Source organism: Nuphar pumila, chromosome 1 (genome assembly GCF_984573655.1).
Source record: "Nuphar pumila chromosome 1, dmNupPumi1.hap1.1, whole genome shotgun sequence".
Classification (NCBI taxonomy): domain Eukaryota; kingdom Viridiplantae; phylum Streptophyta; class Magnoliopsida; order Nymphaeales; family Nymphaeaceae; genus Nuphar; species Nuphar pumila.
In genome coordinates, this window is record NC_143249.1 from 3,144,025 (window position 1) to 3,277,700 (window position 133,676).

At 37.3% G+C, this 133,676-nt stretch overlaps 5 protein-coding genes and 1 long non-coding RNA gene across 7 annotated transcripts in view; 2 read left to right on the forward strand and 4 right to left on the reverse strand.

The window, feature by feature from the left end:
- The window catches only part of PDE327 (FAD/NAD(P)-binding oxidoreductase family protein), an 18,433-nt gene extending 13,678 nt beyond the window's left edge, over nt 1-4,755 (forward strand). Inside the window, exons 5-13 of the mRNA XM_089995640.1 lie at nt 444-569; nt 704-916; nt 1,187-1,234; nt 2,088-2,249; nt 2,322-2,483; nt 2,561-2,654; nt 2,727-2,845; nt 2,951-2,995; nt 4,251-4,755. Of these exons, the coding sequence (XP_089851766.1) occupies nt 444-569; nt 704-916; nt 1,187-1,234; nt 2,088-2,249; nt 2,322-2,483; nt 2,561-2,654; nt 2,727-2,845; nt 2,951-2,995; nt 4,251-4,487 (1,206 nt within the window). The 3' untranslated portion in view covers nt 4,488-4,755. The remainder of the gene's footprint in view (nt 1-443; nt 570-703; nt 917-1,186; nt 1,235-2,087; nt 2,250-2,321; nt 2,484-2,560; nt 2,655-2,726; nt 2,846-2,950; nt 2,996-4,250) is intronic.
- Nucleotides 4,756-12,294: 7,539 nt separating this feature from the next.
- LOC149847697 (uncharacterized) lies at nt 12,295-20,378 on the reverse strand. Its single transcript, XR_016432426.1, has 4 exons — nt 20,335-20,378; nt 20,130-20,188; nt 12,548-12,602; nt 12,295-12,404 (listed from the first exon to the last, which is right to left on the reverse strand). It is a non-coding gene; the product is annotated as an uncharacterized LOC149847697 (long non-coding RNA).
- Nucleotides 20,379-20,766: 388 nt separating this feature from the next.
- LOC149847698 (UDP-Glycosyltransferase superfamily protein) lies at nt 20,767-22,620 on the reverse strand. The gene has a single exon (XM_090009261.1). It carries the CDS (start codon nt 22,457-22,459, stop codon nt 20,984-20,986), a length of 1,476 nt encoding a protein of 491 aa, XP_089865387.1. The 5' UTR covers nt 22,460-22,620; the 3' UTR covers nt 20,767-20,983.
- A 7,352-nt stretch (nt 22,621-29,972) lies between these two features.
- LOC149847699 (uncharacterized protein At4g37920-like) lies at nt 29,973-34,980 on the forward strand. 2 transcript variants are annotated; one of them, XM_090009268.1, is made up of 6 exons: nt 29,973-30,097; nt 30,239-30,564; nt 31,062-31,227; nt 31,443-31,684; nt 34,132-34,319; nt 34,531-34,980. In XM_090009268.1, exons 1-6 carry the CDS (start codon nt 29,983-29,985, stop codon nt 34,745-34,747), a joined length of 1,254 nt encoding a protein of 417 aa, XP_089865394.1. In that variant the 5' UTR covers nt 29,973-29,982; the 3' UTR covers nt 34,748-34,980. The 2 variants fall into 2 exon arrangements, with proteins under 2 accessions (XP_089865394.1, XP_089865400.1); XM_090009274.1 differs by having other exon boundaries at nt 29,982-30,097; nt 30,239-30,519; nt 34,531-34,938.
- A 1,628-nt stretch (nt 34,981-36,608) lies between these two features.
- On the reverse strand, nt 36,609-44,900 carry LOC149847700 (HMG1/2-like protein). Its single transcript, XM_090009281.1, has 8 exons — nt 44,764-44,900; nt 42,424-42,454; nt 40,742-40,846; nt 40,599-40,656; nt 40,471-40,515; nt 39,460-39,540; nt 39,291-39,359; nt 36,609-36,951 (listed from the first exon to the last, which is right to left on the reverse strand). The coding sequence occupies exons 2-8, from the start codon at nt 42,444-42,446 to the stop codon at nt 36,940-36,942; spliced, it is 393 nt and encodes a 130-aa protein (XP_089865407.1). The 5' UTR covers nt 42,447-42,454; nt 44,764-44,900; the 3' UTR covers nt 36,609-36,939.
- Nucleotides 44,901-58,676: 13,776 nt separating this feature from the next.
- On the reverse strand, nt 58,677-113,737 carry LOC149847701 (putative cytosolic oligopeptidase A). The gene is made up of 17 exons (XM_089995760.1): nt 113,311-113,737; nt 112,739-112,906; nt 110,804-110,927; nt 108,415-108,491; nt 106,455-106,598; nt 106,070-106,300; nt 105,898-105,988; nt 103,512-103,633; nt 93,777-93,884; nt 93,450-93,695; nt 93,002-93,147; nt 92,551-92,668; nt 89,082-89,241; nt 88,949-88,980; nt 67,807-67,872; nt 65,827-65,898; nt 58,677-59,063 (listed from the first exon to the last, which is right to left on the reverse strand). Exons 1-17 carry the CDS (start codon nt 113,734-113,736, stop codon nt 58,977-58,979), a joined length of 2,418 nt encoding a protein of 805 aa, XP_089851886.1. The 5' UTR covers nt 113,737; the 3' UTR covers nt 58,677-58,976.
- Between the last annotated feature and the right edge of the window lie 19,939 nt (nt 113,738-133,676).

Genomic DNA, 133,676 nt, shown 5'->3' on the forward strand with positions numbered 1-133,676 from the left:
TCTTGATTCTTAAAATTTTTTAAAAATATAAAAGAGCAGAAATAAATAAGAAAAGAACATGTTTAAATAATAAAGTATACATATAGTAAAAGGAATAAGTAAACATGCAAAAGAAAGAAGAAAAAACATGGTTAAGATGCAGAAAAGGAAAAAAAAGTAAAAGTAAATGATAATATCATGTTATTATTGTGATATTATCATGATATTAGCATGCTATTATCGCGCTATATATAAATTTTCAATATTTTCAAAATATTGTGACATTTTGCCTTCAATATTTTATCAATTTACAGCGATATTTGAAAATATCGCATATATATGTGACTGCTCAGAAATAATTTTCAGAAGAGCATGGAAATGACTTTTCTAGATTTGATTATAACGTTTCCAAATGTTTTTCTCTTTATTGTATGAGCTGGTTTAGACAAATCTTTTGCCTACAGGTAATGAAAACTTTAGTTCAGTTTGGTGCTCCTCCAAATATCTTAGTTGATGGAAAACCTCATTTGGGAACTGATCGGTTGATACCATTGCTCCGGAACTTTCGGCAACATCTGAAAAGCCTTGGGGTAGGCCACTACTTTGAGTTCTGCTTATTCCAGAACTTCTTTGACTTGCACATATGCAGAAATACAATGTTATTTTTGCCTTATTCTAGTGAGTGATCCACTGCTTTTACTATGGCATTATTTGACAATTGCAGGTTGATATCATGTTTGGAACCAGATTAGATAATCTGCTTGTTAATAGTTCACGTGTTGTGGGAGTCGAAGTCTCTGATGCAAGGTCTGATTTACATACCGGCAAAAGGAAACTGGAGTATGATGCTGTTGTTCTTGCAATTGGGCATTCAGCTCGGGATGTGTACCAAATGCTTCTTCAGCATAATGTTGGCCTCAAGCCAAAGGATTTTTCTGTGAGTCAACAAATCCAACCATCTATTTTCCTCTTACTCACCAGATTGAATCCAATTGTTCACAATTATTTTGCATAAATGTTTTTATGATACAAGCATGTTTATGTGTAATGACATGAGTCTTAACGTTCTGATGAAGACCCTCATTGCTCTGTGAGTGGCATTTGTAGAAAGTTTTCTGCATTTGCTGAGTTTTTGGTTGGTTAACTTGTAATATGGTTATTGTTTTGATATTAGTGACTCATGCTTAAAAATATTATTTGGAAACAGGTTGGTCTACGAATTGAGCACCCACAAGAACTAATAAACAGCTTACAGGTCAGGGTTATTCGTCCATCCTTTACTGATGAATTTGAATTCATCTTAGAACATGTTTCAGGATTTGCCTGCCTGTTCAATCTTATTCTTAGTGTCTCTTGTTAGAGTTTTCTGATTATTCAGGTGACCCTATTTGCTAAATGAATTGTCCTGTTTCAAGTGCACACTGCACACTGCACACACAAACATGCATACTTACATATATCAATACATAGTGTAGATGATAATATGTCTCATTCATTGTTTCATTACTGCTGCTATTTCCTCATGTACAGTTTAGTTATTTTATGCAAGTAATGGTATCACTTATAACTGCTAGAATTGGGGTGCCTGATCTTTAGTTCAAGAAATCTTTCTGCGTTCATCTAGAGATGATAACTCGTTCTCTTGCTTCTATTAACTTTACCTTGAGCATTGATGCCATCAGATAATTAAAAGGAAAGGAAAAAGGAATTTAGGAATTATGCTATCATCATTTTATGTCATTTTCCTCTGTACCTTCGCTTCTTCATGTGGAATTGTTTGGCACTTCAGCATTGGTGACTCTCAGACATTGCATTATTATGTCCTATTGCTGCTGCCTTTTGTTTCTTCATGTGAAATTGTTTGGCTCTTCAACACAGTGGTACTGTCAGACATTGCATTATTATGATTTGTTGCTGACGTACAATATTATTGAGATCCTGTACTGGTATTTGACCTATTCTGTTAGTGATGTTATGAAGTGATACATAAACAACTTTTTCCTTGGTTGATTGGCTAATAGTTCATATGTAAGGATCTGCTTTGTGGTGTTCTAAATAATTAATAGGAATTTCTTTGTAGTTTAGAATTGACTAATATCATTATACAGTATGCTGCGCTGGCTTCAGAAGTTCATAGAGGACGTGGAAGAGTACCAGTTGCTGATTACAAGCTAGTAAAATATGTTGGTGAAAATATTGTTGAAACAGCGAGTGAGTTGGTTGAAAGGAAGCGTAGTTGTTACTCATTCTGCATGTGTCCTGGTGGGCAGGTACATCCCCTTTACTCTTTTCCTCAACATTATTTTGTGTTTTTATGATAAAATGTAATGAAATGCCGGCAGGTTGTCCTCACCAGCACTGACCCATCAGAACTTTGTATCAATGGTATGTCATTTTCTAAGCGTGCATCCAGATGGGCAAATGCAGCTCTTGTTGTTACTGTCTCGCAGAAGGACTTTGTTGATCTTGGTTGTTATGGGCCTTTAGCTGGTGTTAAATTCCAGGTACTTTATGTCCACTCATGTTTAACTCTGCACGGAAATACAAATTCTTATCCATCATAAATTTTTTTTGTCAATAGAAAGAGTTTGAAAGAAAGGCAGCCACAATGGGAGGAGGGAATTTTGTTGTACCTGTTCAGACAGTTCCTGATTTCCTTAATAGCAGATTATCAGGTAATCTATTCAGATTAACATTCTGTTTTTCTTTCCTTGACCAACTTTTTTTTTTCTTTGGTCATGTTTCAGAAACCTCTTTACCACCATCAAGTTATCGTCTGGGAGTGAAGGCATCAAATCTCCATGAGTTGTTCCCTCCCCATATAACAGAAGCTTTGCAACAGTCAATAGTTCTGTTTGATGAAGAGGTTTTTGACATATCCTCTTCCTGAGTCAGCATGTTAAGCGGACCCTAGTTTTGTGTGAATCTTTGTTTTGACCTGTTTGTCTAAGTATGTCTAAAAATGTTTCAGATGCCTGGATTTATCACAAAGGATGCTCTTGTTCATGGGGTAGAGGTATTATAGCCAGCATAAACTTGTTACATAGTACATAATTTCATTCTCATAGTGTAACAGAAAATTTTCTCAACTACAATGATATTTTTAGATGTGAAGATGGTCACCAGAAAACCCGTATTGCTCCACTTATGATTTTTTTTATCATCAACAAAATTGAAGAATATATCAGTTTTATATCAATTTGTTCTTGCTACATGGCATGTTCAGTATAGAAGGATGCTATTTTTAGTCATGTTGCTATATTGTACTTCAATAAATGATCGAGATTTCTAAATACGAAAATCTTTATTTTGAATGCCTTGATTTTCTGCTTTCAAGCCTTTCACTCCTTGTTTGATAAGCATGCTGGAGGCTGTGGCCTCCTCCATTTTTCATTTCATGAGCCTTTCACCCCTTTTTTGATAAGCATGATGGAAGGTGTGGCCCCTTCATTTTTTCATTTCATGAAATTAAGAACAAATATTGTAAGAGATTGCAGTCCAGAATTTGGAAGCTGTTCTGGAGATTTCTGCTTCCAATTCATTGTAGTCTGCACCCTCTTCCTTCCAGCATCGCTCTAATAATGGCACAATTAGTGTGGATCTAACTTGATTGCTGCGACTTCCCCTGTTGTATCTCGTAACCTGGTCAGGATAAGATATTATCCTCTTATATGATCTGTTCCCTGATGCTAGATAATCTCCAAGGTGGTTTTGAAAGAAACTTTTGTTCCCTCGCCCACTTTCCATGATTAAAAAATAACAAAGGTCTTTCCCTGGAAAGATAGGATTCAAGGTTTAGGTAAAGGTCCTTTCACACAAATTGCCATCTTACATTTGGATGATAGTGTGAGATATAATGCACGTGCATTAGGGACATCCTGTCCGTATTTAGAACGCTTATGCATGATCATGAATTTATGAGAGGGCCAGTGCTATTCTATTAATAAGAAATGATGAACAAGATGCCAACAAAGGCTTGTAAAGGAACTTCCATTGGAGCAGTCTGTAGCCAACCTTTCTACAGCCTACTGGCCTATCTTTTGCTTCACGTTCTTGGATGACATTATATCATTGTTGTTGTTGTTGTGGTTGTGGTAATGGTGGTCTTTTATTTGTTGATGATTTCTGCTTAATTCGTTGGAAAATTTTATGTTTGCTGTTTCAAAAAATGTTGAGTGTAAATTGTGTTTGAATAGGTGATTTTTCTCATAATTGCATCATTCCTGTAATCTTTGATCAATATTCATGTTATATTCATCTAAATATTGCAGACTAGAACAAGTTCACCTGTTCAGATTCCACGATGCAGTGATACTTATGAGTGCTTGACATTGAAAGGGTTGTATCCAATTGGAGAAGGTGCTGGCTTTGCCGGTGGGATTGTTAGTGCTGCGGTGGATGGCATGTACTGTGGCTTTGCTGTTGCAAAGCATCATAATTTGTATGAGGGAGATATTGAGGCAATTCTTGGCAAAGTGCACAAGGAGACTGGATTCGTGAAGTACTAGGCCATTTTCTGCCCGATGTCATGATGTGAGGAATAGGAAGATTTTGGTTCAAACACCTTTTTACCATTCATCTTTTGGAAGAATGCCTACGCATCTCTCTCTCTCTCTCTCTCTCTCTCTCTCTCTCTCTCTCTCTCTCTCTCTCTCTCTCTCTCACAGCTGTTGATGTCCATGGGTTGTACTGGCTATTGAACAATCTTTTACAGCGGCTAACAAGTGTATGATTTCTAGAGTGATACTTGAGATTAAAATGCAAGTTGTGCTGAAATTACATCTTTAAGTTGCTTTGCGATACGGGGTGCCCTGCTGCTAGCCTTATTCATGCAGAATTTGGTGACTTAGATCTATTGCACTCTCTCAAGGTCGGGCTTTCTGTTATTATACAGAAAAGAAGAGAAGAATCCAATTTCTTGTCTGTCCACTTTCCATCACTTCTACATCAAAGTAAAATGTTCATTTGAATTCAATATGATTGATTAAGTTTACCCTTTGCAGATGTTAGAATGAGGGTTATATATGATATGTTTGTAATATGTATTACCTTATAGGGGTATTTTTATCTTTTTGACTTATAATTTTTGTAGTAGGCGTTGCCCAATAGGGGCTCTCACTCCCTTTGTGCTTATAAATATGGAGCTTAGACACCCTTATAATTCTATGCATTTTGTGTGCATTTGATCCTCAGTAAAGACTATTTTTTATATTATGTGTTCATTTCTCTAAGCTCATAAGTGGATAGTGTGCTTATGCTTTTGCCTCTTTGTATGGGTTTGTATTTTACTTTTGTTTGAGGTGCATGGAAAGTTAGTGATTTCATTACATGGTATCAAAGCCATTGGTTGAAGATCTTGTTTGTGTGAACATGAGTGTAAATCGTGTGACTGTGAGTTCGTGGTGTTCAAAGAATACTTTTGCTTCTATTTTATCTTCATTCTTTCTCCTCTCTCTCTCTCTATATATCTCTTTTTTGTAAAATAAAGAATGAACGAGTTGTTATTTTCATATCGCTGAGATGCGGATGCTTAGATGGATGTGTGGAAATACAATAAAAGATAAGATTCGGAACGAAGAGATACGTAAGAAGGTAGGTGTTGCACCCATTGAAAATAAGATGCGAGAGAATCGTTTACGGTGGTTTGGACATATTCGGCGAAGGCCTAATGATGCTCCAGTTAGAAGGTTGGAGAAATGGGAAAATATATTAGTTAAAAGAGGTCGGGGTAGGCCTAGGAAGACTTGGATGGAGATGATAGGAAAGGATATGAATGCTTTGAACCTCACCGAGGACATGGCGTTGGATAGAAATGATTGGAGGAAAAGGATTCATGTGGAAGACCCAAAATGAATTTCTTTTTTGGTTCATATCGCTGACCCCAATTGTTTTGGGATGAAGGCGTAGTTGTTGTTGTTGTTGTTGTTGAGTTGTTATTTTCATTCTCGTAAGACTCAATAATACAAACTATGTGAAGTGGGTCATTCATAAAATATGAGAATGGTATGATTTATGGGGTTTGGTTGATGGCACTAAAAGAGAACCTAGGCTTGTGCTTATCCAGATCAAAAAATGGTAAGAAAGTAGCACTTAAAGAAGAAATGTCTAAAGTTGTCGAATATGAAAAAATGTGGAAAGAGTGAAGGATGGGCCATTTCAAGATCATTAGATGACTAATCCGACATCAAGAAATGCTAAGTTTCCCAAAATTTGATTTTTCTAGTGATGCATTAAAGTATTTCAAGGATATGTATTGTCTAAAAGACAGCTCATGTATCTAATGTGCAAAATAAAGTTAGAATTATGACCAAGGAAAAATGAGCATTAGAGAAATGCCCTTTCTCTACTATGGGATGAGTTGACTCTTTTAGAGCGTAAGTGGCATTGTCCTTAAGATGTAGAATTTCGTGAAAAACAAATTAAAACAGAATATTTTTATCAATTTATTAATAGATTTAGACCCGAATTTGAAGGAACCAAATCGACTTTCCTTCATAGAGGAGGAGTTCCTTTCATAGTAGAGACTTTATAAGAGCTAACTATGAAAGATAATAGATTAAAAAAACTCATCTCCAACAAAGATATAAAATCATTGCTTGCTATGTTATCACCCAAAAATCAGACAAAAGTATATAAGATTCCTCACTTTGGAAGAGGCCAAAGTGACTATGAAAAGAACTTAAATGATTATAGAAAGAGCTCAAGTGACTACGAGAAGAATTTAAATAGCTATGAATACAAGAAGGGTGGTAGGATAATATGCCATTTTTGCAAAGAACTAGGTCACATCAATCCATTTTGCCCAAAAAGAGAGAAATGAGAAGAAAATGACCACTATGAAATCCTCAAGCAAAAAAGGTAGTGTAGATGAAGGTTCAAAGAACATTTCTCTTGCTCAAATCATAGAAATCCTTCAACCACTATTCAAAGGTCAGTCTTTCTCTCTATCCGGTGCGATCATATCAACATGCACGGACCCCAATAAAAACTCTTGGATTCTTGATTTTGGTGTCTCTTTTCATATGACTCCTAATGAGTCCATACTATCCGAATGTTTAATTAACTCAAATGATTCTTATGTTTCAACCGCATCGAACATCTTTAAAAATTAAAAGCTTGGGTACTTTGAAAAAATCTTTTAAAAATAGTTATTTTTGTTTTCTCCCAAACATTAGAGTAATAATCAAATTTAAAATAAACCTCTTATCTATTCTCAAATTATTGACCATGAAAGGTTACCTTCTCACCTAATGATTGCTTGGTATATGATCTTCGGTCCAAAAAGTTGATTGGGCGAGGCCATACAAGATGAGCCCTTTACTACATAGACAATTTAGAATTGTCAAATCAAAATTTTTGTAATTTTGTTGAGAAGAAAAGTATTGAACAATGGCATAGGAGATTAGGACATTCAAGTATGTCAAAAATGTATTTACTCCATTTTCTTGAAAATTGTAATGAAAAAATTTTTACTTGCAAAGATTGCATACTTGAAAAAATGAAATCTCTATCTTTTGGAAATAGTTAATTTGTATCTAAATAACATTTTGAATTAATACATTCGGATGCATAAAGACCATCACCACCATCACCAGTTATGTCCAAAGAAGTTACTTATTATGTAATTTTTGTGGATGATTATGGTAGGCACACATGGATCTATTTTCTTAAACTCAAATCCGAAGTATTCAAGTGTTTAAAAAAAAATCATAGTTATTTTAAAAATCAATTCAAAACTTTTATTAAAATATTTAGATTCGATTCCAAAGAAGTTTTATCAAAAGATTTTAAAAGCTTTCTTAATCAGCAAAGGATTACTCATCAAAAATATTACACTTACACCCCCATAACAAAATGAGTTGGCCGAAAAAAAACATCGACACATTATTGAAACCACTAGAACTCTTTTAGTATCAAAAAATATTCTAAAACACTTTTAGGTCAAAACTGCCTTTATGACAGTCTATTTAATCAATAGAATGCCTTCTAACAATCTTGCAAATACTTCTTGTATTGAAAAATTATTTAAAATTTCTCTCGATTATTTAAGATTGGGAGTCTTTAGCTGTAAATGTTTGATCTAACAAAAATGATAAACTTTTCGCTAAAGTCATTCTTTATGTTTTCCTAAGCTATGTTGAAAATAAAAAAGGATTTAGGTGTTATGATATCGAGAAAGACAAGCTTTATGTTTAACAAAAAGTTACATTTCTTGAAAAGGAAAATGGTTTTGAAAAAATTAAGTCTAAGAAACCATGTGAGTACTCATTTTTGTTTGATCTAATGAATGAGCATAATAATAGTAATATTGATGACGTTGATGTAAATGAAAGTAATGATATTCATCATATGCATGAAAGCTTCAATTGTAACACTCATGATGATCACCAAAGACATATGCATATTGTTAAACCTCACAATAAACTTCAAACATATTCTCGTTGTACACAAAGCCAACCACCATGTGCATTAGAAAGGTATATTCAAAGTCAAGACAAATCAATATAGTATTAGGAGATCTATAAGGATATCCCAAGTACCTAGTAGATTTGTATCGTATGAGTCCTTTGAACCTCACTACAGAGTGTGTCTTATGGCCATACATTCTTACGTAGAACTTTCTTCCTATAATGAAGCCAAAAAACAACATGAATGGATTAAGGGCATGAATAATGAATTAGAAGATTTAGAAAAATCTAAAACTTGAGATATTCAATCATTGCTTATAGAAAAGAAAATCATACGGTGTAGATGGATCTATAAAATTAAAATAAAAGGTAATGGTACACTAGAAAGGTATAAAGCTAGGTTGATTGTTAAAGCGTATAATCAAGAATATAAAATATATTATGAGGAAACCTTTGCCCTTAGGATGACTACAGTTCGAACTCTCATCGCCATAACATATATTAGAAAATAGTCTATCTTTCAAATGGACATTAAAAACACATTTTTAAATGGAACCCTAAATGGAGAAGTCTATATGGAACCTTCACCCAAATTAGGTTTGGCACATGGAAAAGTTTTTCGATTATGAAAGACTTTGTATGGTCTAAAATAAGTTCTTAAGGCTTGTTATGATCGTTTTAGTGATGTAATGATTCAACTAAGATTTAGATCTTGTTATATTGTTAATGCCTTGTTTGTTAAGTCCTATGATGCAGGTATAGTTATTTTGCTCTCCTATGTGGATGATATGATTATCACAAGAGGTGATAAACATGGAGTTAATCATATTAAGAACGTTCTCAAAAAACACATTGATATGACAGATTTTGGCTTTCTTCAATAATTTTTTGGGATAAAAGTTGCTTATTTACTTTGATGATATTTTTTGTCTCAAACTAAATATGTTGTCGAGATAATCGAAAGGTCAGGTCTTACGGATGAAAAGAGAATGAACACGCCAAAGATCATCAATGCAAAAAATGAAAAAAGATGATGTAGGACACCTGAAAGATCAAATTTCATATCGCCAAATGATTAACGCCTTAACTTACCTTTCTATTACTCATCCGAATATTGCTCATGCTATTCATATTTCTAATCAATTTTAGCATTCTCCCACTATAGTATATATGAGTATTGTAATGAGAATAATTAGATATGTTAAAAATATTATCAATCATGATTTATTTTTATTATCTTCATCCCCATTAGATGTTATTGCATATATTGATTATGATTGGGGAGGAGATGTAAATGATTGTCGCTCAATTACTAGTTTTTGTATTTTTTAGGTGATTCCTTGATATCTTGAAGATGCAAAAAACAATAGAAGGTATTCGTGTCTTTCACAAAAACCGAATATCATGCAATGACCACTATGACTTCTGAATTGGTGTGATTGCAATAGTTACTTGAATACGTGGAAGTTTTTAAATATGCATCATCAAAATTATGTTGTGATAACAAGAGTGTCATCTATATTGCAAGCAATCATATTTTCATGAGCGAACAAAGCATGCCAAAATAGATTATCATTATGTTCATGAAGCATTCCAAAAGAAAACCATCACTTTATCATATGTATCATCTGAATATCAACTGACGAATTTCTTCATTAAAGCGCTATCATCTCCCAGATTCCACTTTCTTCTTAACAAACTCTCGATTGTCATTTTATGAGTTTAGGAGGGTGTTAGAATGTGGGTTGTATATAATTTTTTTAATAGGTGTCACCCAATAAGGCCTTTTTATTTTTTATTTTTTATTTTAAGTTGTAATATGTTATATTGTCAAGGGCATTTATTGGGGCACCCCAATGGCTAAAAATTAGCCATTGGGAGCCTTTCATTCCCCTTTATGCTTATAAATATGGGGCTTAGACCCCTTGTAATGCAATGCATTTTGTGTGCATTTGATCTTCAATTAATACAATATTTTTTTATATTGTGTGGTCATTTGTTTAGGCCCATAAGTGGTTAGTGTATTTGTGCTTTTGCCCCTTTGTGTGGGTTTGTATTTGCCTGAAATGTGTGGAAAGTTCATGATTTAATTTAGGCAGATATGGTATATTTTAAAATTTTGATTTTTGACATAAAATTTTGAAGGCTGAATTTGGTTCTTCTATCTTGTTTATTAAAATTGTGATTTCAGTTTGTTCTTGGAAGAGAACCATGGTGGCAGCATTTAGGAGCATAACCAATAACCAAAGATTGAATTTGGATATGAACTGAATTAGTTAAAATGAACTACAAGGGAACCAGGTCAGACGATTATGGTTTGCATATCAAAGCAAATTGTTGAATTTCACGATCCTTTATCCAGAGAGAGAGAGAGAGAGAGAGAGAGAGAGAGAGAGAGATCTTATTTCTTGCAAGCAGGAATCTTGAAACAAAATTTATCCCAAATCCAAATATCCAGAAAATGAAAAATCTCATTTTTCAAAATTCAGAACCACACACTCCTCTTCAAGACAATGCAACTTCCAAACACGGGACGTATTGGTCCTTCTAAAAATACAAATTTGAAGATGATGATGGCGGGAAGAGGGGAAGCTTGCTGTTCTAAAAGCGGGAACTGAAATGCAGGAAAAGGAAAAGCAACCTAACTCAAATGATGCTATTCCAGCAAGGAAATGTTCAGAAGGGACCAGAATTCTGATGACCCAACTGATGATCATCCCTTCAAACCTTCCTCTACTATTACTTGTTCAGCACCTTCCTTTGCGGCAACCAATTCACTCGTTTTTCATTCACACCAGTTTGGTGATAGATTTTTAGAGAAAGAAGAATTTGATCTCTCGTTTCCGATCCCTTGTTTTCTCTTTTTTGCTTCACTTTTATTTTTGGTTTTCGTAGAGGAGAACGGTTGCAAGAATGGGGTGTCGAAAAAAAACAATTTCCTATTGAGTATAAGGATTCTTCCTCAGAAATTAAAGAGTCCCACAGTTCGAAAATGGAGAATTCAGGTAGGATTCCTAGAAAGAGGCAAACGTATGCTCAATACCATCTGGAGTTGGGGCAATCTGACGTCTTCCTGTTTAGTTGCTCAGTCTGTGGCTTGAGCTATTATTCTATAGGGGATGAAGAAGATGAGAAGCTTCACAGGTCGTTCCATAAGAATTACTACTATGGGGTCCCATTCAAGGTACAATTTTTTTCCCGTGAATTGTGCATTTGATTCAAAAGATCTAATGGGTAAAATGGTATCCGATTTCAATTCTGTTTCCTTTTTCTGAAGGGTCAGCAAAATGAGTGTGTCTTCTCCCTTCTGAATGACGGGGAATATGTTTTGGTATCGGATGGTGACCCTCCTGCTCATAGAGACGAGGTTTTTTACAACCACAGAATGTCTCTTAGTTATGAATCAGATTTCGGTTTATCTTATGGAGACAATCAGTTTGAAATTTTACAGGTTCTCGATGTAGCTAGGATAGTGGAAAGAGATCTTAATTTGAATGTTGGTTGGCTTCTACATCATCTTTGCAAGGTGACTTCCATGTGCCCGTGTTTGTGAATTATGAAAGATCAAAAACCAATAGTAGCAGGTCCTACCCGTCCTAAACAGTTTAAAAGAGAATAGTTGCAGGTGTTGTTTAATCTGAGCTTACAGGTGTATTCTATATAGCTTATTTAGTAGAAAACATGCATCAGGTATTCTTAATGTTCACGTGTTTTCAAAGCAATCAGAAATCAACGGTTCATACTGCACAAAAACTTGATAAGAAAAAAAAATCAAATTATGATTAAATTGATTCAAACTAAAGCATGGTGTTTAGTAAATAAGCAATGATAATCACATGTATAAATACAGATTAACCAAAAAACATCCACAAGGCCACAACTATGTTTTTCTGTAGTTAGGATGGTCAGGAGATAAAACTGGTTATGACCTGCAAATTACTCCAAAAACAATTTTCCAGCCTGGTCAGATTGCTCTTGTTACTTTGTATCTCTAGCACGACATTCGCTAAATATTACCTGGCAAATGTGCACTATAACCTAAATGTCAGAATTTCAGCATACTGGCTATGAATTTAATAGGTCTTGGAACTTCATGTGTTAGTCCAAATTATGGTATACTGGTAAACTAATGGGCATTTGCATGTTTCCCGTAGGCATACCTGTTCATTTCTTGCAATAGGGTTGTGGGTCTTCTCATCCCTGAGCCTATAAAATCTGCATACAGAATTGCTCATGGTGATGAATGTTAAAATATACATGTAATCAATATATTTATATATATATATATAAATATATAAATATATATAAATATATAAATATATAAATATATATATATATATAAATATATTCACCCATACCCGATAAGGGGTATTTCTGTAAAATCGCCCAATAGGGGCAGTATAGTCTTTTTCCTTTTTTTACTTTTTCTTTTCTTTTTCCTTTTTCTCCTTTTTCCTTATTTTTTCTTTTTCTTTTTTGTGCATTAAATGCACCTTCATTGGGGGCCCCAACAAGGAGTCGTTGGGCCCCCAACGGTCACAATTGTGACCGTTGGGAGCCCAACGACACCTTGTTGGGTCTCCCAATGGTGCCTTTTCTCTCTTTTCTCTAAACCCTCTCTCACTCCTCTCTTGCCTATAAATAAGTGGGGTCTCCCCCTTTGTAAGGTGTGGCTTCTTCAAGCCCTTTAGTGCATTTATATGATTTTATGCTTTCTAGCCATTATTGGCTTTTGTGTATGTCCTCTTTTGGACTTGTTCTTTGATTTCTATGTGTGAATGTCCATTGTAGGACATACATTTCTTTTCCGCATATTTCATTACATGGTATCAGAGCCTTGGTTGTGCTCTTGATTCATATTGCTAGTTGTCTTGTTCTATCTCTCTTTGCTTGTCCTCCATTGTTGATTATATAATGGAAGGAGAACAAAAGATTGATCTCTCTTTCAAGCTCAATGGTACTAACTACATGATGTGGGCCGCCGCCATGGAGAACAACCTCAAAGGTAAAAAGCTTTGGGGATACGTTATGGGCACCATTAGGGAACCTCAACTTCAACTTACGAAAATAGATGGTGATCAAGAAAAAGCCCTAGAAGGAAATGCTCGCATGAAGGCTATTGAAGATCACCAATCCAAGGTTGAAGATTGGGAAAGTAAGCATGCAAAAATTCTTGCATGGTTCATGAACAACGTGGAGCTAAAGATTTGCGCCAACATTGCTAAATTCCGCCTAGCAAATGAAGCATGGTTCTTTATGAAAGGTATGTATACCCAAAAAGACCTTGCTCGTCAATTCTTTATCCAAGAGAAAATTCGTACCATTAAGCAAGGTGAAATGAGTGTAAGAGATTACTATATCACTCTTGGCCCTTTGTGGGATGAGTTATCTCTTCTTGAACCTAAATGGGTATCAAGTGAAGATGTGGAAATGCGAAGAGAACAAATGGAGAAATAACACTTTTTCCAATTTTTACATGGGCTTAGGCCCGAATATGAACAAGTGAGGTCCTCCCTCCTTCATAGATCCAAACCACTTCCTTTGGAAGATGCAATAGCCGAAATATGCCAAGAGGAAACACGTCTTGGTATGATTAAAGGAGGAGATGAAGTTCTTGCCGTGACTAAACCCGGCAATCATATGAAAACCTACAAACCTCCACACTTTGGGAGGCAAAATAACTATAATGGCAATTATAGGAAAGCCATTTGCCATCATTGCCAAGAACCGGGTCATATAAGACCTAATTGTCCAAAGATAAATGAACCTCCAAAAGGTAAAGTTGCTATTATTGAAGAAATCCCGCAAAAGAAGGAGGAGCCAATGAAAGGGAAAGAGTCCTTCTCCCTTGCTCAACTATCCGAAGCACTTCAAATCCTACTCAAGTCACCATCAACTTCGGGAGCCGCCATTGCCTCTTCTTCTCCTCCAGGTATGCCTTATTGGATTCTTGACTCTGGAGCATCTTTTCATATGACCCCTATTGAAAATGGACTATCCAATGTATGTAGCAACTCCAAAAATTCCTATGTTTCCACCGCCGATGGTACCTCTTTACAAGTTAAAAGTTTTGGAACCTTAGATTTTTCAAAAGATTTTTTTGTGCCAAATGTAAGAGTAGTACCTCAACTTAATTTAAATCTTTTATCTGTCTCTCAAATATGTGATCATGGATGTGAAATCTCCTTCTCAACCCAAGATTGCTCTATACAGGATCTCCAGTCCGAGAAGCGGATTGGGCAAGGCCATAGGAGGGGAGATCTCTACTACATGACCAATTTGAAACTTCCTACTAACTCATTTTGTAATCATGTCCAAGATAAAAATATAGAAACTTGGCATCAAAGACTTGGACATCCAAGCTTCTCAAAAATGTACTCCTTTACTTTTGGAAAGAAATTTTGTAATGAGAAACATTTTGTTTGTAAGAGTTGTATTTTTGGAAAAATGAAATCCACCCCCTTTCCAAAGAGAACATTTGTGTCAAAAAGACCCTTTGAACTAGTTCATTCGGATGTTTGGGGTCCTTCTCCGGTCATATCAAAAGGAGGATACTCATATTATGTTACTTTCATTGATGATTTCACTCGATATGTGTGGATATATTTTCTCAATCTAAAATCCGAAGTCTTTAACTTTTTTAGAAAATTTCATATGATTGTCAAAAATCAATTTTCAACTAATATCTCCATTCTTCGATCCGATTCCGGTGGAGAATATCTATCAAATGAATTTCAAGAATATTTGAAAACCAATGGAATTTGTCATCAAAGGTCATGTCCTAGGACTCCCCAACAAAACGGTCTAGCCGAAAGAAAGCATAAACATATCTTGGAAACCTCTAGGACTCTTCTCATTTCCAAAGAAATTCCAAAATGCTATTGGGCCGAAGCCGCCTTAACCTCTACTTATTTGATAAATAGGATGATATCCTCATCTCTACAAAATATATCTCCATATGAAAAACTTTTTGAAAGAACACCCGATTTTAATAGATTAAGAATTTTTGGGTGTAAGTGTTTTGTCCTTACACATAAAAGAGATAAGTTATCTCCCAAAACTATCGAATGTGTGTTCTTAGGATACGGAGAAAATCAAAAGGGTTTTAGGTGCTTCGATCCCAAAAGCAACAAACTATATGTATCCAAAGATGTTACCTTTTTAGAAAATGAGAACGGTTTTGAGAAAAATAAAGATATTGATGAAAGCGAATATGCTTTCTTATTTGATCTTCTCTCTCAAGAAGATGTGACTCCCCACGTTGAGGATGTTTCTAATGATTTAGAGGATACTCCTCTTAGTAATGTTGAAAATGGAAGTAATGATGTTGAAAATAGGTCAATTCAAACCTATGCTAGGCGTGGTCAAGAAACTCCCATTAGTGCGTTAGAAAAATATTCTCAAAGTTCCAACATAGAAGAAACCTCTTTAAGGAGATCTAGCCGGATCTCCAATCCACCAAATAGGTTTGTTTCCTATGAGTCCCTAACACCTAAATATAGGGCATGCCTAATTGCATTACACTCTTATCATGAACCATCACATTATAATGAAGCCAAAAACATTCCTCAATGGGTTGAAGCCATGAAACTAGAACTTAGTGCCCTTGAAAAGGCTAAAACTTGGGAAATAACTTCATTACCCACTGGAAAGAAGTCTATTGGATGTAGATGGGTCTTCAAAATTAAAACTAAAAGTGATGGGTCATTAGAACGTTATAAAGCTAGGTTGGTAGCCAAAGGGTATGCTCAAGAGTACGGAATAGATTATGAAGAAACCTTCGCTTCCGTAGCTAGAATGACTAGTGTTAGGACTCTTATTGCAGTTGCATCCGTTAAAAAATGGCCTATCTATCAATTGGATGTTAAGAACGCATTTCTTAATGGCGAATTAAGTGAAGAGGTCTATATGGATCCTCCACCGGGAGTATCTATTGGTGAAAACAAAATTCTTAAACTAAAAAAGGCACTATATGGGTTAAAACAAACTCCGAAAGCTTGGCATGACAGATTTAGCAGTGTAATGACTAGTTTGAATTTTCGTTCATGTTATACTGACACTGCGTTGTTTGTGAAAAGTGCAGGATCTTCAGTAGTGATTCTACTACTATATGTTGATGATATGATCATCACTGGAAGTGATGAACAAGGAATCCATGATATTAAGAAAGTTTTAAAAGAAAATTTTGATATGTCTGACCTTGGTTTCTTAAGATATTTTTTAGGTATTGAAGTTGCCTACTCTCCCCGAGGGTATATTCTCTCTCAGATGAAACTTGTTGCTGACATTTGTTCCAAATCTGAAATTTCCGATCATAAGAAGGCAGACACCCCTAAGGTCATCAATGCAAAGTTAAGGTTGGAAGATGGAACACTTCTCGAGAATCCTACTCCCTACCGGCAACTTGTTGGGGCCCTGACCTACTTATCCATCTCTCGGCCAGACATAGCTCATGCAGTTCACTCAGTCAGTCAGTTTCAACATGCACCTACATCTGTGCACATGAGTGCAGTCTTAAGAATAGTCAGATACATTAAAAACACCATAACTAAGGGAGTTTTTCTTTCCTCTTCATCATCTCTTGATTTAATTGCTTATACTGATGTTGATTGGGGAGGAAACCCTTATGATAGAGTCTCAACTACAGGTTTTTGTGTTTTCCTAGGTGACTCTATGATCTCTTGGAGATGCAAGAAGCAGCAAAAGGTGTCATTATCCTCAACTGAAGCGGAATATCGTGCAATGGCCACTACAACCATGGAGCTTGTATGGCTTAGAAGTCTCCTCAATGATATGGGCGTAATCATCTCCACTCCTTCGAAGATGTGTTGTGATAACAAAAGCGCCATTTACATTGCAAGCAATCACACCTTCTATGAGCGGACTAAACACATAGATATGGACTGCCACTATGTTCGAGATGAATACTTAAAAGGAACCATAGCACTGCCCTACGTCACATCCGAGTACCAGTTGGCGGACTTCTTCACTAAAGCTCTTGCTACTCCTCGTTTCATGTTTTTTCTCAACAAGCTTTCGGTTGTATCCCCGTAAAGCTTGAGGGGGGGTGTTAAAATATACATGTAATCAATATATATATATATATATATAAATATATTCACCTATACCCGATAAGGGGTATTTCTGTAAAATTGCCCAATAGGGGCAGTATAGTCTTTTTCCTTTTTTACTTTTTCTTTTCTTTTTCCTTTTTCTCCTTTTTCCTTATTTTTTCTTTTTCTTTTTTGTGCATTAAATGCACCTTCATTGAGGGCCCCAACAAGGAGTCGTTGGGCCCCCAACGGTCACAATTGTGACCGTTGGGAGCCCAACGACACCTTGTTGGGTCTCCCAATGGTGCCTTTTCTCTCTTTTCTCTAAACCCTCTCTCACTCCTCTCTTGCCTATAAATAAGTGGGGTCTCCCCCTTTGTAAGGTGTGGCTTCTTCAAGCCCTTTAGTGCATTTATATGATTTTATGCTTTCTAGCCATTATTGGCTTTTGTGTATGTCCTCTTTTGGACTTGTTCTTTGATTTCTATGTGTGAATGTCCATTGTAGGACATACATTTCTTTTCCGCATATTTCATTACAATGAAACCATTGAATCTTCTAGATTGGGCAGAGAGACAGGAACAAAAAATATAAAATTACCTAATTCAAGTTCTACCTTAAGATTTGGTTCAATTAATTTTGAAAGGGAGGTGAATAGAAAACACTCAATGAGAGTGAATACGAGCAATACAATGATTGAAATGAATGGCAGTTGATTGTATGCAAAAATATTACGGTCCAGAATATGACAAGATTCAGACCTAGTACCTAGGATCCAGATACCACCTCCAAAGACCCATGGGGTCGACTAGCACCGTGTGGGTCTTAGGGTGATGACGTGACAGTTGATGTGACTTCTTCAATTAAGAAAAGCTAATTGTTTAGAGTTTCAACTAAGAAGAGGAGAAGCTGGACACGTGGCATCATCAGGAGGCAGACCAATTAACAGAGGGGCTCCATATGAGGAGGGGCGTGAATCCAGAAAGTTCTAGAGGACGTCTCCCTCTTTTAGAAGTTCATTATTTTTTTTAATTAATAGTTCTTAATTAGTTTAATTAATTAGTGTTGTGTTCTTAGACAGATAGGGGTCCTAGCTTAGATGGGTTATTGACTTTTCCAAATTTGATGAAGTACTGGATAATTAAGACTCAACCTCAACACTCTCTATATAAAGAGGTCTTGAGGAGCTTATTTCATTATTGAATTGAATACATTGAAGTTCTCACAGCCCTCTTTCTAGTCGTCCCCTATCTCTCTAATGTTTTTTTCTCTTCTCACTTTATCGTTTTTCTCTCTACTTTTACTCCTCTCTTATGACCTCTAGTCCTCCCTCGACCTTGCAGCATCTCAGTCACTCAAGAGCTGGACGTCCAGCCCCTTCACTTAAGCCCGAGCTCTCTCAATGCCCAGACAATGCATTTTGCCTTTTCGATGAGCCAAGTAGCCTCTCTGCATTGAAGATCATGTGTTTGAGTTCTAGAACGTGGAGAACTCCATCCCAGCCTGCTACAGACCTCTCAGGTACCTCTACAACCCTTCCTTGGCCTTAGATTAGCTTTTATTGTCTTCCGAGAACCTGAAACCGCATCATGCTGAGTGTCCAAAACGTCCGAATTCCCTAAACCGATAACCCCTGTCCGTTAACCGCCTTTTCATGTGTTTAGATCATATCCCAGGCCTTCACACATGTTCTTAGGTGTTCCTAAAAACCCTGGACCATAGCCCTTCAGTTCTGAATAGAAACTACATTCAAAACGCTTACAGAAACCAAACTACACCTACCTGATTTAGCCATTTAATCTATTTCACCCGTTTTGACTTATCTGCAACCACAAGAAACTTCAAACATCTTCCCCATTGTCTTCAACAGGGTTCAACACCCCCGATACGTGTACTAAGGGTCCCACGATCCAAAAATCGCAGGTCCGATCCTCTTGAATCCTTCGAGCTCAAATTGCAATTCTCATCTTTTAAAATTTCGGACTTACCTTCTGGGCCTTCTTCTAAACCACCTACTTCAGAAATTCTAGAGGGCCTACTAGAAAATCAAATAGCACCCACCATTTGTGCAATAAGGGTTGTTTGGCTGGTGCCTTCCAAAGGAAGGCAGCATGTTGCAACACATTTACTGGATTCTTTAAGACGCGCTTGATCTTTTATGATGTAAAGTTAATATTTTTGTGAACCTGTATTCTAATTATTAATTTAAATTTATGGATCTCAGGTATCCTAACAGCCTTGTTTTCATTCTTTCAGGAAGAGCTTCTGTATGGCTATGTTTTAGAGCCCTCTCATTGCTCTCAATGTTCTTTCACTCAAACTATCTCAGTTGGCAGACTACTAGCACGCAGTTATACTGGTACCAATTCTTTTTTAACATACAATGCTTGGAGTTAAATTTCTAGCTGGTGTCTTCCCCATCCCCAGCCCCCTCTCTCTTTCTTCTTTTATTGTGTTTCCATGGGTTGGCCTCAATTGCAGAAAATATGGTAAACTGCTAATGGAGCATTGTTTGTGTGCTTGTTTATTGCTTTTTATATAGTTCTCTCTATATATAAGCAAATGCCCTCTTTGAAGCATGCAATGCATATGAACTTTTCATGAGGCTTTTAAAGATGAAATGCCTAGTCACAAATTGCTACATGTACAACCTAGAGGGAAGTTCAACTGGCTTGGAACAAATTAATACCTGAAAATGGATTACTTGATGCTGCAGCAATGGCATGTGACCCAAACTCTCTTCTTAACCTATGAAATGAATCAATTAAAATCAATATCTGGGTAATCAATGAAATCCTTATTGGACTCAAACCTAAATCAAAAGAAAAAGGCATGCTAAATATCACTTGTTTTCAACAAAGTGAAGCAGGTATAAATAATCATCTGCTGTTTACTTCTAAATATTAATCTCGGATGCCTGTAATTGCTGTAATTGCATGTCCTGTGGAGAATACCAGCTCCTTCGCCTTGCATAGTGCTTCACTTCTAGTTCTTCAGAAGAATCAACTGATTTTCCCTTCTTTCTTCATCAAGAACTACTACTTCAATTTGAATAGTTAGTTACCCTCATGGTCACCAATTGGTAAAGTATTTGCCAAACATTGATGGTGCACTTGTAACTCTTAACTGCTAATGACAGAACCATGCTATTTGAAGGAAAAGAAAACATGGCATCAAGGACTTCAATTTTGATACTGCATAAAATGGACAATGTGATATTCCCTGTACTAATTAGATTTTAATTTATGGAATCATCCATCAAAGCAAAAATGATCATATGAATATCGATGAGCATGTCTTCGACAACTAGAACAAAATATAAACAATTGTAAGCACATATGTAAGTTATAAATGGTTTGAAAAACAGAGGGCCACATTAAGCACTCAAAGATCATGTCCTGTTGGACCAGAACCACAAAAAGTAATAGCTAAATTTTCATCAGACTGCAGTAATAGAGCATACTATCTTTTGCTGAATCCTACTTCCAGAGAGGTCTTACATATCACTGGAAATAAGATAGAGATGAAAAGGTATTCCGTTCATCAGGTTATCTTCTTGGAAACCTTCAGGATCTGATCAGTAACAAGTTGTGCAACAGTTTCAGGTGAGAATCTTCTAATCATGTCTTGTCTTGCCTGCTTACCTCTCTTTCTCGCCTCATCAGGGTTGTTTACCACCTTGCTCATGAGATTGCTCAGCTCATCAACAGAGGGCTCAGCCCACAGGTGTCCCTTGAATGACCCTTCAATCACTTCAACCATATGATCCACGGGCAATGGATAGCTATTCTCCTCGGTCATATATTCAGTTGGTCCTGACCAATTGGTGGCAATTACAGGCAATGACATTGCCATTGCCTCAACATGTGGCCGTCCCCAACCTTCCCCTCTCGACGGCAATACAAACACGTCAGCTGCATTGTAAATCTCAGGCAGCTTATTCTGAGGTATGTGGTTATCATGCACATAAACTGGTGCCCATCCAGAAAGAGGCTTCTCTATATCAGAATCCTCAACAAACTTTTTTATCTTGTCAGAAAAATTTCTATCAGAGTGATAGGGATTTGTAACTAAATACAACACCACCCCATCAATAGCACTGAATTCTTTCAAGTATGCTCTTAATAAGACATCCCACCCTTTCCTAGCCTCCCACTTGAAGACACTTAGAAAAACAAACAAGTTCTTAGGTATGAACTCTGTACCAGAGTTGGAGCCTATAACCAATCCTTCTGTTGGAAGCTTCATCGGTCTCCATTTCGCGGGATCAAAGAACTCAACATCAACAGGTTGAACCACTTTCACCACCTTGGAAGGATCAACACCACTTTCAATGAAAGTAGAGACATGAAAATCAGTAGGAACCCAAACGGAATTCATCTGGTTGCAGCGCCTGACGTGTTCGGAATTAACTCTATCGGTCTCGAACATGGTTCTGCCAATCACATATGCTGGGGCTTCATATCCGCTAGGCGGGCAAGGTAAGGTCTGAAACAGAGGTGGGTACCAAGCCCCAGGCTCACTGTGACAAATGACAACGGTCTCATTCATATTACATTCTGTGCCATAGAGCTTAACAGCAAGATTCTTTGCATTTTCAGGCAATCCATCCCAGAACTCAAAATTTTCAAGATCGCCATGTTGCAGAATTTTCATTCTGAGTTGGGTTTCTCTCTTTCTGTCCAATGCTGTGATATAAGACCAAGCTTCTGAACTGTACCCACCACCAGAAAGAAAAGGGGCCATCCAGAGAACACATGGTGAAGAGGGGTTGGTCTTGGCTACTGATTCTGTCTTTGGGTTTCTTAAAAACCCAAAAAGCTTATCTATCAATAAAGATCTAACTGGTCGTCCAAAACTTGACCTTACATACTTCAGCATGTAATAGTTTCTATCTTTCATTCCAGCAAAAGTGGCAAGCAAAATAATGAAAAAGGGAAAAACCAAGAAGCAAGATTTTCTCCATCTCAAGGAAGATGCATGCCTTTTGGGTAGATGGTGGCGTTCTGATGCATCCATATCATGCTTTAAAGGCTAAATATTTGGAAAGCTACTAAGAGGAGATGGGGAACAAAGTTAGAACACCATTCAAGATAGAGAGGATGGCAAGAGACATTTGGGAGACCACCAAGAGGAGATCACGTTTGGAAGTACACACTGATCATGATCAAGATTATTCACCTCTATGAACTCCGCGAGGCAGGGAAGTCGCTTGATCGATAGCTCTCGATCCTTCGGTGAAGAAAAGCTTTCTTGGTTGTCTGGAGTAGGCTGTAGCGAATGATCATCATTGTATGAGCTCCCTTCATCCTAAAATGGACGGACGGGAGTTGTTGCTTCGCCACGTGAAAACTGCGGTATGCGAAATGACTTCGGTGGTAGCGATGACACAGACACGAACCGTGATTCAATACGAGTTCGTAGGTGAAGAAGATTAGCAAATATTTTTGTAGAATAGGATAAGAAGATGCGATTTTTAATTATTTCATTTGGCCACAAAGTATTTTTTGGTATTTTGATACAAAAAATATATTTAATATTGACAACGTTAGTGAATCTATTAACAAATTATTTGAAAAAGAACATAACATTGTCCATACGTGTCAGGGCGTTCATCACGTTGTGTCATGTCCTTAGACACATAAGGAACGTGTCCATCCGACAGTTTGCGCATCTGATTTGCAGGTGGGTTAGACGTTTATGTGATTATGAGGTACACATCAGGCTCTAATGGACATTGGGTCAGCTTTGGGTTGTCCCAGCCCAAATCAGATGCGCAAACTGTCGGATGGACACGTTCCAATGTGCAACAGGACAAATCGCACAACCACCCAATAACTTCAATAATTCTCTTCAAATTTTGCAGTTTTTCATGAAACAAGATGTCCAAACTAACCATATTAAACAGTTCCAAGCTCAAAATTAGTGCATAAACCAACTTATGATCGAAATTAGATTGATTTCAAGAATGCCATTTTCCGATATCCCTCAAATCATAGAAACCTACATTGAATAATCACCCTTTACAGAAGAAACACAACATTTGGGCCTTATGTTCCTGTTGCCACGCTTGGACACACGGATTTGTACAGCCTATATTTTAAATTTTTAATAATATTTTATTATTTTAATAGCATTTCAAATAAAAAGCATTTTTAGTTCTAAAATATCAGAAAATAATTTTTAGAAAAATTTACAAATAGCTGCTCAACTTTTGAGGTACTTACAATTACACACCCAGCTTTTCAAAAATTACGAATGGGCTGTCAAGTTTAGAAATTGATTTTCAAACACACACCTGGTCTTACCTTTAGCTTCAAATATATGCTCGATGTTTGAAAATTTATGAATGGGCTCTCAGGTTTAGAAATTAATTTTCAAACACACACAGGGTCATAACACTGGTAAAACGCTGGCTATACCCTTAGTTTCTGAATGATACATACTGCTTCGTCTTACTCTCCTTAAGGAAAAAAAAAAAGACCTGGGCTCATCGAAACAGCCAAATCTCTACGAGAGCATGCTGGTTAGATAGATGCTGAATGCCACAGGTAGTTAACATTGATCCATTCCACCCCAACAAAGAACACACTAAGATGTTGATGCTACCATTTCATTTACTGTTTTGAGTTGTGATCTTAGGGTTCAGAAAGAAAGTTGATGGAGGGGAAATGATGCATTCAAAGTTCACGTTTCAGGGCTTAGAACTAATCTAAAAGGAGAAAAGAGTGAAAAAATAAACTGAAAAACTGGAGCTACGATTTTGATTGCTTGAGTCAAGAGAGAGAGAGAGCACTCAGTTCGGGTGAGATGTTCAATTAGGCAGAGGGGAGAGGGTTGTGTATGTTCGCCCCCGATGATTCACTGAATCCCACGTCTGTGTTCGGGGCTTTGAATGAGCACCACGTATACAAGCACATGGGGCTCGTATTCCCGTGTATGTTGACATAACTTTGCATCGGACTCTGGTGTTGTTGCAAAGACTTAAGTACCCTTTCTTGCTATTCTTCTCATAAAGTGATGGTTTGAGAAAATGACAAAAATCCCCTTCATTCAAAAAAGAAAAAACAAACAGTTCAAAAAAAGGACAAACATGTCCTCCATCCAGAAAGTCGAGGATGATGTTGACTCTTCAAAGTCTTCTTCTTTTTCTGTTCAAAAAAAAGACAAACATGTCTTCTTCTTCTTTCTCCGTAAAACACTATAAACCCTCTCTCTCTCTAGAGAAGAAATCAAGGGAAACAAAGAGTTCTTCCTGGAGAAGGCCATGAACATCAACCCTCTCACTCTCTCTCCCTTCTCTCTCTACTTCTGTGCACATCCAACAGACGATCCTACATTGCTCCATCGTCATCTTCTTCTTCTTCCTTCTTCGTAAAACACTGTAAACCCTCTCTCTCTCTAGAGAAGAAATCAAGGGAGGTAAAGGGTTCCTCCTGGAGAAGGCCATGAACACCAACCCTCTCACTCTCTCTCCCTTCTCTCTCTACTTATGTGCCTGATTTAGAGTTTTTGCCCTTACAGGAGGGGGGTCCGGAGGTTCATCCCAGCGTGGGTAACATCATTCAACTAAATGAGTTGTAGATCCTGATATAGAGTTTTTACCCTTATAGGAGAGGGGTCTGGGGCTCCTCCCAACGTGGGTAGCATCATTCAACTTGAAGAGTTGTGGAGTCTGATTCAAAGTTTTTACTCATTCATATTTTAAGGCATTAGATCTCATGTTTGAACATTCACGCATGTGCAGTTTGCTTTCATCATGTTCAGTTGCTTTCTAGATTATACTTTGAATTCTTGTGCATTTTAGATATATCGATTTGTATGTAACCAGAGCTCATTTTAACTTGAATTTTTTACTGCAACTTCATGCATATGTCTTCATGCTCTCCACCAAAAATCAGATCATTCTGAGTTTGTTTGACCCACTTTAAAATTCGAGAATCAAAACCTGTTATTTTGCACCGTCAGGATTTTAGCAGAATCAAGACCAACTTGCGGAAGTGATTTCTCCCTAACCAGAGATGATCTTTCCGATCTTTAAAAAAGGTTTTTTTTAAATTTAATCTAGTTTGTTCATACCAAATTTCAGCGATTTTTATGGTGTTTTCGTACCAGTTTCGGGTCAAAAACCATAACCCTGTCACCCTGTGTCATTTTAACGACTCAGATTTTGATCCATTTTGTTTGAATTTTATTTTCCTAATGGAAGATCATTTTTCAATTCGGTAAAATGGGTTCTCTTCGTTTATGTGTCTAGTTCATCCCTGTAAATTTTCAGAATTTTTCATGGTCAATTACTATTTTATTTTGATTAAATACCAGAACCTTGTATCCAGATTTTATAAATGTTCTGATTTTGGCCCCCATATCATGACTGTTGTAGCACTTCTTCAACAAATCGTTATTTGATTGGAAATATTCTTCAGCAAATTATTGTTATGATTTTTTTGAGTCTGTACTATGATTTGTAGTATTTTTGGGTCTTCAACGAGCCTCACAATGATTTATAGTGTTGTTCGATCTTTTAACTATGATTTATAGTGCTTTGGGGTCTCCAACGAGCCCCACAACGATTTGTAGTGTTTTTCGGTCTTTTAACTATGATTTATAGTGTTTTCGGGTCTCTAACGAGACCCACAGCGATTTATAGTGTTGTTGGACCTCGCTATAGCGATTTGTAGTGTTTCTCGCTAAACACTACAGCGATTTGTGATACAAATCGCTATCCGAATCATGACCAACTTGTCAGGGTCATATTTCTCTAACCAGAGATTGGATTTCAAATCCGTAAAAAATGGTGTCTTCGTTATGAAGGCTAGTTTATTCCTGTAAATTTTCATCGATTTCTATGGTCTTTTAATACCCCATTTGGATCTAAAACCAGACCCCTATCAGTCTGCCTTATTTGAGTGACATAGGTTTTTATTTCATTTTGTAAGAGTCATATCTCCCCAACGGAAGATCATTTTTCAAATCCGTAAAAAAAGTTTTTTTCCTCTATGTGTCTAGTTTATATCTGAAAAGTTTTATAACTTTTTATGCTCATTTGATATTTCGAACCTGTTAAAAATTGAGACATGTTATAAAATGTTATAAAACTTAAAAAGTTTGAAACTTCCTCTATGTGTCTCGATTTTTAACAGGTTTGAAATATCAAATGAGCATAAAAAGTTATAAAACTTTCCATATATAAACTAGACACATAGAGGAAAAAAACCCTTTTTACGGATTTGGAAAATGATTTTCCATTGGGGAGATATGACTCTTACAAAATAAAATCAAAACCTATGTTACTCAAATAAGGCAGATTGATAGGGGTCTGGTTTTAGATCCAAATGGGGTATCAAATGACCATAGAAATCGCTGAAAATTTACAGGAATAAACTAGACTTCATAACAAAGACATCACTTTTTACGGATTTGAAATCCGATCTCTGGTTAGGGTGATATGACCCTGACAAGTTGGTCCTGATTCGGATAGCGTCGCTGTAGTGTTTAGCGATTTGTAGTGTTTCTCGCTAAACACTACAGCGATTTGTGATACAAATCGCTATCCAAATCAGGACCAACTTGTCAGGGTCATATCTCCCTAACCAGAGATCGGATTTCAAATCCGTAAAAAGTGGTGTTTTCGTTATGAAGTCTAGTTTATTCCTGTAAATTTTTAGCGATTTCTATGGTCATTTGATACCCCATTTGGATTTAAAACCAGACCCCCTATCAGTCTGCCTTATTTGAGTGACATAGGTTTTTATTTCATTTTGTAAGAGTCATATCTCCCCAACGGAAGATCATTTTTCAAATCCGTAAAAAGGGTTTTCTTCCTCTATATGTCTAGTTTATATCTGGAAAGTTTTATAACTTTTTATGCTCATTTGATATTTTGAACCTGTTAAAAACCGAGACATGTTATAAAATGTTATAAAACTTAAAAAGTTTAAAACTTCCTCTATGTGTCTCGCTTTTTAACAGGTTTGAAATATCAAATGAGCATAAAAAATTATAAAACATTCCAGATATAAACTAGACACATAGAGGAAGAAAACCCTTTTTACGGATTTGGAAAATGATCTTCTGTTGGGGAGATATGACTCTTACAAAATGAAATAAAAACCTATGTTACTCAAATAAGACAGACTGATAGGGGTCTAGTTTTAGATTCAAATTGGGTATCAAATGACCATAGAAATCGCTGAAAATTTGCAGGAATAAACTAGACTTCATAACAAAGACACCACTTTTTACGGATTTGAAATCCGATCTCTGGTTAGGGAGATATGACCCTGATAAGTTGGTCCTGATTCGGATAGCGATTTGTATCACAAATCGCTGTAGTGTTTAGCGAGAAACACTACAAATCGCTATAGCGAGGTCCAACAACACTATAAATCGCTGTGGGTCTCGTTAGAGACCCGAAAACACTATAAATCATAGTTAAAAGACCGAAAAACACTACAAATCGTTGTGGGGCTCGTTGGAGACCCCAAAGCACTATAAATCATAGTTAAAAGATCAAACAACACTATAAATCATTGTGAGGCTCGTTGAAGACCCAAAAATACTACAAATCATAGTACAGACTCAAAAAAATCATAACAATAATTTGCTGAAGAATATTTCCAATCAAATAACGATTTGTTGAAGAAGTGCTACAACAGTCATGATATGGGGGCCAAAATCAGAACATTTATAAAATCTGGATACAAGGTTCTGGTATTTAATCAAAATAAAATAGTAATTGACCATGAAAAATTCTGAAAATTTACAGGGATGAACTAGACACATAAACGAAGAGAACCCATTTTACCGAATTGAAAAATGATCTTCCATTAGGAAAATAAAATTCAAACAAAATGGATCAAAATCTGAGTCGTTAAAATGACACAGGGTGACAGGGTTATGGTTTTTGACCCGAAACTGGTACGAAAACACCATAAAAATCGCTGAAATTTGGTATGAACAAACTAGATTAAATTAAAAAAAAACCTTTTTTAAAGATCGGAAAGATCATCTCTGGTTAGGGAGAAATCACTTCCGCAAGTTGGTCTTGATTCTGCTAAAATCCTGACGGTGCAAAATAACAGGTTTTGATTCTCGAATTTTAAAGTGGGTCAAACAAACTCAGAATGATCTGATTTTTGGTGGAGAGCATGAAGACATATGCATGAAGTTGCAGTAAAAAATTCAAGTTAAAATGAGCTCTGGTTACATACAAATCGATAGATCTAAAATGCACAAGAATTCAAAGTATAATCTAGAAAGCAACTGAACATGATGAAAGCAAACTGCACATGCGTGAATGTTCAAACATGAGATCTAATGCCTTAAAATATGAATGAGTAAAAACTTTGAATCAGACTCCACAACTCTTCAAGTTGAATGATGCTACCCACGCTGGGAGGAGCCCCAAACCCCCCTCCTGTAAGGGCAAAAACTCTAAATCAGGTTTCACAACTCATCAAGTTGAACGATGCTACAGTTAGTGTGCAGGTCAGTCGGTGTTTGATGGAGAAATGTTGGATGTGCACAGAAGTAGAGAGAGAAGGGGGAGAGAGTGAGATGAGGTTTTACCCCTCTCTTGTAAGGGTAAAAACTCTGAATCAGGATCTACAACTCATTTAGTTGAATGATGATATCCACGCTGGGAGGAGCCCCCAAACCCTCCTCCTGTAAGGGTAAAAACTCTGAATCAGGGTTCACAAGAGTTAATGTATAGGTCAGTCGGTGCTTGATGGAGCAATGTATGATCTTCTAATGGATGTGCACAGAAGCAGAAATAGAAGGGAGAGAGAGTGAGAGGGTTGATGTTCATGGCCTCCTCCAAGGGAGATTTCTTTCTCGGATAATCCTGCAGTGCAGAGACTGGGTCTTAAATAATCATCTTCGGGGCACTTAAGTCTTTACAACCACTCCTTTTTCAGAACCGTCATTTTTTTTTGCACCAATGGAGGAGAGGGTACTTAAGTCTTTGCAATCTTATCAAACTCCAACGCTAATTAATGCTGACAAACATGAGGATACGAGACGCACATGCTTACATACGTGGTGCTCTTTGGGACCCCCGATCATAAGATGTAGCTAACTACCCCTGTTCGGGGGGGGAACATATAACCAGCTTTGGGCAGAGGCGGCCTAGATATGTTGTTTTGAGAGACGAAGGATATAACTGTCTTTTGATATTGTGTAACCAATGTTTGGCCATGGTTAGGGTCTTAGGGTAAGATTAGGTAGGTGTTTGAGAATTAATTTATAAATGTTAAAATCCCATTCATAAATTTTCAAAAATTAGCATATATTCGTAAATACTTCAAAAGTTGAGCTTTTATTTATAAATTTTGCTAATTTATTGATTAAAAACTCAAAAATCCGTGTTCTCGTATCTCATTTTTTGAAATTTTTTTGGAAGTTTTTGAGTCGACTCGAACCCATATTCCGTGTCGTCGAGTCCACGAATCTCTGTGACATCGTAAACCCTTCCTGGATAAGTGCGGCTTCTTATATAGCACTCCCCACTTTGTACAAGTTCAAAGCAACCCAGAGCAATGGCTGCAGCCAAGTGCAACCTCATGCATTTCATCAGCAATCATCATCTCAAAAGGCCGCCCAAGCTCTTCACGCACCAAATGAACCACAGGCAACTTGGTTTCTCTTCTTCAGGCAAGCAGACCTCTCTCTCTCTCAACTTGATTTTGGGATTTTGATATATTGTCTTCAGCTTCTTCACCCATATGCGATTGATAGGTACCGTCCAAACCTCCCTTTTTTCACTTCATTTATGAAGTTTCTTGATTTTTTTAGGCTGTTCAAGGTTCGTGGTTCATGGGGTTGTTCAAAAATTTGGTGTCAATGCCTTAGCAACTAAAACTGCGAGTCCCCAAGTGGCGGAAGAGGCTGAAGTTGAAGTTGTTGAAGGATATACCATGACCCAGTTTTGTGATAAAATGATTGAGGTTCTATTGAACGAGAAGACGCAAACCACCGATTGGAGGAAGCTGTTGATGTTCAGGGAAGAGTGGAAGAAGTACAGAGGAAGGTTCTACAGTCGATGTCAAGAGAAGGCTTCTGCTGAGAAAGATCAGGTCTTGAAAGACAAACTAACCACTCTAGCCAGAAAGCTTCAAAGGGTAAAACTTAGCAACAAACCATCTTACAAGCGTCTCTCTCTCTCTTTCTCTAGAGAATTTCTCGTTGATAAAAATCGTCTCTCTCTCTAAACCGTCTTTGGTTACGGTCCCAGCGGTAGCTTTCCTCCACTACTCAATTGTTTGCCTTTTCCCCATGAATGTTTACCAATCTAGAAAATTCTCAAGCGCCACATTTCCGCAAAACTAGGCCGAATTGCGCTGTCTTGGAACCTTCCACAATAAAAAATCCCAATTCAAACGCAGCCGAGGAATTTTCTTTTCCTCTTTTTTGCTGTATGTAGTTTTAGACTACTCCAATAAAGAATTCATTTCAAAGGCAGCCTGAGGAATTCTCTTTTCCCATTTTTTGTTGTATGTAGCATATTTAGCGTGTTAGTAATGGGTTACTTTTTGTTCTTTTTTTCCCCGTTTTTATTACCTTTGCAACAAATTTTTCTCATCTTTGATACTGTTGGTGGTGGTCTGCAAAACTATAGATTGATGATGAAATGGAGATTCATGAGGACCTTCTCAAACAGATCCGGGAAAACCCAAGAGATTTGAATTTGGTTGTAGCTGCACGGCGCAAGGATTTTAATGGTGGTTTCTTCAATCATCTTAATATAATTGCAGAGATAAATGATGGACTGGAAGATTGTGATGGTAATAAACTATTATTTGTGTTGAGCTTTTTTTGTTTCTTCTTTCAGATATACAGGAACGTATTTGAACAAATATAGCCATAAAAACTAGATCACCTTCCTCTCTTATCATTGCATAAAAATGATATCCGGTGCTATTTTGAGTTGAAGAGTTATGATTTTTGTGTAGCTTTGCAATTTCACAGATGTCTCACGGACCATTCAATGTGTGACCAGAAATAGCTAGGCTTGCAACCAGGTGCTTGTCTGCTGTATCAGTATATGATAATGCAGTTGAAGATGCGGAGTTAAATGCTACACAATCAAAATTCGATGACATCCTGAACTCCGCTTCACTTGATGAGGCATGTGAAAAGATAAGCAGTCTTGCTAAGGCTAAGGAGCTGGACTCCACTCTGATTCTGTTGATAAACAGAGCATGGGCATCTGCAAAAGAATCAACTACAATGAAGAATGAGGTCTGTATAACGTTATGAATACTTGGTAATTAGGAAGCTGGACGTGATGACATTTGCCTTTTTTTTATCTTCATATAACAGTGACCAAATTTTTACCATCTTTTGCCTATGGGATGGTGAAAGAAGCATAACCAGAAATGGTGTTTTGATGACAGATTAAATACAAAACATTGTCATTATTACCCTTTGTTCCATCTAAATGCTGTGCACAAAAGATATGGCATGATGTTTCAAACGATACATTGGATTGAGGATTGATGATAGAGTAGTACAAAGAACAACGATACATGCAATTGAAAGGAAATCAATATATTCTACTTGACCTTTAAAAACAAAGCAATCCAATCCATTTGGGAGCACAGCTCTTCTGTAACAACATGGACGTCCACTATCCTATGTTATACAGATACTCCATTTTGACTCCTGTTATATGTTAGTCTTACGGGAAACTTCATAAAAGTGGCCATATCCCTGTGGGTACAGCCATATCCATGTGACAGCCACTATCTTTTCCCTTCATGTTTACAACTTCTTAGATTCCTAACATGGTATCACCGCAGGTGGACCATCTGGGTAGAATTTGATACCTTGATACCATTCTAATTCCTTTGTTTAACACTACATGCAGTTTCTATTTCACGTTCTTCAATTTCTCCATTCTCAGTTGAGTCATCAAAATCTTTTCTCCTAATCTCCCTCTTTTAGTCCATTCAATTTTCTACATATTAGCCATCTTCATTTTTCTGTATTCTTGGTTAATCACTTCAGTCACTCTTACTTTTTAATTCATTTGCTGATATTTGTTCCAAATCTTCTCATTTATTTTACACACGTGTGCAGGCTCATTCACTCACTCACTCTTTATTGATTTATCCCAATGATCCTCCTTTATCTCAAGATTATCACTGTTATAGGTGGCTTCTCAATTCAAACAAATTACCAAAGAACATCATGCAAGCTTCATTAAATTCTTAAGAAGATAGCTATTTTCTTGAGCATGGATAATGAAAGGCAGCCATTCTAAAGAATCTAAATCTCTAAACCAACATAAATATGGTGTTTGATTTGTTACAATGAAGTGGATACTGCAATTCCCAGCTAACCTTGACCTAAATATGGTCTCGAGCTCTCATTAATTCTTGATTCTATGACACAGAAAAGAAACTAATAATTAATTTACAAAATACGAGTATACCAAGAGCCTCACAATATCTTGTGTTTATCATTTGGATGCTCCATTGGCATTTTGCTGGTGATTTTTTTTAATTGATATATCATTGGAGCAATGATAAAGGTGTGTGGTTAATTTAAGAGCAAGGGGTCCATGGCTTGAACTATGTCATTTTGAGGATTGATAGCGATATGACATTGATAGAATTTTTCTATAGCTTATGATCATTTAGTTGTCTTTTTTTTATTCACAACATGATTTAGATCGTGTAAGACCCATTCACTGGATGTTGCTTTTATGCACCTGCCTCTTTTTTCCTCCAACTGCTTTTAGCTTTGCCATAAACACATCACCAAGCCAACCTAAGTAACTTTGGATTCTTGCTTTATCTCTTACGGTTAAAATAAAAGGAGGAAGAAGGCAAGCTTTTCAGTATATCCATCTCTAACTCGAATTGACACCTTGCTTAGTGTTGCCTCTTCCTGTTAAGGGTGTTTGTTAGGTCACTTTACAGTTACTTTTCTCTATACTTTTGTCATGCATTCTTCATGGGTAGAAGCTATTTCTCAACCCATTTTGAGCAACCCTAGGACATACATCAAGCTCTTTATTTTAAACGAGACATACTCTGCTGTTGGTAAAGTTGTGGTGCTCCATCTCAGAAAAGTTCATCTTTTCAGCATGTTGCCCAGCAGAGGAGTCAACGGCTTCAAAATTTTCATTAATACAGTCTGTTTCATCTATATCACCTATCCCTATTCCCTTGCCCTTATAATTGTGTACCACATGTGAGTTTCAACACAAGAAATAGCTATACGTTAGCATTTCTGCTTGTCTCCGCAATCTGCCACTAAAATTACTTCAGTTATGTTGACTAAGGAATCCTCTTCATGCTGTGAAACCATACGGGACTCAGTCGACGCAGCCTTAGGTTTTACTATGATCAAAGGGATCTTTCACTTGTATATTGAAATATCCATTTTTGCATATATCAAAGGTGTGCAAAATGGTGCTCGCTCATTGAGTGTCACTTTCATTTTTCCCCTTTTCCCCATAGTGTTTTTTCGTGGAACATCTGTTGGGAAAATGCAATCAGTGTCATGCAGACAAGAAAACCAGAAATGGCTTTGTATGAAGGCAGAGTTAGCTACTTTTTGTTCACGTCTGTTAGTATCCACCCATCTACAGTTCATATAGTTTTCATGTTAGCTTCAAATGTGGCATTTGTCGAAACAGAGATGTACAGTAAGGTTTCTTAATCTATTCATTTTTACAGGTCAAAGACATTATGTATCACATATACAAGGCCACAAAATCTAGCCTCAAGGACATTGTACCAAAGGAGATAAAGCTGCTCAAGTATCTGCTAAACATTACAGACCCCGAAGAGCGCTTCTCAGCGCTAGCAACTGCCTTCTCTCCAGGAGATGAACACGAGGCAAAGGTCATCGGTGCACTGCATACGTAAGGCGGAACCCCAAGTTACTATATGCTATTTGGTTTGTGAGCAAAAATTTCCTTTAGTGATGAAGACGGAATTTACAAGAACATCATGATCTAGCTGATCTGCTTGATTAGATGCGGTCTAAAGAGGCCATCTGGTTAATCTTGTCCTGCTAACCATACATTTCACTCATTTATACGCGGGGCTCACTTTTATTTCTTTATGGCACAGAACTCCCAAGGAACTACATAAATGGATTACAATCATGCTGGATGTGTACCATTACAACAAGGAAGAAACTGACCTGAGAGAAGTACGAAAGATGGCACAGCCAGTGGTTATCCAGAGGCTTTTCATCCTCAAAGAAACCATAGAAGAGGAGTACATGAGGGAGAGGACAACAGAGGCACAGAAGGATCCAGAATCAAATGAGGATGATACTGCCTGAAACATCTGTCATGAACCAATGACTACAAAAGATGACACGCCTAATGGACGATATATATCTAACCCGCCAAAAGCCCCTTCGATTTTTCTGGGCGTGGGGTAATCCTCGAATCCATACATAACAACATACATGCTGTGACCAAGAAATTGTGGAAACTCCACTAGTTATGAACTTTTTTTTGGAGAGTTTTGTAAAGATGGTTTATTGTTGCTAGTTATGAACTTATTAAGCCATAGAGGTCCCTCTCTTACCATCGCTAATTGGTCTGAATTGAGATAAACAGAATCAGAGGTTCATTTATTAAGGGCACATTTTTGTGCAAGAGACGCGCTCTACGGATTGTCCCGCTCGGAGCCTCTCCGCAGAAATGAAGTTCGACCAACCTTCGATGGACTTCATTTCTGGTGAAAACATAGGTCTCCCATTGAAAAATGGGGCTTTTTCCTTGCAGAAAGAAGCTCCCACGTTTCAAAAAGAAATTGTGGGGCCTGCAGAAATGCATCAACTATGCCACTCTCTTCCTTAGGGCTTACAAATGTGCGCTTAAGGGCACACTTGCTTAGATACTTTTGAGAATCACTAGTTTTCTAGACAGTCTTAAGAGAACCAAAGTCTCTCGTGATTGAGAACGTGAGAAAAAGTCCTGGATAGGTGCATAACAGAATGGGACAAAAAGGAAAACGATGCCGATTTTGATGAAGGATTTTCTCGACTCTCTCATGTTTGGAGCTTGATCACCTACGTGCAAACACTACGCCAGACTTCAAATCTTACAAACTGTTTCAGCATCTTGAACGAACTTAAAAGACAACTATTTCTATTCTACTTGTAATACTAAGGCACAAATATCAACTAATTTTGGGTTCCCCCCAAGCGACGAGACTTAAAAGACAAGGGCGAACGGAATAGGCCTTCAGCATTCGCCCATCAAACAGGTAAAAATTGACCATCAAACAAGCCACTCGAACGGTAGCTTGCAGAGACTAAACATCGTCTAAATGGAGGAATTCAAATTATCATCCAAAGCTTAAGTAGTCAATAAATACGGGGAGAGATGTACTCAATTTGTAGTTTGTAGGTGACTTTGAAACAGCCGTTGAATTAGATATTTTTCTATAGATGCACACCATCGATCACTGACACAACCAAAGCGTCAAGCGCATCTTCAGAAAGACACCTAAAAAAACATATGGATTACAGATCAATCTTTTACAAACGACAGGACGGACAACCTAGAGTTACTATGAAACGAGAGACTAGTTTCAGGCATAAGAGCAAGCTGAAGCTGTAAACTCTGGACACCTACCAGGAATGTTTATCCGCAGCAGGCAGGCAGGCTAGGTTTTCTGATGAATGATCAGTCATTACCCAGATTCATGAGACGCAGAAACAGAGGGTAAACCTTGAAGTTAAAAGATCCACACACACCATCAAACATTGCAACAGAAGACTGACAAAAGTTTTTATAGGCAACTTCTCGTTTTTAAAAACTCGCAAAAAATTGAAAAAAAAAATCCATAAATCTAGCACTTTTTTTGGCAAAATCTCAGCAATAAAAAATATATATAAAAATATAAAAATGATTTTTATAAGAAAATATTAATAAAATTTATTAATATCACGTTTAAATCACAATAAATAGCCGTTTAAAATGTAAATATCGCATTTAAATCACCGTAGTTATGTTTTTTTCATAGATCTCACAATATTTTGAAAATCTCACGAGAAATTGTGGTTTTAAGCTTTCAGGCAATTTCTCACGATATTATCACAAGATTTTCATAAATCTCGCAATATTTGTCACTATGAAGACAAGCAAAGAATAAAATCAGAGCATTCCATGAAGAGATACCAGCTATAGGGAAATTAGAACATCTAAAAACCCCAAAAGAAGTACAAACAACAGTGTGTGCCATGTCAGCAGAAAGCATGAACAGCTTCCTCGGGTCAATGACCCGATTCACATACAGTTTTCCTTTCTGACGTAGTGTTTGCACGTAGAATCATAGAGTTTTCATCGGGCCACTTTCAGCATGAAATGCACAAGAAACCAGAGGAATTTCACATCATGTGTTAGTAAAACACCACTGTCTAGCAGTGTGTACAAAACGAGCAAAAGAGTATATTTTGGAGATGACCAGCAACTACAAACAAAACTAACAGTCAGCGCCAGCAACTACTGCTGCTGTTGTTCAATCTTCTTCCTGCAATACACATGAAAAAATTCCGAAGAAAATGAGCAACCACCCATGTTTAAGGAACCAAGTGAGGATAGATAACACCAAGAAATGAATACTTGACTACAGTATCTAGAATACTTATCATAATTAGAACATTTTGATACACTGGATATGCATTGACAACCTGTCTCTCAATTGTTAATGCCAAACATGAATATTGATAATTAATAAATAATATTTGTATCTGCTAATCTAACAATCATTTCATGATACTAACAGACTTCACATTGACAAATAGCACAGGCATTTCGAGTCTTTCAACCCAAACTTAGTTTAAGTGTCCATACCATGGTTGTATATGTCCTACCTTATAGTAGGATGAAGTATGTATCATTATTTTTGTGTTTTTTGATACGATACACACTCGTATATTGTATATTCATAGGATACGATACAATACAATATCGGCAAACTTAAAAAAAAAAGCCAAAAGTTGTATTTTTTTCATTTTGGGTTTAAAAGGCCGCTTAAGGGCCAAGTTCTCCATATGTCTAGAGTTTGTTAGAAAGGAACCCCACACCCTAAGTTTCGAGAGATCAATTTGGGGGTCAATTCATGCGCAAATGAGAAGGCTTTGTGATTTTATCAAGAGTGCATTTTCATCGTTTTTTCACTAAAGAAAGTGGGTTAATGTATAAAATCTCTATTATTTGCTTCTTATTGAGTGTTTTTGGGGAAATGTGTGTTTGGTGCTTCTTATTGAGTTTTTTAATTGGTTTTGTTTTATTTTAAATCTTTTCATGCCGTCCTCACATTCATGTCATATCAGAGATGATCCTTTGTGACAATACTGAAGAAGCATTGATGATGTACCACAACTATGGTTACCATTGAATTTAAGATGTTTGTTTTGTAGTGCCATTATTAAAGGTGAGTTGAATAGATTTAAGCTAAGTGAAGATCAAAACGTACATCCATCTGATTCTCCATTTACTTTTGCAACTTTTCATGTTGAAATTATAGATGAAATAGAAAAAAATCGAAAAAGAATTTTGCAAAAGTGCAAAGATGAAGGACTTACAACCATTGTTCCAGATTCTGAAGATGATGATGATGACCCACTTGACAAAAAAAATGACCCAACGTAAAAAGATCATAAGATCATCGAACGACAGTTGGATGCAGAACTGAGAAAATATTATCCTAATGTTTGACAAATAGGCTCTAGAAAATAGTTTAGTTTTAAGATCTTTATAATTTAAAACTTAAGAGATGAAGATTGGCATGTAAGACGTTGATTAGATGTAATGTTTTTGGCAGTGTTATAAAAAATGCGCCTTGAGGCGCAAAAAAATGTACAATAAGATTTCTAAGATATAATCAACAAGATTTTTGTAGGTTAATCTCATATATTTTCCAGTTATGTAATCAGTTTTTTAGTTACTTTTATATGTTAATCTCATATTTTTTTAAAATAATCTCATATATTTTAACTTGTGTAGGTTAATCCAATATATTTTCCAGATATGTAATCAGTTTCTTAGTATATTTTAACTTTTGTTGGTTAATCTCATAAATTTTCCAGTTATGTAATCTGTTTTTTAGTTACTTTTATATAATAATCTCATGTTTTTTAGAATCATCTCATATATTTTCTAGTTATTTCAGCTATGTAATCAGTTTTTAGTTATTTTTATATGTTAATCTCATATTTTTTTAGAATAATCTCATATATTTTAACTTTTGTAGGTAAATCTCATATATTTTCCAATTATTTCAGTTGTGTAATCAGTTTTTGGTTACTTTTATATGTTAATCTCATATTTTTTAGTACTTATTTAAGATTTTTTATTTCTTATTGGTTGTTATTTCATCAATAAAGCATTTTTATTTTTATTTTTATTTTTATTTTTATTTTTATTTTTATTTTTAAAGTTTTCAAAAAAAATGAGGCTTCTGCTTTACGCCTTGAGGCTTACGCTTGGCCTCGGTTTTTGGTGGAGTGCCTCGCTACGCCACAACACTGGTTTTTAGTTATCATGAACTCTTATTGGTTAAATGTAAGGCTTTAATTGTGTTTAAAATTTAAATTATGTAGTCTTTTATTTATATGTAGTTACCTTCATATGTGAATTTATGGTTGTATTTTGTGAAATTCATCATTGTTTTATATGATACGTTTTTTTATAATTTATGCTAAATTTTTCTAGATTTTTTTAGAATTTTTAGAAAAATTTTTATTAAAATTTTAGGTTGGGCGCAACTGGTACGAGTAACTATACGATACTTGCAACTTTGGTACATACACTACACACAAACAGGCAATCTTCTAGAGACATAAAAAGACAGAGCATAAACAATACCTCATCTCCACTTTGCTCTGGCCCAGAGTCAGACTTTTCGTGAGACCCCGATGCATCTCCACCAGCATCCTGTTGGATTTAAGGGCAATATCAGAATCTTAGAAACAGAAGGCATATCAAAAGAACTTCAGCCATGTAATGCAACTCTTCTGAACCCAAACCAATTTACCTGTTTCTTTTGATAGTGTGCCACGGAGTCCTCATACTCAGCCTTTCTCTGTGCAGCCTTTGCATTATATGGAGCCTTCTCCTGAACCAAAGAAAAGCATATCCCATAAACTGTCTATAACACAAGTTTGTTGTAATAACATTCACATCAGCTGTATGAACACCACAAACAAGACAACCAACTAAAACCTGTCCAACCCACTTTAGGGTCTGCTCGTAACCAATTCACCGGATGAAACATACAAAAATCAGGAAGACAGAAAAAACTCCAGATATACTTGGAGGCGATAATAAACCAGAACTGCCAAGACTCTAGATGGAAATTGACTTTTTAGGGGGAAAGTTTCAGTAGATCATCAGGTCATATGATTCATATATCCAGCAAATGCAAGACTACCTTAAAGGCCAGGAAATCAACCAGACAAACAAAAACTGACATAAGACTAGAACAACTACTTTCAGCGTGTCTAAATTCTATATACATAAATGCATCCAAAAGCATAATTTTCTGGATGGACACAAATACTTGATAGTGAAGACAGAAAGAACAGTCCTTGCAGGAAAGAAAGGGCACGAGGCTTGCTAGCTTTTAGAGACCCTGCCCCTATTGGGCAGAGCCTGGCCCAATAAGCTGAGTCCAGATCAACCAGAAACCGCCATGGTTAAGTAACCAGGCTGCCATACCTAGGAGACAGCCACCCGCACACACAATCTTGAATAAGAAATAAGATAGAGAGAGAGAGAGAGAAGACATGGGCATGTTGAGATCTAGGGTTTGAATCCCATAGAGGGCAATCCAAGAAGAAAGTTGCTAATTTTTCATGTAATCCGTACTTGCAATTGTCTCATTTAAAATAGCAGTGACATAAAATATGTCTTTCTAACCTAAAACAAAATTCAAATTTATCCAAGTAACCAGCATACATTGAACATTTTGAAGGATTCAAGACATACAGTTAAGTAAGCACAGCACAACAAATCATTGATATCTCAAACAGCTGAAGAAGCATACCTGTTCACTCATTGATCTCCATTTTGCACCACAAGCTTTTACAACCTAGAAAAACAGGGATGTAGCGATTCACATAATGAACTAAAAAACAAAAATTAAAACAAATTTGTTCAACATAAGGTGCTTACAGTAGTCACTCCCTTCACATTAGGGTTATCCCGTTTGTATTTCTCCCGAAACTCCTCCCTGTTCAAACATGCAATGGGAAAAAAATCAATCTTGTGGGCAAGTTGCTCAGGCCATACTAATCCACAGACTTTATTTTCATTACAGGAAAATAAAATAAGCAGTGGGTGGCTTCTTAGGATGGGCAGGATCTTTCCCCGTCTTTTGCTTCTTCACCGACTTCAAATTTTTTTCAGAATCAGATCTCTTCCTGCATATCAAAAACAGTAGTACAGAAAATTAGGTGCAAGACAACAAATGGAGAAAAGGATTAAAGGCACCATCAAGCAAAATTTCTTTAACAGTCAAATAGAGCACAAGGAGATTGAAGCCAAAAGTCACATGCACTTGTTACAGGGTAAAATACAGAAAAGGAAAATATCTCATAATAGTAGGATTTGGATTTAAGAGGAATGAAGAAAAAGGAAATACAAAGCAATTTTGCATCCTTAAAATATTAGGACAAAAGCCAGTTCAGGAACAGAGAAGAGCTCATAGCTACAGTTCAGGAAAAAGGAAACAATAAGAAAGAAATAACAGACCAAGGTTGAAAATAATATTTAATTAACAATAGATGTCATTGTTTGACAATCATAACCTTTTGAATTATTCAAAAAGGGAAAAAAACTTGAACTCAATCAACTCAACTTTTTAAAGAAAGTGATTTATGTTCATGTAATACTCTACAGTAAAAAAAGTACTAGATATTTCAGACTAAATTTTACAGATAAGAGATCCAGATAAATTATGAAATATGTAAACAAAGATATGAATGCATATAAGGAAAATAATGTAACAGATAAACAAGCTTAGCAACAGGAGCATTGACTCTTTCATCAAGCTAACAATAAATCCTCCAATATCTGAACACATGGAAATCTCCATGGCAGATGAAATCCATATAATAGCAGATCAGAGTTTCTCGTTGCATGGTCAACCAAGAGACTTGGCACAAAAGGTGCAGCGGAAATTTGCTGAAATATCCACCAATAAGTTATATAAACTGACCCATATGCATTCATGCAGCATATGCTCAAAGCTTTATAAAGTAAAATGCAATCCAGACCCACAAAGTTTAAACAAGTGATATAGCACTATCCGCACCGCCCCCGACCAAAAAAACATCAAGATGATACAACTTAAAGAGGGATTGCCCAATAAGGAAACAAATTATATTTTTTTAATTACAAATTTCCGAGGACACAATGGAACTAATACAACAAACTTGACTTTGAAATCCAAACCAAATTTCATAAAGTTTAGAGGAATATGGAGAAATGAATTGTTTCTAAACTAACCAATGTGATAAGAATCTTTGGCCTGAATCCCACAGATATAGGCATGTAAGTAGCAAAGGTAGAATGTAATTGTCATCCCAAAAAGGATAATCAAGTTAAGGTTGTTATCCTAAAATCAACACAGAAAGACACAACATGTAATTTAAGAAAAGAAAAAAGAATAATGGCTAACTATGGCAAAACAAACACCAAAAATGCATGAGTTCTGGTAGTAAAATTCCACATCTTCATACACCACAAAATCCAATAAGTATCCCTATATCCAAGTTTAGACCACCACTTGTATTTGACATGAGTTACTGCCAATAAAAAATAAATTACATGCAAGCACAACCTACAAAAATACCAAAACAAGAAAATGAGTCCCATGGCCACTAGTCAATTACTAATTTGACAACTCAAGCCACCAGGAAAAAAAACATGGAAAGCTATAATTACATTTGTACAAGATAAAAAATGCAAAGATAAAGATGATGGTTAGACATCTTACTTGTCAACTTTTGTGTTCTTCATTTTTGACCCTGTAAAGTAGAGTTGAACGTCAAATACTAAATAAAACAAGATAATTAAAAAGTGAACAACCACACACACATATAGGGCTGTCAAAGGGTGGATTTGTTTAGGATACCTGACCCAACCTGGGTCTATATTACCGGATTTGATCTAAAAATTTGAAGCCCATTTTAATTTTAATGGGTTTAGTTTTGTTTTTTAAAACCCAACCAGGGTTACCGAAAGCGCCATACCATATGGGGAAGCGCAAAACGTGAAGCTTCCGAAACGTGTGGGGAAGCACCAACAAAAATTGGAAAGTGTCCCAATTTAGGAGAAGCTTGCTTCCCCTTATTTTTTCAGTTTTTTGTGTTTTCTTATTTTTCTTTTTTTTTCTCTTTTTACCTTTCCTGTCGCTTCCTAGATCGCTTCCGGTTCGCTTCCTAGGTCACTTCCAAGACAATTCCTGATTTGCTTCTAAGTCGTCCTGCGCTTCCCGCTTCCTATAATTTTAGAATTGTCTCACTTCCTACTTCTGTTACTCGAATCACTTCCCGCTCTTGCTTCCCCGACTGACAACTCTGAACCCAACCCAAATTGAGTCTGGGTTTGGTTTTTATTTTAAAGCATCGGGTTGGGTACCCAAACCGGTGGAAGAAGCACCAGATCGGGAATCTGACCCGCCTAGCATACAGGTCAAGTTTGATTCTACATAAAAAGTAGATGGTTCCAAGGGGTTTTAGCATTCAGGTCAAGTTTGATTTTACATAAAAAGTAGATGGTTCCAAGGGGATTTGAAACCCTAACCAAATTAAGACACATGCAGGGCGCTAACCAACACACCAAGGTACCTTTGTTGCCATTGTTGTGAAAAAAACACATCCACACAACCGTGCAAGTTGCAGACACACAAACTAACTAAAATCTCTTGACAGTCCTAGCTACTTCAAAAAACATGGTTGCAGTGGATTTGGGCTATTCAGAAACTGTAGACGTGTTTATCATCACTTATTTACTGGAAACTAAGCTTCAGATTAAATTGATTTAAACGAAAAAACTCAAACTTGTATCATCTTCTAGAGGGGTATGAGTGGCTGATTTTTTGTACACATAAAAATACACCATTAAATACATATTTTCCACTATGTAAGTTATAGATAATACATCTGTAGATTCGGATTAAGCAAACACCTGCAACTGAAGTTTTTGGAGTTGTTGAGGACCATTAGAAGTAATACAAGCCTCTAATTTACGTTATATTTCAAAACAATTAGAAGCAACAGAGATCTGAAAGCACGGACTTATAAAACAAGGAAAGAAACAATCTACATGAACATCAAATTCCAATCAATAAAGTTAACAAAATTGCTCAAACATAAAAAAGAAAGGCTTTGAACACAAAAGCGAAGCGTGCAAAGAATTTTTTTTAAGCACCTAGGAAACTCGCCTAAAATGTCCAAGTAAACTGTGGCATGCTTTTTCTTCGTGTCAGAAAACGCAAAGAGAAAAGGCTCCACTTAAGTGTTTCACCCATAAATCTGTGAAAAAAAAGAAGAAAAAACAGAAGACCACGTAGTCTTGCCCAAAAAAATCACACGTAACAAAAGGGAATACCCCTTAAACAAAGTAGCAACACAAAGAAAACACAAAAATAGCTGAAGATCAAGCGAATGCCAAACGGACACATTTTTCCTTATCTAAAACCCTAGTTAACCAAATAAAATGCTCTGTCCAAACAGAAATGAGTCAATGACCATAAATCTGTGAAAACTGTGACACGTGTTTTCTTCGCGTCAGGAAACACAAAGAGAAAAGGTTCGATATAAGTGTTTCACCGATAAATCTGTAGAAAAAGAAAAAGCAGAAGACCACGCAGTCTTGCCCAAAAGAACAACACATAACAAGAGGGGATACCTTTTAAATGCGTAGAAACATGAAAAAACTCAAAAGTAGCTGAACATCAAGCGAAATCACTAGTTGTCCACAAACCAGGCCGAAAAAATACATTTTCCCTCATCTAAAACCCTAGTTAACCAAACAAAAAGCTCCGTCCAAACAGAAATGACCACAAACGACATCGATCTCGAGAAAATGAAAACAAAAAACCAACCACGGCTGATAAAATCCAAACGCGCACAAAATCTTCACATACATCCACGAAAAAAGGCCAAAAATCCATGTGTTTCTTCCCTAAAACCCTGTACCGAGAGAGAAAAGCTCTGTACGGGCAGAAAAACATGGAAATCCGCCCGAAAAGACGAAGAGAAGACGATTAACCGGAGAATACCGCAGACCGCGAAAGATGAAAGAAATAGGGAGAAGGAAGGCGAGATTGTACCTTAGGGTTAGGGTTTCTCCCGCCTTCTCTTCCTCTTCCTCTGAGCTTCCCTCTCTGCGGTCCTTCCGAAGTAGCGCAGCGTTCTGAGGTGAAAAAAAGAGCGGGAAAGGGTATTTATAGGCGGTTTTTGAAAAGGGTGAAGGGAAGAAATAGGGGAGAGGGATGACCGGCGTAAGGCTTTAGGGCATCGGGGCTTCCATCGGCCAGGACAAAGGGGTGTTGCCTGTCTGCCTGTATGAAGGTAACCGGCTGCCGGCTGGGTGACCGGTTTCGCCAGTCGCGCCGAGCGACCTGTACTGCCGTCGCTCGTCCCTGACCCGTACGTGGCGCAATGCTATTGGTTCGCCGATGCTCGAGGGTCGTAGCAAATGGATTTGCCACTGGCATTAGTCTAAATTGCTAGTGAGCCACTCAACTGTTGGCTGCCGGGGTTGTTGACTTTTGGCTTGGACTGTTCGATGGATTTCCGACCCACTGTTCAATGGATTTCCGACCCAGATCCAGACCAAGATCGGATCCGAGAGTTGGGGAGCCTGGGCTGAGCCCTTACACCGAAATCCGAGGCCTTTGCCGGTCAGCAAAGTTCAAGTTCATAGGCCCACAAGGGTTCTGCTCATCTGGTAGGGGCCACTTGTGAATGTCATCAAGTTGATGGGATGTCACAAGTTCGAAACTCATGGATGGTGTCCTGTGGCAAGGTCAAAGCTAGGTGTACTCCTCGATGAGCAGGGAAGATTTTAAAGGTTTTACCAACCGGAAGACAGGGTATGGTTGGTGACTGAGGTTTTCCCTTAAATTATCAAAAAAAAAAAAAAAATGTTCAAAAACAATTTTCACAAGGCAAAGTGAGAGAGCTCAGAAGGTCGAACAAGGTGCCTATAGGATTTTATACTATATTTTTGTAATATAATGAATATTTATGTACCCTATGAATGGTTTGTACATTCACTTGTATCTCTAGGGTTATGGCTGGACATAAGACTAGGTGACCCGGTGCTTATTAGAGCTTTTGGTTTTGCGAATGCATCTTCTCTTTTTCTCGACCGCAATTCCGACCACTCAATCCTTCGGTCCAAGTATTATTAGGACAGTATCAGGCTGGATTGGGTCCATGGCTCTTGGGCCACGCAAGTCAGACTCCATTGACACATTATGGTGTGTGTGTGTATTAATGGAACCTTTGGATCCAGACTTGAGTCTTAATCGGGTCTTCTTATTTGTCAACATACCTGGACCCTATTGGGTTTGGTCCGGGTAAACCCGACCTGTTGACACCCCTAGTTACAAGTCACCCCTTAGCCAGATGAGGACGGGAGCCATCTGATTATGTTGGATTCAGTAACGCCTGAACCAGAACCAAATCCAACCCGTTTACATCCCTCACTACGAGCCATTACCGGGCTGAAAACAGATTATATATGACTGCCCGACCCAAGTTCCGATTAAGACCCACAAATTTTCAATGTAAAAAATGATAAAAAATATTATTTTACCGGGTATGATCTTGGTCTGGTTCATGTAGTTATTTTCGGTTCCAGGTATAGTTTTTCTTGTAGTAGACCTGATTAAACCCGAGTCCAAACCCGATACCATTAGCAAAAATCTAGTCTAAGTCTGAGTCCACCTCAGTCTGAACCAAACAGGACCAGTTGACAACCCTACTTGTAATATAACCTTGCAGGAACGTCGTGAGTACGAAACCCTATCGTCTATGTCTCTAAACCCAATTAAGACGAAAAGCTGGATGTGCTTCTTATGAGTAGGAGGAGGTAGGTTTTGTTTTCTGAGGAAGGAGGTCGGGTTTTATAGCAATGAATGCTGCAAAGAAATATCAAGTCAACTGATTTTGTACGGAATCCAAATATTTTCATGTTCATTTTGTCACTAGAGGGTTCCTGCTCTGGGTGTTTAAGACACTACCCAACTTAGCCAAGTCCATGTCCAGGATATGGTGGGTTTTGATTGCCTCGATTCAGTAGGTTCTAGCTCACCAGTTGCAGGTGTTCCCCAAGCGCCTAAATGGTAACACTGATTGCGTCGTGCCGGTGATGCATACCATATAACCCAGCTGACTTGATTCATCCCATCCCCATCCAATTCTAAGCTTTTAAATGCTTCTTGGTGATCGAGTCTTTTCCTGTTATGATGCACTGTTTCTGATTCTGCATGGAGAGCTTCTTGGTTTCTGATGGGAGGCTGATGCACTTTTAAATGCTTCTTGGTTTCTGATGCATTCGTTCTTCTGTTGCCAGGTCTTCTCCACTGCAGCTGACAACCAGACTCAGGTAGCGATCCGGGTATTGCAAGGAGAGCGTGAAGTTCACACATTAGTTCTCATAATCTAGTGACTCCTAATTATGAACCAAAAACAACATATTTATAAGCCTTTAAATGTCACTATCCATGGATTTTGGATCTAGCAAATACTACCTCTTCAATGCGTTGTTTGGAAGCCGGAGTTGAGAGGGGAGATGGCAATTCACAATTGTTGTTGTTTGAGAGCTTAGATTTGAGAGATGGGAGTAGAAACAGCCTCCCATCTCCTCATTTTGACTACGGCCACAAATAGTCGACAACTCTGACTATCTTCACCCATTTTCTTTTTTGAAAGAAAATATTCTATTTAATTGCATTGTAGCAGAAAACTACGGAATATTCTAAAGGAACGAGATGTCACCCTAATGTCAAACAAAACAAAACAGTACAATTGAAAGGCAAAAGATAAACTGAGAAATCTCCACCTTCATGAACCCTCAATGCTTGATTCTTCACCCAAACATCCCACAAAAAACTTGTAGAGCACCCATCTCCCAAGTCCACCATGCTGAATTCCATAAAAACTGAAAAAAACTATTGGGATGCTCTTCCAAAACCCTGATTTGTTCCTCCATCTTGAGTCCTGCACCCAATTCCAAGGTCACCCATTTAACCCATATTTTTCCTTAAAACAGTTGTCCACCATGCCTTCTTCTGTACAAATAACCCACCACCATTTAACCATAAAAGCCATGTTAGCTCAGTATAGGTCTCTAATGCCCAAACCTCTAATTTTTGTGGGTAACAAGACTGATTGCAAACTGACCATGCTACGGGAGATACCCTCCTTCCTACCAGCTCATAAGAATTTTTGGATGGGTTTTTTGCAATCTTTTGGCCATTTTCTTGAGCAGCAAAAAAACAAGCATAAGGTGTTGAACAATCATAATCAATACATGTTTCACCAAAGTGATCCTGCCTGCAATAGAAAAAAGTTTTGCCTACCACATGTCCAGTCTTGCATTCACCCTATCCTCCATCCCCGCCCAATATTGATCCCTAGACACACCTCTATGCATAGGAATGCCCAGGTATTTAAGAGGTAGGTTCCCTTTGCAAATAGAAGGTGCGGAAAAATTCGATGGTCATGAAGCTTAATGCCTTTAAACAAACCTTGTTGACATGAATTATTCATGAGGCAAGAGAATCCCTACATAGCCAAGATAAATAAAAGAGGAGACAGTCGGTCTACTTGCCTAAGACCTTTGGATGGTTGAAAATATTTGCCACTTTCACCGTTAATGCTAACGACAATAGAAGCCGAGAAAAGGATGGCTCTTACCCATGCTGTCCATTTATATCTAAATCCAGATTGCTCCAAACATCTAAATAAAAAAGACCATTTAATGGAGTCAAATGCCTTGTGCAGGTCAATCTTGAGAAGAAAAACTTTCTGTTTAAAAGCATGAATAGAACGGATAGCCTCGTGTGTCAAAACCAAACAATCATGCAATCTTCTGCCCGATAGAAAATCATATATTGTGTTGAAAAAATAACTGAAAAAAAAAAAACCTTTTGAGTCTATTGCAAAGAGCCTTGGTGAACAATTTCTGGGTGGTGTTTAGCAGTGAAATTGATCTAAAGTTTATGATATCGTTGATGCCATGTTCCTTTGGGATAAGAATAAGAAAAGATTGACCCCATCTACTAGGCACCTTCCCATTTTTATGGAAATCCCAAAAAGCTTACATCAAATCCATCTTACATGATTCTCTGGTGGCCTTAAAAAATTCAAATAAAAAAGTCATCCAGACTTAGCGATTTCCCGAAAGGTAGCTCCCACGCGACCAATTTAATTTTCACTATTGAGAAAGCCATCTTCAAGGCCAACGCATCCTCCCCTTCGATACACGATAAATCCAACCTACTCATGTCATAATCTTCATTCACATCTTTGACCCTCAATGGTGAGAGAGCCCCGATGATTAATTCTATGATAAGAGGCAAATGCATAAAAGTATTTACTATTGGCATCTCCATGCTTCCGCCTCTGCACTTTAGCCATTTGTTTTTATCGTTGTTTTTTCTTAATCCATCGTTTTGTTGGTACAATTTGTGACAAAAACATGACTTTGAAGAATTGAGATCCCAAGCTTAGAGGCATGTTCTTAAGATCGCTATCTTTAAAACTTCAATCACACTACTTTGGGATTTTTCAAGATGGGAAAAAGATTTGTTAACAACTGAGTTCCCAAGATACAATTAGGCTTGGACCTCAAGACTATCAGATGACCTCTCCACACTTCAACTTGGCAAGCCAAATCGAAAATAAAATAATAGAATGAGAAAAAGCTTGAGAATCAAATGTACCAAAAAAAGAAAATGAAGAAATTTATAGACTTTAAGAAGGCTAAGACGTGTTTTATGATAAATGAGATTAAAGGTCATAAATCCAACGATCTGAAAAAAAAATGACCCTAAATGATCACCTGCTTTTGACTAATGATTAAGGACCTCCAAAACCATCCAATAATTACAAAGCCCCATAAATGCTATATAAATACATTTTTAAAGTCTTTTAAATAGTCAAACCATTCGAGAAAATAAAAAGTCAAAGATAACTTGGTCAAAGTAGGCCTCAACACCTCACACTGATGAAAGCGTGCAAAGTCAAAGCGCTTCAAGTGCCCTGGCACACACACGCGTGTATGCAAACGACACGTACATTTCTGCATAAAACGCAGCACGTTCTCAAGTCACCCTGTCTCACAAGGTTTACTAAAGAAAAGAATAGAGAACAAACACTTTATTTAAACCACCACAAAATTTTCTCTCTTAGATATGGGACTAAATATTTTCAAAGCACTTTTGAAAGAAACAATAAAGCCCCGAAAATTTATAAAATGTGTTATATTTTGAAACTTTTTTCAACACATTCTACAATATTATCAATCAAACCTGATTGCCTCATTACAATGGAGCTCCTCTCCTCACTTTCCTCACTAACCAATTCTTTTTGAATGCTTCCCAATTCTGTTTCTCATCCACTAACCATCCCCAATTTCACCTTTCCTTATTCTCCGGACCATTCTATCAAATTCTTTCTGATCAGATCTAGCTTAGCTGAAACTCTAATTGTTGCCCACCTTGCTTCCTGCTGGACTGACCAACATTCATTCAACAATGAAATCATATTATCTTGTTTGGGCCACCATTTTTGAAATTTAAAACCGCCTTTCTTAACGAACCACCCCTCACCCCATGATAGCCTTATCGCCCTATGATCCAAAATTGTCTAAGTATCAGTGTTAGCCCGTGCGTCATGATATGCATGTAAGAAGTTTGAAGAAACTAAGAATCAGTCCAATTTGCGTAGGATGAGAGATTGTCTTTTATTTGACCATGAAAAATTCCCCCGTTCCATATGCACCTCCCCAAGATCCCAATCATGAATGCATTTTGCAAAATCACACATGCTCTTTGTTAACAATTGTGGATGGTTTGAGTTCCCAAAATGTAAAATACAATTAAAATCCTCACCCAAACACCAATGGGATAATCTTCTATTTCCTTGCTCCTCCAATTCCAGCCATAGAATTTTTTTCATGGCTCGAGTAGCAAGACCATACACCAAAGTAATATAGGATTTGCCAAAATTCAAATGAGAGAATTTAATTGTGATTGAAAAGGTAACTTGGTGAATCACCGCGCCATCCATCGGAGTGAATGAATACAAACTTGGAATTTGGCCAAATGTTATTAATGCAGTCCGAGTCAATTATTGGAAGCTTTGTTTCCGGTATTGCAACGATATGGATGTTATATAATTTGCAAGGAATAGTTTTTTAGAGTTGCCTCTTAGGTTCCATATTAAGAGCTTCATTTACTACTGTTTGATGTTAATCCTAACGTAGGGATGGCAGTAGACCAGGGTGGGGGCGGGAGACAAGGTCTTCACCCCCCATCCCATCTCAAAATTCTGCCCTCCATCCCCGCCTTCATTTTCGCATGGGTTTTGATTTTAACCTCCATTCCCGCCTTCATTTTCGCATGGGTTTTGATTTTAACCTCCATCCCCTTCATCTCCGTTTCATGTCTTCCATCCCCGGTCCCAACGGGGTGAGGTGGGGCAGGGCTTCGTTTTCTCTGGGTCTGCTGCTATCCCTAAAGACTATGTTAGCATTTTACTAATGGGAATCGAGGACAGAGCAGGGCGGGGAAAAGCGTAAGTCCATCCCCGGTCCAAACGGGGCAAGGTGGGACCAGGGCCTGTTTTCCCCAAGTCCACTGCCATCCCTATCCTAACGCCACACATCCCTATACACCGGCATGGGGGTGTTGATCTTCCAATCGGAGATGAGTTGATTTTGGATTTTCTCAAAAATAATATTCTTCCTCGCATGGCTTCCCAAACTGATTCGTATACGCTTCAACACTTCATTCAAAGTAATTTAGCCCCGAACTTCTGAATCTGATGCGAATATGATGTTCCGAGGGGCTGGAATTATCATTCACTATCAAGAGCAAACCCAAATCCACCCAACTATCAAGGCCAAGTTCTCAAAGTGTGCCATGTGGATGATATGGGTTTTTTGTCCCATCGTTACAAAAACAAAAGTAGGTATCGGTGACTTCACTCTAGGTTTCCTTTACAAGTGACCCAAATCTCATCAAGGACTCCTCTTTCTAAATGTTTTTTTTCGTCTTTTTTTTACATAGAAAGTTAGCGTTAGCCAGACCCCTACGGGATTCGAACTTGCAACATCCCAATACAAGGTGACGTGCACTAACTACTCCTGCCACACAAGCGAAGCCCGAAAAAAAATTAAAGAAAAACTGCCTTTCTCACCAAGTTCACTAGAACAAAACTGAGGTCTCCCCACGTATCTACCTGGAAGTACACCTAGGGCATGTTTGGTTCGATCAAATGAGATTCATTTGAATGAGAGAGTGAATCTCATGCGACGACCCCAACAAAATCTCATGCTCAACCAAACATGAGATTTGGGGCTCGCGTGATCGTAGTCAGCTATTAGATTGTTAGACGGTGAGTGTGATGATGAGTGCCCTCGTGTGAACCCTGATCTTTCCACACCCCGTTGGATGTACCACTTCCAACGATTTCCTGGGCACCCGAGTTAATGCGCCCTCGTTCCCCACACCTGAGATAATTGGCAAGGAAGCAGGCCGGGAAAATTTTTCCGACCGTCAAGGCTGCCGGAGAAAATAAGCTGATTGACGTTCCCACGCTTTCGTCCCCTGTTGATGGCCGAACCGCCATCCTGCTTTCCCAGCACCTTCTTCCGTCCGCTGCTTGCATAGAGACTATTCTTGATATTTCCTCCCCCAAATCGGGATAGAACCCACACAAATTAATTTCGTTTTGATTTTATCTGTTTGTCATGGTGTATTTTCTTGCCTACTTGAGTCACACCTGCATACCTTTGTTTTTTTTTATTTCTTCCTTTTGATCCGAAGCCTTGAATTTGCACAGCATTAAGTTTGGTTCGTTCGTGCTTATGGATCTTTCAGCAAACAACTCTATGCAGTTTGAAGTTCGCATATATGCATCTTTTGCAGGCCCAGTCGCGCACCAGGACACACGATCAAGGTACTTTTCGGCCATTAAAAACCTTATTGACCTCACGTCCTGCAGTTCCAAATCCGCACGTTTGTTTTTATCTTCCCCAATCAGCTTTTGAATCCTGCTGATTAGACTCTACCTTTGGGTCTACGTAGAAGAAGGAAAAACTCATCGTTTTCCTAAAGTCGCAGTTCGTGCATGACTAGAATCGGGATGCCCTATATGAACCTTCTGGTCTCTACGTAATGCAGCGTACCAACATCCAAGCAATCCTTCAGCATTGTTGATAGGTCTAACATTCCATGACAAACAGATAAATCAAGCTGAACACAAGCGGGCTCGTGTAAAAACATTTCATATAATTTTTATACATGAAATAAATGTATTTTTACCTATTACCCTTAATAGTTCATGTTTATGTATATATTTTTCATTCATCTCTCTCTCTCTCTCTCTCTCTCTCTCTCTCTCTCTCTCTATATATATATATATATATATATATATATATATATATATATATATATACGCGCAACGGCTCTCCCAAGCTGAGCTGAGCCGAACACCTTGTGTTTAGGTTCAGCTCGTTTAAGGTACTCGATACGAACTGAGCTGCTCAGTTAGTTTACCATCCTTAATTGGGACTATCCAAACAAATTTACAATATGATGAGATACATAGAGAGAGAGACACTACAAGGATGAGGGTCAATAGCGGACGATAAAAAAAAATTTTGTCGCTATTGACATATATAACTCCACTTGTGTATAACTGTTTAGTTATACACTGCCGGTCCCAAGCCTGGATAAAGGACGAGGGTTGTGGTAGGCCAGTGACAGTCAACATAAAAACTTAGTCACATCCTATGAATATGAACCAATATGAGAATTTTGTTTGGAAGATCCCTACTAAGCGACGCGTTGTACTTTATAGGCCCGGAGGCAGTGCTAAATGGGCAAGGGTTGCTAGGTCGTCGCCCAAAAGCGACGCGTCACACCGGCGCCCAGGTGTGGTGTCAAATAAGCAAAGGTTCTCTCACTTTGTTGGACAAGTGGGGGTAAAGAAGTTAGTCCAAAACCATAAAATTATGTTAGCCACTTAGAACATAGGGTCTTTAACTGGTAAGTTGGTAGAGTTAGTAGATGTTATGTGTAGGAGAAAGATTAATATTTTATGTCTACAAGAGACCAAATGGGTAGGTGAGAAGGCAAAAGTGATAGAACCTTGGGGATATAAGATTTGGTATACAGGAATAAATAGATATAGGAATGGAGTAGGGATTGTTATGAGTCATGAGTTTATAGATAATGTAGTTGAGGTCCGTAGGAAGGGTGACAAGATTTTACTTATTAAATTAGTATTAGGTACGGATATTATTAATATTGTTAGTGTTTATGCACCTCAAGTAGGTTTAAATGATTTCATTAAGCGTCAATTTTGGGAAGATTTAGATGGAGTAGTACAAGGGATATCTTATAGAGAAAAGCTTTTCATCGGTGGTGACCTTAATGGACATGTAGGCATTAGTACGGATGGATTTGAGAGTATCCATGGAGGCTATGGTATAGGAGAAAGCATTTTAGATTTTGGTTTGTCCTATGATATGATCTTAAAAAACACTTGGTTTAGGAAGAGGGAGTCTCACCTAGTAACATTTAAAAGTGGGGTTAATACGAGTCAAATAGATTTTTTTCTACTTAGAAAGAGAGATAGGAGTTATTGCATCGATTGTAAGGTTATATCGGTTGAAAGTGTAGCTACACAACATAGAGTCTTAATTTTAGATCTTAGAATTAGACAATGTCGCAAAAGGGATAGACATAGGATAGATCCTAGAATTAAGTGGTGGGCACTAAAAGGATCTAAACAAAGAATGTTTGTAGAGCAGGTAGTTAAGCAAGCTAATTGCTGTCTCGAGGAGGATGCAGAATCAATGTGGAATAAGATAGCGGGTGACATGAGAAAGGTGGTGCACTGTTAGGTAAGGATACATCATGGTGGAATGAGGATGTCAAATTAGCTATTAAGGTTAAAAGAGAGTGTTATAGAAATTTAAGTAAGAGTCGTGATAATGAGAATTTGGAGAAGTATATGATAGCAAAGAAGGAAGCTAAAAAAGTAGTTCGAAACGCGAGGAATAAGGTATATAAGGAGGTTTATGACAAGTTGGATACCAAAGAGGGCGAGAAGGATATTTATAGGCTTGCAAAGATGAGAGATAGGAAATCAAGGGATCTGGGTATGGTTAGATGTATCAAAGATGAAACACAAATGATTTTAGTCAAAGATGAGGAGATTAAGGAGAGATGGAAAGATTATTTTGATAAGCTATTTAATGGAAGTCATGCTCAGGATCTTGGAGATTTGTCAATTCCTTTTCATGAGATGAATCGTGACTTCATGCGCAAGATTCAAAAGAAAGAAATTGCAGAGGCTTTGAAGAAAATGAAATTAAGGAGGGCAGTTGGCCCAGATGGTATACCTATCGAGGCTTGGAAATGCTTGAGAGAGAAAGGTTTATAATGGTTGACAAATCTTTTTAACAAGATTTGGCGGACAAATAAGATGCCTAATGAGTAAAGGAAGAGTACTTTGGTGCCTCTATATAAGAATAAGGGTGATATACAAGATTGCACAAACTATCGTGGTATAAAACTCATGAGTCATACTATGAAACTTTGGGAGAGGGTGATTGAGTCTAGGTTGAGGAAGGTTGTCATGATATCGGAGAATCAATTTGGTTTTATGCCTGAAAGCTCAACTATGAAAGCTATACATCTTCTTAGACAACTTATTGAGAGAAATAGAGAGAGGAACAAAGATTTGCATATGGTTTTTATTGATTTGGAGAAGGCATACGTTAGAATACCTAGGGACGTTCTCTGGTGGACAATGATGAAGAAAGGTGTTTCTTTCAAGTACATTAGTATAATTAAGGATATGTATGAAGGAGTAATAACCAATGTCCGCACTTGTGGAGGGGTGACAACCATTTTTCCTATAACGGTTGGGTTACATCAAGGATCTATTTTAAGCCCTTTCCTATTTGCTATAGTGATGGATGAGCTTACGAGATCAATTCAAGAAAATGTGTCGTGGTGTATGTTGTTTGCTGATGATATTGTTTTGATTGATGAGTCTAGAGTTGGAGTTAATGCTAAGTTAGAATTATAGAGACAGACATTGGAAACAAGAGGTTTTAAATTGAGTAAGAGTAAGACAGAATATATGGAATGTCGGTTTAGTAAGCAACGAAATAGTGATGGGAGTGTAGTGAATCTTGGTGAGCAAGAAATACCGGTGGATGATTGTTTCAAATATTTGGGATCTATCATTCAAAATTATGGAGAAATTGATGGAGATGTAAATCATAGGATAAAGGTTGGGTGGATGAAATGGAAAAGTGCAACTGGAGTGTTATGCGATCGTAAAATGCCATTGCGGTTGAAGGGAAAGTTTTATAGGACGACTATTAGGCCCGCTTTACTATATGGTACAGAATGTTGGGCTGCCCAGAGACATCATATTCAAAAAATGAGTATAGCTGAGATGTGTATGCTTAGATGGATATGTGGAAATACAATAAAAGATAAGATTCAGAACAAGGAGATACGTAAGAAGGTAGGCGTTGCACCCATTGAAGATAAGATGAGAGAGAATCGTTTGTGGTGGTTTGGACATATTCGGCGAAGGCCTAATGATGCTCCAGTTAGAAGGATGGAGAAATGAGAATATATATTAGTTAAAAGAGGTCGGGGTAGGTCTAGGAAGACTTGGATGAAGATGATAGGAAATGATATGAATGCTTTGAATCTCACCGAGGACATGGCATTGGATAGAAATGATTGGAGGAGAAAGATTCATGTGGAAGACCCAAAATGATTTTCTTTGTTGGTTAATATCGCCAACCCCAATTGTTTTGGGATGAAGGCGTAGTTGTTGCTGTTATTGACTTATATATAACGGCCACTTTAGATATCTCCATGAATACCTTGGCCTTGAACAAATGTCACCGTTAAAGACATGTTTATAACAACGCCTTTATATATCACTGTTATAGGTATGTCTATAATGGTGACATTATATGGCCGTTAAACATGTGACTATTATAAACACACTAATAACAACGATTTTAGATATCGTAGTTATAAGTAAGTTTATAACGGCAATATTATATGGCCATTAATTATTGTTATTACTTTTTTATGGCAATATTTAACGGGCATATAATATCACCGCTATTGATATATTACAACGAGATAAAAAAGGTCACCATTATACCTTTTCTCTTTCTCTATAACGGCAATATTTATGTCATCGTTATAACCTAGTATTTTAAAAGGACCCGACGAAGCCTTTTTCCTTTTTCACCTACATGGAAATAATAAGAAACAAAAAATACACATTCAAAGGCAATTTTTTTAATCCAGATCCCTTTTCTTATTTGAATTTTATCCAGAAAATTTGACCAAGTAATGGCCATGGCCTTTTAATTTGTGTTTTATTTTTGTTCGCTGTAAAACAGTCAAATAGTCAGTCAGTCACCACAAGCAATGCTTCAAAACAATGGACACGCATATATGTCGGCCCATGGTAGTTCATCATCTGGCCTACTAGAGTTCATAATGAAACATGTAGATGTAGAAATGAGCACTTTTTCTCAGATCGCAACCTTTTGCATTAGAGCTGCAAACATGTGATTTGCTTCCTCATGCAAAATGACCAAAAAAATTTCATGTGAGAATTTTGCCTGTGAAAATTTTCACCATTCCTCCCTTGGAAAACAATTCTCACTTCCACAGGGGTTCTTAAGGCTTTCTCGCAGGAAGCAATCTCATTTTCACCATTCCACTGTTGTCTCCAGTGTTTGGAAGCAAAGAGTGGTTAAATGCTTTCTGACTTGCCCACATCCTTCTACAAGAAGACTGTAAATTGCCAGTTTTTGGTCGAGAGAGGATCACGTCAGAGGCACCTGTTACGTAACATCCATAGTTGCCAAAAACGGGTACGGGTATGCAGTAAACGGTCCCAAAAAAATGTTGTTTCTAATATACATTAATACCTATAAATTAAAATGGTTAAACATAATATGTAAATCAATCAATATTATAGAATAGTTATTTATCTCTTCATAAAAATAGTGTCTATAGAATAAAATTGTTGTTTTTATGCAAAAATGCTAATAGAAATGAACTTAATGCTCATTTATAATGTAATAAAAATGTGTTCCTACGTAAGATGGAAAACATTTTTGATGTAATTGAGACGAGTATTTTAAACATTTGTTTCTTTGGTTATTAGTTTCAAAGAGGAGTTTCATACTGGTATCTAGTACTGGTATGCCTGATACGGGATATACTAGGGTGCATCGAGTACTAATGCAACTATGGTAACACCGTCAGAGGTGCCTTGGATGTCGTTCATCTTAAAAATGAATTTCGCCCATCAAAACAATAAACAAGCTCATTGTGAGCCATACTTGGCATGCTTAAAACTGTGGGCTTACCCTTGCCCCCTCGGGAGTCGCAAAACAATGGGTTTAACCTAGTCTTTTGTTTTGTGATCAATATTCCAAAATACACAAAGTTTAATGCTTTTCAGTCATTCCATGTTTCTCAACAGAGCGTGTCAATTGCCCCAAGGGGTTTGGTGCAGCAGAAGGGAACTTGGCCACTAGACGGGTGGTCAGGGTTCTATTCCCATAAGTGTCAAACCTATTGCATTAATGAGAGCAAAGGATAAGCAGCCCTTGCTTAGCCGAAGCCGAGCGATTCTCTAGGGTAAACAAGAGGTGCACCACGGGTTTACACCATCGGGAAAGCAACTGCAAATACGGCAGGCTTAGCCAATGCGACTAGGTCTCTGATCCCAAGGGTGGTTTTCCGTCCTTCGTGGAAAGAAAACAGAGCTCCACATCATGTCAAATGGGGGCAGTAAATTATGTTATGAATATTTGCAAATACAAAATATTTGTGAATACAAAACCAACAAAAAATCTCCGAAACTTTTCTCAAAAAAAAACTTCTTTCTCAAAAAAGCCGTTCTGCAAAAGAATATAATAATTAAATGCTGCATGTTTTCTAAAAGAGGTGCATATATAATGATTGATTTGGCATCCTTCATGTATTGAAAGTTCCAAACATCTCATATTCCTATAAATCAAATCCAAAGTCTGTTAAGGACAACCTGCACTATAACAAGAAATGCAACAGTGAGCTGATTAAATGTTCTCTTCCCATTTTATAGATAATTTGCCTTAACCCCCTTCACCTTCCCCAAAAAAGATCAAAAACAAAAACCCAGAAAAAGAGGGGAAAAGAGTAAAATGACATGACTAAAAAGCATTGATCGAAGCACAAAATTCACAATCAAGAGATTATGCAGACGCAGACATAGGTAAAAGGCCATTGTGTCTCAGCAAGGCATCTGGAGATGGCTCCCGCCCACGAAAGTCCACAAAAACCTGAAGTGCAGACACCCAATATGTAAAATTCAATAATCAATTAAATAGAAATATGACATAAAAAAGGAAATAAATTTAGACAGTTAAGAAATTGTAGATAAAGGCTTGAGAATTTAGACAACCCATAACAAAGTCAATAGTTCACCATGTAAGGAAATGACTTTTGCATGCCAATAACAGAGATATGGCTGTCAGCAGTGATGCAGTGATACATAACTGAATGGTCCATCTGCATGGACCATGTAAAAATTCCATGGAGTAGATTCATTTAAATCACAGGTGCATACCACCCATTTCATTCCCCCCCCCCCCTCCCCCCCCCCAACCCTTTTGAATACTAATCTAGCTCCACATCATTGTTGTTCCTAGACATAATCTTGTAATGAAGTGCCAAATGAGAGAGATGAAATCTCCAAGAGAAAGCACGGAAGCACGCACATACACAAGAGGCCACAAATGGGCAAAATAAACCACAAAAAGTGGTCAAACACACAAAGAGGTAAAAAAATATATTTCACTCATAAAATGCTTCATAAGAAGCTTGAAGAATACATGGGGTCATGCCCCTTATTTATACACAGCAAGGGACCCAAGGAGGGGCTCCCATAGAGTCGTTGGAGCCCCTCCAACGGTCATATTTATGACCGTTGGAGGGGTCCAACGACTCTATGTGGACCCCTCTCCAACAATAAAAAAGGAAAAACAAAAAAAGGTAAAAAAGAATAAAGGGAAAAAGAAGGAGAAAGCATATCTAGAATATGCGTGTACATGTGAAATGACAGAAATACCCCTATCGGGCATTTACAAAATAAATATATATATTTATATATGTAGATAGACACATAGACATATATATATATATACACACACACCATATTTTAACACCCCCCCTCAAACACACGGTGAAATCACCGAGAGTTTGCTAAGGAGGAAGTAGAAGCGAGGCGATGGCAAAGCTTTGGTGAAGAAGTCCGCCAACTGATATTCGGTAGGAACATATGGGAGTTGAATGGTGCCCCGTAAGAACTCATCACGAACATAATGACAGTCCATCTCAATGTGCTTTGTTCGTTCATGAAAGGTGTGATTGCTAGCAATATAGATAGAGCTCTTGTTGTCGCAACACAGCTTTGATAGAGTTGAGAATGAGACACCCATATCTTTAAGTAAGCTTCTTAACCATACAATCTCAGTTGTGGTAGTGGTCATCGCTCGATATTCTGCTTCAGTAGACGAGAGAGAGACTTTATGGTGCTTCTTACACCTCCAGGAGATAAGTGACTCACCAAGAAACACACAATAACCTGTGGTAAAAATACGATCATCGGGGTTACCCCCCCAATCGGAGTCAGTATACGCAAGTAAAGTAAGAGGTGAAGAAGAGGATAAGAATACTCCCTTAGTTATGAAATTTTTTAAGTATCTGATAATCCGCATTACTGCTGCCATGTGAATAGTAGAAGCAGCAGTCTGAAATTGGCTTGCACTATGAACTGCATGTGAAATGTCAGGCCTGGTGATAGATAAATATGTTAGAGATCCAATCAATTGACGGTGAGGCGTGGGGTCTGCTAAAGGAGTGTCATCACTGGCTCTCATCTTGGCATTGATCACTTCTGGAGTCTCCACTCTTTTGTCATCTGTCAGCCCAGACCTAGCAATAATGTCAGAGGCAAGCTTCATCTGAGATAGGACATACCCCTTGGGGGAGTATGCAACTTCAATTCCTAAGAAATACCTTAGAAAACCCAGGTCAGACATATCAAAATTTTTCTTAAGAATATTTTTAATAAGGTCAATACCTTTCTTATCATTACTTGTGATAATCATGTCGTCAACATATAGCAACAAAATTGTTATGTATTCATTAGAAGATTTAACAAACAAAGCAGTATCTGTGTAACATGAGGAAAAACCATTATCAAGAACTACTTTGCTAAAAAGATCATACCAAGCTTTTGGTGCTTGTTTAAGACCATACAGAGCTTTGTTCAATTTTAGAATATTTCCTTTCTCAATTTCAAGACCCGGCGGAGGGTCCATAAGAACTTCTTCACACAGAGTTCCATTTAGGAACGCATTTTTAACATCAAGTTGATATATCGGTCATTGCTTGATGGAGACTAAAGCAATTAAGGTTCGTACACTAGTCATTCTGGCTACAGGAGCAAAGGTTTCTTCATAATCAATCCCATATTCTTGGGCGCAGCCTTTTGCAACCAAGCGAGCTTTGTATCTTTCTAGAGACCTATCACATTTGGTTTTGACTTTATATACCCATCTACACCCAATAGCCTTTTTTCCTAAAGGTTGAGGAATAATGCTCCAAGTTTGGGCTTTATTAAGAGCTTCTAATTTGATTTTCATAGCTTCAATCCAATGTGGATGATCTTTAGCTTACTTGAATGAGGTAAGCTCATGATACGAATGTATTAACACGAGACAAGTCTTATAATTCGGAGAAAAGGATTCATAAGACACAAATTTTTGTGGTAGCCTACTAGTACGAGAAGATCTCCTAGGTGGATTGTTGTCAATAGATTCTTCTAAAGAGAAGTCTTGAGAGTATCTATCAATAGCAGGTTGATGTTCATTTCCTAACCGCCAGGTATATACATTTATATCATTAAGGTTTTCAGTTTGGGAAACATTATTATGTTGTGGAATATCATTATAATGTAAGATGCCATCACAAGTAGTATCACAAATAATTGCCTCAGGGGACTCAATTCTAGAAGCTAAGTCAAAAAGAAAAGAATAATCGATGTCTTCCCTAGATGTGTGGATATCGAAACCATTTTGTTCTTCAATAAAGTTTACATTTCTCGACACATACAGTTTGTTGTTTCGAATATTATAGCATCTATAGCCTTTTTTATTCTCACCATAGCCAATGAACACACATTCAAGAGCTTTAGGTGACAATTTATCTTGTCTTTGACTAAGTACAAAACATTTGCATCCAAAGATTCTTAGTCTATTAAAATCTGGAGTAATTTTAAATAATTTTTTAAAAGGTGAAACATTTTTTAAAGAAGAGGGCATACGATTTATAAGATATATTGCGGTAAGAAGAGCTTCGGCCCAAAAGTTTTTAGGAAGATTTTTAGACACAAGAAGAGTTCTTGTGGTTTCAATTAAATGTCTATGTTTCCTTTCCGCAATACCATTTTGTTGCGGAGTTTTAGGACAAGATCGTTGGTGCAAAATTCCATTTGTTTTAAAATAATTTTGAAAATCTTTAGACATGTACTCACCTCCTGAGTCAGATCTAAATATGGCTATATTGTGTTGAAATTGATTTTGAACAAGAACGTGAAATTCTTTAAAATTAGTGAAGACATCGGATATATTCTTAATAATGTAAACCCATGTGTATCTAGTAAAGTCATCAATAAAAGAAACATAGTAAGAATAGCCCCCTTTGGACATAACGGGTGCCGGTCCCCGTACATCGGAATGCAAAAGTTCAAAAGGTCATTTTGACACGAAATTACTATGTGAATATGGAAGAGAGTGAATTTTCCCAAGAATACAATCATTGCATGTAAATGTATTTGTATTACAAAAATTTTTCAAAAACGGAAAAAGGTACAACTTGGAAATACTAGGGTGTCCAAGTCTCTTATGCCAAGTCGCAATATTTTTAGATTGAACATGATTACAAAATGATTTGGATGGCAAAGACAAAAAATCCATATAGTAAAGGTCCCCTCTTCTATGGTCTTGCCCAATCCGCTTCTCGGACCAGAGATCCTGCACATAGCAATAGGTTGGTGAAAAAGAGACATTACACTCAAAATCGGTAATTTGAGAAACGGAAAAAAGATTTAGATTAAGTTTTGGAATAATTCAGATTTTTTGAAGAAAAAAAATCTTTGTTTTCGTCATAAGTTTTCTCAAGATCTCCAATGCCTTCAACATTCAAGGATGTTCCATCGGCGGTGGATACATATGATTTAAATTTATTGAGACTTGGTTTTGACAAAAGTGATGCATTTGGAGTCATATGGAAAGAGGCACCCGAGTCAAGAATCCAAGAAGTCATACCTGGAAAGGAGGAGATGGCGGCACCGAAAGTGGAAGGTGAAGAGGATGATGTAGAGGAGTTCATCTTTATAAATTGTTGAAGAGTTTCGGTTAGATGAGCGATGGACTCCTTTATGTCAGCATCCTTCTTTGAATCTACATTGATGTTTGGAGGAGTTTCCCCCACGGAAGCCACCTTCTTTTTGAATTTAGGGCAATCCGGACGAATATGACCCGGTTCATTACAATTATGACAAATGATTTTTCTTCTTCCACCACCATTATTCTTCCAAAAATGTGGTGGTTTATATGATCTAACATTGTTGCCGGGTCTAGACACGGCATCTACTTCATCAACATCTTTTTTTAAGGCCAAACGGGTTTCTTCTTGACATAAGTCAGCCAAAATGTCACTTAGAGGAGTAGAGGCCCTATGAAGAAGAGATCCTCTAAGTTGCTCAAATTCGGGACGAAGCCCATGAATAAATTGAAAGAACCTTTTTTTTTCCATTTGCTCTTGTCTCATGGCAATAGCACTTCCTTCCCATTGCAGTTCGAGAAGAACAAGATCATCCCATAAAGAGGATAGAGCACTATAGTAGTCTCTAATACTCATATCACCTTGCTTGGTAGCTCTTACCTTCTCTTGTAGAAAAAAGTGCCTAGCAAGGTCTCTTTGGGTGTACATTCCTTTCATAAAAAACCAAGCTTCATTAGCTTTCTTGAATTTTGCAAGATTTGCACAAATCTTCAATTTGACATTATTCATGAACCATGCTAAAATTTTAGCATGCTCACTTTTCCAATCTTCTATTTTTGAAGAGTAATCAAGAATAGCTTTTTCTTTTTCTTCTTCATTCAATGCTCTTTCTTTGTTTCCTACAAACTTGGTTAGCTTCAATTGTGGTTCCGGAATGGTTTCACATACGTAACCCCAAAGTTTTTTACCTTTGAGATTATTTTCCATAGCGGCCGCCCACATGCGGTAATTGGTCCCATCCAATTTGAATGAGAGATCGATTTTTGCATCTTTGTTGGCCATTTATAGAAAAAGAGTATTGAGACAAGAGAGAGGAGAGATATTACTTGTCAAGAGAGAATCCGATGAAGCCTTCTTCAACCAAGGCTTTGATACCATGTAATGAAGTGCCAAATGAGAGAGATGAAATCTCCAAAAGAAAGCACGGAAGCACGCACATACACAAGAGGCCACAAATGGGCAAAATAAACCACAAAAAATGGTCAAACACACAAAGAGGTAAAAAAATATATTTCACTCATAAAATGCTTCATAAGAAGCTTGAAGAATACATGGGGTCATGCCCCTTATTTATACACAGCAAGGGACCCAAGGAGGGGCTCCCATAGAGTCGTTGGAGCCCCCTCCAACGGTCATATTTATGACCGTTGGAGGGGTCCAACGACTCTATGTGGGCCCCTCTCCAACAATAAAAAAGGAAAAACAAAAAAAGGTAAAAAAGAAAAAAGAATAAAGGGAAAAAGAAGGAGAAAGCATATCTAGAATATGCGTGTATACGTGAAATGACAGAAATACCCCTATCGGGTATTTACAAAATAAATATATATATTTATATATGTAGATAGACACATAGACATATATATGATAATATATATGTGTATGTGTCGTAATCTATATATATAGATATATATATATGTATACACATCATATTTTAACAAATCTTCAACTGAATTTAGTTGATAAAGCATGAATATACAAATATTTTCCCTGTAAATGATGCAAAAGATAATGAAAAGAGAAAAAGGCATCGTAGAAGCAGAGGCTACATGATAAAAGGGAAATCCAACTATATAATGCTAAGCAAAACCAGATAGGTTGAAGCATACCTAACAAAACCATTCCCTTTACAACAGAAATAACACTGAGCCAAGATGTGTCATTGTTCCAAACATCAAAATAAGCAGCAAAAAATTTGGTGTGAGAACTAATGCTATTATGAAAATAAATGCCACAACGCTACTTCTTTATATTGTTATTGATAGTTCTCACTGATTGGCAACAAGCTAGCATTAATTCCAGTGAACATGTAAGACAAAAAGATATCTAGCATCTATGTTTGAGCATGAACAACGTGAATTTGGACCAGGGGTGGGCATTGGGCCTGCCTGTTGGGAAAACCCCAGCCCACTAATTGGGCCAGGCCTATTATATAATATATGTATATATATATATATATATATATATATATATATATATATATATATATATATATATATATATATATATATATATATATATATATATATATATAGGTCAAGCCGGCCCGGTTTGGGCCGAGGTTGGGCCTAATTTATAGGCCCAAACCCCGCCTGCTGGCTACCTAGCCCGATGCCCACCCCTAATTTTGACAATAGAGAACATTCCTCTAATATTCTTAAAAACATTACATTTCACCACAATCTTGAACCAAGAGATCATATCATCACTCGAAGAATACACAGCACCTGGTAAACAAGGTGATGAGCAATGAATGGGAATCAGTGCTCGACTAGAAATACCAAAGGCATTATTCTGATAGGAACTTTATGGCACCACCATTAACAGCATGAAGGCATTGCGAAGCGAAAGCATTTTTTCTCTTTAGAGAAAAGAATAAACATGAGATGAATCAAAAGTATGGATACCAATTCATCCAGAAGAGCAAAATTTGACTAAAAAAGTTATGATGCTGCATAGTTTCTGTTGTTTACTTACTTGAAGAGGCGGCCTTCCACCTCCAAGAGCAAGTATAGTTTCTCTGAACCTGTGACCAGTTTCTTTGACAGCCTGATACATGAAAAATATCTTGCTAATCAGAAACCTGATCAAGTCGACAGTTAAGCAATAATAGTTTCAAACAGAAAACAGGTTCAGCTCCCAGCTAAGGGCACATCAATCTTTTAAAAGAATAAATTATAAATTTTCCACCATAGCATGTGAAGCATACAGCACCCAGATAACTTACAAGTTACAAACTAAGCATGGATTAAACCACATAAATATAAGGCATAAAGATGATTTGTTTTTTCAATGCCCTTCAAGCATCTGTAGTTGTTTACCACAAACATTCAGGAACTCAATGCATCAGCATTCCCCATGGTAATGTGGCTAAACTGGAAAACTGGCTATACCGAGGACCATAATACTTGAATGCATTCATCCAGTCCAAGCAATAAAAGTATTAACAAGTGATTTCCAGCTCACCATACTTCAATCAATTGCATAAACATACAAAGTAAACAAACTATCAGGTGACAACTGGCCTCAACAAGACCAAGATCATTTTATTAAATATAAAACCCTCAGAAATAGGTGAAACCCATGAGTATGCATCTGAGGAGGTTCAAGAACGATGTCAGGAAAATCAAGGATAGTTACCTAAAAGTTACAATAATGCATTTGAGCACACCACTGCCAAGAAAAAGACCCATGGAAGTGTGCAAGCACAAGAAAGCGATTTATAGGGTTAGTGACTTATTTTAGGTATAAGAGAAGTGTAATGATAATACTCTAATACTTGTTGATGACACAATCTAGATGGGTAATGATAAGGAGAAAGCGCAAAGATGAAAGGACTGCTTATGCAAGATCTTCAATATAAAGGATTTATGGACTGACCATGACTGGTTGATTGCTTAATAGGACAGCAAGTTCTTAAAGATGCACTTGATTTCCAGAAGAAACCATACTTGTGTGTAAACCTAAAAGACACTTAGAAAGCAAAATAGTTTTGGGACAAGGGCTGCAAAACATTCAAGAACTCCAGTGGCTTCCAATGACTAATTGGATACTCATTTAGAGCACCATTACTAGGCCTGATACAGCTTATGCAATAAAGGATCTCCATTCATGCTCCTCTAGTCTCATATACAACACAGTATTGAACTTGTATTTGAACAGGACCTCTAGTGAAGCAATCCTTTAAGCAAGTAGTAGCTGTTATGGCTAGGGATATACATGCATGCTAGTTTTGAGCAATACTAGATTAACCTCTTTATGTCATCTTTGGGAATTAAAGTATTAAACACAAATTATAGCTAATCATGTTCAAAAGCAGTGGTAGAAGTAGAATAATGGCACTACAAGTGAGATTTGCCCTAATCTACCTACAGACACATGCAAGTGATCTTATTAGGTTTTATGTGGCTAACAATGAAACAATTCACATAGCATCCAATCTATTATACCATGAGAGACAAGACCTGGTGAAGTGGGTTACCATTTTGTTCACAAAAATAATTGAAGCCAAGTCCTTTACGCTCCTGAAATTGCATAAACAATAAACTAATATCCTTGTAGAGACCATTGGGAAGGCTAGACATAGTGACTTCACTACTAGCTCGGGCATAAGTCACATTTTTGCACAAGTCACATTTTTGCACAAATCATGTGCAAAGAACACTATCTATGATTCCAATGTCAATGGTGAAGCGACCATGACAAGACATCATTCAGTAACTGAGAATCTGACAGCAGAATGGGCATCCATGTTTGGTTTTGTCCTATTTTTCACCTATAAGGTTCAATGCATGCAAATGTCTTGCAACTTGAAAGTCCTTTCTATACAAATAGAACTGAAGCACTAAAAATGAATAAGATAACACAGATATTATAGCAGGTAAAATTTAAAACATGTCATCAGAGTAATCATTAGCAACCTAGAAATAATTTTTACTAAATAAATGTTCAGCATACCTCATAATTATCCAATCCCACATCCTCAAATGCTGAAAAAGCATCAGCTGACAATACCTCAGCCCACTGCATATTAATGCCAGAACGACTAGCATTAGAAGCAAATTACACCTTCATAAATCCAGTAGTCAGAAGAACAATACATTTTGCAATTTCACAATTGTTGTAGGGCATTCTTTTACAATGTTAGTGATCAACCAAAACCTATTGGATCAATAGAAGTTTTGCAGCAAAAAAACATACTCAAAGACATTACGAACAAAGAAATATAAAACCAACACTTGTCAATAATTATTTTTCGTTTTTTGATAGGCAAGCTGGGGAATAACCCTCGTGGGATTCAAACCCGAGACCTGTCAACTACGATGGAGCAATCTAACCATCCAGAATTATATTTTTTGTATCTATAAGTCAAACAAATGTAGCCTCAGCTAGGGGTGGTAAATGAACCGATCAGCTCTCAACTTGACTCGGTTTGGCTCGCCATGAGCTGATTCATGATTGCCTCATATAGTTGGTGAGACGATCCACAGGCAGTTTGTTTAGCTTAAACAAGTCAAGCCCAAACACAGGGTGTTCAGCTCAGCTCGGCTCGGATGAGCTCGTGTAGATTAAAAAAATATATTTTTTATACGTAGTATATATTTTAAGTGTAATATATAACGAGAATGATGAATATATATATATATATATATATAAAGAGAAGGATGCATAAAAAATATGCATGTGAAATATGTGTAAAGAATCCTCAAAGATTCAAATATACAATGCCTACTATGGGCAAGAGCACAAGAACACCCCATAAGGGGTGCACTCACAAAACCAACACAAGAACACAATCTTTAAAAAATATAATCATTATTCATAAAATATGCATTAGTGAGTGCAATATATAGATGGGGACAAGATGTCCCTATTTATATACAAGAGAGGGCCAATATAGCCGTTGGGGAGCCCCAACGACTATACGGTCCAATGGACCATAATGCCCTATATCAAAATGATAAAAAACAAAAACAAATAAAAATAAAAATACCAATTCTGCACTTATGGGCAGGGCCTATTGCATATGCAGAATTACAAAAATACCCCTAGAGGGTATTACCTATTTCAAAAGAGAAACACACACACACATATATATATACAACATACTTTAACACTCTCCCCTCAAACTTACGGTGAGTAACCGAAAGTTTGTAAATACAAGAAAAATAAAGGATTGGATTCAAGTCTTTGAATGTCTTCATTAGTAATCTTCACCAAATGCTTTCATCGGCTATCTCCATCTCTATGATATGATGCATCAGAAATTATTTTTTCAACCCATATCATTTTTAAGAACCTACAGAGAGAACAAAAAAAAGGTTTCAAGTCTACATAAAGGAAAATGCCTCAACTAAATAGTTTTAAGAGAAAACCAAAATGGTTTTAACACAAAAGTTAAAAAATAGTCAGATTATATGTATACAATTTTAAAACAAATATATTTTGAACAAGAACAACACAAATTATAGTAGATAGATATAATATATATATATGGAGAGGGGATGATTAAGCACGCCAACAAAACATAAAGGTACCATATATAGAAAATAAACTAAACAATTTCAAAAGCGAGTATAAAAAAATATCTTTAAATTTCATGTTTTTTTAGTGTAAGAATTAAATTTTTAACAAAATATAAAAATAATGACTACCAATTTAGAGAAAGCACATGGAAGTGAGTGAGAAGAGTGAGAGAAAACACAAAAAACAAGAAAAGTTGAGTAAGAGAACATATAAAAAGAATAGATGAAGCGTGTGGAAAGCATAGGAGAAGTGTGGGGTAATCGAGGAGTATCACGCTTCCGAAAAGTGAGCTTCCCGTCTATCTAAGAAGCTTGCAGTAACTCTGGTTTGTTCACCACAACCAATCACTTCATTAACCTCCAACTCAACATCCTCAAAATTCAAGTGTATTAACGCATAGGAAAAGAGATAAAAAAACAAATGTCGGAACCATGTCAATAACCATGCACCAACAATACTGGCTTTCTAAACTGACAATAATCATCAGCCACAACCACAAGAGGTGCACACACCTCACCTCACAAATTGTTGTAAAACTATAACAGAATCAACTATAAAGGGTGCACATAACTCACTACACACATGGTTGTAAAACAGATAAACAAGATCCCATGTCCAAAGAAAAAAATACTCAAATAAGAGGGAAGAGTGGGAAAACAAGAGATGTAAAAATATTATAATGAAAATAAACCGATGTCAAAAAAATAAGCAAGAAAATTTGAAAACAATATTCAAATCCAGGCAAAAGCAATAAATTTTGCAATATTATGAGATTTAATCCATAAGGACCAAGATGGTAACAAGCAAATAATAGTTTAGCCATCAAAGATAAAGATCAATATGAGCATCCAATAAACAACAAGGGCCAATTAAGCAATTGAGTTATACAACTCACTCAGAGAACCAAAGATCAAACAACCATTAGTCAGAGCCAAAACAAGCGCCAATATTGCACACATAAACCAACAAAATATTGAGGTGCACACAACTCACCCCAACAAACATCTCTGGCTCCACTACACCGAGGTGCACCCAACTCACCTCGAAACGGCCGAACAAAATAATAGATGCATCAAATAAAAAGTTGATGGACTAAGCCAAAAACAAGAGGCAATAGGAAAACCTTGGAAATCTCTTTCCAAGGATGAAGGAAACAAGAACCGATTTGACAATAAAAGATTTAAATCAAGCCAAATAACAAGAGTTTAAATCCTCAAATAAGTTTAGTAAATCCATTCAATAAATAGAGATGCAATCATATGATAAGTTACAAGAATAATGCTTAAATCCCCATGTGAGGTAACACGATGTAAAAACATGTAAGATGATGTTCACTAAAGAACCACGAGTTCAAGAAATAACGCAATCACAAGGCACAAAGGCCACTAAGGTCTCCAAAGAGAGCCCTCACAAAACCTTTTTCAAAAAATAGATATTTTATTAATCATCACGATACACTAAGCATGTAGGGCACAAATCACAATAAGTGCGCTCACAAAACTACTCAGGTCGTGAGATAGAATGTGGACCCACACACCTCACAAGAGGCATAAACACAAGCCACAAATGGGCACAATCACAAGGGCCAACAAGAGAGCATATAAAGATCATATATCAATAAGACAAAATCATGTATACAAACTCAAATTTCCAAAAAATAACAAGATACAAATTATCACTAAGAAACAACCACATATAACCTTAATACTTCTCAAATACACAAATAAAGTATCTAGGTTTCACATAAGAGCATGTCAAAGAAAATTCAAATACAAGTTAAGCAAGATCTCATAAGATCACACATGTGAATAACACAAAACCATTATAAATATTTCAAATCATATTAAAATATTTAACAAGATTAAAAAAATAATACCAATATGATTTTGCTGTTGCGGAGCCCCAACCACTATATGGTCCAACGGACCATAATGCCCTCTATCAAAATGATAAAATAAAAGAACAAAAATAAAAGGAAAATAAAATATCAATTCTGCCCCTAATGGGCAGGGCCTATTACATATGCAGAATTACAAAAATACTCCTAGAGGGCATTACCTATTTCAAAAGGGTGTGTGAATACACACACACACACACACACACACACACACACACACACACATATATATATATATATATATATATATATATATATATATATATATATATATATATGTACAACATACTTTAACAATATGAACTATTAAGTTTAATAATATAAAATATATATATTTCAAGTGTAATACATAGAAAATATATATTCCATGTATAAATAACATGGAACTCTTTAAAACAAGAAAGCTCGTGTTCGGCTCGCCTCATTCAAGGACGAGTGGAGCTTGAGCTCAGCTTGGCTGAACAAGAACATGAACCGAATCATGAGCTGGGTTCACTAGTAAACGAACCAAGCCCAAACATGCCTTGTTCAGTTCATTCTGCTCATTTACCAGCCCTAACCTCAGCAAGACTACATCTTCAATAAATGCCATCAATGTTGTTAAAAGCACAATTTGAAGCATGCTTTTTACGCTTTGCTCCAAAGACTAACCTGAAATAGCTCCAAAGCGCACACAAATGAAGTGTGTGCTTTTTCTACAAAAGTGTATCCTTCATTGCGCCCTGCACTTTGAAGGTGAAGCATACACTTCACTTTATAAAAGGCAATTTCATTTTTCACCCAAAGGAAAAAACAAAAAAAATGTCCTATGTACCTGTCTAAGTATCTAGTGTCGGGCAGCAACGTTAGGGTCAAGAAAAGGGAATAGTGAGGGAGCTCCTCACAAGAGAGCCCCATCGATCGGTCGCTACTCTTCCTGGTTGACGACCTTGTGATCCAGTCCTCCCACTCCCTCTTCTTCAACTTCCTTCAATCAAGATTCAAGAGGCTTTAACCTCAATTTCAAGCTCGCCAACGACCCGAAGCTCGCGTTGCAGCACCACAGAAAGTACCTCTACGACGGGCTCATACTCTTCTTTGTTAAATCGCAAAAAATCAGTGCCATGACCACTGATTTCACAAGCTACAGGTAAAGGGATTTTTCCTTCATTATTTGTGTTGGGTTTTAGCCTTTTAGGGGTTTTATATGGTTGGGCTTTGGTACTCAAATTGAAATCAGTAAGATGCAGGATGGATGGAGGCAGCATAACCTCTTTTGCTAGCTGTTTTTGCTGGTTCAAGGTGGCGTGAAGGGTGATTGCAGGAACCAAGTAGGGTGTTAAGATTAAATGTATCCTTTTGTATATATATGTCTATACATACATATGTATGTATATTGTTATTTGCATATATACATACTTATGTATATAGTATAGTATATACGTATATGTTCACATGTATATGCATATTTATATATATATATATATTAGAGACTAAGTCAACAAGTTGACTTAGTCCCAACAGCTAGAATTATAGACGTTGAGAGGCTTCTCCTTTTTTGGCTATTGAGAGGACTTCCTCTCCGCCTCTCCTTTACTTCTTCCTTCCTTTCTAATCTATAAATAAAGGGTGTGTGTATGTGTAAGGTTGAGAGAGTGATGGGTGGTATTAGGGTTGTGTATTATTATTCTTTGAAATATTGTAGTGAGGCTTGAATGTAATTTTATTTTGTATTTCTTTTCATGTCCATTATGAATAAAATTATTTATTTACATTTTGATGTGTATCCCTTAATTCTCAAAATTGTTGTTCAAATGTATAATGTTCTGAGTTTTGGAAATTATCATGGAGTGCATTGGAATCCACACCATTTCATAACAGCAGGATATTTCTTAAAACCCCACTTCCATTATCATGATGACATTGATGCTAATATAAATATAAGAAATGGTTTTTATAATTGCTTAGAGAAGATGGTTGCCGATCGAAGTAAGCACACAATAGTTATGCAACAATTGCCAGCTTTTGAAAATGCTATTGGTATGTTCGGAAGGGAAGGAGCTAAGGATACAAGTTGAAGAAATCTGGTATGCAATATTTTTTTTTTACATATTTCATTTGTTTTTTTATATGAGAATGACATTATAAACCTCTTTCAGCTGATTGGTGGAATGCATTTGGAGGGGAGACTCCAGATCTCAAGTGATTTGTTATTCAAATTTTAAATCAATCTTGTAGCGCATTAGGATGTGAACGTCATTGGAGTACATTTGCTCAGGTAGTTAATGAACCTTTTTATTAATTGAAGCACTTAAATAAGATAGATGTAATACTAAAGATGACATGTTTGCTTGCAGATGCATACCAAAAAAAGAAATCGCTTAGAGCAAGATAAACTTAATGTGTTTGTTTTAGTACTATACAATACGAAAAGAAAAGAAAGATAACTAAGAAGAAAGTCTGTTAAGGATCCCATTTTCTTAGAGACAATGGATTCAGATGATGAGTGGATTGTAGAGGAGGAGGAGCCAGCATAACCAACAAATACATCATGGCTTGATGATTCATGGTTAGATTCAAACTTTGATATTACAACTATTGAAAAAACTGAGCAACAAATACCAATGCAAATTCTCGCAGAAAGAAAGGAGGGAGTGCCAAAAAAGACTCGAAATCACTATTTGAAGGAAAAACTCCTGTGCAATATGATGTAGAAGAAGGACGTGCAAATGATCAAGAAACTGACATCGATGATGATGATGATAATGAGCAGATAGTTTACAATGGTAGTTCAAGTGATGATCTTTTTGATAATGATGAAACACTGGAAGAATAATTTTAGTTGATGTAGCTCATTTTGCATTTCAGCTTTTCACTTTATTATAAGAATTGGATTTTGGATGATAGTTTTCCTTTATGCTTGCTTATTTTAAAGGCAAATGAGCACTGCATGTTTTTTCATGTGTGCAAACTTACAATACCTTTATGATGATGTGATTAAGTATACCTTATATTGTTTACTATTTTTTGCACTTAACTTGCTGGTTAGGCACAGTTATGATGCAAATGTTCATGTTATTATGTTCCAATGTCATGATTTCAATTTTTAAAAGAATTTTTTGTATTTTGAACAATTGTGTTTGAAGCATATGCTTTTTACCCTTTGAAGGGTACGCCTCGCTTTAAGGAGGGCTAACGCTTCGCTCACTTTTTAGCTTTTAACAACACTGAATGCCGAGCTATCAAGATGTGACAAAGAATGAATATGTTGGGTGTTTGACAATAAAAAACATCATTTGTACAAGATGTGCAGATGCGCTATTTAGTGAACTAAACTGAGAGAAATTACTATTTCAATAAAATTATGTATTTCGTCCTTTTAAGCCCAGTCTTTCATGCTCGTCCCAACTTCTAAAATAGTCTAAGAAAACAACCCTTTTTCTCACATTAAGTTGGACACAGCAAGAGACTGTTGCTTTAGATGGTGCCCCAGGACCAACATATTTTTGCAAAATATTTGGTGGATTTCACGGCTGCAAAAAGGTAGCTTTAACATATCTGGATAGCAGTACTAGGAGTGTCACTTATAAAAATTCCATCGCTAAACTAGGATGACTGTTTTTAAAGAGAGAAAAAAAGTAAGTGAAAGAGACCTTTGTCACCTGCAAAATCTCTCCTGCATCCTATAAAATAACATCCCTTATGGTCCTATGGACTTTCCATCAAAAAGGCATTAGCTTCAACATATGCTTAGCAGGCATTTGGATTTTGATATCCCCACATCTGCCTAGAAAAGTCAGGATAAGTTGGGATATCATGTTCCTTCCCCAACACAATCTCCCAAATTATCTCATTTATCCAATTGACAGGTGAACTTCTATGAATTCTCCTAATGGTGCAAAGAGTAACAAGAGTCTAAACATTCTTAATGATGCAAGCAAGACTCTACCAACAACCTTAATGGTGTGAAAAGTAACACAACATTTCAAGTAATATGGTATCATTTCAGCCAAGCTCAACCATTTGTTCCTCCCTCGCCTAGAATGGCATAGTTTTCCATCTAATGGTGAGGGGACCCAAGCATAAGCATCTTTCCCTCACTAGAGGAAAACATTCTTCTTGCTGGAAAAATCTGCCTGAACTAGGAAGCTATATAGGATCTCCTAGAACAGTCAACAGGGCCATTATGAACTGCTTGCATCTGCTGGAACTCTGACATATGATGTCCACTTAAGGGATTTAACATACTCTATCATGTGACAGATGTATTAAGAAGCATGACATTACCACCTTGGCATAATTGCTGAAATTTGTGATATTCTTTTGCTTTATTGGAAAATAAAGAATGTCTATTAAAACAACAACATTGCTACATGCATAAACCCTAGAGTAATGGAACAAATTGGCAAGACACAGGGCTTAAAGAATATCCAAATGAAATATGATGGTTAGTCTCAACTGGTGGGAAGCAAAGACAGACTGGAAGAGTGAAATGATAAAGTTCCTAAGGGAGCTTGTGGCTGGATGACTTCAGGGTGCATCAGATAAGATTACACTCAACTTGGGCACAAGATGACTTGGACCAATTGGCTCCAAAAAGATTAGAAGGTACTACATGTTTTTCTCCAATCAGTAATTATTGTTATACAGAAAGTGCACAATGCACTAAAAGAAGGAAATATGTTGGTTTTGTAGTATGAAAATAAGGAATTCCACTCATCCCATGTGAAAAAAACACCTAAACCTATTCCAAAATAATCATGCATCCAATTAAGGATGTTTTTGTGTGTAAGGTTAATTTAATTTTAAACACTTTATATTAACATTAGCAATGTTCGATTGATTGAAATAGTTAGCAATGTTCGATTGATTGAAATAGCCAAGATACCCCCAAAAGTGATGGCATTTTTTAAAATATGAAGTTGCTTTTTGGGGTCAAAGAGTCACTTCAAACGGAAATTACTAAAATACCTTTCTTTCTGAACTTTGTGTCTAGCTTTTTTTTCTTATAAAACAAAAGACCAGACCGTCCTTAAAAGGAACTACATGTTTTGAAATATGCCACTACTTTTGAGGGTGTCTTGGTCATTTCAATCAGTTGAATGCTGCTAATGTTACTCTAAAGGGTACAAAGTTAGACTAACCCCCCCCCCCCACACACACACAACAACTACGCCTTCATCCCAAAACAATTGGGGTCGGCGATATGAACCAAAAAAGAAAATCATTCTGGGTCTTCCACATGATTCCTTCTCCTCCAATCATTTCTATCCAATGCCAGGTCCTCGGTGAGGTTCAAAGCATTCATATCCTTTCCTATCATCTTGATCCAAGTCTTCTTAGACCTACCCCGACTCCTTTTAACTAATATATATTCCCATTTCTCCATCCTTCTAACTGGAGCATCATTAGGCCTTCGCCGAATATGTCCAAACCACCGTAAACGATTCTCTCTCATCTTATTTTCAATGGATGCAACGCCTACCTTCTTACGTATCTCCTCGTTTCGAATCTTATCTTTTATTGTATTTCCACACATCCATCTAAGCATACTCATCTCAGCTACACTCATTTTTTGAATATGATGCCTCTTGGCAGCCCAAAATTCCGTACCATATAGTAAAGTGGGCCTAATTGTCGTCCTATAAAACTTTCCCTTCAACCGCAATGGCATTCTACGATCGCACAACACTCCAGTTGCACTTTTCCATTTCATCCACCCAACATTTATCCTATGATTTATATCTCCATCAATTTCTCCATACTTTTGAATAATAGATCTCAAATATTTGAAACAGTCATCCATCGGTATTTTTTGCCCACCAAGCTTCACTACACTCCTATCACTACTTCGTTGCTTACTAAACCGACATTCCATATATTCTGTCTTACTCTTACTCAACTTAAAACCTCTTGCTTCCAATGTTTGTCTCCATAATTCTAACTTAGCATTAACCCCAGTTCTAGACTCATCAATCAAAACAATATCATCAGCAAACAACATACATCATGGCACATTTTCTTGAATTGATCTCGTAAGCTCATCCATCACTATAGCAAATAGGAAAGGGATTAATGTAAATCCTTAATGTAACCCAACCGTTATAGGAAAATTGGTTGTCACCCCTCCACAAGTGCGAACATTGGTTACTACTCCTTCGTACATATCTTTAATTATACTAATGTACTTGAGAGAAACACCTTTTTTCATCATTGTCCACCAGAGAACATCCCTAGGCACTCTATTGTATGCCTTCTCCAAATCAATAAAAATCATATGCAAATCTTTGTTCCTCTCTTTATATCTCTCAATAAGTTGTCTAAGAAGATGTATAGCTTCCATAGTTGATCTTTCAGGCATAAAACCAAATTGATTCTCCGATATCATGACAACCTTCCTTAACCTATACTCAATCACCCTCTCCCAAAGTTTCATAGTATGACTCATGAGTTTTATACCCCGATAGTTTGTGCAATCTTGTATATCACCCTTATTCTTATATAGAGGCACCAAAGTACTCTTCCTCCTCTCATTAGGCATCTTATTTGTTCGTCAAATCTTGTTAAAAAGATTTGCCAACCATTCTAAACCTTTCTAACCCAAGCATTTTCAAGCCTCGATAGGTATACCATCTGGGCCAACTGCCATCCTTAATTTCATTTTCTTCAAAGCCTCTGCAATTTTTTTTCTTTTGAATCTTGCGCATGAAGTCACGATTCATCTCATGAAAAGGAATGGAGAAGTCTCCAAGATCCTGAGCATGACTTTCATTAAATAACTTATCAAAATAATCTTTTTATCTCTCCTTAATCTCCTCATCTTTGACTAAACCCCTTTGTGTTTCATCTTTGATACATCTAACCATACCGAGATCCCTCGATTCCCTATCTCTCATCTTTGCAAGCCTATAAATATCCTTCTCGCCCTCTTTGGTATCCAACTTGTCATAAACCTCCTTATATACCTTATCCCTCGCGTTTCGAACTATTTTTTTAGCTTCCTTCTTTGCTATCATATACTTCTTCAAATTCTCATTACCACGACTTTTACTTAGATTTCTATAACACTCTCTTTTAACCTTAATAGCCAATTTGACATCCTCGTTCCATCATGATGTATCCTTACCTAGCGGTGCACCGCCTTTAGACTCACTCAATACCTCCTTAGCTACCTTTCTCATGCCACTCGCTATCTTATTCCACATTGATTCTGAATCCTCCTTGATACACCAATCAGCTTCCTTAACTACCTGTTCTACAAACATTCCTTGTTTAGCTCCTTTCAGTGCCCACCACTTGATTCTAGGATCGATCCTATGTCTATCCCTTTTGCGGCATTTTCTAATTCTCAGATCTAAAATTAAGATTCTATATTGTGTAGCTACACTTTCTCCCAGTATCACCTTACAATCAATGCAACAACTGTTAAAATGTAAACTGTAATATATATATATATATATATATATATATATATATATTATTTAATATTATTATATTTTCTTTTATTATTTTCTTTTTCTATTTTTCTTTATTTTCTTTTTTAGCATCTAGTTTAATAGAAACTAGATATTTGATCCAGTCAAGTTCCTGTTGGAACTTGACTGTGCAAATAGCTGTTGGACTGTAGTCCAACAGCTATAATAAATGATGTTGGACTATAGTCCAACAGCTATAATAATAAATGTTGTTGGACTGTAGTCCAACAGCTATATTAAGAGACGTTGGAATCCAACGTCTCTTTTGGAGAGCTCAAAATGAGCTCTCCTCTCTCCCACTTTTTTGTATATATAGGGGTGAACCCCTTCAATGTATATTACCATGCTTCTTAAGCATTTTGTTCATGAATAAAGTATTATTTATTTTTCAAGTGTTCTTCCTTTTATACCCTTTCAAGGATCATGCTTGTAGTGTCTCCAATAGACACTTGTTTGTGAGTTATTTGTGCATTTGTTGAAGACCACCATTTCATTACATGGTATCAGAGCTACGAAATCCTTAGATCTTGAAGTGTTTCCGCCTCGATTTCCGTGCCACATTTACAAAAGGTGTTTCATCACCTTGTTCTTGGCTCAAGAAGATTTGTTTGAAGAAAGGCGAACTTGTGCTACAAAAATTTTTGGTTTTGTATCCTCTCTTATTCCTTTGTCTACTCTTTTTCTTTTCTTTTTATTTTTTTCTCTCTCTCCTATTTATTCCTCTCTTACCCTTGTAAAAGATGGATGACAATGATAAGATCACCATCATTCCTATGAAGCTAAATGATACTAACTATGTAATGTGGGCTTCGATTATGAAGCACCACATTTGGGGAAAAGGTTTATGGGGTATAGTGGATGGTTCCGATTTGGAACCTAAACTATCTCTTACCAAGAAAGAGGGTGACAAAGAGGTTCCTCTAACGGAAGAAGAGAAGAGTAAGGCATTAGCCACTTATGAAAAGAAATGGAAAGAATGGAGGATAGGGCATGCAAAAATTATGTCATGGCTCATCAATAGCATAGACATTAAAAAATGCTCTAGTCTAGCTAAGTTTGAGCATGCCGATAAGGCTTGGGAATACCTCAAAAACATGTATTCCCTTAAAGATATTGCACATGTATGCAATTTACAAGATAAAGTTCGGACAATGACTCAAAAAGATAAAACTATTCGAGAATATTATAATGAGTTGTCCGAACTTTGGGAAGAGTTGGCGCTTCTTGAGCCCAAATGGCATTGTGCCGAAGACATCGAGCTTCGCCAAAAGCAACTCGATATGGAACATTTCTATCAATTTGTGAATGGTCTAAGGCCGGAGTTTGAATCCACCAAATCGACCCTTTTACATCGTGGAAAAATTCCTTCTATTGTTGATACTATAGAAGAGCTCACTATGGAGGAAAATAGACTTAGAAAAAGTACTCCAAAAGTTGATAATGACTCTGTTTTAGCTGTATCTAGACCGGGAAATCATACTCGTACTTACAAGCCGCCTCATTTTGGAAGGCAAAATGGCGACTTTGATAAAAGAAAAGTTATTTGTCATCATTGTCATGAACCGGGGCACTATAGGCCTCAATGTCCAAAGTTAAAAAGAAGAGAAGAAAAAAGAGTTGCATCTGTTGAATCTGAGTCAAAAGATCAAGATGCACCTGTGTCTATGGCTCAACTGATGGAAATCCTTCAACCTCTTCTCAAAGGGGTATCCTCCTCAACCGAAGCCTCAACTGGAGCGGCAGTTGCATCTTTCTCCGGTCCAAGTAACTTTCCTTGGCTTTTAGATTCTGGTGCTTCTTTTCATATGACCCCAAATGTTAATAGTCTATCCGAATGTCTTAAAAATAACTCAAGTGTGTCAAAGGTTTTTACAGCCGATGGCACATCTCTCGAAGTAAAAGGAATAGGATGTTTTGAAAATCTTCAAAAATCCAAAAGATTTTTTATCCCAGAAGTTAGATATATCCCTAAACTTAATTTGAATCTCTTATCTGTCTCGCAAATATCTGATTATGGATGTAATATCTCTTTCTCTTCTCATGGTTGTTGGGTACAGGATCGCCAGTCAGGGAAGCTGATTGGGGAAGGCCATAGAGAAGGAGGACTTTATTACATGGACTTTTTGGAATTACCCAAGAATGCATTTTGTTATAATATTCAGAAATTAGAATTGGATTTATGGCACAAAAGGCTTGGCCATCCTCATATGTCTAAAATTCAATATTTTCCAAGTTTGGAAAAATTTTGTAATTCTGAAAATTTTTCTTGTAAAGACTGCATTCTTGGCAAAATGAAAAGGTTACCATTTCTTAGTAGAACTTTTGTTTCCTCACGGCCACTTGAGTTAATACATTCGGATGTTTGGGGCCCCGCACCAGTTATTTCCAAAGGTGGTTATACATATTATGTCATTTTTGTTGATGACTTTTCTAGACATACTTGGATTTATTTTCTTAAACATAAATCTGATGTCTTTGCTAACTTCCAAATATTTCATAAAATGGTTAAAAATAAGTTTCAAAATGATATTTCTGTTTTTCGCACTGATTCAGGGGGAGAATTTATGTCCAACGAATTCAAAGACTATCTCAATTTACATGGTATTACACATCAAAGATCATGTCCACACACTCCACAACAGAATGGCCTAGCCGAACGCAAACATCGGCACATTATGGAAACTACTAGGACATTGTTAATTGCAAATCAAGTTCCAAAAAGTTTTTGGGCTGAAGCGGTCCTAACTGCCACCTACCTCATTAATAGGATGCCATCTTCCTCATTAAAGAATACAACTCCAATAGAAAAGCTTGTTAATTTAACTCCAGATTATTCTAAATTAAGAGTCTTTGGATGCAAATGTTTTGTTTTCACCAACAGAAATGACAAACTCTCTTCTCGTGCAATCCCATGTGCCTTTTTAGGATATGCTGATAATCAAAAAGGCTACAGGTGTTTCGATTTTCAAAATGACAAATTATATGTGTCAAGAAATGTATCTTTTTTGGAAAAAGAAAGCTTCTTTGAATTTGAAAAATCCAAGGATGTCACTGAATACTCGTTTTTAATTGATCCAACTTCAAAATCCAATGAATGTGATGTTGGATGTGACCTTGACAATGATCAAAGTCCTATTGTTGTTGAAAATGATGATAATGAAGAGCAAATCCATAGGGATGTTAGTCTACAATATTCAAGACGTAGAGAGCAAAATCTTCCATGTGCATTACAAAAATACTCTGAAGTCTCACCGAGAAGAACGTCTAGAATCTCTAAACCTCCAGAAAAATTTGTCTTATGAATCTTTTTCACCCACGTATAGGGCCGCCATTACATTAATACAATCATATGTTGAACCATGATCCTATTCTCAAGCAAAAAATCATATAGAATGGATAGAAGCCATGAAAATAAAATTGGATGCACTAGAAAAAGTCAATACTTGGACGATACAAGATATTCCTCCGGGTAAGAAACCTATAGGTTGTAGGTGGGTATACAAAGTCAAAACCAAAAGTGATGGGACCCTCGAAAGATATAAGGCTCGTTTAGTAGCAAAAGGATATGCTCAAGAGTATGGCATCAATTATGAAGAAACATTTGCTCCTGTGGCCCGTATGACCACTGTTAGAACTTTAATAGCCTTGGCCTCCATTAGAACATGGCCTATCTTTCAATTAGATGTCAAAAATGCTTTCTTGAATGGGAATCTCGTTGAAGAAGTATACATGGAAGCCCCACCTGGTATTAGTATCCCTAAGGGTAAAGCTCTTCGTCTAGAAAAAGCTCTTTATGGTCTTAAACAGGCTCCAAAAGCCAGGTATGACCGATTTAGTCATGTTATGCTTGATATTGGTTTTCAACCTTGTTTAACTGACACTGCTTTGTTTGTTAAGAAATCTGATGCAGGCATCATTATTCTTCTTCTCTATGTGGACGATATGATCATCACCGGAGGCGACAAACAGGGAGTTGCAAATATCAAATCTCTTCTTAAAACTCACTTTGAAATGACTGACTTAGGTTTATTAAGATATTTTTTAGGCATTGAAGTTGCTTATTCCCCTCGGGGGTATTTGATATCTCAATCTAAATTTGCTCTTGATATCGTTTCCAGGTCTGGAATTACAGATGATAAGAAAGTAGACACTCCAGAAGTGGTCAATGTTAAAATGAAAATTGATGATGGAGAACTTCTTGATGATCCTACTCCTTATAGACAGCTTGTTGGAGCTCTTTCTTATCTTTCCATTACTAGGCCAGATATAACTCATGCGGTTCATACAGTCAGTCAGTTTCAGCATGCTCCCACCTCCGTACACATGGGAGCGATTTTGCGTATTATTAGATACTTAAAATCCTCTCTTTCACGAGGACTCTTCTTGTCTGCTTCATCTTCATTAAATTTAATTGCATATACTGATGCTGACTGGGGAGGTGATCCCAATAATAGACACTCAACTACTGGTTTTTGTGTGTTCCTAGGTGAAACCTTAATTTCGTGGAGGTGCAAGAAGCAGCAGAAAGTCTCTCTTTCCTCCACCGAAGCTGAATACAGAGCCATGGCAACCACCACTATAGAGGTTGTTTGGCTCAGACGATTGCTGGCGGATATGGGAGCTAAAGCAACGCAAGCTTCAAAGATGTGTTGTGACAACAAAAGTGCGATCTACATTGCAAGCAACTGGACATTCCATGAGCGCACTAAACACATTGAGATGGACTGTCACTATGTCAGAGAGGAATACTTACATGGAACCATTGATCTGCCATATGTTACATCAGAATATCAATTAGCAGACTTCTTCACCAAGCCTCTCGCTGCTCCCAGATTTCACTTCCTCTTAGACAAACTTTCGCTCATTGTACCGTAAGTTTGAGGGGGAGTGTTAAAATGTAAACTGTAATATATATATATATATTATTTAATATTATTATATTTTCTTTTATTATTTTTTTTTCTATTTTTCTTTATTTTCTTTTTTAGCATCTAGTTTAATAGAAACTAGATATTTGATCCAGTCAAGTTCCTGTTGGAACTTGACTGTGCAAATAGCTGTTGGACTGTAGTCCAACAGCTATAATAAATGTTGTTGGACTATAGTCCAACAGCTATAATAATAAATGCTGTTGGACTGTAGTCCAACAGCTATATTAAGAGACGTTGGAATCCAACGTCTCTTTTGGAGAGCTCAAAATGAGCTCTCCTCTCTCCCACTTTTTTGTATATATAGGGGTGAACCCCTTCAATGTATATTACCATGCTTCTTAAGCATTTTGTTCATGAATAAAGTATTATTTATTTTTCAAGTGTTCTTCCTTTTATACCCTTTCAAGGGTCATGCTTGTAGTGTCTCCAATAGACACTTGTTTGTGAGTTATTTGTGCATTTGTTGAAGACCACCATTTCATTACAACAACCCCTATCTTTCTTTCTAAGTAGGAAAAAATCTATCTGACTCGTATTAACCCCACTTTTAAATGTTACTAGGTGAGACTCTTTCTTCATAAACCAAGTGTTTGCTAAGATCATATCATAGGACAAACAAAAATCTAAAATCATTTCTCCACTTTCGTTTCTTTCTCCTATACCATAGCCTCCATGGATACTCTCAAATCCATCCCTACTAATGCCTACATGTCCATTAAGGTCACCGCCAATGAAAAGCTTTTCTCCATAAGATATCCCTTGTATTACTCCATCTAAATCTTTCCAAAATTGACGCTTAATGGAATCATCTAAACCTACTTGAGGTGCATAAACACTAATAATATTAATAATATTTGTACTTAATACTAATTTAATAAGTAAAATCCTATAACCCTTCCTACGGACCTCAACTACATTATTTATAAACTCACGACTAATAACAATCTCTACTCCATTCCTATTCCTATTTATTCCAGTATACCAAATCTTATATCCCTAAGGTTCTATTGTAAAAACCGAAATTTCTCGCTACCAAATTCCTTTTTTTTTGTGTGTGTGTTACAAAATAGTTCAAAATATGCAAATTGAGCCTAGATCCACATTCCAGATCTAGGACCCATAACGGGGTAATTAGGAATACATGATATCAACCATGATTTAATAACATTAATAATAATAAATTGATAACATTTTAATTATAAAATTAATTCAAGGATCCACAGTTGGATCCATTTGGATCCAACTTGTGGATCCATATCATTTAGGGTCGGGTTACGGGTTACGGGTCTCGGGTCCAGACCCAAGCCGCACCCTCTGTAAAAAGCTTTTTAAAGAAAATGGGCAACCCGATAAGGGTTGCCCGATAAGGGTTGCCCGATAAAGTTGTAACAGAAACAAGAAAGGGGGGCAAGGGGGGTTACGCAGGGCGTAACCGACCCCGCGCCTCTCGGCAGAGGGGGGGTCTGGCCGATAAAAGGAGTGGAGAGAGGGCTTTGCCCTCTTCTCTCTCTCTCTCTCTCTCTCTCTCTCTCTCTCTCTCTCTCTCTCTCTCTCTCTCTCTCTCTGCGCACGCCGGAGGGAGGTCTTGTCGCCGGCGAGCTTTGGCCACCAGCAACCACAGAAGGCCACGGCAAGCACTTCCTGTCACGGCAGCAGTGAGGAGCGTCAGCCGCGGCCCTGCTTTCGCGTCCCCAGTCTCCGATCGCCGGAAAATTCTTCAAAAAGGTACGGCTCTTCTTGGATTTTGGGTGAGGAATCGAACCTGAGTTCGATTTCGGATAGTGATTTGAGAGGTAGGGTCTTGGCTGCCAGAAAACCTCAGATGGTAAGGTATCGGGTTTTTCGGTAGTTGCGACCCAGATTTGGGGGTTTTCGTGTATAACCCTAACCTGAAGGTGGGGTGGGGGTTATGGCTTCCAAAAACCCCACATCGACTGATTGGGGGTTTCGGTTGCCTAAAGGATCACGGATGGGGGAAAACCCCAAATCCAACCCTTGGGATATAGGTAGTGGGTTTTGGTGTTCTGCATATATGGATGTTCCATATGCACGATATTGTGGTGGAAAAAATTTCTCTATGGGATTTTGGTGTTTCTGTCGATGTTTTTATGATTTCCGGTTTGAAATCCACGATGCAGGAAGTATTGTTACAGATATTTGGTTCTTGGTGTGGAAATGAGAATTTCACGATATCATTGTCCATGCTAACTATAATTGAAATTATAATTACCTGGTCCGATTAATTTTACTTGCTTAAAATTATCGCAGGTGCAAACTTTTAAATGTTCAGAGTTTTTTTCATGTCCTGAGTATACTCCCATGCTTAAAAGTATCACATGTTCTAAAGTTTTATATTTAGATTTTTGTGTGTTAAACCCACAGGGGCTGATTTTATTTTTAATCTCGGTTTAGGTATGATGTGTTCTAAGGACATGATTGAGTTTCATACAATCTTTAATTACAATTTAGCATGTATATAATTTCATCAATCAGGGTTCGGAACTGTAATTACGTTACATGGTAAAAACAAAAAAATAAACACATGATTATGTACCTTTGATTAGACTACAATTTGCTCGACAACATTTACTGTTACTGTTATCATGGATTGGGCCGCAGTATATCACTTATTGATCAGCAATGGTTGGTTTAAAGATAGATTAAGTTTTCATTAAATTTATTTTGTATGTTGTGCATAAAACTGATACGGGCATAAATCAGTTATAACACCATTGGGATTATATGGTATAATTCCAAGTGAACCATTTGGGTTTTTACCTAACACATAAGTACCGATGGGGGTACTAGAGTCCGATGAATTGTGAACAAAGGAAATTGGGTATGTCAAGAAAACTTAAACTTAAATGTTAGTAATATTGCATACATTGCAAGTTATGATTTTTTCATACGATGCATCGATGGCCTAAATGGACCATCACCGGCCTGGAGAGTCGTGGGTTTGGTTTTCTTTCACATGTTTTTAACTGCATCACTTAAACCACATAAGATGGTTTGGCACATTACTACATTTTTCTAGTTGATTATACGGGCTGGAGTTCCGTAAGAGTCCCCGCAAGGGAGGATGCGGGTTTTCACTTTACTTTTGCATATGGTGTTGCAAACTTAAAGAATTAACATTAATAAAAATATAATAAGAACAGTGTAATATACATTCTTGGATATCTCATCTGGAGTATGAGAATCTTAGAGATCCAGTCTTGAGGAGACTGTGAGGATACAAAAACTCTGTGTGCTGTAATTTTGTCCCTTAAACCTGATATTGAGGTTCTTTCTTCTGGCCACGGTTTTAGGGAGAGTCCGCCACTTTACCCGGGAGTGGTGTGTTTGACACAGTTGTTGTTTATGGTACCAAGGATGTGGCACATGTGGGTGTGGAGTGTCCCTTGTGTCCCCGACATTAGATGTGGAGGTCTAATGTTCTGAAGGTGATTCGGTCGAGGGCTGAGTTGGAACACAGAAATAAAATACAAATTGTGTGTTAAGCTACCCTGGGAACCTACTTGACCTCGCGGATTGTACATGTTTGGTGTATCTGCGGGTCACGGTAATTAAAAAGAGGAACTTAAAGTTGCGTGCATTTAATAGGGCATGCATATGGAAAGATGAAACTTAAATGAAAGATAACAAAAAGGAATCATGCATTGCACATAATCATACATTTTTCTGTTATACATTAGATTATGCATGTTTGAATCATTCTCTATATCATGACATGATTTGGTGGTAGCATATGATTTACTTCTTGAAATCATGTTGCAAGGTTTGGTTATTTAGTTCTTGATATATGGTACTGCTTTACTGTTCTTGACTGGTGAGCATATGTAATTGTTGGTAGGTATGGATATTTGAATACTGCAAATTATATATCTGCACTCACTCAAATCATTGCATAAAATCTTATCCATGTTCTTTTTCTCACCTGGTTTCTTTAGAAGTAGCTGTGCTCAGAATTTCGGTTCTGACACCCTACTTTGTTGGTTTTTCACAGGACATGGTGAACAGTGAGGCTGGACTGGCTACTGGGGATGAGTGAGAGTCATACTTGTGCTTATCAGCTTCAGCAGGGGACATAGTGGCTCTAGTTTTGCTTCTTTTAGTTCTTTTTAATTTCTGCAGTTGTTACTTCACTTTTGAGTTGTGTATGAGACTCTTATTGTTTCATTAATAAAAGAGTTTTAGTTGGTTCTTATGGATGATAGTTGCAAGTTCGTTTGTGGTGGTTGGGCTATCCAATGGAAATTGGAACTATGAGGACCCCGAATCTCTGGGAAGGTTTCCGCATTGAAAGATATATATATATATATATATATATATATATATATATATATATATATATATATATATATATATTCCGCATTTTAAAAGGGTATGGATTGGGGTCGTTACATCTATCACTTTTGTTTTCTCACCTATCCATTTGGTAGACATAAAATATCCATCTTTCTCCTACACATAACATCTACTAACTCTACCAACTTACCAGTTAAAGCTCCTATGTTCCAAGTGGCGAACCTAATTTTATGGTCTTAAACTATCTTCTTTACCCCCACCCGTCCAACAAAGTGAGGGAACCCTTGCTTATTTGACACCACACCCGGGCGCCGGTTTGACGCATCGCTTCTGGGCGATGACCTAGCAGCCCTTGCCCATTTATCACTGCCTCCGAGCCTATAGAGTACAGTGTGTCGCTCAGTAGGGAACGCCCCAACGAAACTCTCATATTGGTTCATAGTCATAAGGTGTGACTAAGTTTTTATGTTGGCTGTCACTAGCCTACCGCAACCCTCCACCTTTATCCGGGCTTGGGACCGGCAGTGTTACACACACACACACACATATATATATAGTCATATTGTCATGCCGCCATCTGTACAAAATCTGAGTGGTGATTGGAGCTAAAGAAGTTGAAGGAAATTTTTGAAAGAATGCTTCAATAGCCTTCCAGGTGGCAGCAAATAGCTGTCAGACATATTTCTAAACTAACAGTAATGACAGTTGTATTTTCTTAAGTATAAACATCACAAGCATTTGAAGAAAAACACTACTTTCCTGATCATCTAATCATTTTAACTCAAAAAACATTTCACTCGACCCACATAAACCACCCAAAGGAACACACCTACCAAAGCAAAGGGAACACACACACACACAACACAGACTATGTTATAATGGTGGAAATATCGTTCATGAATGCACGTGCATGTGCGTGTGTCAAAGAAAGAACCTTATATTGATCAATAAATAAAAAAGATCTAGAGAATGAAACAAACCTTATAACTGTAATATCCAGCTTCATAGCCTCCTGGCAAATGCAAACAAAAGAAATTGATAAATTTAAGCAGCCAGACAAACAAGATTGGGACAAGAACCATACAAAAGTAAATGAAGAGCCCACAAACAAACCTGCAAAAATATGATTGAAGCCACACAAGAATCTGTCCTCTGGCAGTGGTGGGACTACTTGCGTTCTCTTGCATACTCTCTGGTCAACATCATAAATCAATTCTGGCCCTCCAGATGTGTAATTTGTGTGCAACTCCAAGTCAATGCTTGCAAATCTTATCTAAAAGAAGCATCATCCAGTTATAAACCATGGTTTACTCATAATAAAAAGTGTAACAGAGTTCTTTCAATATCACATACTATTTGCTTACAAACTTGCCCTGTTGACTCGGTGACTTGGCTGAGTCAACCCAGATCAGCCATTCACTGGGTCAACCCAGTGAATGACCAGGAATTTACACCAGACTTGGTCAAGCCAGACGAGTTTCGTATGACACAGCTCAGTAAACTTGTTGCTGCCCAAGTCACACACACACACACACACACACACACACACACACACACACACACACACACACACACATCTGAGATCCGTCTCCCAAGTCAACCCTAGCCGAGTTGATTCCCAAGTCACTGGGCTTTAATAAGCTGATTCTACTCGACAATTTGGGAGCAATCCAGGCATGGAGCTATCTAATCTTATGTCCTCTCTTAACACAACACAATATCATCATAGTTGATATATGTAGGGAATATATTTGCTACAATCAATTGTAGTCCACCAGAGACCTCATGATGCAAGTTGGTTTGACTCAATCTAAAATCAAAGATGTGTTTAGCATGGTCAAATTGCTAGGGATCAACCTTGGATCATATTTTTTTAACGAAAAAATACATTTTTAAAGTTGAGAAAATTTGATGCATTTACAATCATTGATTTTTCAAACTGGAAAATACCTGTTCCGGTGCTCGAATTTGATGATCCAAATGTTGATCCCCACTAAACAGAGAATGTAGATCACATCCATGCGGTTAGATTTGTGAAATAAAAAAAAAAGATTTGCCAAGTTATTTGTATGTACCAGTTTGGTGAGTAAGACAGAAGATTGAATTCCACTTTCTCAATAACTGTAAGTTCTATTTTTTCTTTTCTCAGTAAATGATTATTTTGACTGTTCCTCATTCCATACAAATTAGACCACAAATTTCCTTATATGAAATGCGTTCACAATGCAGATCTAGTGATAATCATTGTCTCTCTAACATAATCCCAGATAAATTAGACTTCTGAAATTTTCTTTCACAGAAGAAAATATATTGTCCTAATATTATAAAAAATAAATAAACCCAATATATTATAGAATATAAGAATTAAATAGAAGGTTTGGAAAAGCTCAAGAATTCTTTAGGGAGAGAATTAAACCTAAAAAGAGACACTAGGAATATGCTCAATGATAATCGTCCCACCATTTTTGAGGTGGGAATGGTCATGTTGTGCCCAAGGACTAAGCAAAGGTTATAAAGTTCCAGGAGGGCACCTGCTTTCAGGCATTTATATAGCATACTCACCTATATCGTTTGTTAAGATATATGTAGCATTTTCCTACGTTGTATTTGTCTTGTATATACCAAAGTACACTTAAGTGTACTTTAGGTATTTTCTTAATTTCTTTTGATGTGTATTCTTCTACATTTTATTCGAGTTGTATTCAAGGTATACTTTAGGTATACATTAAAGTCATATCAATGAGTCGTAGAAAATGGGATGGTTTGTTTACATACCAAAGACCTTGGATGTAAACTTGAAGTACTCTCATTTGCAAGGAGTGAGATACTTAACGAAGGATATCTTTTGTGTAAGGCTGACGAGCAATTCCGAGCACAATTCCATCAAAATGTCTTTTAAAGATAAGAGGGATTTTTTTCATAAAAACCCCACAAGATGATTGAGAGATTTTTATAAATATTTTGAAAAAACAGTTTCCAACCATATTTGTCCTACAAAACAAGCTTTTCAACTAAACAAAAAGCACTTTGATCCGATGTCGGGGAAAATTGTTTTGGAAAGTAAGGCCTGCTTTGAGTGCATTTTTAACCAGCCAAACAGCTGAATTTGGTTTCGCACCCAAAAGAGATTTTGAAGAGGAGGATGTTAGCTTTTCAGTGTATCAAATTGATTGTCAATCCGACGCACAATTGCAGAGTTATGGCCAAAATACACAAGGTGGGTCATGCTTCCAGTTGTACCGGTGGCAAGACCGGTCTTGTCGGCAGTCAACTAGCGACAGGACCGGTCATGCCACCAGTCATGATATGGCAAGACCCAGTCTTGCGGCTCTTGCCTTTTAGTTGGTTTTAAAAGGCAGGAGGGGGTCTCCTAAGCCTATAAATATGCTCCTCCCCCTCATTTGCATCCCAGCTCAAACCCTTCACTCAAGCTTCCTCTCTTGAGTGCTCTCTTGTGGGTTCTTGAGCTTTTGGGGGGGGATTTTTCCTTGGGTTCCCAAGCCTCTTTTTCTCTCTAAATTTTCTCTCTTCCATTCTACTACCTCGAAGTGCCGCCAAAGTGCTCAGATCAAGCCAACCTTTGCGTCCAAAGAGGTGGCCCCAAGGTAAATTCTAAAACTCCTCAAACTCCATTTAAATTTAAATTTCCATATAGTTCCCTTGCCTTTGTTTAGACACTATTCTTGTGGGAAAGCCACTTTTCCTACAAGAATCAACCGATAAGAGCCCAGAAACTCTGCCGAATTTCGGTCTTGAACATGCACAAAACGCAAGAGCATTGTTGAATATCTCAAGGGGCTAGGGTTTCCAAGAAACCTGAGTAAGTTCTCTCTCCCACCTTCTCATTTCATTTCTTGAATTTGTTTTAAATTCTTGCTCTATTTCTTGAATTTTCTTGGGAACCTTAATTGTTTAGATATTCTCTAATTCAAAGACACACTTATTATCTTGGGTTTCACTTGGGTGGGTCCATCATCCAAGCTTACCTCACAGGTGCACTAAAGAAGTTCAAGGAAGCTCAAGAAAGGATCTTTCCAAGGTTTGATCTTAACCTTGATCGAGTTATACCTTGCCATTTGGGAAGGAACGACTTGATCTCACACCGAGCGGGCGGATCCTATCACTTTTGAAAATGGAGGTGATTTTATAATATCTTGTACCCAAAATCTTTTTTTTCAAAATATTTCCAAACCTTGTTGGTGAATTTTCCCATCAACAAATGATTACATTTTCCTCCAGACAAAGAAACATGTCTCATAGATATGACATCACTAACATGAACCTCATGCTAATTGAACTCCAACTATAGCGGCTAGAGACACTAGAAATTTTTTACTCTGAAAAAATTACAGGTGAAATTGAACTATACAACCAGGGAAAACATCACCTTTAACAAAACAACTAGAGCTGAATTACACATGAAAGGGGAAAACAAGATTTTTACAATGCAACAGATACACCAACAAATAAGCAATCTTATAATCAATTAATCATTGTTTTCATTCTAATGAATTGTGTATTCCTATAAGAATCTAACAAGAATAAAAAATAGTACAGGCATATGAAAATGTTTTCAACAGACCTGGCGAAGACTCAGTGAACCTGCACGGAAAGTCTTAGCAGCAAGCAGCTTTTGATACACTTCTTCAGGGAGAGTTTCACCAGTCTCATAGTGTTTAGCAATGCCCATTAGAGTGTCCCTACACCATCGAAAAAAGAGTATCAAAACATGGTATTGTACATTGATGGATCACTCCATTTGTGCATGCCACACAAAATAATAAGCACAAAGGATTGCCAAGAATAAGCTTAGTATTACTGATATCTCATATGCATGCGCAACTTATCTTTTCACAACCAAACCAAAACAAAAAAAGCATTTCAAAGTTTCAGATTACAAGTGCTTTTCCATAAATGATCTATCAAAAGTCATGTTTAAATTTTCTCCCTCTCAAAGTTAAGATTAGTTAGCCATGGAAAAGGCTTTGTTCAGATAAGAAATCTAATGGACAATGATAACTACAAGCAAGCACCTGTGATAACACCAGTTCTCCATAAATTGGGAGGGCAACTCAACAGCATCCCATTCTATTCCTCGGATACCAGAAACCAAACCCTCATCTTGCCTTGTGAGCATATGTTGAAGTGCATGACCAAACTCATGGAAAACAGTCTCAACCTGTAAATCCACAAATCAAAGACAGTTAAAAAAAAATCAAGACGGGCCTCACACAAGCATCCAACTGGTCCCTCCATGAGGACCAGCTTCCGAACTAACCATATGTCACATTTCAGGTAAAACAAATATTGACTAATTATATAAGTTTTAGGATCAGCAAATAGCTTTATTTCACTCCTAATGGGCAACAATTTGCTTCTACAGTTTCAAGAATGAGCATGCTTAACAACAAGTACATATATCTTGAAAGAACTGCACGATCATGGGTATATAAAAAAATTTACAGCTTCCAATGCACTTGCCTCACGGAAAGTCATAAGGCTCGGTTTGTTCCCCACTGGGGGTGTTTGATTGCAAACCATGTGTGCTACAGGGAGCCTGGGAGAGGTACCATCACGTGAGAGTGCAAAGCTTCGGCCAACAACCTCATCCATCCACGCCCCACCTCGTTTTTCTGAAGGCCTAGAGTAAGGATCAAAATAAAAGTATGCGATGGAATTGCCCGAGGCATCTTTCACACAATAAAACTTAACATCATTGTTCCACACCTGAACAGGAGAAGGAATAAGCAGAGTAAATACCATTCTTTGAAAACAAACATGCAATAGCACATAAAAATAAAGTCTTACCGGAGCAAGTCCATCAGCTGGTTCAATGTCTATCTCAAAGAGCATCTTAGCGAGTTCAAAAAGCCCTTCCATAACTTTTGGTAATGAAAAAAATGGACGCAACTCTTCCTGCATATTATGAATACAGAAAACTGTCAGATCCTCACTTTCTACAGAAAGATAATTTAGTAGAAGCTGTTCCCTGGCAAAACCTGTAAACATAAAAGGCAGTAATTTTGAGCCATGTGAAGTTGCCTTGCCTGGCTACACTAAATCAATGGAAAATGGAACATAACAAAACTAACCTAGTTAATGGTTCAAGAAAAGAAATATTTCCTCTAAAAATTCCATCAACGACAGTTCTTTGGTCCAAATAAAAACTTAGACACAGGTAAAAGAACAAGGTTTGACATGGTAAAACTATAAACTAATGATAATACAATAGTCATAACAGAACATGTGGGCAGGGACGTTTACATGAATAATACCTATGTCACATGAAAATAGCAGCGGATACGGGAATGGATACGTCCATTTGTGAAGCTTTTAATATGACTAGTACATAAGGGGACACAATATGGGTGCCAAAATGGAGCAAGCATGTGACATAGCACAATGAAAGCATATGTATATCTATGTCACCTGGGTACAGATACGGGTACGGAAGAGTTGTGAGGTGAAGGTTTAGTATACTCACTTCTAGTTACCGCACAACGTCCTATCTTCATTCCCTTGGAACTATGTATTGCAATAGGCAGATCAGGCAAGCAGGTTTCACCGGGCAAGCTACGATCTCCATTATCTATGAGCTATGTTAGCTCCTTTCCTTCGACTTGGTCTTGAACTTTACGCTCAAAAGCTGAAAGAGCGCCTTATCACTAAGATTAATGATGAGCAAGGGCGTTAAGCTTATATTGATCCTGAGGACATTAAAAGACATGCTCTTAATTACTATCAAACTCTTTTCTCAACAGAAAATACAAGGGCACTAAGCATCAATTCAATCACCCAACACGATCATTCGGGGTGAACAAGAATTGGGGATCGGATGCGGGCGAAATTCCCGCCAATGAATGAGATTTTTAGTCGACTCCCTCCCCTTTTATAGGGGTCCGGACCCCTACGCTTCTAATGAAAGCAACCCGTTAGTCCATCCTTTCGATAGTCATAATGATCCTATCAGAGGCATGAGTAATGACACCAAGAAGGAGAGGTTTCTTCCTCTCTTTTTTGCTTCTTACGATGTCTAGTCATACGGAAACTCCGATGCGGTAAGCCGCCTCTTAAAATATGCTCGTACCGCAGCCAAGTCGACCTCGAACTGCCAAGCCCGAGACTCACTCTCTCTAAGACAACACAAAAAGTTTGCCTTGCATATCTCCGCTCAGGGGCAGTTTATATATCTACTCCTTAGCTTACAGACACCGACCGAGTAAGCATCAGTTTCCCTCTTTTCCTGTTGAGTGAGAGGTTTTGGAAGGATATGTTAAGGATTGGGAATCACACCCCTTATTAATCAGTCTAAAAAAAGACTTGAATCGAATGAATTATAAGATTTCACTCAATTAATCGAGCTGCCAAGCCCGAGACTCACTCTCTCTAAGACAACACAAAAAGTCTGCCTTGCATATCTCCGCTCAGGGGCAGTTTATATATCTACTCCTTAGCTTACAGACACCGACCGAGTAAGCATCAGTTTCCCTCTTTTCCTGTTGAGTGAGAGGTTTTGGAAGGGTATGTTAAGGATTGGGAATCATGCCCCTTATTAATCAGTCTAAAAAAAGACTTGAATCGAATGAATTATAAGATTTCACTCAATTAATCGAGAAACCTTAGAAGCATTTTTTGTTTTGTGCAGTTAACCCACTAGAAAATAGCCAAGGTGTGGAGCGAAGTGATTCAACCAGAGTGAAATTCCTTACTTATCCCAGCTCTCAAGGAAGCTCGGGAGGAGAGAGGAAGAATAATAATACAGTCAAGTTTGACAAAACGATTAGTTGTGAATAAGCCTTCTTCAAATTTAAAGAGAGTTCGCTCAGTGTCCCAGTTCAGTGATCTGGGGGCGAGGGTAGACAACTCAATACTCTTTAACTTTGCCTCCGGTGTTGTTGAGGTGGGTGATGATGTAGTCCACATCGTTGGAGTAGATGGTGAGAAGTGGTGTTGGTGATCGTTGCAGTATGTTTTTGCTATCATCTTGTTCATCGGCATGATATGGCTTCAAACTGCTCACATAGAAGACGGGGTGCACGTTGTAGATTGGGGGAAGGTCCAGTCAGTACGCGGTGTTTCCCACTTTCTTGATATAGGGAAGGAACCATCATATTTTTGAATGAGTCCCTTGTGTTTGTCGTGGAAGACCATCGTCTGTAATGGATGTAGCTTGAGGAGTACCAAGTCCCCCACTTGAGACTCTATGGGTTAGCGCTTTTGGTCGGCCCATTTATTCATCCTTTTTGCAGCCTTGTTGAGGTAAGCTTTGGCAAGATTAGTCTACCACTGCCAGTCTAGCAAATCGGTGAGTTGCATAGCTCTTTCTATAAAGTCCGCAAATTTTTTGTGTTTATCTCCAGTATTTTATGGAAAATTCATCGACCATGAATAAATTGATGAACTTTTGGATGATAAAAAGGTATAGAGCTTAATCAAAATTATTATGAATCCAGATCTCAATAGAGGATCCACATGGGTCAACATCCATGAAACCTGATTCCAATGGTACATTTGACACTTGAGTGATTCACTGAATCTCTGGAGTTTATTATGTTCAGATCCAGTATGGATCCGAGCTTATAGAGAATATAATGACTTAGATCCATTTAGTGAACCTGATCCAGGTTCAGAGTATTTCAGAAAGAATGGAACTCTAGGGAGATTCGGAGCACTCGAAACCATTAAGACATGGGTCTGGATGTAAAACCCGAAAAAAACTTGGATTCGGGTTGGATCTGGATTCGGGTCGGATCTGGATCCGACTCGAGGCCACTGCCTCTCTCTCTTCCTATTAAAGGCAGCGAGGCAAAGGGGGGAGGTTTCTCGAAACCTCCTTCCCCTCTGCTCTTTCGTTCTCTCTCTCTCTCTCCGCTCTCTCTCTCCTCCCGACCCCCTCTCGTGTCTGCTCGCCGAAGACCTCGTGCTGGCAACCTCACCACCGCCGCTTTCCCCTCTTTGTTTCTCTCTCGCTCGTCTGCCAATGCCGACGACGATGCCGGCGACCTCCAGGTATGTGCCTCCTCCTCCTGTTTTCTCTCCCCCTCACCTCTCTGTTGCGCAGGGAGGGGGGGCTGAGCGGCCTCCCTGCTACCTTAAATCGTAGGGGAGGGGCAGAGCCACCTCCCTGCGACCCCTTTTAGCGAGGGAGGGGCCGAGCCCCATCTCGATGCCTTCTGTAGGCAGGTGAAGGGTCGAGCCCCCTCCCTGCGTCTCCTTCTGGCAAGGGAGGGGCTGAGCCCTCCCTATGCTCCCTGCGGCCAAGGGAGGGGTCGAACCCCCCCTCCCTGCACCACCTTTAGCAGGGGAGGGGCCTAGCCTCCTCCCTGCTCCCTTTGACGGCAGGGGAGGGGTCAAGCCCCTCCCTGCTCCCTCTATTGGTCAGGGAAGGGGTTGAACCCCCTCCCTACATTCTCCAACGATAGGGAAGGGGCCGAGCCCCCTCCCTGTACCCCCTTGTATGCAAGGGAGGGATTGATCCCCTTCCCTGCGTACCCTTTAGCAGGGATGGGGCCAAGCCCCTCCTTGTGCACTCGTTTTGCAGGGGAGGGGACGAGCCCCTCCATGCACCCTCAATTTGGTGGGGGAGGGGTCGAGCCCCCTCCCTGCACCTTCTCCTTCTAGTGGGCAGCTCCGCTAATTTCGACAGGCAGGGGTGAAGCCTCCTGCCTTCCCCTTTTTGATCGACGGGCAGGGGCCTCGCCCCTGCCTCCTTGCTCCTTTAGCAAGCAGGGGTGAAGCCCCCCTGCCTCCCTTGTTTTTGTTAGGCAGGGGCTTTACCCCAGCCTCTCTTCCACCTTGTCAGGCAGGGGCACAACCCCGGCCTACTCTTCAGAAGGCAGGGGCACAACCCTTGCTCTGCCTGAACCGTCGACAGGCAGGGGTGCAGCCCCCTGCCTCCCCGTTGTTTGCTGACAGCAGGTCAGCAGGGGCTCGCGGCCCCTGCTTCTTTCGCATTCTGCATGTTCGCAGGGGCAAAATGTCCTTGTCTCTGCTTCTTTCACGTCAGGACAGTGGCAACGCCCCTGTCGTCTCTACCTTTCTGATTGAGATAGCATGTTGACATCTTGCTTTTGCAGCTCGTACGACGGATCCCGCTCGCGCCCCGTGACCCGGCCCGTTAATGGCTTATACCTGCAGACGCCAACAAGCTCGCAACTCCCTAAGGTAGGGAAAGATTGCACGGAGGACTTGGACAATTGAATTGAGTTAAATTAACTAAAAAGGACAATTAAATAAATATATGTGCATATATATATTTATATGAGTACCCATTTAACTCAAAGACGTGGTTCCGCGATCCTTGTCCCTTACTTTCTGTCATGTCTTTCCTTTGTCGTCGCGCTTTGCGCCCAAGCTTTGTGATTGCACTCTTGCTTACAATCTTTCCTTTGTCGTCGCTCTTTGTGCCCAGGCTTTGCGTTGGCACTCCTGCTTACAGTCTTTCCTTTACAGTCGTGCTTTGCGCCCAGGCTCTTGCTTTTACAAATGTTTCATTACTGTCTTATCATTGCAGATGACGCTCAGGTTTTCGCTCATTGCATGTGCTATAAAGGCATCCTCGTGGAGGATGCAAGGGGCATTTACCACTCTCCCTCTTGCGACAAGAGTTGAGTCGGGAGCTTAACGATACATCTTCGTCTAAGGAGAGGAATCCCTAGCAGGGATCATGGCTTTTCGAGTGAGCAGTCCTACAAAGTAGACTTGAGAATTTAGGGAGCTGCACAAAAACATCAAAGACTGTCCAAATCGAAGTATTTAAAAGGATGTGATTGGTTGGTTCTGTTCGTCTATCTAATATATCTCAGGCAACCCCGAATTGAGGCTTGAGCGAACTTCTTAGCGGGAGTTCTATTGATAAACTTGTATCCCGTCTATTGAGGCAGGTATCGAGTCATGTGAGGCATGTAGATACCACGATAGCGGATGAGATTCTAGAAAATTGCATGTCAAATGTTGGCACAAACTGTTGGTTGTTTCAAAAGATAAAGAATGTCAAAAGTAAAGTTTGAGAAACATTACATCTTTCTGAAACACTTTTGTTGAGGCTCCTATTAAGAAACTATACCCCTTTCATCCTAGAATACTTGTAGTCGTGCACTACACGCTAGTACTGCGATGATCGGATGAGACGGTCGTGCAACCACGAACAGTGTTAAATGCATAATGTTGTAAACACATAAAAATGGAATCGCCTTCACAGGTAAGATGCTCATTTGGTCAAAAGATCAGAGCATATAGAATGAGCCATAAGTTAATTTACCCCTGACGCACTCATTCGCTTATTGTAGTCTGTCAAGGGAGAAGTCAGAGCAGTACACACTCCAATGGACAAGTTGTTAATAACCACCCCACGGGCAAAGATCTGTCTTCCCCAGTCATTGGAGTTAGGGGAAGGGACTACCAGACATTATCCTAAGTGGTAGATCCCATGGACTTCTGCAGAAGTTGGATGCATCGGTTGTCAGGTACCTGCCTTTGAGAAATCCTCTCTTGGCTAAAGCTGTCCCCTTAGGAACGAACTCAGCTAGCTATTCGGATTATTGAAAATACATAGAATAACAGACGCCCGAACTAGTCTCAGTTGTTTCTACGATTTGTCTGCGCGTACCCGTAGGCCAGTAATATTGAAACATAAGTTTGTTGACACTGATTGATGGGTCATAAGATTTACCAATTGCGCGGTAGTTCACAGCTTACGATCAAATGAATCGCCATGCTGAGTTTCGACAGTTGCACTGCTTACCTGCTTTGAACTGCTTACCTGTTTAACTGCATATCTGCTTTAAACTGCTTAGCATATTAAATTAAATGTACTTAATTCAGTTTCTTGTAGTCTCTCTTGTGCACCTACTAGTTTTTCGCAAAACTAACCCTAACTATGGGTACAGGTGATGATTAGGTACACCACGAGCGATGGCAAGATGGCTTCAAGATTTTCTCTTCCTGCTCTTAGCTCGCGTACTGAACGTTTTTGGGTTTTATAACGAATTTTTCTTGAGATATCCGAATTTTGTACTATTTGGGTACTTCTTTTAATGAAAGTGGCTTTTTTAAGTGTTTTGCAAGTACCATGGATTGTGAGTTTTGATTCTTTTAGCTAACGTGCCCAAAGTTGTCAGCTTGCCTTTCTGAATTTAACAAAAGAATAATCTTCCGCTGATTTCATAAGCAAACTCTGAAAGGAAAGAGATTTTTTATAGTCTCTTGCCTGTTTTCTGAAAGGTTCGCAAGTTAGAAATTTTGGGGTGTTACACTGGATCCACGAGATTGATCCAACCTCAAATCAACTAGGATCTAAAAGGAGATACATGTTAATTTGGAGTCCAAAATTGGATCCAAAAATAGGGATCCATGCTCAAAACACGCAAAGACCTAATTATATATATAATATATAAAGAAATACATAGATACTTATGTTTGGATCCAAGATCCAAATGAGACAAATGCGGGTCTCAAGTAAAATATTTAAGATTTGAGTCCTGTCGGCCCCAAACCGATTAAAAACACAAGCACCAATACATGGGTTGGAATCAGAATTCAATCAAGAATCTGATCCAACTACAAACCATTTCTTAAAGTTCTCATTTTAAGGTTGTTTTGATTTGGATCTTTTTAAAATCCAAATCCAAAATACACACTCTTTCTTATATATATATATATATATATATATATATATATATATATATATATATATATATATATATATATATACATATATATACAAATTAGAATAAAAGGTTGAGTTGGGTCCAACCGAACCTAACCCAATCCAGATTTTTACCCAAACCCACCTTTGGATCGGATCCAACCATGGATGTCAACACCCTGTCGACATCCTCATAACCGACCCCCCCCCCCGCTCTTCTGTCCCCGATTTAAACCCCCTACGGGGGGGTTTTTTATCGTATTTCACTCTCCCTCTCTCTCTCTGATTTCTCTTCCCCTCGCCCTCTCATCAATCCTTGCTCACTGTCCCGCAAGCCACCACCCAGGGTGGTGCTCTCTAAATGAAGGTTGTGCCCCCTCTCCCTGTGCCTTGCCTCTCTCTGATCTTGGCTGGACACCAGCCCACCACAAGTGAGCTCCGCTCTCACCTTCTCCTCCTTCCCCCTACCATCACCTCCTTCCTCGGTTTTCCTTCTCCCCCCTTATCTTAGGGCTGCCAGAGAATGAACACACTCACAAGAACCACTAGGGTTCATACAATATACCCAAAAAGGATAGGTAAAGCAAATAGAAAAATATGATCTTTATTCAAAATGGGAATCACCCTTACAAAAGATGTGTATAACAAGGGGAAATATTCCCATATTTATAATACACAAAGAGGTTTAACAAGAGGGAGTCGTTGGGCTCCAACAACTCTCTAGAACACTTTACTTTTTGACGTTGGTCAAAAAGTAAAGATGGTAGAAAAGTCCAAAAATAAAAAAGTTAAAACTATCCTAACTAGTTTCAAACTAGAATGCATAACTAAAAGTAAAAGACTCAAAAGAGTTACATATTACATTATGATATTACATTTTTTAACAATATCATGTTTTTTTACAAGAATATCCTTCATAGCAGCAAACAGGTCAATTTTAGACTTTATTTGACAAAAAAACTCATCCCTTTGATGGCATCATTTTGGTATTGTATTGGCGGGAAACTAATAAGGTGGCAAATGGTCAATTTTATATACACACACACACACAAACGTATGTGTATGTATCCATAAGGATACATTTGAACATACAGAAAGAGTGTTAAATTATTAATGAAATGCATGCAGGAGAGAGAGAGAGCACCTTTTAGTTGTGACAAAAAAGGGGAGACAAAACATCTAGACAGCTCAACAGCATGAAATAGAATACTGTTCATGATACTAAAAGACAAAAAAAGTTTCAGAAAACAAACTCAAAAACTATCTCATAATTTCTTTGAAACTTAAGTGCCCAAAATCCAAAGTTGAAATTCCAGATCGTGACACAAGGCATCCACTGTGTCCAATGGAGTCGGACGGATACTTGATTGTGCTAAAAATAAGAGTGTTCAACCATGCACATCCATGTCAATGTCAGTGTCTGACATAACTGGAGACATGTGCAGCCCCCTAGAAGGTTTGTTTAACAGTGTGTCTTGTGTATACGCAACCAAAGTTTAGAATCTAAATTCCAAAACCATAGAGGCCAAAATCTTCGTTTCATCAAGTTTTTGGTGCTTAGTCTAACATTCATTAAGGCATTAAAGGACATTCCATAAATGCCCATAACAAGTTTTGACTTGAATTAACACTAGGAACATGCTGAAATTAGTGAAACATGATCATATTTAAGGTGTACCCAATGTAATCATAGATTTTTTTTAATAGCCACTAGAAATGTATTCATATTGCAATGGGTTTCCAATGTCAATTCAAGCTGAATCATGGTTGACGCCATGTACAGAAGATCTGCCCTTCCATGCCTTGGAAGGCTCATTTCTCAGTCTAAAATCCAGATTATATAATATACTAAAAAAATGAAAAAGAGCGATGACCCAAAAATGCCCAAAGAAAATTGAATCTCCATGGAACATAGAAGATGCAGTAATGAATCCAAATATTTTCATCTATTAATTATATGGGGTCCACGTCCACAGTTAGAGGTGGCCAACCAGACCTGTCAAAAAGCATCTGACACCCGTTATGAAGCATCTCTTCCAACTAACTATCGCTTCCATCCATATCAGGTGGATTTTCAAAGCCTAACCCCTTGCAGCTTAAAATTCTCCTAGGTGCATACAGAGATGCATTAAACTTAAGATTTGATCTTTATGGTCCATGGATAATGAAAATCCATCACTACTAATTCTTCTTCTCAGTACCACCACTGGCACCTCATCATTACCACCTTCAACTTCGTCATCATGCTCGAAACTTAGATATGTTATGGATTTGACAATTTGAGTTATATTTCAGCATAAGTGCTTGTTTTCTTCCCATTTATTTATGAAAAACAGGGAGCAGGCAATATCATGTTAATGCGCTGTCATATTCATCATCATCATCATTCTTGAACCTGGACATAGATTTGGATTATATATCCTCCTGCATCTTATTTCAGCATGAGTGTTTGCTTTTATTCTCATTTATTAATGAAAAATATGACATGAGGATATCAACCTAAGAATACATCATCTTTCAGCCATATGCTTCAGACGTAATGAAATTTAGGCTAGGAAGGAATATCTTGATTTTAGGCAAAACGTTTTTGTTTTCCAATAAATAAGTCAATTGAAAATATCAAAAATTACTGAAGCATTTAAACAGTTCCAGACCCACTAGACCACACATGGCAAGTAATGCAGAACATGCAGATACAACTAGATGTACTAATGAACTCAACAAGAAGCGACAGTATTACTTGCAAAACCAAGCTAGTGACAATAGGATATAGATGTGGTTAAGGTATTAGCTAGCCTGCAAAGTATAGAACTAAAAAAATCACGTCAAAAGTAGGCCTTACATCATGTTTGTTGCATCTATACATAGACAAACAATAAAAAATAAACAATGCCTACCTCCTTTATGTCATACTTCGACTCTCGAAGTCTCTCACTCCAATAATTGATGTCCCAGTGTTTCAGATCATTTGCTTCAATAGCACCCTGCTCCCTAGAGAAACTCTTGAGGTCCTCCATATCTGCGCAAAGTAAACAGCATAAGGGTTTGAATATCCATGCATTGACAAGAATTTTCAGATTTATAGTTGGGCTTTGATCCAATAGGAGCTTTTTGTTAATTTTAAAAAACCATTTTACATCCATCTAGACAATAGTGATTCAAGTTTTTTCATCTTGAAATCAAAGAAGAAAAAAACAGCATCAGTAAAGAAGGTAAATAAACAAAAACTACGGTTTCATAAGCTCCATAACTAACAGCAGACTTTTGTTGCTTGAAAACCTCCAATCTGTCCATTGTATATAATTCCAATAATCCAACCATTATTGTGAGATTCATTACAAGTTCATGGCTTCATCACATGAATAGGACACTCAAATAAGGGACATGGATTTGATATTTAAAAAAAATCAAGATACAAGGATGTATACATGAATGTATGCAAGTATGCATACAACAAAAAATGCATTATGCAATAAAATCCCCAAACTAAAGGCACGTCATCCAATAGAATTAAATCTATCACTTAAAAAGCATAAGTATGCTATTTTTAATGAGTTATATTAAAGAGAGGCTATGTGTTGACGGTTTGTTTAGCAGACGTGAAGCATGACCCAAACCATAGGGGCTCAGTTTGTGATATCGTTTAAATGAGTATGTGTAAGTGGGCAGGAAGAACGGCTGTTGATGGGTTGGACCGTAACCCAAGTTTGACCCACCCCAACTGATTTAAAATGTAGAGCCTAGTGCTTGTGAGCTTGGTCCAGGTATAGCATGAAACCTACCTGAATGTAACCATAGATCCAGATCCACTCTAGCACAATCCATTTACATGCCATTCAAAAAAGAATCAGATTTGCATGTAGCTGAGAGTTGAAATAAAACTCAATTCACCAAAGGCTACTGAAAATGCATGCTATTTAGACCAAACTAGTGCTATATTGGCTAACAATCTGCTCTAGCAAATAGTATTAGAGTTGTGGTTGTAGCATATTAGGGGACTCATTTAAGTTGTTCAATATGTTTAAATTGAAACTTAGTCCCAAATTGAATGAAATGGCAAGTTATTTGTCATCTAATATGTTTAAAGTAGAAGAGTTCCATATCAAATAGAATGAGACGTTTGTCTGGTATACAACACAGAATCACAGCTGTGTAGTGTGCAGCGTGCACAGAGGAAAATAGTAAAAAATAAAAATAAAGCAAACAATATTAGTCCTAGAGACAGGTTGCTCCGTGTTAAGAGACAGTCAACTCATGTTGACTACTCAGTCCAACCAAAGTGTCTCAGGAATCGTATTTGATGCCACATCATGTTCAACAGAGAAATATCTAGTGAATACATCCAATTTTCATCAGACAATGTAGTAATGAAGATAAACCTAAGAATTTCAAAAGCTGGGCATTATTCAGCATCAAGAGATTCTTCACCAAGGTTTCTTTATTAGTGAAAGCAACTGCTGCAACCAATAGAACATGTCTACTACTGCAAAGAAAAAAGGTATCAAAAGCATAATGTCAAATATAGATAAAAAAAAAAGGCGTTGTTGCTTGTCTATATTTAACATTTTTTCTTATTGCTAGAGAAACCACCGGTATGCTTGACATGATGATGATGCCTGTCCAAAAAATATATAAACCAATTGAAAATATAATTTTATTTCTGTGTTCAAACATTTATTATTATATTCATATTTATAAACTATAAAAATATGTGATGCTAAAGCAAAATAATATGAATATTCCAACATGTCCTCGTTCCTCAATCTATGACACATTAACAATAATATAATAAGTTTATTTTTTAAGTTTTGACTTTTTCGGTAATTTTTTTCATTCTCACTTTTTGCAAATTTGCCAACAGTTTCCAGATATATTTGTAAAACCAACCACCTTTTCTAGATTTCCCAGGAATGTCTTTGCCAATACTGACCCTATACAGATACTTGTTACTATTATCGAAACAAATCAGCAAAGAATCATAAGAATAATAAGATAACCAAGTGAAACTAAAAGTAGAAAAGTGGCATACTTGAAAGCCGAAACGAGAACAAGCACAAGATTAGGTAGATCGTAACTTCACTACCCTGTTCAAGCAGGCTCACAACACATCCCACTATCACTTACCATGAAGATTTTAGGGATGGCCACGATGGCTAATGCACTTAAACTCATACTGTCATACATTTTGTAACATTTCACAGGAAAGAAGGTAAGGTGGTATGAGAAGCAAAGAACAAGGATAACCTATGAATGATGAAAGCAAAAACAAAGATTAGTTGGTACCATTAACTGCAGCATCCCAAGAAGCACTGCGGAGCTTTTCCAAGAGTTCTTCAGCCTTTTCAACCGTTGCCATCTTCATAGCCATGCTTACCTACAGAACTTAATGCCCTATAATATCTGCTTACATACAAGAGTAATTATGCAAGCAAATGTTATACTAAATTTGTCATACCTCAGCATAATTCTTGTATCCAAGCAATTTTGCCTTCTCTAGCCGAAGCTTTAGAATTTGGTCAATGATAGAAGTGTTATCAAGATCCCCATTAGAGGCACGAGTTATGTATGCACGATAAACTTCTTCACGCAAAGATCGATCACATGCATGTTGCAAAATTGGAAGATAGCTAGGAGCATCTAATGTAATCATCCATGGTCCATTTTCAGCAGTAGCACCTTCATGTCCCTGACAATGTAACCAAAAAATGAAGATAGAGATAAAAAGAAGTCTAGACTGACAAGTATGCATGTGGAAAGAACAATATAATGTTTGTGATAAGGTCATAGAAAACAGTAAGAATTTCAGGTATCAGCCTAATCTGCATTTCAAGGACAGATACCTTGGATGCTGCCATTTGAGCAAATAGAGCAAGTTCAGTTGCAGGCAACCCATCAAGTTCTTTCTTGTCTGTGATCAATTTCTCAAACTTCTTAGTCGCGTCTAGAACATTTTCACCAAATTTCTGTGACAGTTTTTCCAGTTCCTGCAAGAGAATCTCACTGTGAATATGGGAAAAGTGTACAAGAAAGATGAACTGGTTATCTGGAAACATATATTTCAACACTGCCAGAGCTTATTTTTACACAAAGCAGTCCTAGACAGCTAGTGATGGATAACTAGCATTAGCTTGTCTAATTAGTGTTAGTCTAACCATTGTCAAGATTCAAGCCTTATGGACAATAATACAGTAGGCAATTAAAGGGCAAACTCTAGGATTCTCAAGAGCCACACAGAATGATGCACAATCTTCTTGATAAGTCAATCACATTAAACAGAAGAAACAAGCTAGTCATACCAGTCAAGAAAGATGATTTAAGTTAGCAAGGCTTGTTTTCAGTTAGCAAATAGCGTGACAATAAATAAAACCTGCAACTCACTATGAGAATAAACTGATCAAACCAATTTAAATGCCTGAACCAACGCAAATAAACAATGTAATGTGCAAAACCTGGATTCCTGTGTTAAAATAGGATGGTGAATTATCTGTAGTTAGGGTAAGGATACTATTTTAATTATCTACATGAGTATCATTCCCTCCACTGTCACAGAAATACTATCAGTGGCTTTTCCTGATTCATAAGCATGCACTTCCAATGCCTGCCAAACAAAAGGCAGCACAGCTACCATGAAGGATTAATGAGCTCACTCTCTCCAATTCCTGGTACCCATGGCCAAGTGAACCATTAAAAATGCAGATGATTTCTGGAGTTTTTGTTTAGGATGACAACCTCTATGAGATGCTAATGTCATTGTAGATTTAGACAAATAATGACAAAAGTGAATGCTAGGAAAAACATCAAAACAAGTTGACCAATGAAAACAACAAATTTGGCATCACTATCCTGTATAGCTTTTTTTCCCTTATGTTTTGTCCATTAAAGAGATTTGGATGTTTATTGACTTTTTTGTTATGAGACAAGCCAGAATTCTGGGTGTTTATTGACAGATTGAATGAAAAGGCACTTTTCTGAATTTATGATCTTTACCAAAGATAAGTCGACCTAGAACATTTCAATTCCACCTATGGTTCGCCAATTTTGCCTACACTTTTTCAAATAAGCAACTTCCTGTCAACTTCCACATTTTAATGGTAGCTTTTCCACATTCCTTGTGTTTAGTATGACTTCCTGAGGTTGGTCGCTTTCTTGTCCATACCATACTTTATTCAAACATACAGATTCTCACATATTTTAATTCACTATCCCTAACCCTCCATTAACCATCTCTATGTCAATTTTTGAATAGTTTGCTTATCACTTGAAGAGTCTCATGATAAAAAGGTAGGTTTTAATCAAGAAACCACAAGATAGGATGCAACTTGGGAATTGCCAGGCATAGTTGGCAAACTCATGACTCGGATCCAGATCGCTTGACCCATGACTCGCGAGCCAGTGGGTTGACTCGGTAACTAGGACGAGTTAGGGCTATGCATTTTTTAGTGTTTAGAATCTTTAGATATGGAAAAAATCAAACTCCAAATTGTATAATCACTAAACTTAGCACATGACATCAATGACTAAGCTATATAAGTATTCAACTATACATAATTGTTGATATTTATGATTTAAAAATATATGATTCTATATAAAAAATATCCTTTTATAAGAACTACGGATTAAAACCATGAAATACATGACAAGAAACATAAGAGGATGTGGTTCGGTCGTCCTGGATCGGTGACCCAGTTGGGGTCTGATTCAGGTCGACTCGGGCGATTCCCAAGTCAACTTGCGGGGTTTGCCAACTATGTTGCAAGGCGAGAAAAAAAAGGCAAAGTAGAAATAAATATAAAAAAAGACCTGCTGAATTTTATTAAACTGGTCCCTTTTGTCATCTTCCAGGGCCACACCATTGAGAACCGCTTCCTTTATCTGAGCTGAAGATAACACGTGCAAATTATCAGCATATCAATGACTAAGCATGTCCAAAAAAAGCAACATGAAAGTCAACTATTACAGATCAACAACCACATAAATGTAACCAATAACCAAAACATTAAATTGAAAACAGAGCCTCTCCACCAAGCAAATTGATTCTGCACTCAGAATAAATTGCTTGCTTAAGATGCCACACCACCAACTAGTACACTATTAAAATTTAATGCAACCACACAGTAGACCTTCACCAAACTTCTTCAATTGGGCATAAGAATGCCAAAACTTCCGAGATGTTTAAGCCAGTCATCCTAGTTGTAATATAGCATTCTGTAATCCATAATTCAGTCAAATTTTAATTGAAAAATATAGCATACAGGTGTTCATGGGTTACAGAATGCTATAAATATACACCTCCTAGAAAACTCCCTCTAATTTACTGACAGCTGGAACAAATGGGAATTACTATAAATCAAACATTTAATAAAAGTCAAAATCATGTGTAGATGTACTGATGCAAACAAGAGTGAAACTTCTGAATACATCTGTGACATAGAAAAGTTATTGATAATGTGCCAATATGTTATGATATGGGACTCGAAATCAATAAGGTGGAGATGAAACGACCTTGAAACTAGGTTCAAGGGTGTAACATACCATACATAACATATGATAACTTGATAAGCTACCTGTGATGCAAAGGCATAATGCAAGATACACCCCACAACCATAGGTCATTACAGTTTTTTTTTGCTTCCTTTTTTTATTCTATCCACTTCCGGATGGACTTATTTCTTCTGTTAGGGAATTAGCACCAATCTCAACCTGTGAAATAATCCGAAGGTTCATTGCCAACTTCTGTAGTATAAGCTTTATGTTTCATTGACATCGCATAATTGCGATAATGTTATTAGAGTACTGGATTGTTCCTACTCATTTCTTTATGAATTTATTTTGGTGTATGATCTTTGCAGATTGTGCCTTTGACTTCTTCATTAACTAATTCTTGTTGCTCTTTTGTGTAGTCTAGTAAGTGAATTATTGCAACATTAATTGTCAATTTCCATAGTTTGCAATTCAAGAATAAAAAAATGTTACTTCAATCATTTATCTAATTTCATTCATCATAAAATTTCTATTTCTCAATTATTTTTTTTCAAGTATTCTCCATTACTATTCTCCTATTTTAAATACTTCAATCATTTATCTAACTTCATTTATCATAAAATTTCTATTTCTTAATTATTTATTTTTCAAGCATTCTCCATTACTATTCTCCTATTTTAAATTCTTTTTCTAGCCTTTTAAAATTTACAATACAAAGGGTCCTACAATCTTTCATGGTACATTACTGCAGAATACCTCCTTTAACTTTTATAGATTAGTTGCTTTCTGCACTTTGAATCCTTGATATACAGAGGTAAAGTGCTAACATAATAAATTAATAACATAAAAAAATATAGGCATGTGCATTTTTTTATCTGTTATCCCAAAATGATTCTCTTGGAGTTCAGCTTATCTGTACAGAAAAAAGGGCAAATTGCAACCCCATAAAATTATGCTATCTCTCTCCTTTTGGTTTTTAAAGTTTATGTATGTACACCTATGTCACACAGACTCTTCAAAAGGGACGAAGACTCGAAGCACCTGTATTGACAAAGTGTGACACAGGTGTGGCACCCAACATGGCTGGGTGCAGGTCAACAAGTGTTGGGTGCGGTCAATTCACACCCAACCATTTGGGTCCAATTTTGGACTCCAACTTTGACCAAGTCCAAAATCGCTCAAGTTATAAAAAACCTTAAAATCTATAAAAACTTATCATATAATTACATATAAGTATTTAATATTAATTGTTTTTTGTTCATTCGCATATCTTTGACATAGAGGAATACCATTCTAGCATTGCATAACTCCAACATGAGCAAGATCTCATCATCTAGGGGCCTATCTTCTGTTTTATTTATTAAAGTAACATACTACTTTCTTTTCCTAGGCTAAAAGCTTGACCTAAATTTTGAATTATAAAAACAAAGACAATAGCATATTTCACAAGCACTAAAATGCATGTGCATACAAGGTGATTATGTGCATGTGTGTATGTCTATGTTTCATGTCACCTGAGTGTGCACTAGTACTAGAGAGAGAATTTTGTTACCTTCAAAGAAATGTTTATGAGCAGCAGTGAGCAACCACCAATTTGACAATTGAAGTGTAAAAGTGCATGTGCATATAAGGTTAACACGTGCATGCATGCATGTATTCATGAGTGTCACTTGAGCGTGCACCAATACTAGAGAGAGAATTTTATTACCTTCAACTACACGTTTACGAGCATCAGTCAGCAACTGCCAATCTGAAGACTCTTGCATGGCCTTAAAAGCATTATATATGGGCTTGCTTTGTCCCAATCTAAGTTGAAATTGCACTTTCTCTGGCTACAAAAGATAGAAGAAGATGATAAAAAACAACAGAAATATAAATAAACTCCGAGTAAACAGCAACAAAAATCATTTGAAAACTAAATTTTCATCGTTTTCATTGCAAAATAAAAGCACACAGATTGCAGGAAAGCCCATAACCTATCACATAAAAGAAACAGCATATAATGACATACCCAACAAATGTAAGCACATGATGTGTCCAAACTGCAAACACTGGCATACCATGGCATTAGCATCCACCAACATAAAGGAAGCAGGAAATATCAGATATCCCACAAACATAAATTTGAAATCAAGTTATTTATTCCTGGTATAATCTACAACAGAAAATGGAAAAGGCATCATGGTACATCGAGCTTGCTCCCTGCCAACATCACTGACCACCATGAGCCCAAAAAAGGAAAACCTAACATCATATTGCCGGAGTTGGACTATGCTAGGTTAGACATGTCCAAAATTCAACAAGTAATGTGAACAAATCAAGTTTTCACTTCAGTGCAGGCAAAACACTCTCCTATGTTAGCACATACCCAGCAAATTCTTCATAGAGATGGTTTCTTCATCATTGTACAGTTAACATGTACCCAACAGATGTTTTTCTTCATCATCATACTATCTTGCTTTGAGTCAAAACAAACAATTTATGATACTTTGTGTTCCCGATCATTTTGTGTGTCTGACTAGCCATATAAATCCATTGAAAAATACTGGAGTATCAAACCACAATATAAAGTGTCAACCTATCAAAATGCCTTCTAATATTATGTAGTTGAACGTGTATTTGTTTAGGTAAATTTCAGTATCGAGTAATCAGATTACATTGGGTATTTACATGCAATATCTGATTTTATGATAGAACTAAATGATCTTTTTATGGGTTCTTTCTATCACAGAGGTGAACGAAACTACAGTAACCACAAATATACAACAGTATCCCTATTATTTCTTCACAGTAAGATGCTTATCCGAGTTTAAGCATTTCTACCGTTACCATAAAAATATTTATTTCATTGTCTGATTGTATGGGAAGAGCAAAAATAAATGATACAAATAAAAAGAGGCTTCTGAGAACAGAGAGACCCTCTCAATTTGACAAAGAAAACAAAGTTACCAAGCATACTAAACTAAATCAAAGTAAGGTTAAACAAGCATCATGTGACAATATCCAGCCCTGACATAGCGTAGCACATAGCTGACAGGCTACGTTCCTGATAGAGGCACTTCGAATCACTTCACAAAATATATGTATTTTCATATCCTTGGTCACCAATTTAAGTAGCACTCGTGGTACAAAATTTCACTGACAAACAAAACCTTATGAGTGGTGTCCGAACCAAAATACTGCATCATTCCACTGTAAATGCCACTAGGTTGCCGGTGACTAAAGAAAAAATCTAGTTTCCCAATGCACTAGACCCCGTCGATTTAATGAATTTCAGATGGCAGGAATCGAAGATCATCCCACATTCCGATACTTACAACAATCATTTACAGCCAATTGGGCTGGTAAACAAAACCGATTGACTCGTGATTCGAGTCGTTACTAGCTCATTCAGATCACATGAAACTGGAACCTAATACCAGCCAGTTTCAGAGCTCTGCCGCTTGCGTCGAGTCCTGGACAAGGGCTACACAGTTTATGCAGATGAGGTCCAAACAGGCATTCGATTCATTTACCAGCCCGATCATCGCTAATCAAAATATAATGCCAAGAAGCATTTCAAATATGAAGGCGACCAGTATCTGACCTTAGGTAGAAGCACAAAATGCATATGATCGATTGGGCAATAATACGGAAAGCATACCTGAACTTCCTCGATTGCTTCCCTGAGCTCAGACGAATCTTTCACAGATTTGAGATGGCTCACCACGCCCCACACCACAGATAGACGATCGACTATCTTCTCCAAAGGAATAACCAATTTCTCCCAACTCGGTTCGACGTTATTCTCCAATTCAACCAACTCATTATCCTGTCCCAGAACAAAAAACGAAAAACAATAACCACAGGATACAATCGTCAACTAAACCTAGATTAAATCAACTCTGAAAACCCTAACAGTCCAAAAGCATAATACTAATCAAACCGATCGTCAATATCGCTATCTAGTACAACCCGTGGCTACCAAAAATGAAAAAAAAAAGGACAAAACCCTAAATCAAACCGATCGCATCTCTGAACGATCATATAGTTCCTCTAAACAAGAAATCCACTAAAACCATGGAATTCGCACTAAACTACGCAGCATCTAAACCAAATTCTTCGACCAAAACCTCTAAACAAGAAATCCACAAAAACCATGGATTTCGTACTAAACTACGCAGAATCTGACCCAAATTCTTCGATCAAAACCAATCGGGACAAAGAAGAACACACCAATTCCTTCAGGAGCGCCCGAATTCCCGGCCGGACGTGCTTCGCTTCGACGACGTCGAACGGAGGGAAGACGAAGTCCTCCAGCAGGGGATTGTTGTCGATCTTATCGGCGGTGGACGGAATCGTCGACTCCGACGAAACCAAGGACGCCATGAGCCGGAAACGGGCTCGGGAAGGCGCTTTGGGGGGACTGAAACTGAGAGGAGGGCGAAGAGGAGTGGTGCTGGGGAGCGAGTGCAGGCAGAAAAGGAAGGAAGAAGACCAGAGGGGGCAGGGATGGGATTTCCGGAGAAGTCTGGGAGAGAATCGGGAACGAGCGCGAGGGAGGCAGCGGGAGAAGGAAGCCCTAAAGGTAGAGGAAACGCACGTTGTTGCCATGAGCACGTTGGCTATAAGAAGCCATCCCAACCGTTGTGGTCGCTTCATATTACAGGCTGGGCCTGGCGAATGAAATATGTGGCGCGAGACGGCCTTTATCCGTTTTGTGGCGCTCATTGAGATTTGTTCCGGTAAGAGGGTTCTTAAATAAACTGTGGTCGGAAGCGTTCAAATTTCTCAGACCCCGGATAGTTTAGTTGGTTACATCTTCAGGGCAAAGTTCGAAATTTTTTGGAAAATAGGATAAGATGTTTTTTATTTTTTTAATCAATTAAAATTTACTTTTTTGATATTTTAGTGTTAAACCTACATTTTTATTGAAATTAGACCTTGAAATATTAAAATTAGTAAAATAATATTAAAATAATACCCCTACGTGACAATGGTTTTTTACCGCTCGTGTCAGTGAGGACATGCAACCCTAAAGTGGTGTCCCTGTACTTAGGGTACCAATGATGCCTGAGTGAAGGTAGGGAAGTGAATGGGTCCGATTTGGTTTAGATATAGGTATTACTTAATTCAATTTAATTAGATTTGGATCAGATTCAAGGTCAAAAGCAGTGTTATTAAAAATGCGTCTCAAGATGTTGGATCAGATTCGTTGTTGATGTTAATTTTTTATTTAATGAATGCTCGTGTTTTATTTCTTAGATACTTACATAAATCAAGTTGTTGTATTAATGTTATTTTTATATGTTAATCTCATATTTTTCAATATTTATTTGTGATTTTTTATTGGTTATTGCTTCGTTAATAAATAATTTTTTATTTATTTATAATTTTAGATATTTTTTATATTTTTTTTAAGTTAAAAAAAAAATTGAGGCTTTATGCTTTAAGCCTCGCCTCATATTTTGGTGGAGTGCCTCGCTAGTTTTTAACAGCACTGGTCGGAAGAAAAAATAATTGAATCTATGTCTGACTAGTTAATCAGATATACTGTGATCAATTCGGACTATGGTTAACTTGTTTTTTTAACCGAATCCGACAATTTTTAACCAGCAAATGGCACGGTGTGAATAAAAATACTAAAAGTATTTTTCAACTTTTTTTAAAATATTAAAAAAATAAGCCGGATACAGACTTCTGAATCAATTATGTTTAGATACGATATGAATCGCCCAATTGGCAATGACTCTTACAGCAATGCCACAACTCAGATTAAGGCAGTCATCGGTTTGGATTTGAGTTAAAGTGTCAAAAGATCTGCCGCGATATGATTGCACAAATATTTTTGTATTAAGCACCTGATCACCCTTCATCTTTGGGAAAAGGCTTGTCAGTTGTGAGGCTGAAGGGCTGATGAAGGTCAATCAGGTACTTAATGCACAAATTTTGTGCCATGTGATTGCACCCGATCCAGACTGGTGTTCGGATACCTACCCTACCCGGCCAGAATTTAGGTTTTACATTTAGTTACAATAATGAAAACCCGAATAAAAATCAGGCTGGGTCCAACCGAATTCCAGTTTTAGGTCTAGGCACAAAATAAGAAGGTCGGGTAATATTCAACCTGGTTACATTACAGAAAAATCCCAACTGAGGATATCAAACATGGGATTTTATCCAAAACCCACTGGTTTGAAAGCAACTAGGGGCAACACTACAATAAACACATTGCTGGCCAAAAACAGTATTGAAATAATTATACATGTAACTTAAGCTAATTAAATACATAAGTGCAATCTAATCCAGAACTAACCAACTCGTTTGTTAGGTAAACCTATTTTCGGTATTTTGCAAAATACATTTGGGCGTGTATGGGCCTTTTATATCTAACCCGGCAGCATGTCCAACCCTGAACCCGTATCCAGGTACTACTAATGTGAGCGGGTTAGGGCAGTTCCTGACCCGGCCTTAATCAGACCAATTGACAGCCCTAACTGTCTAGTGCCTAATCTAATCTGATTACAGTATAGGTTAGACTTTTAAGTATTAAGTATGACTGATGGTGTAGATTATATAGGTAAATGAGTTTGGGTATAGAGTGGGTCCAATAAAATGGGTCAGACTTTGAAATTGGTCCTTTTCAAATGAGCTAAAAAACTGGATATGAACTCAATCCAATTTGATTTGCGTTCGGGTTCATTACCAGGTGTGATAGATGACCTGCATATATCTTGTTGAATTAGCCATATCTGACCTCATATATATGTCCAGCAGGGTCAATGTAGTGCCCGTAAAAATACTGGTTGAATAATGAAAATTTAGTATATTGTAAGTCATTGAATATTGAGCCCGCAAGGGAGGCTCATCTAGTAGAGGGGCGACTTGTGAATGTCAACAAGTTGAAGAGATGTCACAAGTTCAGAACCCAGTTGGACAGAAGTTCGAAACTGGGTGTACTCGCCGGTGGATAGGGGGGCCTCAAAGGTCTTATCAATAGTGCGGGTTGTGATCGGGAGGTTTCCCCCATGAACTATGCAAAAAAAACATTGAATTTTCAACTCTTGAAAAAATACGTACGTATATGTTAGGAAAACACGATCTAAGAGTCAATCTCTGCTAAAACCAAAAGCATGAATCACATGAAAATGAACCTACTTAAAAAAAAAAAATGGTTGTCCAACTAAGAATCCATTTGAATGACAAGGGGCAACACCTGATTTTTTTCATTTAACCAGTTTTTTTTTTTTCTTTGAAAGGCAAGCTGGGGTTAGGCAGACCCCTACCACTTATACAACTATACCATTGTTTTTTGAACCCACAACGCTCCAACACAAGGTGACGTGCACTAGCTGCTCCTACTAGACAAGCGGAGCTCCCATTGGTTTCACGGTTTCATTTAACCAGATTTGGCGTAACCCAATTGACCTCAAAACCTTGTTTTTTCAGCCAAACTCAGTTTATGCCCAAAACCTACTTTTAAATTGGGTTTTGGGCATCCTCCAAAGAAAGCGGTTCCAAGGGAGTGAGTATATGCCATGGCATGTACCAGCTCGCCATGTGTATAATTTTTTAGAATGAAAAAATGAGAAGAATTCAGTCTCATCTGGTTCCCCTGCACCCACAACTTCCGGTGTCGGAACTGCCCCTCCGCTGCCTCCTGAATCCCCAAGGCCTCCTCCTCCGCCTGCCTTATCAGCTTCGCCAACCCCAAGTGCCACTGGATCCACCGACACGTTCCGGCCAACTGATCCTCCTCCGCCTGCCCTCCCTACTACGTCATGGGCGGGTCTGCTGCTACCAACGGCCTCCTCTCCGAGAGGCTCTCCCTGCCAGGAAATCCGGTGGCCAGCATCGTTTTGATGCATTGCCGGAATACAGGTCGGCAGAGAATCAGTCCGGCCAGTTGATCCGAATCAAGAGAGAGAAAGAGTTTTATGGAAAAATCTAGTTTTTTATTTTGAAAAGGGTAAAATGGGAATGCAGTTTTTTCATTCTCAAAAGCTGTACACATGATAAGCTGGTACATGTCATGGCATATACCCGCTCCCTAGAACCGCTATCGTCATCCAAATGGTACCTAAAGGTTCTTTACTTACAAAAGGCAACAAGTATATATACCCACAGACATACAACGATGTAGCTGCCTACACCTCAGTTGGACAAACGCAATTGACACGCAGTCATGCGTCATGTGTTCATTGTGTCCGTCCACTCGGGACATAGGCAGCTATAACCCAATCTGTGTGTGTGTGCGCGCAGTACTAGACATGTATTTGGCATGGTCAGTTTGTTAGAAAATGATACTTGAACGTATCTTTTATATGAAACTAGATAATCGTCCTACCCATATGGCCGGGCCTTACAAAATCAAATGGTAAAAAAGGTTTTATATCAAATACATTTAACAATGTTGAAAGTAAAAATAATTAGAATAATAAACATAATGAACCGGGACTCGAATCAAGATGGGTTGAGTTTGGGCCTAATTCTTTGACCTAATTTAAAAACATATATATTGAATATTAAACCAATCAAATACATACATAAACCTGTTAACAATTGTATGAGTCCACAATTTCCAGCTGCACCTAGACCCAGACCCAAACGTGAGTTAAATTCAGACGGGTTTTGGTATAACTTTTAAACCCGATTTGGAATTGGGCCTAATAAGACCTGACTCGAAGCCAACGTGATTGAACCCGTAAATTGTTAATAACCAAGGGCCTTGACAGTTATGCATGAGAACGACCAACCCCATGGATAAACGTTTTTCTTTTTATGGCCAGTGAGAGAGAGAGAGAGAGTCATGGTCAAATAAGCTTTATGTAGAGAGAGCGAGACTCCTCAGTTTATGCTTATTAAAGAGGGAGAGATGTTTTGGAGGGAGTGAGAAAGAAAAGAAGTATATTTGTATTATAGTAATTAAGTAAAGGGAAAGAAAGCGTGGAGAGAGGTTAAGTGATAGAGCGGTTATAAGTGGTAATTGTTTTTTTTTAAATGACAATGTGTTATGTAAGTAGGGCTGGGAACCACGACGAGTTGCTTGTGGCTTGGCTCATGTTTGACTCGTAAAGAGCTCATTTGAACTCATAAAATAGGCCCCGCTAGCTGCATATGAACAATGGGTATTCAGCTGGACTCAACTCATATAAGTTCGTCAAGTGTTAAAAAATATATTTTACAAGTATTTATTTATAATCACATTTCTTTCAGCTTTAAACACATGTATTTTTTTTATAAACAAGCTCACTCGAACTCGACTTGTTTAGCTTGGGCTCATTATGAGCTCAAACTTGGTTTGGCTGCAAGAATGAGACAAACTTGAACGTTTAGCTCGTTTACCAGCCCTTCATGTAAGACCTTTTTTTTTATAAAAACTTTATACATATGCCTCTATAAATTTGTAATTACATTATCAAGTCACATGACAAGAATATTGTCAACTAAAACAAAGTTATAAAGCATCCAAATTTTTGCACCTGATATCTTTGCTTCTGCTTTTATAATATCTAGGATTAGGATATTTAGGATAGGATTTAGGAATAGAGAAATATAATGTTTTGAAGCTTGATATTCATGAAAATTTTAAACCATAGATTTTCAAATCTAATAAAACCCAAACTCCGCATCTAAAGCAGTCAATCCAATCGTGATCCCTATAAAATCAAACATATAGATCAAATTTATACGGATAGAGAATGATTAAGAAAAAAAAAGCTATAATACAAACCAAATGTAAGAAAAGAGTTTTCTAATTTTTTTTCAGACCATATAGAAATTATCTACATTCTTGATTTTATGGGGATCAAGTGCTATGATGTCTAATTTTGATGCATTAGTCACTACAAGGAACAAAGTCAATAGCGACTACTCTTTTACAACGACAACAAAAGTTTTCGTTATTGACATAACAATTTCAGTGACTTTAGATATCCCTTTGAATGCTTTGGCTGCACACAATTGTTGTCGTTAAAGACAAGCCTATAACGGCACCTCTATATATCATTGTTATAGGTTTGTTTATAACAGCGACATTATATGGTTGTTAAATATGTCGTCATTATAAACACAACTATAATAGCGACTTTAGATATCACCATTATAAGTATATTTATAACGATGACATTATATGGCTATTAATTGTTGCCATTAAAAAACTTTTACGGCAATATTGAACGGGCATATAATATCAATGCTATTGATATATAACGGTGGCATGAAAAAAGATATTTGTTAAAGCTTTTCTCTATAATTGCGACATGTTTGTCGCTTTTATAACCTTTTTTATATCTATAACGATGACATTTTTGTCATTGTTATTGCATAGTATTTTAAAATGGCCTGACAAACCCTTTTTATTTTTTATTTTTTTCTCTCTCTCTCTCTACACTCTCGTCAGGCCATCGCCTGCTGTCTCCGTACTAGGGCTCACCGGACCACAGAGCTCCTCCCTACTCTCTCTCTTTTTGCAATTTGCTGCCGGTTTCTTTCAAGCTCAAAGTAGCAGAATCACTCATCCAACAAGTATTTTTCTTATTTTTCCTTTTCTCTGAGTAATTTTTTTTTTAATTTTCACTAATTTTCTTGATTTATGGCTCAATTTCTTCTTCCAGTGGGAATTTCTAAAATGGGTGTTTGGTTTTTTAGGGGTTTGTGAATTTGGGTGAATCAATGGGTGTTGATTTTAGGGTTTCAGAGTTTTTTTTGTGCTTTTCGTTTTGATTGATGTTTGATCAATTTTTGAAATTGAATTTAATTATAGGGACCCATTTTGAGTTTTGTTTTGTTGGTTATGGAAAAAAATGTAATGGAATAGCTTTGTTTTTTATTATTTTTTTCAGAGCTTGCTGTTGTTTTTGAATCATTAGGTATTGTGGTTCTCTTTTATAGGGGTTTTGGAGTTTAGGATTGAAATTTGGGTTGGTTTGGAATGGTGGGTGTGGTTACTATTTGATTTTGATTTTTGGGTATTTGAATCTTTTGGAATGGTTGATGTGTTGGGTAAATTTGGTTATGAAAGAATTGTTTGGTTCATGAGTGTTGTTTTTTAATTGTTGACTTTTTGTGGAGTTTGGGATTTTGTTTGTTAAATTGATCAGCAAGCAACAGAATTGCTCAGAAAGAATGATAGACCCATAATTGAGACAATAAATGATGAACATCCTAGGAAAACATAGGCAATTTCCTTTAAGGAACAACTCAAGAAGAACCATGAGAAAAAATCCAATGATTTTCCAAAAGTACTTAATTTGGAGAAAAATAGGAGGGAAAAGAAACCTGAAAGCATAGAACCCTTATTACCAATCTAGAGAGAGCCTTAGAACCCTTATTATCAATACTCCCCATGTTTGTTGTTGAATCTTTCAAATGTTATTACCATCTAAGAGTTATTTAAATTTTAAAAGAATAATCATTTGTTAGTTGTGCTTGAAAGCCAATGTTGAGAGTTGAGACTATCAAATTCATAAGAATTCTCTTTGTAATTGTCTAAATTTTTGTTTGTGATTCATAATATTAGCATTGTCTACTAATTGAATCTGTCTTGGTTTTTGTTAGTGTCCTGTTAAATTCATCTTGTATTCAGTATGCTAGGTTTTTCCTTGTTATTTGAAGGTTATAAGAATTATGATTATGAAACTTACTTAATGTATGACAAGTAATTTCGTGAAGTACAATGCATGCACTCAAGTAATTTCATAAGTTGTTAAATGAACTAGCTACATGTATGTTTTGTTGTTGTGAGTTGTTTCATGATCATTTACAAAACATGAGCAGGCCCTTAAAAAAAAATCCAAGTAACGAAATTCTCAAGTACCCAGCAAACTGAACCTGTCTTATTATTAAATTATTACCGTACAAATGTTGCTAGAAAGTCTTAATTGGTTGGACTCATGGCTAGCCCTTGAATTTGCTATAAATGCAATTGAACATCCACCTATTAAAAATCTAACAAAGCATTTAAGGTCATAAAGAAAGTATATTGTAAGTGTTTTTGTGTTTTTTTTTTCTCTTGAAAGTGTATATTACCTTTGTTTATATTTCGTAATTGTGTGTTATCTTAAGTCCATAATCTTGTTGTTGTTTATTTGATTTAATGTTGTTCTTGTATGATACTAAATATTCTTGTATGAATCAATTATGTATAGTGTAGTCTAATATAATATTGTTGATATAAAATTAACAGATATCAACAAATCGTTCATGATGAGGAGATATGTGTTCTTCCTCCTCGTAGATCAGTTCACCACCCACCAACCAAGATGAACACCTAGACATGATCGACTTCAAATCACAGGTGGGTGATACTTCATGAAAGGAAGAGGAGACCCCACATCACAGGTAGGCAAGATATCTTTACGAAAGTCCTTGGGGAGTTGTATAGACATGTGAGAAGGATGGGTGTATTTATCATTTCATCCAAAGGCAAAGCCTGTGTTTTAAAGTTATCTTCTCAATTTCAGCAATTAAGAAAAGAACAAATGATAGATCGAGAAGAACACGAGTGAGAGAGGGAATAACTGGAGCGGCTCCTTCAACAACTGGAGCTAGAGAGAATAAACTAAGAAGCTCAGAGAGCCCCCCATCCTAGATCTCTCTTATTTGTTTGATGGACTTATCATAGTTTTTTGTGTCATGTTATGTTATAAGGAAACATGTATGTTTATATCTTCTTTTTTGTTTGACCTGTATTCATTTTTATCATACTAATTATATATATATATTTATTTATTGAATTGAAGTTGATATCCTTTCTAATATGAAAAGATGTTTTGTCAATGTTATCTTTATGCTTTTTCAGATTCTCATAAAAGTACAAGAAAAGACAAAGGCATTACTGAGCCTTTAGTTGTAATGTGATTAAAATATCTGTCACTTATTAGATTGAATTCTCATACTGCTATCATCATCATTAACATTGTCATAATTTTTTTTTTCTTTTGAATTGTTAGGTGTGTTTATTGCAGGTTTGAGGATGATATATGAGAGGGGTTGAAGATGATATATGTTTATTTTTTGAAGTATGTTTGTTGCAGGTTTTTAGAGGATGTATGTGAGAGGTTAAAGAGAATGTATGTTTATTTTTTGAAGTGTATTTATTGTAGGTTTGAAGAGGATGTAGGAGAGGTAGTTGGAGATGATGTATATTCATTTTTTAGAATAAATTTGTTTTTTATAGTATATGTTTATATTTGAATGTATGTTTCAGAATGTATAAGCACTAATGTATATTTATATTTGAATTAATGTTTGAAGTGTATGTTTATATTTGAATGAATATATGTTTGAGGGGGGTTGGAGAGAATGAATATTTGAAGAGGTTGGAGAAGTGTATGTTTATATTTGAATTAATGTTTAAAGTGTATGTTTATATTTGAATGTATATATGTTTGAGGATGTTTAAAGTGTATATTTGAATGTTTATATTTGAACGAATGTCATTTTATTTAATGTAATGTAAAATAAATAAATAGATAAAATAATATATTTTTTTTCACGTTTAAAACCTATAACGATGTTATTAATGTGTCACCATTATCGGCTTTAACACTATGTTGCCGTTACAACCTATAATGGTGATATAATTATCGTCATTATAGCCTATAATTGAGACTTAATTGTCAACTATGCCGACGAGTTATAGTCTCCGTTACAGACTATAACGGTAACACAAAAATATCGCCGTTATACATCGGGTTGACGCTATTGGTATTCTCAATTATGGAGAAAATTTTTGCCGATGTTGGGTCACACATTAATGATGACTTACAAATGTCGCAGTTATTGCTCAACCAAGGCAAAAAAATTGCGGCCTTTTTTGTTGCTTTTGTAGGGTAATAGCAGCGAGAAAAGTCTTCGCTATTGACCATCATCCTTTTAGTGAGTAGGGTTTTATATGATTTGAAAACCAGCAGATTTTTTTTATAAATATTGAAGGCTCAAGATATATTATTTTTCATAAGAGAAACATGGTTCAAGTGTTGGTTCATAACAAATTAACCATGCCAAGTACAAATACATAGTCGGTTTTGTGAATAAAGTGTTGGAAACTGTTCAAAAACCCAGTTTTGCATATTTTCATCACCTATATTTATATTTATTTGTATGTGTTTGCATACGCTACCCATGTGGGTAAGGAACCCCCTAGTTCCATCAGGTACGACCTGGTTTGGACTTCGGTGGGTCCAAACCTGGAGCTGTCTATGAGGTGCTAGTATAAAGTTCGGAACCGAGTTCGATGGGGCCTACCATAAGAAAAGCATTATCGAGGTCCTCCAAAGAGTAAAAACTATATGAATTAGACACAATATGGTAAACTATAATATATTTTATAGTTTCTTACATTGAAAATTTTCCGACCTTCTCCGGAACACAAGTCAAACCAAGTCTAGTATGAAATTTCACAAACCATACCCAGCTCCATATAATATTGGACTCTTTGGATTCTAATTGAACCACTTTAGCACCAAACCCTGGACCTACATGGTTCGATGCGAGTCAGGTCCAGGTCAAACCTTACCCTTTGACACCCTTAGTTGGAACTGGGGCGTGGGGGAGAGGGGAGAATGACTGTTTTCACTAAATCTGGCCTTATGAATGTGCTCAATATCGTTGAGTTGACATGACTGGAACTTGACCTGAAGACCGACTACATGTCATGTGGGTGGGTTGGGTTGCACTTTGATGGTTCTGATACCGATCCATTGACATCCTTAGCATATGGATAAATGTCATGATATTTCCCAAAACGTCAACAAAGTGCATTTTTGGTCAACGCTAAATAACTAATGAAATTGTGATATTTTCAAAATATCACAATTTTGTCACGATGTTTACAACATTTTGGCAAAGTCCAAGGAAAAACATTTAATTTATTTTTTTCATATTTTAAATTTTAATTTTTACTTATTGATAACTCAAGAATAATTATCTTTGTCTTTCTTTATAAAAAAAGCCCAAGAAAACTGAAACCTTAATCTTTTTTTTTTAAAGGGCGTTAGGCAGACCCCTACCAATTATACAATCTATACCATTGGGTTTTGAACCTGCAACGTTCCAACACAAAGTGGCGTGCATAGGGCTCCTGTCATGCATATTTGGTCTTCTTTCTTGCACGTGTGAACTGGCAACCTCATTGGTGCATTTTGGGTATGACGTGGTACTGATTAAGAAACCACCATTCATTCAAAAGAACATAAGAAAAAGTCCACTTAGAAAAAAAAACCCAAAAAGGGTGACCTAAATCAAATGTCTCAAACATCTTATTAAGAAAGCAAAAGGAAAAGCTTGCAATAAATTTTAATTTTAATTTTTATTTCTTCAAAAAGATCTTGGAAAATTCTGATCATATAAAATTTTAAAACGAAAATCTATAAAATAGTAAAACCATAAAAAATGTTTGTATGCGTTTTCCTTCTAGAACCTTAGATTGAACGGCTCCTACGCTAATCCCAAGTGGATTACAACCCATAGACATTCTTCAATGTGTTTGTGTGCATAGAGTTAACGTTCCTCTGGTCCCAATACGACCAGCTCAATCCACACACATAGTTGGGTAATTTCTTCGCAGGTCACGCAGGTAAAAATTATCAATTTTTATTTATATTTTTTTTCTTACGATGAAAAAAACCCTCATTGCTAGCCAAGTCACTTAATGGCTCACTTCCTTGCGAGGTAAAATTTTATTTTTATATAATTTATTATTTTTTCAAATAGTTGTATTTCTTTTGTCAAAGTTTTGGTGATAAAATGCAATAAATATGAAAAAATCAATTTATCAAAAAAAACTGGTGACGTTATTTTGCCGTTTTAAACGTTTGCCACGTTGGCATCATCAAACGTCAGCACCGACAGCTTGGCTCGTTCCGAAAGGGACCGCAATGAGCAGACTGAGGTAAGGCCCACAGTCTTTATGAGATAACCGTACTTCTTTAATGCACGAATATTATCAATAACGGACTTCTCAATAAAAGAAAGATGTGAACAGACAGGTGCAATATGATTGAACAAAAATTTGTGCATTAAGCAGCTATCACCCTCCCGTCTCGAGGGTAGGAACGGTCAGGTATGAATGGAGGGCGATCGGGTGCTTCTGAGTTGTTTGATCGTGCATAGCGCCGGACGCCGTGGCCACTTAAATCACATATTTTTAACAAACGTACGATTAGGGGTGGCAAAATGTGACGCGACCCGCCAACCCGCTTCTTAGCCGGGTTCGGGTTTGGCTTAAACGGGCTCGAGTTGTAAACGGGTTGACTCGCCTAACCTGTTTATTAAACGGGTCGGGTTCATGTCAGGGGTATGCCAACCCGCCAACCCATCTGACCCGTTTAATAAACTCGGGTGGGTCAACCCGTTTACCCGAACCCGACCCATCAACCCGTTTACCCGACCCGACCTGCCCGTTTACTCGAACCTAACCCGCCAACCAGTTTACCTGAACCTGACCGGCCAACCCGCCCACTAACCCACCAACCCGTTTACCTGACCGGCCTCATTTATTAAACGGGTTAATCGTGTTGGGTTACCTGTTTAATAAATGGGTCAGGTTTGTGTTTGCCACACCCGACCCGTTTAATAAACGGGTCGGGTTTGTGTTGAGGTATGCTGACCCGTCAACCCAACCCACCAACCCGACACGATTGCCACCCATACATAGGATGCAATGGATACACAAAACACCATTCATCGCATCCAGAAAATGGCTTAAACACTGCTCCACCTCAATGTTACAAAATAAATAAGGATGGAGAGCAAAGTTTAAAAAAAAAAATGAGATTCACCTAGACAGGAGCACACTTCCACCTAGACCGGAGAACCCTTCTCTTCCGTTCTCTCTCTCTTGTGCAGTGTTTAGATGAATGCTGGGGCAAACGATGTTTCTGCCAGGCTGAGGGGCCGGCAAATGTGAGGCAGCGGAAAGGCCGATGGAGGTGAGCACAGAGAGAAGGCTTCGTTCCTCTCTCTCTCTCTCCCATTTCATTCTTCTTCGTTTTTTTTTTTTACTTTGAGGTTAATATTGGGCACTTATTTGTTGGTTAGGGCTTTTTTTTTTCTTTAATTAAGATTTTTTCTTTGATTTTTCATTGATTATTTTTTTCTTTGATTTTCACTGATTAGGGATTTAGATATTTAATTTGTGGTTTATTTTTCTTGTTAGTTTAGGTTTTTTTGATTTATTTATGATTTATTTTATTGCATTTTAGGGTTTTATGATTTATTTATAAAAAAATACGAATATGAATTCTTATTTTTATTTTTTGGGTTTTTGTTTGTATATAAATATATTGCATTTGGGTTTTGGGTTTTGGTTTGCTTTATGAATATGAATTCTTGCATTTTGGTTTTTGGCATAAACATATGAATATGAATTATTTTTAAGTGTTTTGGGTTTTTGGTTTTTATATAAAATGAATATAAATATGCATTTTAGGGTTATTGGTTTATATATCAAAAAATGAATTATTATTTTTTCTCAAATTACTCATTTCTCAAAAAATATGATTTTAAATTAAGGTTTTTTATAGTTATTTTGATTAGGATTTTTTTTTATTTGATTAGAGTTTTTTTTCTCTATAATTAGGGCTTTGAATCACATTTTTTTATTTCTTGGTATTTGGATCCAATTTTAGATTTATATTCAAGGTAAAAATCAATGATTTTAAGCATACCTTTGTAATTTGATCCGGGCCAAAAATCTATAATAAACTTGTTAAAACATATAAAATGATGAGAGGATACAATCCAAAACAAAGTAATCTGACCCACTATTCATGATTGTTCAAGTTGTTTGCATGTCGTCATCAAACAATGGACAATTGAAATATAACACCTAGTACAGTCTAAACAAACACTGAACTCAGGAATTGGGAAACAAACAAAACCTGTTCTATTCATTTTGTCCATCAAACATGCCTTTAATGTGTAATCATATTGCATTGATTGGATGACCCAAACAGATCACCTTCACACTTATCCTCCTCTACTAGGGATGACAATAGATTGCGGCGAAGGCGGGGATAATGTCACCACCCCGCCCTGTCTCAAAATTCTGCACTCTATCCCTCTCTTCATCCCTGCATGGGTTTAGATTTTAACCTCTTTCCCCCGATCCAAACGAGGCGAGGCACGGCGGGGCCTCATTTCTTCTGGGTAAACTACCATCCCTAAAGGTATTTTTAGTTATTTTACTAATGGAGATGAGGTAGGGCATAAGAAAGCTAAGTTCATCCCCGCTTCCATTCCCACATGGGTTTTGATTTTAACCTCCATCACCGTTTCATGTCCTTCATCCTGGGTCCAAACTGGGCGAGACAGGGTGAAAACCATTTTTTTCGGTTCACTGTCATTCCTATCCTCCACCAGCCTCTTCTCACACACACTCAACCACTCTCCCCCTCTAAAAAAAAATATTTTTTTTTAGAATTTACCAAAATATCCATGATGTCTTAGCCAGGTACAAAAAGAGACTTGTGTATGCAAAAACCAAAAACCCTTTTGCTGTCTTTTTTCTATTATTTATTTATTTATTTATTATTAGAGTATGATTATTTAGATGGGTTCTTCCTATTAACTTAGTGCAAGTCACCTTGTATTGGGAAGTTGCAAGTTTGAATCCCAATGATATTAGTTTGTATAATTGGTAGGGGTCGGCCTAACCCAGCTTTCTATGTAAAAAAAAATGTTAACACAAAGAATTTGATCACGAGATTTTTTTTTATAATCGGTAGGGGTCGGTCTAACCCAGCTCTCGTACCCTTCATCATGAGAAATGTTTTCTTTTTTGTTTGACCAAGTACAGCACCTTATCCCTAGTTTTACTTTGGCAGGCTTCTCATCTGAGAGGGGCGATTTGGGAATGTCACCAAGTTGACGGGAGGTCACAAGTTCGAAACTCACGGTGGCGTCTTTTGCGGGGTGTACTCCTCAGTGAGCAGGATGGACCATAAGGGTTTTACCAACTGGAGACCAGCTAAGGTTCCGTCGGTGATGGGAGGGTTTTCCCTTGGATTATCAAACAAAACAAAACAAAACTTAGGGTGTGGTTGAATGCCGTGGATCTGATGCGGCATAAGCATGATGACGTGGGCAGTAAAATTCTGGGTTTTGCAAAAGCTGGATCGTAAATACAAGGCAATCTTAAATTTAAGATCCTCTTTTACGAGACAGAGAGGAGAGGGAGAGGGAGAGGGATTTGAGATATGATGAGACGGGTCAGACATCAAATCCTTAGATCTCATGTCCAGCACCCTTGGGGCCTTGGTTCAACTCAAATGTACTCAGCTTGGACCTTATAGAAGGGACAGCGAGTGGATTTTGAACTTGTGATGTTAGTCAATTTGGTGGCATTCGCACCTTGTGTCACAAGGACACAACCAAAAGGACACGAGACACTACTTTTGAAAGATTTTATATTATATAAGTAGACACAAGGCTGACGGCACGTTGAAATGTCCTTGTGACATAGGTTGCTCCTATTATGAATAAAACAACTGCTAGTTAAAAAATATATATAAATAAAAGGACATGAGACCAAGGTTGTTAAATACGATGAGGCGAAGCGAGGCGTTGAGCATGTTATGAAGCGAGGCGTTGAAGCGTAAGCTTCATGATCAGAATAATAAAATATATAATATTAATAAAATGTTTCTTTCTAAACTTTTTATTATAACTAAATTAATCATATAACTATAACTTTTTTTTTAAAGGCAAGCTGGGTTAGGCGGACCCCTATCAGATCCCATGTGGGGGATTTGATCCTGGGCCTTCGTCTTGACACTGGGCCCTCCATTGGTAATCGTATAACTATAATTGTTCTATATATTACAAATTATTATTCGAGTCCAATTCAATACAAAATTATAATATATAGTCTCTCTCTCATATGATTTGGAGCTTGACCCACCAAAGTGGTCAGATAGGTTTACTTGGTTCAGCTGTAGAACTTGGGTTCCATTCCATTGCGCCAAACCCTTTTGGGGCGGATCCTGGGTAGGTTGGGCCAGAGCAGCTGGAACTGAGAGATGCGCCATGCTCCAACTGTTTTTTACTCTCATCAACAACTGTATTTTCCAAATCAACCTTTTTGTCTACATGATATAATTCCAATTATTAGACCAATCTGTTCACTGCTGAAGTTAGAAAATGGAAAAAAAATACATAAGATATCTGAGTTGAAGTTATAAAGTTCTTATCCTTTTGTGCCAAACAAAATGTTGTCATAACATAGAAGAAACTGAACATGCTAAACATGAAGAAATGCCATACAACAAGCAACATAGAGTAATTTATGCACAAATACTGGAGCGAACAAGTCATCAATCTGAAGTTCTTAGCATTGGTTCTTTTTTCTGTTTGGCCTTGGGTGAATGCTTCTTACTTTCTCTATTTTGTAGTTCCCAATTTTCTCATTTTCAAATTGTCTTGCTTAAAACAAAAGCTAAAAACTTTGGAAGTATTTTTTTAAACCAGACATAATGTCAATCCAGAATCCCAAAATTTCCATGTTGTTGTGTGTGTTCTATAGCTAACAAATGAGGGGAAATGTCGCTAGCCTGCTTCAACTTAAGAAAATTAGCTACTAGATTAAAGTCGACAAGATGAACCACACATGGGTCAAGCGTTCAAAAAAAGTTGAGAGATCATTTTGCATTACATAGAGCTTGTTAAATGAAGTATTCAAGGATGGTATTTGTTTATCATAATAAATGATTCTCTCAAGTCTAATACATTGTAGAAACTAACCTTATGTAAATACCCAACCCTTGCACTCATAATCAATGGTAGATACTTGACGAAACACTAAATACAGAATTGAATTACATCTCCAGTGAGGTATTTCATGGGGAAAAAATCCATGAATCAAAGAGCCAAAACACACATGGAATCAATGAAGCTCTTTGTCATCACATCCAAGGACCATGAAAATACAAATCAGAGCAAAAAACAAACATATTAGACAACACCAATCTGCTATGCATTATTGAGTCCACAATTTCCAGAAGTGTTCCTGAGGAGATGAATGCTCATGGCCAAACATTAATCTATGCTCTTCACAAACTCATGAGAAGCATGCATACTGATTTGGATGGATTTATGTCCTCTGTACATAGATTTGTTGTGAAAGAGAATTATGTTTCTCTCCAATACAATCCATATACACGTGCAGAGTTCAAATTCTTCAGCAGTGCTAATTGCTGCTATAAGAAAATGATACTTTGTTGAGTACAAAGAATTAAAAAAAAAAGTTTCACTACAAAATACACTAATTGCATCTTCTTGGGTGATTCATCCCATAAGATCCTTCGCCACTTTTTCCCTAAATTTCCAATAATACTGTCTTCATTTGACCTCTTTACGAAAGATGGAACTGCAGACTTCCACTTCATATATCTTTTTGTGCTTCCAACATGATTCCCTCTAGCTATTCCCAGATTTTTGTTGAAGTTTGACTCGTGTCACTGGTCCTCTGCTTGAGAGTCAATGATGACTTCCACCTATGTATGGTGTCCATATTCCCTTCCTGCTCTACCATCGTTGGTTAGAAGAACAACAAATAATCATGGGAAAGGTATAGTCAAAATGCCCATGAAAAACAAGTAACATGATGCAAAAGAAGGTGCCTGAGTCTAGACACTGGAATCTCAGTATCAACAGAGAAAATCTTCCTTCAAGTGGAGCCTAGATGATAGCATGGCAATGAGTTCCATCACTACAACAAAGCAGGAGATTAACGACGACCACATTCTGTTGCTAACAGGCGTAGCGACGGATTAGCGACAACGAGGCGACGGTATGCTTACGTCGCGAATTTTTCGACGCTAACTGGCGACGCATTTATTCCGTCGCCAGGTCCGTCGCTAATTGCGACGGACTAACGAGCGTTGTATTTCGTCGCCAATCCGCTGGTACTAAACGACGACCACGGCTTGGCGACGAATTTACTTCCGTCGCTAGATTTATATGAATAGCGACGTATGGTTCCGTCGCTAATCCGTCGCAAACACGAATAAAAAATAAAAAAAAAATTATTTGAAAATTAAATACCGAGAATGGTACAATTTATATTTCCTGTACAATTTATATTTCTTGTAAATAAAAAACAAACCACACAAAAAAATCCATATAACAAGAATCTACAACAATTAATCGTTCTACCTTAAAATTAACAAGTTTAATTATTTACAATTCAACAATTACAACTAGGAAACATAAAAAAATAGAACTTCTTCAACACAGTTCTCTAATCATCGCCAAGATTTTGTGCGTCTTCTTGTTCATTGTCTTTATCTGTACCTTCAGCTCCGCTACGCTGATTATCGCTAGCAGCCTACACAAGAAAAGAACAGTCAGTATTGATAAACAAAATATAATGAAATAAATTACACACTATATGTGATTCTATCATGTGCTCATGTGTGATCTAAGGCAATAAAAAAACTCTATATGTGATTCTATCATGCTCATATGTGCTCTAAGGCAGGCAAAAAGTTATATATGTGATTCTATCATGCTCATATGTGTGCTAAGGCAGTCAAAAAATTGAATATGTGATTATAGCATGTTCATATGTGTTCTAAGGCAGCTAGAAAAAACTCTATATGTGATTCTACCATGCTCAGATGTGCTTTAAGGCAGACAAAAAACTATATATGTGATTCGATCATGCTCGTATGTGTGCTAAGGCAGTCAAAAAATTGAATATGTGATTATAGCATGCTCATATGTGCTCTAAGGCAGGCAAAGCAAAAAAATTTATATGTGATTCTATCATAAATGATATATGTTCTAAGGCAGTAAAAAAACTCTATATGTGATTTGTGCATGCTCATATGTGTTTTAAGGTAGTCAAAAAACTAAATATGTGATTATAACATGCTCATATGTGTTCTTAGGCAGTCAAAAAACTGAATATGTGATTATAACATGCTCATATGTGCTCTAAGGTAGGCAAAAAAACTTTATATGTGATTATAACATGCTCATATGTGCTCTAAGGCAATAAAAAAACTCTATATGTGATTCTATCATGCTCATATGTGTGCTAAGGCAGTCAAAAAACTGAATATATGATTATAACATGCTCATATGTGTTCTTAGGCAGTCAAAAAACTGAATATATGATTATAGCATGCTCATATTTATTCTAAGGCAGTCAAAAAAACTTTATATGTGATTCTATCATGCTCATATGTGTTCTTAGGCAGTCAAAAAACTAAATATGTGATTATAGCATGCTCATATGTGCTCTAAGGCAGGTAAAAAAAATTATATGTGATTATAGCATGCTCATATGTGCTCTAAGGCAATAAAAAAACTCTATATGTTATTATAGCATGCTCATATGTGCTCTAAGGCAGGCAAAAAACTCTATATCTTATTCTATCATGCTCATATGTGCTCTAAGGCAAGCAAAAAGTTATATATGTGATTTGATTATGCTCATATGTGTTCTAAGGCAGACAAAAAACTGAATATGTGATTATACCTGAGAGGGACCTGGAATCGAAGATCCCCTTGTTCAGAATAAGATTGTTGATCTCATTTCGAAGAAAGGAGGCGACGGTATCATGGAAGTAGTTATTCAGTGATTCTGTAATGATCTGGCGTACATCATCACCGGAAAGAATAGTCTGCTGCTTGGAGCTTATGTCGGCGCAAGAAGTCGGTGAGCCGTAACTGGAATAAGCAATAACTGGTGAAGTGTTCATATTACTCCCAAACCCGAACACGCGACCTTTTTTGGGTTCACCTGCTGCAGTCACCCATGTTGTAGGATGAAATGATGGATGCTGAGTAGCGTCATCACCATATCGCTCTATCATCTGTTGCTCATATGCCTCCTACAAAATAATGTTTAAAGTATTCATTAATAATTAATGATAACATTATGATAACTTGCATATATATTGCAATGATTATTAATAGAATAAATACATACCATTGTCGTTCTCGCCTTCTCTGATACGAAGACTCCCGTGGTCTTCCATTTATGTGTTTCAACAAATACATCCTTATATGGTACACTGCCTCCTTTTTCTGCTTCCTGCGAAGTTAAATGACAAAAGATTTAGTACACAAGTTTACAACAATACTTATAAAATTAATATTATATATTATTGAGTTACCATTTTCTTCAGGTGGCTCCCAAATGTCTTAGATCCACCTGTGTGTAGATGGGCTTCGGGCATCTTCGATCGATTTTGTGCAGCCTTCGCAGAGCAATTTCTAAATGCATCTCCCGCCCACTTATCGCACATTTCATCCCAGTAATCTCTCCTGATAGTAATAGGGTCATGACCCTTCCACAATAATGGATCATCTACTACGTCAGATGCTTTTTTTGTTGCAGTCTTCATAGTGTGCAACATGTCTGCAAATCGATTGGCAGCCACATTCTGCCACACCTTCCTTGCATCATTTTCTTCCACCGTAGTTGCGAAGCGATTCGAAGCCTATAAAATTTTTCAGAAAGTTAGTAGACATTACTTAAATAAATTAAATATGAAACACATTAACTATGAGGAACAACTGTATACCATGAATGAGGACCACAATCTGTCTAACACCGCCTTTGGGTACTCTTTCCATTGAGCAACCAG

Coding starts and splice junctions, on each gene's coding strand:
- LOC149847698 (XM_090009261.1), bottom strand. CDS start 22,459: ATGGATGCATCAGAACGCCACCATCTACCCAAAAGGCATGCATCTTCC.
- LOC149847699 (XM_090009268.1), top strand. CDS start 29,983: ATGGCTGCAGCCAAGTGCAACCTCATGCATTTCATCAGCAATCATCAT. Junction 30,565..31,061: donor TAGCCAGAAAGCTTCAAAGG/GTAAAACTTAGC, acceptor GCAAAACTATAG/ATTGATGATGAAATGGAGAT. Junction 34,320..34,530: donor GTCATCGGTGCACTGCATAC/GTAAGGCGGAAC, acceptor TTTATGGCACAG/AACTCCCAAGGAACTACATA.
- LOC149847700 (XM_090009281.1), bottom strand. CDS start 42,446: ATGAAGAACACAAAAGTTGACAA. Junction 40,657..40,741: donor ACTGCTTATTTTATTTTCCT/GTAATGAAAATA, acceptor ATGTTTGAACAG/GGAGGAGTTTCGGGAGAAAT. Junction 39,541..40,470: donor GGAGATCAATGAGTGAACAG/GTATGCTTCTTC, acceptor TCTTTGGTTCAG/GAGAAGGCTCCATATAATGC.
- LOC149847701 (XM_089995760.1), bottom strand. CDS start 113,736: ATGAAGCGACCACAACGGTTGGGATGGCTTCTTATAGCCAACGTGCTC. Junction 106,599..108,414: donor AGTTTAATAAAATTCAGCAG/GTCTTTTTTTAT, acceptor ATTCTCTTGCAG/GAACTGGAAAAACTGTCACA. Junction 93,885..103,511: donor CGAAGTATGACATAAAGGAG/GTAGGCATTGTT, acceptor CATAATATGCAG/GAAGAGTTGCGTCCATTTTT.